The 144,179-nt window shown below is 40.7% G+C and overlaps 2 protein-coding genes across 3 annotated transcripts; both read right to left on the reverse strand.

The window, feature by feature from the left end:
• Window positions 1–243: 243 nt before the first annotated feature.
• On the reverse strand, window positions 244–73,812 carry LOC122658134 (stromal processing peptidase, chloroplastic-like). Its single transcript, XM_043853041.1, has 16 exons — window positions 73,460–73,812; window positions 71,993–72,236; window positions 66,429–66,670; window positions 60,646–60,844; window positions 41,601–41,648; window positions 41,108–41,215; window positions 40,779–40,967; window positions 40,326–40,625; window positions 28,717–28,818; window positions 27,150–27,284; window positions 26,624–26,848; window positions 20,280–20,483; window positions 19,719–19,889; window positions 12,102–12,107; window positions 6,073–6,085; window positions 244–638 (listed from the first exon to the last, which is right to left on the reverse strand). The coding sequence occupies exons 1-16, from the start codon at window positions 73,630–73,632 to the stop codon at window positions 244–246; spliced, it is 2,754 nt and encodes a 917-aa protein (XP_043708976.1). The 5' UTR covers window positions 73,633–73,812.
• A 12,437-nt stretch (window positions 73,813–86,249) lies between these two features.
• LOC122657393 (histone-lysine N-methyltransferase ATXR7) lies at window positions 86,250–139,671 on the reverse strand. Of its 2 annotated transcripts, XM_043852085.1 has the most exons (19): window positions 139,611–139,671; window positions 138,835–139,046; window positions 138,093–138,714; window positions 137,804–137,926; window positions 124,325–124,615; window positions 123,851–124,219; window positions 123,460–123,765; window positions 122,760–123,293; window positions 122,195–122,558; window positions 121,559–121,723; window positions 121,008–121,426; window positions 120,811–120,933; window positions 120,566–120,646; window positions 119,160–119,213; window positions 118,636–118,787; window positions 97,263–97,309; window positions 88,345–88,431; window positions 87,874–88,039; window positions 86,250–86,534 (listed from the first exon to the last, which is right to left on the reverse strand). In XM_043852085.1, exons 2-16 carry the CDS (start codon window positions 139,041–139,043, stop codon window positions 97,288–97,290), a joined length of 3,834 nt encoding a protein of 1,277 aa, XP_043708020.1. In that variant the 5' UTR covers window positions 139,044–139,046; window positions 139,611–139,671; the 3' UTR covers window positions 86,250–86,534; window positions 87,874–88,039; window positions 88,345–88,431; window positions 97,263–97,287. The 2 variants fall into 2 exon arrangements, with proteins under 2 accessions (XP_043708020.1, XP_043708021.1); XM_043852086.1 differs by lacking the exon at window positions 121,559–121,723 and having other exon boundaries at window positions 123,851–124,222.
• Window positions 139,672–144,179: the final 4,508 nt, after the last annotated feature.

Consider the following 144,179-nt stretch of genomic DNA (forward strand, 5'->3'; position numbering starts at 1 on the left):
CTTTTTCGATGTTTCCACTAAAATAGGTTTGCTTCCCCAAGCTTCCGTAAGGGATTCCCCAAGGAACAGGCTCATTGTTGTATCTGGGTGCAGCTTGACCCGCATTAGGCTGGCTTACCTTTTGTTTTTTCTTTGCCCTCGGGCTTGCATATCCCCCTCTTTTTTCTTCGTAATATATTTCATTATCCATCAAGAAAAAATGACAGAGTTCTATTGAATGTGTTAGGTCATCAAGCAAGTGTTTTATAAAGACCAGGCATCGCCAGAAAACGCAGCGGCAGAAGGAAATGCCGGAATCCATGTCTCCTTCTCGACGGACCGATGATCAAAGCCAAGCTTCTGTTTTGGCTTCTGGGCAAAACCGATTTGCGCTTCTGTCATCTGACACAGAAGATCTGCCAAATCCCCTGAACCCTGTCTCCTCGTTGCAGTCGAACGAGACTCCTCTCGCCTACGAGAACCTGATGCGTCGCTCTCGCTCTGCTTCCCCTTCAGTTGACCTGGGAAAGGTGCCTTTGGAAAGCACCTCTGCAGCTCTGAGGAATTCCTTTTCTTCAGCTCTGATGTCCCCCTCGCTCGATGCAAAGCACCAAGACAAGATCCCCTTTTGTCCATGTTTCCCAAGTAGACCCCACTGCCTCCCAATCCACATCCTTGCATTTGGTTCATTCCTAAACCGGTATGCAAACCAACCCTTGCCCAACCCCTAATCCTCTTAACACCTCTAATCGGGTCTATTCCTCCGGACCATCCACTAACCCAAACCTGATTGCCTCTACTCCTCTCTCACCCGAATATTGATTTGGCCTAAGATCCTCCAATCGCTATGGCCTTCATTCCTTCCAGTAGCGACACCGAAGCTCCTCTCAATCTCGGAAGTTCCTCCCCAGCCCTCTTGGGCTTGAGATGCACCCCTCTCCCCTTCCCAATGAATCAGGCTGTGCTTTAGAACATCAGGGGTCTCAACTCCCCTTCCAAACAATCTGCTGTCCGTGCCTTCATCAAGCATCATTGTCCCCGTTTTTGTTGTCTTTTTGAGACTCATATAGTCATATCAAGGAACAAAATTCCCCAAAAATCTCCAACTCCATTGCCCCTGGTTAGTCTGGACAGACCAACTATAGCCACATCCCAATGGCCAAATCTGGGCTATTTAGGATCCCTTAAAAATTAAAATTTCCATCCTTTCTTCCTCTTCCCAATTCCTCCATCTCAACATTTCTGATCCTTTGGACCTGTCCATTTCTTTATTCACGGTTATCTATGCTTCAAATTTCCCTGCTGGAAGACTATCTCTCTGGAATGATCTTCGTTCCCTCTCTGGCAGATTGACTGCCTCCCTTGGGGATTAGGGGGAGATTTTAATGTGGTCCGTTATGGCCACGAGAAGCAACGGGGTGATTCTTTGGATATGGAACCTGTGGATGCTTTTAACTCTTGTATTGAAGACATTGGCACTAGTGATTTAAGATGGTCTGGCCCAAAGTTCTCTTAGAACAACAAAAGAGTTGGCACTGCTCACATTGCCTGCAAGCTTGATAGAATCCCTGTAAATGAAGCTTGGCTATCCACTTACCCTTCCTCCCATGCCACTTTTGACAACCCAGGCTTATCTGATCGTAGCCCCATCTCCTTGTTCATCCAACCTTATTTATCTTTTGGCCCAAAACCCTTCAAATATTTTAATATGTGGTCCTCCCACCCTTCTTTCCTTTCCACTGTTAAAGAAGCCTGGGACAAACCAGTCCAAGCTTTCTCTTCTCCTCTCATAGCCATGGCTAGAAAGCTCAGAAATGTCAAATGTGCTCTTAAGGATTAGAACACCATCCACTTTGGAAATATTTCTTAGTGTGTGCTCGACTCCAAGGACAAGTTATCTACCATTCAGACTTGGTTACTGCTCGACTCTCTAAATGCTACTCTTGTGGAAGAAAAAAAAACAGCTGTCTCTGACCTCTCTGCTCTTCTCTCTCAAGAGGAAAGCTTCAAAAGGCAAAAATCTAGAATAAAATGGCTGGATCTTGGGGACTCTAACATGGCATATTTTCATCAATCAATGAAGTCTAGATCCAATGTCAACTCTATTCTTCAGCTTACCACCCCAGATGGCACTTCTGTTCATAAAGTCTAGGACATCAAAGATTTGGCTGCAAATTATTTTAAGGAGCTCTTCAATGATTCTTCTAGAGAGGGAGGGCCAATCCCTGACCAGTTCCTCAACAAGTTCATCCCAAGTGAATATATTTCTTCGTTGCAAGCCATCCCCTCAGAAGATGAAATTGTGGCAGCCATGCGATCTCTTAAAACCAATAGAGCTCTGGGGCCTAATGGTTTCAGCTTAGGATTCTTTTTTGATGCTTGGGACATCGTCAAGGTAGACATTATTAAAGCTATCAAAAGTTTCTTTCTCAATCCCAGTCAAATTAAAGGAGTGAACCACACTTTTCTTTGCCTCATCCCCAAGAAGGAAGCTGCCACGGCCATGACTGATTTTCGTCCTATTGCTCTTTGCAATTTGCTCTACAAGTTTATAGCTAAGACCCTACCTCTTAGACTTAAGTCAGTGGTGGACAGCCTGGTTAGCGCGAATCAATCTGCTTTTATCCCTGGGAGAAATATAGCAGACAACATTCTTTTGTGCAATGAAGTGGTTAGAGACTTTGACAGGAAATCCCACCCCCCAGCCGCTCTAATGAAGATTGACCTCCACAAGGCTTTTGACTCTTTGAGATGGGATTTCATCTCTAGGCTGAGAGTTCATCCATTGGATTCACCAGTGTATTTCAACAGCAAAATTTTCGGTCTTGGTCAACGGCAGCCCAGCAGGTTTCTTAGCTTCTTCTGTGGGTATTCGTCAGGGCTGCCCCTTATCCCCGTATATCTTCACTTTGGCTATGGAAGTTCTTTCTACATATATTCAAGATTGCACTGATCGTCAGCTCATTGTTCCTATCCCCCAATGCAAAGCTCTCAAGTTATCTCATTTGGCATATGCAGACGATCTCATGATATTCTCAAAGACATCCATAGAATCTTTTGTATCAATCATGTTCTGTTTGCAGCATTTTGAAGACCTCTCTGGCTTGAGAATCAACCCTTTGAAATCTCTCCTATTCCTTGCAGGAGTATCTGATTTTCAGAAGGCTGCTTTGCTGGATATTTCGGGCTTTTCTCTTGGTCAATTCCCTGTTAAATACTTGGGGTTGCCTTTGATTCCAGCCAGACTTACAGTTCATCACTGCTCTCCTATGCTGGACCTTATCCGGAAAAAACTCAAACTTTGGAAAGCAAAATTGCTCTCCTATGCAGGTCGGTTGGTTCTCATCAAATCAGTGCTTCAATCTTCCTACATTTACTGGGCTGGTATCTATGGGCTTCCATCCTCCACCATCAAAGCTCTTGAATCTCTTATGGCCTCCTTCCTTTGGAAAGGTGCTGAATCTTCCAGATATCTTCACCCCATTAGCTGGACTTTTGTGTGCCTTCCCAAGGAAGAGGGAGGTTTAGGTCTTCACCACATCAAAGATGTAAATTTGGCAAGCATCATTAAGTTGATATGGATGATTGCTTCCAAAGAAAACAGCATTTGGGTTGATTGGATCTACTCTGGTATTCTTCGAACTGACTCTATTTGGTCCGTTACTACCACTTCGGATGCTTCTTGGGTCTGGCGCAAGATTCTATTTCTTAGACAAACAGCTATTGAAGCCATTTACTCTAAGATTGGGGATGGATTCTCTACTGCTCTTTGGTTTGATAACTGGCACCCAAAGGGTATTCTCATCCACTTGGTCAACTCTAGAGCTATCTAAAATTGTGGTATAAATAGGCAATCACGAGTAGCAAACATCATCTCCAATGAAGATTGGGATCCTCCCCCTTCTCTCCACCCAGGTCTCAATGAAATCTGGGATGCGCTGCCATCTATCCCTAGAAGACACTCAAGGAGATTTGATTGTGTCATTTGGAATCCTCCTTCTGGCTTATTCAGATCAAGAGATGCTTGGAATTTGACTCGGATCAGAAGTGATTTGGTTCCTTGGAGAAAGCTTGTCCGGTTCAAAGGCCACATTCCTCGACACAGCTTCACTGTGTAGCGCATCTTCAAAAACTGCCTCCCAACGCAGTCTTTCCTCCAGCTTCGACAGATTCCAGTATCCCCTTTTTGCTGCCTTTGTTGGAATGCTATCGAAGATACAGATCACCTCTTCTTTGATTGCCCGCTCTCCTTGGCCATCGGGAAGGGAATTCTTGCAAAATGCTGGCCCCGAAGGCGGAGAGTTCTCAACTTCTCCAGGGAATGGTTATGGATAGATATGACATTTGATGGCTACTCACTTTGTGATACAAGTGGTAAAATGGCTTTTGGCGCTTCTATCAACCAGATTTGGATGAAGCGTAATATTAGGAAATGAACTTCCAAATCTAGACCTCTTAGCCAGATTTGGGACTCCATCTTTTTTGACATTAAATCAAAGCTTTCAGCTGTAACTTCTCCTTGTATTGACTCCCCAAGGAACAGGCATATTGTTTTTTCCTGGGATCTCCCCCCATCCACTATCCAGCTAACCTCCTCCCCAGTTTGAGGTTGTGTTAGCTTGTGTTTTTTTGTTCCTTCTCCTCCCCCCCCCCCCGATTTGGGGTCTCTGTTGTTCTTTTTTCTCTTGGTAATGAATTCTTTATTCACCTACAAAAAGTAGTGTTTTTTGAGAAAATTTAAAAAGTGTTTGATTTATTTGTCGTGAATGCTCGATTGTTGATATTGTGTTGTACTGTTGTTAGTTTTTGTCTTACTGGGCTGTTTAGCTCACCCCATTTTTTTACATCACAGAGGATTGAGATGGATGGAGGTATGCTTTTGGTGGAGAGTTTGAGGGTGACTCGAAGATTTATTTTAATTACCCATTATTTTATTTAGATGGATGTAGTAGGGAGCAGTTTGAGAGGTAAACTTTGTTGGGTTGGAATTTGAGATTTTAGTTTGGACAAACATTAGACTGCCACCAGTAGGAGTTTTTATGATTTTTAAGGCTATTGTTTGAATATTTTCTGTTTGAGACTCGAATTTGATAATTTGTTTTGAATGTTTCCGCATTGTCTTAGCGATTGTTTGATCAGCGCCCATGAGAGCAGAATCCCTACCTTTATTCAGTTTGGGTCATGACACTTTAACAAAGAGTTTACAAAGGAGATTCATAAAAAGTTAGGAAGAGAGACAGTGTTGTCAGCTTGTCGCCTTCTTATTTGCAATGTCAAAAATCAAGTCATGGTGGAGAAGGGAAAACTACCAACTGAAAAGCACCTACAACCGAGACACACTTTAACAAAGAGTTTACAAAGGAGATTCATAATAAGTTAAGAAGAGAGACGGTGGTGTTGCCTTCTTATTTTCAATGTCTAAATCAAGCCAGTACAGATGATCGTCGACAGTGGCAACATATTGACATTAAGAAGAGACCTTGTTGGTGTCGCCATGATTTTAGACCCTCTCCAACGCCATGTTATAAAGCTTTTGTGGAGAAGGCAAACCTACAACCTGAAAAGCATCCACAACCCTATAAGGTCTCTCTTCTTAATGGCAATATGTTGGAGGTAAATCAACGTTGTTCAGTACCCCTAAAGTTCCATTGATATGAGAAAGACGTGTGGTGCGATGTTGTTCCAATGAAGTTAACAGATGTCTTAGTCGGAAGCCCATGGTATATGATAACAATAAGTTGAGAAGAGAGGATTTGAGAGAATAGATTGGCTTGTCAAGGTGACAGAGGCCACAACTTTATTTATAATATGAAATTGTTACAAATATAGAATGAGTGATACAATCCCAATCAAGCGCAATTAACATGTGTAGAATGAACCTAGATACTATAATGTATCTAGTCATACTAGGAGAACCAAATCGGTAAGTGAACCGAACCAGGCTGTACTTCAACACTCCCCCTCAAGTTGGTGCATAGATATCTCGCATGCCCAACTTGGAAACAATAAGATGGAAGGATTTAATTGTTAAACCTGTAGTGAAAACATCGGTCAGTTGGTTCTTAGTAGTAACTAACGGAGTAAATATAAAACTTGCTTCAATCTTCTCCTTGATGAAGGGTCAATCTCAACATGCTTTGTCCTATCATGTTGGACCAGGTTATGAGCTATATTGATTATAGCTTTATTATCACAGTAGAGTCTCATAGGCCCTTTTGATACTATTCCCAGATCATGGAGGAGTTTTTTAAACCAAATGAGTTCACAAACCCCCTGTGTCATCGCCTTGTATTCTGCCTCAGCACTGGATCTTAAAAATCACAGATTGCTTCTTGCTCCTCCAAGTTACCAAATTCCCTCCAAGGAATGTACAGTAGCCTAAAGTGGATCTTCGGTCATTAATAGAACCAGCCCAATCAGCATCAGTAAAGGACACCAACTTTAGACTGCCATTGTTTGAGAACAAGATTCCTTTCCCCTAGAGCTGACTTTAAATACCGAAGAATTTTATATATTGCTTCAAGGTGAGCAGTCTTCGGATAATGAAGAAACCGGCTAAGAATTCTTACAGAATAGGCAATGTCTGGTCTAGGGTGGGAAAGATGGACAAGTTTTCCTACGAGACGCTGGTTGGTGATTGACTTCAATGGGAGAATCAATAGGTTTACACCCAAGCATCCCTATTTCTTCAAGAAGGTCTAAGACATACTTACTTTGAGATCTGAATATCCCTTTGTTGGATCGGGCTACTTCAATCCCCAAGAAGTAGTTGAGATGTCCCAGATCCTTAATTTCAAATTCAGTTGTCAACCGGGTCTTTAGGGATGAAATTTTGGTCTTGTCATCACCAGTGATCGCTATGTCATCCACATACACAATAAGAGTTGTGACCTTTCAATCTTTGTGTTTGACAAACAAGGTGTGATCAACAATACTCTACTTGTAGCCAAACTTGACCATTGCTTTCTGAAACCTACCAAACCATGCATGAGTAGACCATTTAAGGCCATAGGGTGACTTTCTAAGCAAACAGACCTTGCCAGTTGTAGTGGATTAGTCAAAGCCAAGAGGAATGTCCATGTAAACTTCCTCTTTAAGGTCGCCATTCAGGATGGCATTCTCTACATCCAATCATTGAAGATTCCATCCTAGGTTTGCGGCACAAGACAACAGAGCTCGAATAGAATTCATTTTTGCAACCGGGGCAAAGGTCTCCTGATATTCAATGCCATAGGTTTGAGTTAATCCTTTGGAAACTAATCTAGCCTAGTACTGGGCCACAGTTCCATCTACATTCTGTTTCACAGTTCACAGTGAATACCTACTTGTACCCAACTAGTTTCTTTCCCTTAGGACAGGGAACAAGCTCCCAAGTATAATTTTTCTTCAGGACCTGCATTTCCTCTATCATGGCAGTCTTCCATTTTGGGTCTAACATCGCTTCTTTCCAGCCCTGTGGGAAAGACAGGGAGGATAACAAAGAAACAAAAGCCCGATAGGTGAGAGATAAAGATTCATAGGAAACAAAATTAGAAATGGGGTGCTAGGTACATGATTTGACTCCTTTTCTAGGAGAAATAGAGTGATCATCAATAGATGGAGAAGAAGGGTTACCTGATTTGTGTTCAAGTATCGGCTCAAGAGGTGTAGGAGGACATGGTAAGGTAGGAGCAAGAGCAGCTTTCTCTTGGCGACAAGAACGAATATAGGTAATGAGCTCTTTTCCACCAGTTACCTAAGCACTCTCCCCGTGAAGAAGAATAGTATCAATGAAAAAAGGAGGACTGACACTTGGAGGCATCTCTTCCTCAAGATTACTCTCCCCTTGAAGAGCTGGCAGATAGAATGGTTCATCTTCATGAAAGCTGACATCCATGGTAACAAACAGCTTCCTGAAAGGGGGGTAACAGCATCGGTACCCTTTTTGTGAGGCAGAGTAGCCAATGAAAATACATCTAAAAGCTCAAGGGTCCAACTTGGAGTGAGTAGGAGAGGAGTTGTGAGCAAAGCAGACACCACCAAAGACTGTAGAAAGAAGGTGAGAAGCAAGAGCAGGGTCAGGAAGCTGACTTACTGGAGTTTTGAAGTCTAGACAGCGGAGGGGACCCTATTAATGAGGAAGGCAACGTCAAAACAGCATTTGGGAACATTGATAGTAAACATAAGGGACCAACTAATCTCAACAAGATGCCGGTTCTTCCTTTCAGAGATACCATTTGGTTATGGAGTTCTAACACAAGAAGTTTGAGAAAAAAAAATCCCATGATCATCAAGGTACTTAAGAAAGGGACCATCTATACATTTTGTCCCATTATCGCCGCACAAGGCGTGAAACTGGGTATTAAACTACATCCGAACCATATTATGGAAACACTGCAAACAAAAAAAGCCTTCGGATTTTGTCCTAAGGAGATATACCCAGGTTAAACGAGTGCAATTATCAATAAAAGTAATAAACCAACGATATCCACCCCAAGCAACAGTACAAGAAGGTCCCCACAAGTCAGAGTGTATAAGAGAAAAAGGAATACTACTTTTATTGTCACTAGGTGGATAAGAGACACGAGTGTGTTTAGCCAGTTCACACACATCACAACTAAAACTTTCCCATGGACAATGTTTTATTAAGGAAACAAATGATGCAAAATAGGAAAAGAAGGGTGCCACTGATGTAACTGCTGAAGATGACTGTCAGCCTGAAGAGTGTGTAAGAATGGAGGAGATGCTACAGGAAGTACTGGATCCAAGTAGTAAAGCCCATCTCGCACCTTTCCATATCCAATCGTTGCCCCTGTCACAAAATCCTGAAAGACACACTGAGTGGAAAAAAAGTGAACACTACAGTTTAAGTCAACAGTACGATGGTAAATGAAAAGTAAATTAGCACAGAGGTTACGGACATAAAGGACAAACCGAAGAAGTATGGCGGGAGAACAGGGTATAGTGCCTTTACCAAAAATGGCAAAGAGGGATTCATCAGCAACTCGGACATTATCCTTACCCGAACAAGGAGTATATGTATTAAACATGTCCAAAGAGCAGGTCATGTGGTCCGAGGCTCCGGAATCCAGGAGCCAAGAGGGACTAGGCTGGGACGAAGCAAGGAATATACCTGACTGGGCAATACGCTTGTGAGTCACTAACTGTTCGGACAAGAAGGGTGAAGAAATAGAGGCCACTGATGAAGAACTGGCACTAGTGTCAGCCACATGAGCCTGAGAGCGTGTGGTACCTTTTTTTCCCACCACGTCCCCCTCACCTAGGACATCCATGAAGCTTCCAACAAGTTTCCTTGGTGTGACGCGGGCGGCCACAATAGTCACACTTAACCGGCTCTTTACCAGAACCAGCCGGTTTAATCACATCAGGTTGAGGAGTAGAGGCGAGAGCTGAACGGGTAGGAGTGATAGCCGGCATCATAAAGGACCGACGACGTTCCTCGTGCTGAACCAGATTGTATGCCTCAAGTAAGGTAGGAAACTTGTGCCGGCTAAGAACTTGGACCCTGATCTAATCATATTCTGGGTTCAACCCAGTGAAGAGGTCATAGACGTGTTCCATCTCGTGCTCAGACTGAAATGTGCGGGCATATGTAGGGTCAACCATGGAAACAGGATGATAGAAGTCCAGCTGCTGCCACAAGTTATTGAGGGCAGAGTAATAGGTAGGGAGTGACAACTCCTGGCGTAGTTTCCCAAATCTGTCGGTGCAGCTCATAGATCTGTGCATAGTTGTTTGACTGTGCATAGGTGTTCCGGACAGCATCCAATAATCCTTGGTCAAGTTCAACAAAACAAAACTAGGACTAATTGTGGGGTCCATGGAATTCAATTAAAAAGATATTACAAGGGCATCACGAGCCATCCAAGTACTAGCAACCCCAGTGTCTGATGGTTTGGGAATGTCACTAGCCAAATATCCCAAGAGGTCATTGCTCCAAATAGTAAGCATACAAGCTTGGGACCAAGTGAGGTAGTTGGACCCATTCAACTTAGTTGGTCCAATTGGTAGAGTGAGGTTATGGCCATGGGTTCCAAGACGACCCACCGCACTACCTTCTACTCTCACTGTAGAATTTACGGAACTTTCCATAATAAAAAAGGAGATAGAACACTCATTGGAGATGAAGGTGACGATTCCAGCAGTAACATAGAGGACCACAAATCACCAAGGCAGCAAGTGAAGAAGTCAGTAAACCGCAGCTAGGCAGCGCTGATCATAGCATCCAAGAATCCAGCAGATAAGAGTACCAAAAAGGAACCTGGGAGAGCCGGCAGGAACCTAGCAGTGGCTGGGAGAGGCCGACAGAGCAAAAGGCAGGTGGAGCCTAACGAAGGCTGGAAAAAAATACCAGAAGGTATTTGGGCTTTGATACTAAGTTGAGAAGAGAGGATTTGAGAAAATAGATTGGCTTGTCAAGGTGACAGAGGCCACAACTTTATTTATAATATGAAATTGTTACAAATATGGAATGATTGAAATAATCCTAATCAAGCACAATTAACACAATTAACATGTGCAAAATGAACCTAGACAGTATAATGTATTGTTAAAAATTAATTATCCACCCATGTCTCCCTTTGGATAGTCCGCCGTGTTAAAGCTTCTTTATGATATACATATTGTTTCTTCCCTTTCCTACAAGGTCAGCCTTTTAGAGGAAGCGGTTCCAACATGTATCTACTAGTGACACTAGGAGAACCAAATCAGTAAGTGAACCAAACCAGGCTGCACTTCAACACAATATGATAGTGGGTAGCATAATAATCAGTATGTGTTCCAATTCAAAGGGAAGCGTATTGTTTTCCACCATATCAATGTCCCAGTTAAAGAAGTCAAGAGTAAACCATTGAGGACTAACAAAAGGATGTTGATGTTGGGAAGAAGCTGTTAACTATCACATGGAAGGAGTTCGTCAAGTCTAGTCAGGATTTGAGATTACTTATTCTGGCTCTTATTACTAAGGAAGTGACTCCTCAATCTGAGGTCAAGCTTTCCAAGCAAATTAAGGACCAGATTTCCAACTTTTCAGACTTGGTGCTTAAAGAGTTGCCTAATGAGTTGCCACCGATGGATAACATACAGCATGCTATTGATTTGGTACCTGGCTCAGTGTTACAAAACTTACCAGCTTACCAACTCAACCCAACGGAGCATGCAGAGTTAAAGCAACAAGTTGACAAGTTGCTACGAAAAGTGTTTATTCAGGAAAGCTTAACCCCATCTGCTATACCAGCCTTGCTCACTCCTAAGGAGGACGGCTCGTAGCGTATGTGTGTGGACAGCAGAGTTATCAACAAAATTACCGTCAAGTACAAGTTCTCTATTTCACGGCCTGATGATATATTAGCTATGCTGTCTGGAGCTAAGGTCTTCTCAAAATTAGACTTTAGGAGTGGTTATCACCAAATTTGTATCCGGCCAGGAGACCAATGGAAGACCGCCTTTAAGGCCAAGGACAGACTATTCTAATGGAAAGTCATGCTTTTGGGTCTGACGAATGCACCTAGCACTTTCAGGAGGATCATAACATAGGTACTTCATCCCTTTATTGATCCGTTTTATGGTTGTTTATTTTGACGAAATTTTGATTTACAGCAAGCATTCAGACAACCATCTTGATCATTTAATACAAGTCTGAAGAGTGCTCCGTACTGAGAAGCTCTACATCAATCTCAAGAAGTGTTCTTTTATGCTTCCTAAGGTCATATTGCTTTGATTTATAGTCTAGTCAAAGGGAGTGAGCTGATCCTGTGAAAGTTAAAAGCATTCTTGAATGGCTACCACATAAGAGCATTACTGAGGTCCACAGTTTCCATGGCTTAGCATCTTTCTACAGAAGATTCCTTCGCATTTCAGACTTTCAGTGTAATCATGGCACCAATCACTGAATGCATGAAACAAAATAAAGGTAAATTTGAATGGACAAAAGCGGCAAACAAGGCCTTTCTTCTTATCAAGAAAAAGATGACAGAGGTACTTGCATTACATCTACAAGACTTTGAGCCAATATCCGAAGTTGCTATAGATGCTTCAAACATTGGTCTGAGAGGAGTACTTATGCAAGGTGGACATCTATCGCTTTCTACAGCAAGAAACTAAATTATGCTAAAGCTCTATACTGTAATCTAAGTGTTACGCGATTGGGGACACTATCTCATTGGTAAAGAGTTCATCCTATACACTGATCACGAGGTGCTTAAGCACCTTCATTCTCAAAAGTCGATTAGGGGTGGCTTATCTGCAAGAATTCACTTTTGCATTAAAGTACAAGGCTGGAAAGGAGAATATTGTTGCTGATGCAATGCGTTGCTAAGTCTTGACACTTAACACCGTTTCAGTACATGCAATTATAATTGAGCAGATACGTGAGAAATATGCATTTGACAAAGATTTCGCCCAGATTCATCAAGAGTTACAACAGGGCGAACAACACCCAAAATATTCCTTCCATGATGGATACTTGTTCATGGGAACTCAGCTATGTATCCCTAACCCATCCCTACGTTATCACATTATTCGGGAGTTAGATGGGTGATGTTAAGGAGGTAACTTTGTAAAGGGCAAGCCTCTTATATAGGTCACTAATTGCTACTCCTGGCCACATATATCAAAGGACGTCAATCATGTGATTAAAATATGTCACATATCCAGCTTGCAAACTGAACTAAGCAAAATACAAGCTAAACTCACCATTATTTGTTCCTCACACACCCTGGTTGGACCATAGTACTAAAACCCGTGAAATTTCGGTTGAGATCTCGAGAATTTCGAGTATCTCGACCTGTCCGAAACGAAATGGCACTTCGATACAAAAAAATACAATGTTTCGATCGAAATTTCGATCATCTCGCGATATTTCGAGCCAATGTACCATCTCGCGAGATATCGAGCTTTACTTACAAAAATTTCCTTCTATTTATACACTGTCTCGTGACTCTAGGTTAAGATTTTGACCGAGATTTCACAAGAGTGGTATTTTTTGAGTTTTTTGTGCAATTTGCTCATTTTTCACTCATTCTAAGCCGAAAGCACTTAGAGAACACAGGATTGAATACGGGTCGGCCGGAGTTGGGGAAGAGAGACCAGTACTTCCCTTGCTAATAACTCCAACAATGGTTACCTTCAGCATGTTGATGATGCAATTTACATGGCAACTATGGATGACTACACTCGTTTCTTCTCCCAGACTATGACGTGGCATTCATATGTCCTACAGTCGGAGAACAATGCACGTCGGCTCCATCGGACTATGAGTGGGATCGATCATGGACGGCGGAGTAATTATTATTAGAATATTTGTAAACATTTGAGTCACTTGATGACTACTTGGCTTGTACTGGGAATTTGGGACATTGATATCATCATGTTAAGTTGTTGTTGACTTATTGAGTTATTGTACTTAATATTATAACTTAAGTTATGACTTATGAGTCAATGAGTCATTCAATTTATATTTCCAATTGAATTTACTTGTTTAAATTGCTTACTAATTATTAATTTATTATGTCCTCTAGTACTTGAAGTCTTAAATAATGTGTATGTGTAATTAACTAAGTTATACACTTATACATTAGGATTCGACCGTATACTGCCAATCAATGGTGCAAATCCAAAACACCACTTTGGATGACTATTTTTGCAATTTGAACATTTACATGTATTTATATAGCCTAAAAAAGGGTTTCCATGAAGTTTCAGACCTTAACTTGGCCTAAAACCCACCGAAATGACCTATCGAAACCATGCAGAAAAATGCAATATTTTGACCGAAATATCTGAAATTTCGTATATTTCGGATATTTAGTCAGTCCGAAATACCAAAACGAAACGAGTTTTCGAACTATGGGTTGGACATAAGCATGGATTTCAAGCTCGAACTACCTCCTACTCGTGAGAGAGATGATTCTATTATGGTGGTACTTTACTGTTTCTCGAAGATGATTTTCTGCCTTGGCGCAAGACTATTGATGCCTCTCACATTGTCAAGGTATCCTTCAAAGTAGTGTGAGAATATGGGTTACAGGAAACCATTCATTGACCGTGATGTCAATTTTATGAGCTACTTTTAAAACACAATGTGGGTGAAAACTAACACCAAACTGCAGTTTTCATCTGCACTTCATTCACAAATTGACAGATAGACAGATGCAGTAAATAAGCTTGGGAAACTAGTTTAAGTGTCTCTTTTGAGATTATGAGAAGACATGGCCAGCCACCCTCAACATTGCTGAATTTGCATACAATAGCTCAGTGAATTAGACAACAGGGCATACTCCATTTGTGTGGGCAAGAGGTTACGCAACTTTCCATAATAAAAAAGGAGATAGAACAATCACTGGAGATGAAGGTGACGATTCCAGCAGTAACATAGAGGAGCAAAAATCACCAAGGCAGCAAGTGAAGAAGTCAGTAAACCAAAAATTGCAGCTAGGCAGCGCTGATCATGGCATCCAAGCAGCCAGCAGATGAGAGTGCCAAAAAGGAACTATATTGCAGGCATGAGAGTGCCAAAAAGAAACCTGGGAGAGCCAGCAGGAGCCTAGCAGCGGCTAGGAGAGGCCGACAGAGCCTGAAAAAGCCTTTCGGAGGGTTGGTGAAGGCCGGCAGGAAGCCAGGAGAGGCAGGGGGAGCCTAACAAAGGCCTAGCAGAGGTCCGCAAGGGCTGGCGGGCCTGTTGGTGGCTTGGTGGTGGCTCGGTGAAGGAGGACAGGGGCCTGGAGCCCATTGTGCGAAGGCGGAGAGGGGCTGGGAGCCCTATGCAACGACGGAGAAGGGACCTGCGAGGTGGTAGCAAGGGGCCTGGCCATAAGCAACATTTTCAATGTGGCTGATCTATACCTATTAGTGGGACATCACTCTGATGAAGGTGACACAGAACATATGCTGAGGCAGCCCCAATTACAGCCTCCTGTTGATAATGAAATAGAAGAGGTCTTGGATGACACAAGACAATTTGACACAAAATCGATTATCACGCTTTCCTCATCAAATGGAAGGGCCGTCCAAGACACAACAACCCTTGGATCCACGCTGATGATTTGAAACGTCTCGATCTGGATTTATAAGAGTGCTACATGTCATTCACCCATTCATTAGAGACGAATGATTTAAAGCTAGGGAGGGCTGATGTAGAATTGAAGACCCCATCGCAGGAGGGCCAAGAAATTTGCTGCCTAGCATGGCCCGTCCTATTCCAAGGGTTGGGTCCACTTTTATTTCATGTTTTAAGTGTTACTTTTATTTTTAAAATTTTTGAGTCGGTTCCGGTTGAACTGGTAGTTTGTTTTGAGTCAGTTTAAGTTAGATATTTCTTTTATTGTTTTAAGTCTTTTAAGTTTGGGTCCACAATCCACATCCTTTTAAAGGTCAATTAGACTTTTAATAGGAATTTAGATGTGTAACTGGAGTCGGCTAGGGGTTTCCCAACCCAACTCCAGTCTTTTAAGTTTGGGTCCACAATCCACATCCTTTAAAGGTAAATTAGACTTTTAAAAGGAATTTTGATTTGTAACTGGAGTCGGCTAAGGGGTTTCCCAACCCAACGCCAACTCTCTTTTATAGGCTATCAATAAAAGAAAGCAAGTGGGTCTTCAGAAAACTGCTTGCTGTTCTTTTCTTCCTTGCGCAGAGAACTTCCTTGTGAGAAACAAGGTGTGACTGGCGTGTGATCCAGTCAACACCTTGTGTTGGGAGCCCGGGTGCACTTCTCTCTGTTTACCCCTTCTTTAAGGTACTGATCTGCTATTTATTTCTGCATTTCTGTTCATCATTTGATCTCTTCGATACTTCAGTCCTAGGTAGGAGTAGGGGTGTCAATAATACCCGGCTGGCCCGAACCCGCCCTGAGCCCGGACCCGACCCGACCCTGATCTATCAACCCGAAGGGCGGGTTAGGGTTGAGTTTTTGGCTGACCCTGGCAGGGTCGGGTCTGGGATAAGACCTCGGGTTTAGTCCGGCCCGGCCCAGCCCGGATCCGACCCTGTATTAGTTATAGATATATAATATTATATATTAATGTATATATTATAAAGGAAAAGACAAAAAGACAATAGTAAACCCTAAAATCTAAATCCCTTTTCATTTTTTCACTTATCCAAATCCGAAAAGCCGCCGCTCGACGATCGTGCCTCCATCTTCCTCCTTCCCTGCTATCAAGCTTCAGTGAAGATCAAGGAAGCTGCTTACCTGCGTCGAGTTCTTACGTTCGTCTTCTCTGCTGGCTTGCTTCCAACAATGTTTGTTCATGGATTTCAGCAGAGAGAGAGAGAGAGGAGATTCGCGAGTACTCTGGTAGTCTGGTAGAATACTAGGGAGTACAACATGAAGGTACAATGATGCAGATAGGCGTTGGATAAGAAGCAGAGTTTGAGCCGAAGTTTGTTTAGTTGAGTCCATAGTAGAGTCTAATTCTATTTATGTTTTAATTAGGGTTTCTTGTTTCAGTTTTAGAGTAAGAGTATTCAATTATTTTTTTTAAATACCATTGTAATCCACCGATACTCAGATTTGAGAGTTTTGGAATGAAATTTTTTTTGGGTTAACCGATGGTTGCCATGAGCCTTGCGTGCACTCCTCCCTCCACTGATTTCCTTCTTCTTTCTTCTTTTACCCAGCTGCTGTTTGCGTTTATTCCTATTGGTTGCTTATGCTATTGAGGATTGAGAGGCCTTGGGAGTGTGGTTGCTACTCTCAAAATTTCAGAACAAAAGACCTCCAGATGAGAGAGATCTATCTCTCAAGAAGATTGAAGCCTTGTTCCGCCTGGTTCTGTTAGCCGAAGGTTGAAGAAGACTTCAATCGTGAGTCTAATTCAAACCCCTATTTGTTTTATTTCCCTTAATACCCCTGCCCTTTATTCCTTATTCTCTACTTAGTCTATTATTTTGCTTTGTTCCAAGTGTGACCCTTCACATTAGTTACAATCCCTTCTTTATCTTTTCACTCTTGCCTACCCAAATACACTATTAGTTTCTGTTCATTTACGATCCTGCTACTGTTCTTATAAATCTTCAAGCCATTGAAAGTTGGAACTTTATTCTGTAAATGAATATCATAGACAGAACCAACAGTATATGTTCTTCTGTTTATGGTGGGTAGATAGTTCTCTCCCTTAAATTCAAGTCAAAATGTTGCATTTGTTGTATTGGCTATTGATAAAACATTAAAGCCTCTTGCAATATATAAATTAAGCTCTTAGGATTTATGAATTTTTAATGTTTATTCTTTTTCCAGCTTTGTTCTTTTTATCTCATGTGTTCAATAATTTGAGTTCTGAGGAAAATGTAATTGAGGTACTTGAGATAAGCTTGCAGTCAAGATTTATAGATGTTTGTGAATTATTTTTATTTAAATTTACAAGTCCCTCTCTCCCTCTCTCCTTCCCCTCTTATTCTTCTTCTTTAAAGAATTTTTCAGGTTTTTTTAGATATATTTTTTTATATATATCAATCAGGGCCAAGATAGGGTCAAAACAAGGTCAATCAGGGCCAACCCGACCCTGCCCAACCCTATCAGGGTCGGGTCGGGCCGGGCCGGGTTAGGAAAAACCCTGGCAGGGTCGGGTCAGGGTTGAGGGTTTCTTGGCCCTACCAGGGTTGGGCCAGGGTCAGGGTTTAGGTTAAGGCCTCTAGGGTCAGGGTCAGGGTTTAGGCAGGCCTGGCCCAACCCAACCCATTGACAGCCCTAGGTAGGAGTAGTCCCACTAGGAGCCAGGGGAATGGGTTCACCTAACAAGGCTGGCCGATTGGGACAGCTTAGGCTAAATAGGCCAGAAATTAGGGTTTAGGGTTAACTAATGGTAATGGGGTTTATAGGATTTTAATGTGCAGGTTTTAAGGGTCCGAATGAACTAGGTTTGGCTAGGTTCGAATAGTTTTTAAAATGTCAGAAATTTAGGTTTAGGGTTTCGGGTTTTGGGAATGAAGGGGGAGATGGGATTTAGGGTTTAAAGCTGGGATTAGGGCTGGAGCTTAAGGTCGAGGCTTCTAATTGTAGAGTAGAGGCTTCTAGGTTTAGGGCGAAGGTTTGATGAGTATTGGAGGGCTGGAAGTAATGGTTCAGGAATTTAGGGTTTTAAGGGATTAATGAGTGATAAGGAACTAGGGTTTTGACGGGAGAATGGACCTAGGGTTAAGATCGAGTGGAAGGGTTACTGAGCAGGAACTGTGGTTGAAATTTGAGTGTAAACTTATGAGGGAATAGGGCTGTAATGAATATAGAAGAAGCTAGGGTTTATGGGATCGACTGGGGAATGTAGGTCTAGGTTAGAGGATTTGCAGAATTCTGTAATAACTTACTTGTAATGGAAGAACTTCAATGGCAGCAACCTTGAAGAAACTTGATTGAAGAAGAAGAAGGACCTCCCGATCTACAAGATGCAAGGAGTCGCCGGAGTCCACCAGCCCTCACCCTTGATATGACTCACAAGGGAACCTTGATATTACTCACAAGGTTCTCAGAAAAGAGAAGCAGCAGTAGCAAAGGGACGATTTTTTTTAACATAACTTGGTGGGGGAGCCTCTCCCACGGTTTCTTATTAAATAAGAGGCCAAAGGCCTTATTCCTAAATCTATTACAAGTCAAATCTCTCACTTAAATCGTGGAGAGGTGGACCAATTTACAAATAACTTAAAAACTTAAAAGAAAAGACTTATCTACCCCTAATGACATAAGAACAACTTAAACTACTTAAAAAAAAAGAAGATTCCCTACTAGCCAATAGGATATAAGAACCTCTTAGCCAATAGGATCACTTCACTTAAATTAGACCAATTGAACCAATTGGATGCAACCAATTTAAGCCGGTTCAATTAAAAATACAAAATAAAAACTAAGTATAGAGCTGAAATAAACTAAACTAAGGCTCCTACTAAAATCCTAGGCTTAGGGTGGCTTCTTCAATTCGAGGAGGCTAGGATCTACATCACCTAGACCAATAGGATTGTTGATTTGGAGGTGTGTTTCATACCTGATTCAGATTCTGTTTTCAGAAATCATCAACCAATATTGCTATCTTTCATATTCTGTTTTCAGATCTAAATTCTGTTGACTGTTGCTTAGAGTTCTACTTTGAGTAGGATTGGGTCTTCGACCTTGAATTGCAGAAACCGATAACTGTTTTTTGTTGTTCTGGTTCTTTTGATTTTGATAACATCACTTCAGATTTTAATTGTGTTCAAGATTCTGTAGTTTGATTGTCAATCTGAACTTTATTTTGACAGATCTACCCATCCCCTAGTATCCCTAGGAATACCCCATAAATTCAGATCCTCCCATTGGGTCAATCTGAAATTTTCAGCAAAGATTCCCTCCCTTAGGAAGAGAACTCAACCTGGTTTCAGGTCCATCAGATTGACTAATTTTCTGATGTGAGTTTTCTCATAAATCTAAATTTTTCTCTTTGGGTTCAATTCTGTCAAGTACTGTTTTAACCCTTCAAATCAGTATTTCATTATAGGTAACTTGCATTCTTCATTCTTAAATTAAACGTTTTTCTGTTGCTTGCTTCATCATAGTACAAAGCATAACTTTTAGATCTATCAACACTCGCTTGAAAAAGCTAGATTAATTGAAAATGTCATAATAAATGACTCACCAGGGAAAAAAATTTGTACAAAATATAATAACCAAATGCCATGTAGTGTCATAACTCATAACTAAGTAGACAAAATGAACTTCAGAAACCATATGCACCATAAGCCACTGAGTCCAATCATTTTAGTTCCACCAAGTATACCTTGTAGTTTACAGGTATCCCATTTGAAAGGCGACGTTGTGTGATGCCTGTTTCATTGTCATGCACTAACAGGATATTTCCTTCTTGAGTTAAAGGAATAAAGGATGGTCTCTGTTGCAGCCTTAATTGCTGTAGCTGCGATGACGATATTAATTCTTTTGGAACCTCTAGCTGTACAAACAAACCAACCAGATAAAGAAATTTACTTCCATGATTAGTACTCGTAAGGTTGGAAATCACATGATAAAGTAATCTCATCATTGTTTGCCTGTGTATATCTATATAACATATATATATATATATAGGGAAAAAGAATGCTGCCTGGTCGCGTGGAGCCTGTGGCCATACACAGGAGTGCACAAAATTACCACCCCATCCCAAGTGAATAAAAATCTCATCCATGTTGATGCTCCTGTGTGCGCTCAAAGTGACCTCTGCACTGGTGCAGGGGCCACGAGACCTGGCAGCGATCTCTTACCCAAAAAGATAATATCTAAATTGAATTTTAGTTTTTTCCGTATAACAATTGAATCGGCCAGTGAGTTCGGATAGAAAGAAAACCTCTGGTTCAGCATCTATAGGCTCCTTCAAACCTGCTTGTATAGCAGCTGTAATTTCACATGGAGAAATTCTAAACTCAGTTTCACCGATTTCATCAACATGCACGTTTTTAGGAATACATGCAACGATTGCTGCTGGAGGGGGTGCATTAGGTTTTCCAAAGTTAGATATGAATTCTAGCACCTTTGCACCAGTAGAATTTACCTACAACCACCAAATATGTGAGATTAAAGCACATCGAGGTATGTTATAACTTTCACTGGGAAAATGGAAACCAAGATAATAGACTATAGAACATTTGCTTTGGACTACACATTGAATTCCAATATATTGGTTTAAGTTCAGATATGTCTCAGTGAGATCCACAATTAAATATTTAACAGTCAATTACTACTAGGAGCATTGGCAAAATTAAAACTGATCCCCAATGGGGAAAAACTTCTGGAACCAAATAAAGAAGAAATGTGAAGAAGATATATTTATTCATTAAACCCACCAAAAAAGAGAGAGAGAGAGACCATGATAATGGAGTTTGAATTCAAGAACTATAATTACGATAAAGAAAATAAAACTAGCATGACATTGTGCATCTTCAGAAATTACCAACACTCGTTGCTTAAGCTAAAATAGTTGGAGGCAAGCGGATGTTAGTATTTTTTCTTACGTGGTAAGACAAAACGTGTCAAATAATCCAAAGGAGGTAAGAGTCTTTTATTCTGCTGCAAACTTGCAAAAACATTACACAACAATCTCCATAGCCATACAGTGTCTTCTCCTCGTGGCCAGAACCAAAACATGCTGCACTACTGGTTGGGTAAGTCAAGACACAGTAGCCATCATATATTTGAAATATTAATGCCATACTATTAAAGGTCTAAAACTCAAGCCCTGTTAATTTAGTGGAATTTCAACATTTTGAAGAGAAAACAATGAAAGCTACCTCTGACAATGGGTTCTTCCTTTTCAAGTTCTCCTCTGCCTCTGACAAGACCCGAGTCTTAGAAGGAGGTCCGTGGCTTGTCGGGAAAAAGCCTATTTTCCTCTGGCAATGGCATCGACATCTGCAGCTCAGGCGTAATGATCTCTCTTCGATCCCTCTGTGGGTTACCCTGCCGGGGCTCCCGCTACACTACTGGTGCACGGATGGGCTTAGTTCTCTGGGCTCTGTCCTGGGAAAACCTCTCTTCTCCAACCTAAGGACCAGACGCAAAGACCGACTTGCCTTTGCAAGGATCTGTGTGGAAGTTTCTGCGCACGATGTCCTTCCTACCTTCATCAAGGTTGTGGAAGATAACGATTACTCCTTCGAACAGGAAATTCATTACAACTGGAAGCCTCCCCAATGTACTATCTGCAACATCTTTGGCCATGACTCCAGTCTTTGCGCCACTTCGAAGGATGTCTCTGATGACCACCCCCCTGCTTGCGGTGCTGAAGTGGCTGAGGACCTCCCTTCGAATGCAGGCAACAAGAGCTCTTCAGGTACTGTGCAGAGTGACTCTTCTGGCTGGCGTCAACGCTCCAGGGGTCGGAGAAGACAAAGATCTCGCTACCGCAATCTTCCTCCGGCTTCTAAGCCTCCGGTGGCAGGCAACCGGAACCCTCTGTGGGCTGCGAGACCTGTACCCTTGTGTCAGAACAATTTCTCGCCTCTGGAAGACCTTGATGGGGACGCTGCAGGTCCTTTCACGGCAGGTGATGCTGAAGAAAATCAGTTTTTGGACACTTGCCCCGAGAAATTACACTTCGATGTTATGCCTCGCAGCAGGTCTCGTATGTCGGAGGATACTGCGATGGAAGTTTCTATTCCTAGCTCTGTTGTCGCTGCAACATTGGAAAGCTACTCAATGCCCCCTTCGGGTGCTGCTACGCCTTTGCCTCGAGCCTCTTGCCTTCAAGGTCTGCTGGAAATCAACGCTGACTCAGGGTTCTTAAAGCAGAAAGGCCTGGGGCCCACTTCTGTAGATAACTCCAATACTGTTGAAAACTCCACTTCTTCGACTGGCTTGGGCCAAGATGAACCATTTACCAGTTCACTTATTGCTGGTTCTCCTTGCCCTTCGCTTAAGGCGGTTCACCCATCTCCATCCGGGTCGGGTTCCCATCTGGTGCTTACCCAAACCCATATTCAAGTTGGGCCATCTTCTCCGCCCGATCCCTCTGCCTCTAGTCTGAGACCCCCTTGCTATGCAAACCTCAGCTCTCCTCGCCACAGTTCCTACCACCGAAGGCATCGAAGTGAAACCAGGTCCCCAGCAGTCTTGACTCGCCTTTTGGAGTCTTCGTTGCCCCTCCTCCCCCTTCCTCAATGATTCGCGGCCTTCTGTGGAATTCTCGAGGCCTCAATTCTGCCTCGAAGCAAGCTACTGTCAGATCCAAAATTCGTGCCTCCCATGCTGCTTTTTGTTGTCTTCTTGAAACTCACATCAAGGAGCCAAATGCTGGAAAAATTCTCATGTCCTTAGCACCTGGCTGGTCTTTTTTATCCAACTACTCCTCCCACCCAAATGGCCGAATCTGGTTCATCTGGGACCCCCGAAAGCTTTCCATTGCTTTGCTTTCCTCTTCCGATCAGTTTATCCATCTCAGCTTTTCGGATTGCCTAGGCCAGTCTACCTATTTCTTTTCAGTCATCTATGCTCACAATTGCCCATTTCAAAGGTCTCTCCTTTGGACTGATCTGCGTTCCATCGCCAACAGCATAGGGACTCTCCCTTGGGGTTTGGGGGGAGATTTCAATGTTATCAGGTACTCCTCTGAGAAACAAGGAGGTTCGCACCTTCATGTGGAGGCTATGGAAAGTTTCAATGAGTGTCTCGACGATATAGGGGTCAATGACCTTCGGTGGACTGGTTTCCCTCTAACTTGGTGCAACAAGAGAGCAGGAAGTCACCGCATCTCTTGTAAGCTGGACAGAATTTTGGTTAATGAAGCTTGGCTCTCTTCTTTCCCTTCCTCTCTAGCTACCTTTGAGAACCCCGACATCTCTGATCACTCTCCTATAATTCTTACCATTCAGCCTTACACTTCTTTCGGCCCAAAACCCTTCAAGTATTTTGATATGTGGTCCTCTCATCCTTCCTTCTTGCCCACTGTTACTGAGGCCTGGGCAAAACCTGTTCTAGCCTTCTCTTCCCCTCTTGTGGCTTTTGCTAGAAAGCTTCGCAATGTAAAGGAGTCCCTTAAGAGCTGGAACAAGGCTACTTTTGGTGATATTTCCATTCAAGTTGCTGATTGCAAGGAGAGGCTCCTATCAGTTCAGGTGCAGCTGCAAACTGATATGCTGAATATTTCTCTGGCTAAATCTGAAAAAGATCTCACTGTGGAGCTCAATACTTTGCTCTCTAGGGAAGAGAGCTTCTTAAAGCAGAAATCAAAAATCAAATGGCTTGATTTAGGCGACTCAAACAATGCTTACTTCCATCGGTCTGTCAAGGCAAATGTCAATGTTAACTCCATCATCCAGCTCACTTCCCATGATGGCTCTATAGCTACCACTGTCAAGGATATAAAGGAGCTGGCTGTTAAACACTTCAGTGACATTTTCAATGCTCCTCTTCCGGATCATGTTCCTCTGCAAAGTCAACTGCTAAACAAGTTTATTCCTGCCAGCCACTTGGAAGCTTTGAGTTCTATCCCCAAAGAAGAGGAGATTTTAGATGCAATTCACTCTCTCAAGGTCTCGGGGGCTCCAGGGCCGGATGGTTTCAGCATGGGCTTCTTTCTTGCTGCTTGGGATATCATAAAGGAAGACCTAATAGCAGCCATTGTCAGCTTCTTCTTTAACCCCAGTCAGATTAAAGGGGTCAATCACACTTTCCTTTGTCTTATCCCGAAGAAGGAGGGTGCATCCTTGATGAATGACTATAGGCCCATTGCTCTCTGCAATATCATCTACAAGTTTATTGCAAAGATCTTAGCCAGAAGACTCAAGAGTGTTGTTGATCTGCTCGTCAGTGAAAACCAATCAGCTTTCATCCCAGGCAGGAACATCTCTGACAACATCCTCCTTTGCAATGACTTAGTGAGAGGGTTTGACAGGAAAAATCATTCGCCCTCTATTCTCTTGAAGATTGACATTCACAAGGCTTTTGACTCTCTCAGATGGGATTTCATTTCTCAAGTTATGCTCAAGATGGGGTTCCCTATGCCTTGTCAACTGGATTACTCACTGCATCTCCTCTCCCAAGTTCTCTGTTCTCCTCAATGGCAGCCCGGCAGGTTACTTTGGTGCTACTGTAGGCATTCGGCAGGGGTGCCCTTTATCTCCTTACTTGTTCACCTTGGCTCTGGAAGTCCTCTCTAGACATTTGCAGTCCTGTACTGATCAGCAACTCATTACTCCTATGCCCAAGTGCAAAGCTTTAAAGCTTACCCACCTTGCTTTTGCAGATGACTTGATGATTTTCTCCAAAGCCTCCATAGCCTCGCTCGAGTGTACATTGCTTTGTCTTCGTCAATTCCATGCCACTTCAGGGCTCCGCATCAATCCTAACAAATCCCTCATCTTCTTTGCTGGTATTCCAGAATTAGACAAAAGGGAGTTTCTTGCCAGCTCTGGATTCCTTGAAGGCCATCTACCAGTCAAGTATCTGGGTCTCCCTTTGATCCCAGCCAGGCTCTCTGCTCATCACTGCACTCCCATGTTGGATCTCATCAGGAAAAGGCTTCAGTTATGGAAAGCCAAGCTCCTCTCCTATGCTGGTAGACTGGTCCTCATCAGATCTGCCTTAGAAGCTTCCTACATCTACTGGTTCGGCATCTATGGGTTGCCGCAAGCATCCATCAAGTCCTTGGAATCCTTGTTAGCTGCTTACCTCTGGAAAGGCTCTGACACACCTAGGTTTCTCCACCCTCTCAAATGGGCTTCAGTCTGCCTCCCAAAAAAGGAGGGTGGTCTGGGTATCAGAAGGATCAAAGAAGCCAACCGGGCTGGTATTATCAAGCTCATTTGGAAGATAGCCTCTAAGAAAAAGAGCATTTGGGTTGACTGGGTTTACTCGAGACTCCTCCGGCAAGACTCTATTTGGACTGTTACTGTCTCCTCTGAGGCTTCTTGGGTTTGGCGCAAGATCCTAGAAGCTCGTCATCTTGTTCAAAGTCACATCCACAATCACATAGGAGATGGGCTCTCCACCTCTCTGTGGCTGGACAACTGGCACCCTAAAGGAATATTATTCCACCTTGTCACCCCAAGGGTTATCTATGCTTCGGGTCTTCATAGGAAGGCTCGGGTGGCAGATATTATCCATCTTGATGACTGGGCTCCCCCACCAACCTCCTCTCCGCAGTTATCTCTTATCTGGAGTGAGCTTCAGTCTATCAGCAGAAGGTTGCCTTCTAGGGGAGATAGTGTCTCTTGGAATGCTAACAGCTCTCCTGCATTCTCCTCTAAAGGAGCTTAGAACCTTATCCGGCAGAAAGGTCCGATGGCTATTTGGAGGAAGCTTCTGTGGTTCAGGCATCACATCCCTAGGCACTGCTTCACTGCTTGGAGGGTCTTCACTGAATGTCTTCCTATGCAAGCCTTCCTTCGCAGGCGGCACATCCAGGTGTCCAGTTCTTGCTGCCTTTGTTGGAGCAACTCGGAAGACTTGGCTCATCTGTTCTTTGATTGTCCAGTCTCCAAGGCCATATGGAAAGGCATCCTCTCCAAATGCTGGCCTGCCCAAAGAAGGATTCTCAGTTTCTCTAGAGAATGGATTTGGGTTGACATGACCTATGAAGGAACTTCTGTGTGTGATTTAGTGGGAAAGATGGCTTTCTGTGCTGCTATTAGTCACATTTGGATGGAGAGGAATATTAGGAAATGGACCTCCAAATCGCGTACCTTTCAGCAGATATGGGATTCCATTTCCTTTGAAATCTCCTCAAAGCTGCTGTCTGCCCCTCCCTCTTTTTGTAAGGACACCCCAAGGAACAGGCTTATTGTTGTCTCCTGGGGTCTCTCTAATGTTTCTCTTCTAGCTCCTGTTAGTTAATGCTCTCCTAGCCTTGGGCTCTTGTATTCCCCCTTTGGGGGCCTTTCCTTTTTCTTTAGTAATTATATTCTTTATTCACCCAAAAAAAAAACAATGAAAGCTACTCAAGTACAATCCATGCAAAAGCTCGAATATTGGCGAACATAATAAAAAAAAATTTAGAACTGGTAAGAAATCCACCAAGAAGATAACTTTAACAAGCAATCCTCTGCATAAAAAGGTATTTTAACTAAACCTCGTATTAAAAGTACTATAAAGAAACGGCAATATTCTTGTGAGTATCAATCCAAATACTGTCATCAATAATGCAACAATTAATTTGGAAAAGTAGATCCTGAACAAAACCCAGGGATAGGAAATTACTTCTTCAAGTGTAACTGTTTCAGTGACAGCAACCAAACTTCCATGTCCCTGTCTTTGGTCCATAACCGTATGGCCTAGTGCCTCACTCTCCATGATGAAATCCAAATTATCCACAGATGGGACATTATCTATCATTGCAGCTAACTGTTCACTATCTTTTAACAGGGCATCCATGTAGCGGGCTAATTCACCTTTTGTGACTCCAAACTCTTTAAGCCTTCGAACCTGCACCAAATGGAATGTCAGCAACAGGAAAGACTGAACAAATATTAGTGAAATGCTACCCTCCCTTCCCATTGGAAGAGGTTACCACCATCACCACATTTCTGATATTCAAACCATTGCTGCTCAACTCAACTAAGCATTGTCCCAATTAAATGGAGTCGGTTACACAGATCTTGTCTCACCATCAACTCAAACCACTGCTGCTGTTTACCCACCCCACCCTACCTCCCAAACAAAAAAAAATTGTTGGATAGATTTCAATTTAAGTAGTCAATTGCTGCAGAAAGAAAATAGTACAGACCTCCTGGACAGCAACTTTAATTGCACTCTGCCAATTCCTGGGTTCTGCAGTTACTGTCAGAGTAGTGACTGTGCACCCTTCTCTTCCAGAATCACTGTGATCCAATTCAACTGATGTGAAAGGAGGATTTGAGCTCTGCACAGTTTCTTAAAATCAATTAAACCTAACATGTCAATTTCTTCATACGTAGAAGCAAATATCTAGTCGAGAGTCCAAGTATCAACAAAAAAAAAAAAAAAACCCTCCAGTCCACAATCCAAGTACCACGGTAACCATATATATTTGTGTTAATCAAGAAGGCCCTTCACCCTTTTTCAGCCACATAAAAGGATGTAATGGCTCCACCAGACCATCCCACACATAGTTGTCAAGAAGACTAGGTGATCCAAGGCAGTAAACGGTACCTACGTGCCTAGGAGACAAGGTGCCTGCCTAGGCTAAATTACATCGTAACTAATTACTCGGCCTGTATTATTATGGCATATAAACTATAAAACTCATTTTGAGAACAATTAACTCAATTCATTAACAAAAAATCAATTAATTTGCAAGACAGAATGAGTGAAGCATTACATGCCATGCATGCCAGTTCAAGGCATGAAACAGAGAAGAAGAACAAACAGGGAAACAAAGAAGAAGAAAGGGAAAAAATAGAAAAGAAGCAAAACAAAGATGTGAAACAGAGAAAAGTAAAGAAGAAAAAAAAGGAGGAGAAGAAGAACAGAACAGAAGGAAAAAAAAAAATGCAACAAAACAGGGAAGAAAAGGAGAAGAAGAAGAAAGAGAAGAGAAGGGAAAAAATGCAGCAAAAACAGGGGAACAAAGAAGAAGAAGGGGAAAAAAACATAGTGAAATAGTGAAACAAAGAAGAGGAAGAAGGAAAAAAAGGAGAAGAAAAAGACTTACCGGTTGGGTTGCCGGTTCACAGTCACCGCCAGTGGTTAGCAGTTGCCGTAAGGGTTTCAGAGAAAGGGACAAAGTGTAGCAAAGACTCTCACAGAGGGGTGGGGTTTCGAATTTTGATCGACTCCACCCCTTTTCCCCCTTTTTTTATATATATTTCACGTGCATGTGATTCCATGCATCTTAATGCACCAAAAGTTTGTACATCATGGATTGGCATTATCTACACTACCCTGTATCTGTCAGCCTTCTTTTCCCCTTATAACAAAACCGCCAAAATTATTTTCTTTTTATTTTCCTCGAAACAAAGATGACGAGAAGAGAGCCTTGTGGCAGACTAACTATTGGGCCGCACAAGAAGAGGAATATTTTGCAATAGAATCTGTTTCCAAGAGTAGCCATCTCAGTTGGCCTAGAAGAGAATACATGCATATGGCTTTCCAATACTCTCGATATATAAAGAATCTATGCAGTAGAAGCAAGATGAGCCAATGATAATCTAAACCCATTGACTAAAGAAGGAATCCATCATCTTTCCTTGTAAATGTAAACAACCTCTTACCTTCCTTGAATTAAATTCAAATAATACATTCATATACATACCCACAAGGCCACAAATGGGGGGGAGGGGGAGTTGAATTTTGAAGATCATAACAAAATGTACCTTGTATCTTGTGTTGATCCGAAAATGCAAAGCAGAGAGGAATATCCGCTTCATAAGAACATTCCGCAAGTCACCATACGTTTGGACCTTGTTTACAGGAATCTGCAACAAAATTCACAACATAATGCTCACACACACACACACACACTCAGAGAAAGAGGGAGAGAGAGGGGGTGACGGTGGTGGAAAAAAATAACTGAAGTAACCCAATTCATTTTTCAAATGACAAGCCAAAGTTGGAATTGTATAACTAGTGCAATGCAATCGCATGAATTTAAGAGTTGTTATGTCTAACTATTTCATCAAAATGTCACGTGAACAAACATGAACCCACATCCTCTGCTGTTACAGCACTGTGCTGTAACGCATCGTGCAGCGCTGCAGAGGCCATGTGGCACAGCGAGCCCCACATGGTGCACATGGCCTCTGCAGCGCTGCACGATGCGTTACAGCACTGTGCTGTAACCGCAGAGGATAAAAATTCGAACAAACATATCAGCTTTAACGGTTTTGCCATCCAATCATTTAACAAAATATTATGTGAATGGTGATGAGTCTTATATTTCAATGTGACTACCTCGTAAGCTTCTTCAGCACTCCTTTTACCATCATGCTTCATGAGCAAGCTATTCTCAGAATAGGCATACTTAAGGCCTCACATCTATTTTTAGCAGGTTTTGAAGTAGCAATGTGGCTGTGGTGCTTTATAGCCTCTTTGTGATCAGTTAATTGCAGTAAAAAGTATTTAGTTTCCTTCTTCAAGGTTAAAAAGATTGGATAGTCCTTGGTGGTTTCTTCAGCCCAATAATCAAGTACTTCCCCCCCTCCCCCATGTAATTATTGTCTCTTGTCTCTTCTCCAAGATTATGCTGCTACAGCCTTGGGATGTACGCCATGGCATTTATTGGAAGATTTGAGAAGAAATAATGAAACTTTTGAAGCCAAGACAACCACCAGGTTGCGGGTTCGAAACATGGAAACAGTGGAGGTAAGGTTGTGTACATTTGCACCTCCCAGACCCTGCAGTAGCAGAAACCTCATGCACTGGGACACTCTTATATATGTATGTATAATCAATCCAGTGAAAGTGATGCATTTCACTTAGAAGATTGAAGGAAATTAGTTTCATGGCCTGATTTTAGAATTTAATAGCACATGTTAATACAGAGGCACTCCAAGATCAAGTATGGGTGGTTTGGATTCATTCTAATTAGTATAGCTCTGATTGCTCTTAGCCAGAGGACAAATTGGTCTTTCTTGCTGGGCAAAGTTGTAATTTCTAGATATTTGTTAATGTGTCAATGTGTTAAGATTTTTTTTTTTTTTTTTTTTTTAACCCGAATATTACCTGGGACCCGGGCTGGCCCCTAACCTTTTATTAAATCAAATAAAATAATAAAGAATACAGGGGGGGGGGGGGACATTCCGCCTTACCCCAGCCCACGACAATAAGAGTACTCACCACTCAAAAAGTCTAACCCTCCCTTACATGAGAACTAAAGTCAACCTTTAACTCCGAAGAACTGGAAGACCAGCCTTGTCTTCACGTAGAATGGCCTGCAGCGGCCCCAAAGGGATGCAACTAGGCTGAAACCTGGTCGAAGCCTCAATATCACAAGAATGATTGGCCAACCAATCCGCCGCTCTATTGCTTTCCCGAAAGGCGAAGGCAACACAGGCCCTTGTTTCCACCATTAAATCTTGAATCTCCTTGAAAAGGTACCATCCTCTCCACAAACTACACTTCTTCAAATTAACTACTTTGACAGTAGCCTCAGAATCACAATTGACCACTACGTCCAACAGACCCATCTCCTGGCACACCTTTAACCCATCCCTCAACGCCCTCAACTCCGCCATGGAATTAGTGCAAGGGCCATAAAAGTTAGAGAAAGCAGTCAGAACCTCCCCTTGCCGGTTCCTGATGATCCCTCCCCCACCGCCCAGGCCAGGGTTTCCCTGACAAGCGCCATCCACATTCAGCTTAACTGAGAAAAACGGAGGGCACCAGTACACCGGAATAGATCGCTTCCGCCTGGGGACCGTTAGCATCAAGCCAAGACACTGTAAAAGGAGGCCATCTCTGGCAGAACCCCGAGTGCCTACCTTGGGCGGGTAGTGAAGCTCCCTCACCCAGGTTTTAATACATTCTATAATGCTGCTAGCTGTCCTCTTCTTCTCCCCATGTCTCCTATTGTTCCTTTCCTTCCACAGCTCCCAGATGACCAAAGATGGCAGAATCCCTGTAACATAGGCACTAAGACAATGGCCGCCCACCAAGCCCTGCCAATGCAAAACCCTGCTCCTTGCATCCTAGGTAGGGGGCAGGGCTATGTAGAACAAACGAGAGAAGTAGCCCCACACCCTAGTCCCCGTGCCTCCTGCAATGAGGCAATGGTCAGTGGTGTCCCTTCTAGGCCTCCCACAACAAACACATTTGGATGCCAGCGGGATGCCTAACGACATCAACGAGTCATCAGTTGGTAACTTCCCATTCAACAGCTGCCATGAGAAGAAACCCACTTTCACTGGGAGTGTTTGATTCCAAATCCACTTTGCATATGGCACCGTTGCTGCCCCACCCCGCACCTCCTGCCAAACCACCTTGGTAGAGAACAGACCATTGCTTGAGAGCGTCCAGACTAACACATCCTCTCTGTCCGATAGGAAGAATGCACCTGACGCGATGCTATCTCTAATGGCATCAGTGTCTATACTATCCAGCACCTCCTGCCTCCAGAACCCCTCCTCCCCAACGGCCTCCTTCACCCGCAGCTCCAAATCAACCACAAGCCCATTATCCACGGTGTCAATGAGCGGGCCAAAACCCGTCCAGTTATCTAGCCAAAAGTAAATGTCACCGGCTCCTAATAACCATCTGGAATTGTGCAATAGCATATCTTTGCGCTCCAAAGTGTTCCGCCAAGACCTAGACCCAGTCCCAGCCACCTCTGACAGAGTTATATGCTGGTTTTGAAAGAACCTTGCCTTAAAGAAAGCACTCCAAAGTGACCGCTCCGTTAGGACTCTCCACAGTCCTTTAAGCCTGAGTGAAAGGCCTACATCCTCCAGTAGTCTAATCCCCAAACCACCTTCCTCTAGCAGCCTGCAAACCTTCTGCCAACCAACCCAGTGCTTTCTCTTCCCCCATTCCGAGCTTCCCCAAAGGAAATCAGCAAAAACACCGTAAATCCGCCGAGTAACCGCTTTAGGCGGCGACAGCGTAGCCGGGACATGTATAGGGATCGAAGGCAGCACATGCTTTAACAGAGTGATCCTACCTCCTGTGGACAGCAGTCTTCCTTGCCAGCCTGCTACTTTGCTTCTAATCTTATCAATCAACCCATCAAATAGGCAAATTTTCAGCCTTCCCGAGTGGAGCGGTGCACCCAAATAAGTGATTGGGAGCGCCTTCCTTGTGAAACCTGTGATTTCGCCTACCAAGCGGGCCCTGGCCGGGGATGCCAAACCACTCAAAACAAAACAGCTCTTCTGCCTATTTACAAGCTGACCTGAGAATCCTTCGTATCTCCTAAGAAACCCCATGATCTGCTTTAGGGATCCCTTCAGCACCCTGGAGAATATAATTGTGTCATCTGCAAACAAGCAATGAGAAACCCCTGGGCAGCCTCTCGAAAGCTTGTAGAAAGAAGCATGTCCTTCTGAGAACAGATTTTTAATGCCCCTGTTAGGAACCTCCTCAGCAATAATGAAAAGGGCCGGAGAAAGAGGGTCCCCTTGCCTCACTCCTCTAGTTGACTTGAAATATCTGGATTGCCTGCCCCCTAACACAGTTGAGAACCAACAATTTACCACCATCTTCTTAACTAAGCTGGTCCAAGCTTCACAGAAACCAAACTTGGACAGCACCTGCCAAAGGAAAACCCATTCCAACCGATCGTAGGCCTTAGCCATGTCAAGCTTCAGAATGACATTGCCCCCCCTAGTTCTTCTGTTGATATCCTGGGCTAACTCTTGGACGATAGAGATAGAATCATGAATGTTCCTGCCCTGCACAAACGCCCCCTGCTCTTCCGCAATGATAGAAGGAAGGACACCTGCTAGCCTGGTTGCAAAAATCTTGGCAATCATCTTATAAGCAAAATTGCAAAGACTAATGGGGCGAAGATCAACCATAACCTCTGGATTCTCCTTCTTGGGAATGAGCACCAGGTTGGCGGAGGTGAAGCTCCTGGGTAACTCTCCACCAGTAAAAAAATCCTGGACCGCCGCCCCGACATCCTTGCCCACCACCTCCCAGCAAGCTGTAAAAAAAAAAGTGGGCCTCCACCTAGCATACCTTATTTATTTTCCCTTTCTTATCTATAAATAAAGTGGCCCTCTATCTTCTGAAGACAAACCAAATCATTCTGATATACAACTTGGTATCAAAGCCTAAAACCCTAGAAAAAGGTTTGTGGTTTTTTCTACATAGCCAGTAAGGTTCCACCACTACTTCTCGAGGCTCCGATCTCCCTTGTCAAACATGGTTGACTGAACATGCGCCAACGCATGTCGCACCACGTGTGACTCTAACATCACCGTTGACTGGTGCATGTTGCACCACCATCATCACCGCAACCTATGATGGTATGAGAAGGATGGGGGGAGGGAGGGGCAATCATTATGCCTAATGATATCTGCAACCATGGACTACTTAGAGAATCCCGAACTTTAGATGGCTCTAGCACCAACTGTATGGAGGAGAACCCCCATCGGGTGCCAGTGGTCAAGCCAAAGAAATTTGGAGGCCCCATCGTCGATATGGGAGGAAATGACCCCAAGAACGATAGGCCTAAGCTTGAAAATCTTGTCCCAGACCTAGGAAGCATAAAAAATAGGAGGATCTGTTCAAATATAATCATTGCAAAGAGGCCCCGAGAAGATCCAATCGACCCAAATACTTTTCTTCTTAGCCACAATAGCTTGAGGATATCAGCTGTATTTACCTATTCAATTCTTCTCAAGCCCAGACTACCCTTATCCTTGGGGAGATAGACAGCAGCCCAACTAGCACGGTGAAGGAATCTAGAGGATTCAGATCCTTTCCAAAGGAATGAACACAAAAGGGACCCTAACTCATTGATATGGACGGGCAGCTCAAAGATACCGGACCAGTAGATGTAGCATGACTTGGAGGACTGATTGGATCAGCCAGCCCAACAGTTGAAAATTCAGCCTGCTGAATTTCAAATTGCAAAGTGTATGGCCAGATTAAATTCAGATTATAAGTCTATTAAGAGCATGGTTCAAAAACTCGTCGAGACCACGACGAGATCTCGATCTGGTCGAGACGAGATATCAAACATACATAGTTTAGATCGAGTTTTCTGAAATTTCAGCGAGATTTTGGTACTGTTTGTACCATCTCACCGAAATGTTACAAACCCCATTATAAAATGGCAGTCTCGACCTTTAGTTTGAAATTTCGAACTTATTTCGTCTATTTCGTGGGTTTCGACTTTCAACTTGGAGAAGGGAGAAAAGGCTTGGATCTTTTTTTTTCCCCACATCACCACTAAATACTACTGGGATACACTACCGGCAGTTGCCACGTTACTACGAAGAGATCGATTTGGCTACATTCAACTATTTCAAATAAACTTACTATTCTCAAAAACTATATTTGGAAAAATATATGACAAATACTTGTTGTATGGGGGTGGATTTTTTATATGTCAGACATTGGAGGTCGATCTACGACCTCACGGTGTCCAAATTGTTTTTCTAGTAACAAAAAATTGATTTTTCTACAACAAAAATGTGAAAAATTAGGGTTAATATAAACTGGATGGGGCTCTATTATTTATATATACATATATAGTCACCATTGGCTGATCTACAGCCTCACAGTGTTGGAAATTATTTTCAGCAAATAAATAATTATTTTTCATTTCCAAAATTATGAAAATTATATAAAAGATTCAAAAAATTAGGGAAAAATAAGCAAAACACTCTATTATGTTTAGAAAAATAAAGGAAATTTATGGTACAACAATTGAAGCGCATACGAGGCTTCAAATGTTGTACCATATTTGATTTTCTTGTATTAGGCCAATATTTTATTTGGAAGAAAATTCTGAAAATTATTTTTAATTGTGACAAAAATATGAGGGTTAGGGAAAATATAATTAAGTGCCGACATAGTTGTTTTAGTGGTCTCAATTTTATGTTTATCAGTTAATAATGGCTTCTTTTTTGTTTATGCAACAGTAAGGAAGTGAGATAATGGCTGACAGCGAAGGCAACAGGGGAGGCGATAGGGGAAAAGGCAAGAGAAGAGGTAGGGGAGGAGGCAAGGGAGGTGATAGGATAGAATGACAGATATAGCATGGCTGCATGGTACTCCCATTGATGGTGACAAATGAAAACACATGATGTAACTATTGTCACTATTGTCACAAGACAATGATGTCAAGTGGGGCCACAAGAGTGAAACAACATTTAGCTGGGAATGCCAAAGATGTGATGGCATGCACAATTGTACCTGTGGAGATTGCTAGGGCCATAGCTGAAAGCATGAGGAGAGGGCAGAGGAAGAAGACAGAAAAGGAAAAGGCGAGGATAGCATTTGAGGAGGAAGTTCATGGGACCCGCCCAAACCCAGTACAGGGGAATTATGATAGTGATGACCCTGTGTATGTGCCTGATGATGTGGAGACAGAGACAAAGACAAAGGTAGAGGCTAGAGATTTTAGGCGAGCACAAGCTACGAGCAAAGCCACCTTCTATGATGAGCAGGGCAGACACAGAGGAGTTGGTCCGTCTATGGCAGGTGGTAGTGGTAGTCGTAGTGGAGGAGCTGGTCCGTCAGGTAGGCAGCCTTTATTTCCCCTTTAGGAGATCTCAGAGTACTAGGGCAGCTCTACGTCCGCCTCCAGTTCCAGTGGTCCCACCACGAGTGGATCCCGTACTATAGCAAGCCCCCGGCATCTACAGGAGAAAAGGCAACAAGCAACATAGAATTAAGGGGGCGTGGGTAATATGAAGGAAATGGTTGGGAAGGCTGTGTCTAAGTGGTTGTTAGTCCACAGAATCCCAGCAAACGTCACTATGGTACCCTATAACCAAGCAATGCTAGATGAGGTTGCTGAGGCTGATCCAAGAGTCAAGGGGCCCACCGCATAAGAGGTGATGAATGTGTATTTGCCTAAGCAGAAAAAAGAGCTCCAGAACTATATAGATGAGCTAAGGATGATGTGGGAGTGCTAAGGGGTCACGATTATGTGCAATGGTTGCACTAGGCCCACAATAAAGTCCATCATCAATTTTGTGGTTTTATGTGACAAGAGGACAGTATTACTCAAATCTGTAGATGCATCCAAGGAGAAAAAGGATACAAAATATATTTATATGTTGTTAAAAGGAGGTGGTTGGGGATGTGGGAGTGGAGAATGTTGTCCAGATTGTGACGGACAACAGAAGCAACTTCAAGAACGTCGATCAGAGACTCAAGTTGATGAATAACAGTAAGTACATGCTCTTCTGAACTCCTTGTACAGCCCATTGCATTGACTTGATGCTGAAGGACATGGGGAAGGTAAAATTGGTACAGAGTGTTGTTGAGAGAGCCAAACAGGTGAGCACCTTCGTCTACAACCATGGGTTTGTATTGAACCTTCACAGTGAGAAGTGTGGTGGGGACTTGGTCAGGCTAGGAATCACCAGATTCACCACAAACTATATTGCATTAACGAGCTTTGAGATGAAAAAGGCTGGACTCAGACCTATGTTTGCATCTGAAGAATAGTTTGGATGGAGGGAGTCGAGTTCTCCTGGTTTATGTTTGCATCTAAAGAATGGTTTGGATGGAGGGAGTCGAGTTTTCCCGGTAGTAGGGCACCACAAGCAACCATTGCATCTGAAGAGTTTTTTATCCAGTTGGGTAAGGTGGCAAAAGTGTTAGCCTAGTTGTCTCGGTCCTGAGGATGGTGAAGTGGTGGACTGGGATTTCATGCCCACCATCCCACAATTGTATGCTATTGTGTACATGATGAAAGGTAAGACTCTACAATGCGCTACCACGTGGCAATAAGACCTTCGTAAAGATTATCAAGAACCGCTCAGAGCTTCAACTTATGCTTCCACTGCATAGGCTGGTAAGTATTTAATTTACATGTGTCTAATTCATATTTCCATTTTATTATTCATAAACTATTTAATACATTGACAATACCTATATTTAATTTTTCAGCATACTACCCAAATCCCAAGTGTCAATATAGCCATAGACTTAGGATTAATTCGGACCTTATAGAAGCAATGACGACAGTGGTTGCAAAGTTCAAGCAAAATAAAACCCAACACATTGTTTGTAACAATGAGGTGAGTTGTGTAGTTCTTTATGAATATAATAAGTAATTACTCAAAATGGGTTCCTAACATATACAATTTTCTAAATGAGTATAGATCAAAAGTTTCAGGGATGGAACGGGGAGTTGCAGAGGTTGGCCGAAATGGTGGTGATGTTGGTAAGCAATTCAGTAGTATATTCTCTTACTTATATATGTGTTTAAACATCTGAAATGCAAATAACATGTGTTCTTGTTGTAATGCAGTTTAATGTTAGGCATTGTATAGAGGTTCGACAAAAAATTTGAGGATGACAATCTAGGTCCTATCCCAGACATGTTCCGCCTCAGGCTATGAGCGGAAGTGGAGTACGTTTTCACCCATCCACTCAAAGAGACGCAACCACTTAGGTTCCCAATGTCTGGCTGACTTGGTTTATGTATACTATAATATGAGGCTGGAGATTAGGGGTGTCAACGGGTCGGGCTCGGTCGGGGTTCGATCGGGACTAGCCGGGCCTCACGGTGCTTAAAGCCTGCATCGTGACCGCCCATTTAAGTCTTCGGGCCGGCCCTGGTCGGGTTTTGGGCTACAATCGGACAAGTGTAATCGGCCCTTAATCGGGCTGTGTGCATGTTTAACTCTAACCAGGCTCTAAACGGTGCAGCCATAGAGTCAATGAATATTAAAAATAAAGACTTGCCACTGGATTCTGTGGTGAAACCTCTCAGTATTTTTTTTCCATCAGGATTCATTGTATTTTTCAAAGCATGCTTAATATGATTTGAGCAGAATCAATGATTTTTATAGATTATTCCTATAGATCTTCATGTATTCTCATCGATCATAGAGCCATTCCCTGATCTACCACAAGCATCACAATTGAAAATCCCATCTGGATATGCAGGAACAGGAAGAAGTGTGAGTGTGTGATTTGGGTCAACAGGATGATTTATATACTGAGCCATGTTAGAACATGCTATATGAAGGATATACTTACAGGGCTTGCAGACATAGAACATATCAGAAGCATTAAACTTGCAACCTGCACATGAAACCCAAACCTTCGTGGGTACTTGTTTGGGATTAGAGACTTGCAACTCCAAGGGATGTGGGTGACTGAAATGGTGGATTGAAGGAGAAGGAGAAGGAGAATTCGGATTTTCCATCTCTCACCCTCTCTGTGAAGACCCTGAACTGAAGAAACTCAAACACCCCAAATGGGTATTGCAGATTGTAACCATGAAAGCCTGAATTATAGAACAATGCTTATGGTTTATTGTTCACTTCGGATTTTTTTTTAAGTCAACTATAATGGTAATACCCCTGACGATCATCAAAACCGCTCATTCCTGTGTTTGAGAGAGAGAGAGTGAGAGAGTTGGGGCAGCAAATTGGGCTTTGGATTTGAGAAGAGACCGAGGGGTGAGAATGTTGATGAAGCACAAGATTATGCCACGTTTATAATCTAGCAATGCGTGTCAAGGAATTTTCCCAATAACCAATAGAAATATGCCATATAGAATAAAGTTAACGAGTAGAGAAAGGGCTAAGCAATGTCTGAAAGGAACATAAAAAGAAAAGGATATGTAAAAAATATCACGAAAGTAAGTTTATTGAAGAAGCCTTTGAAGTCTTTGACTATAATAGTCCCACATCGGAGACATTCAAGAGAGTGGGAGCAAAACTGGGCTTTAAATTGATATGAGGTGAGGTTCAAAAATCGGAATGCGTGTGTGCTCCTGTCCGCTTTTGTAAAAGTGGTGGGGCTACTTGCAGCGTTTTCAAGTCGAAAATTTTTAAAGGAAAAAGTCCAAATAACTATCTAGGGTAGGACTAGGTCGGGCTTTAAATGGGCGGGTTAGGTTGGGCTTCTAAATGGTCGGTCCGGTCGGGTGCCCGACGGGCTAGAACCCCACACCGGGACAGCCCGATTATAATCAGGAGGGCTCGGTCGGGTCTACCGGGCCGGGCCTGGAATTGACACCCCTACTGGAGATGCAGCACATGCACATGGGTATGGAGAATGGAGAACGACACTTCCCAGATCGAGCTCGCCAACGTTTTCCAAATTGAGTCAGATGATGAGGATCCCATAGTGGAGTAGGTAAGGGATAGAGATGAGTTGGTGACGGATTAGGCAGGGGGTAGGCCTGACCCCCATATATCTAGTGAGATGGGTGTTGATGTGGATGAGTACATGGCTACAGAGGGTGGGATACACTCACAGACACCTCGTTCAAAGCCACACCTGGCAGGGATGATGATGAGGACCCTGACCTGGTCCACTTCCTCAGGTGGTCAGACTCGTAACCGTCACCAACTCACCGTCTACTCATGGAAGTGATGGAGACAACCTTGTCAAGGACATACTAGATCGTCCTTTGTTGACAGCTTCTCCTACCCAGCCCACCAACCATACATGCATCCATACCCATGTAATGAAAGTGGCTCAATGGCTGATTCTTCACATTACGGTGACCTATACCCTAGGATAGGTTACATGTAGTATGTGGATGAGACCATTTACAGGGCAGTTGTGGAGGACTACTCTTGTTTCTTCTCGAACACTATGATGTGGCATTCATATGTCATGCAGACGAATGACAATGCATGTCGACTCCATCAGACCATGAGTAGATCAATCCAGCACGTCATAGTTCATATCAGTAGGAAGCCACAGACTCATACTATTGTATTGTTGGGACGTGGAAGACTAGCGTGTCTATAACATATGTATTGTTCACTGTACTTGGGTAGGGAGTCTATGTAATATGCATTGTTCACTGTACATTGTAGTTTCTACTTTAACCCTTTTAACTATTTCTTAAATAATTCTATAGTGGCACAGCACGTTCAATTAATAACAAGTCTAGGAAAGATCAATTACAGGTTAGAGACCTGCGGAAGAATAATACTCCATATTCTATACCAAAGTTTGTCTAACAATTCCAAAGAACAAAAGAATTATAGGTAAGAGGGCGAACCTTGGCACAATGGTAAGGTTGCTCGGGTTTGAGTCAGGAAACAGCCACTCCGCAAAGCGGGGTAAGGCTGCGTATATTATGACCCACCCAAACCCCGCAATGGCGGTAACCTCGTGCACTGGGTACACCATTTTTTTTCCATAAAAGAATCATAGGTATGAGATATGCATAAGTAAAACGCATCCAGGAAACATCTACTAAAGAGAGTTTCCCATTAAAATATCAAGAAACCCAAAATGCCAACTGGATAATTTTTTAGAGATTCAAACAAGATGATTATTTCTAACGAAGGGATGAGGGACTCATTGAATACAATAGTTCACTCCATACCTTGCAGAACAAATTGATAGAGAAATTTTGAAGCAACTCGTGCTGAAAAATCTGTGGGGGCTTAGCATCCTCACCACTTCCTGGTATAGACCACTTATGCTTTACAGATGGACGAATTGCATGCCGTTGCTTTTTAATAGTTTTCATTTGATCCATAGACAGAGAAGACTTTTCATTAGACAAACTTCCAGCCAGCCCAATGGGAAGCTTTGGAACTAGGAAACTTGCCATCACACCAAATGTATTAGGGCTAGGTGCTGGAAGTGTCACATTTTCAACACCTGTATGTCCAAACACAGCCTGCTAGAATGGTGAGAGTGAGCATAAATTTCAAATGGAAAAATGCATTAAAATATAAAGGCATAACACCGCTCTCAGAAGCATATCAAAGAGCCTAGTCATTAAATGACACAGAAATGTAGGATGTGTACATTCAGCAGATTTAAGCCATACTTCGATTTGATTCACTGTCTTGGGAATGTCATTGATGTCCCCAACTATGTATAAAGTGGCATTTTCCGGGTAGTACCAACGCTCATGAAATTTCCTAATTTTATCTGAATCCCACTTCTTAATCTGATCTTCTAACCCAATCGGAAATCTTTTGCTTAGCTTGTTTTCTGAGTGCAAATGTTGTAGCAACTGTAGTCGTCAAAAAAAATAAAATCCAAGTAAGAAAGTGATGAAGATATGAACAAAATACAATTTACCTCAATAGTTTTGTCATTTATGCATATATTCTTGTCCAAATAGCCAAAGACAGATAAGGTCATGCTACTTGCCTGACAATCAACACGGTACTCTATTGTATTCATCATCTGCAGCTCTGATAGGATTGCTCGTCTCTCTTTCTCAACCCGAGAAGCAAGGAATTTGGGGTGAAATGCTATCTGTATATGGATCAGAAAAGAGATGAAATATTATGTATAACATCTTCATTCAGTAGTTTCCATGAAAAAGGCTACTTTAGATGCATCTCAGGGAAGATAGTAATTCAGCAAATATAAATCATATTGGAAGATATAAAGAGAAAAGAGAAAAAGAAAAAGAGCATATAATTTTTTTTTCAACCAAAATATAAATCATATTGAAAGATATATATATAATGCTTCTTTCAACCAAAAAGAAAAAGAGCATACTATGAATTAGTCTTTTGAAATTATGCTGTCATCAGAAGCCAGTTTAAATTTATACATGGACAATATAGGACTATACAAACACAGACTGAGAACAATGTTATAAAATCCCCAGAAGAAAATTCCATTATTTGTGTACCTCGTTCAAGGCATCCAGTACTAATGGAAGTAGATCCGCATCAGAGTCCTGACAAAGCACCAACAACGTTATACAATTATTGCCAAACCATGCAAAGTATGTGGCAAGAAACTAGTAAGCTCAAGAAGAAAGTTTGAATTAGTAATGCCTTAACCAATATAATATGTAGCCAGTAAAATTATGGATAAATGTCACATATTTGCAAGTAAACTAGAACATATTCATGGACCAACCATTCATTATAAATCAAAACATAAACAAACAAACCACACATGCATGGAGAAATAAATGACGCCGTTTCAAATCTAGAAAATTGTCTAGGCAACTGCATATCTTCATCATATGTTGTTTTACACATTATTAGAAGTTCAAACCCTGTAATTTTGAAGACATACGAAGAATAAATGGTGAAACCTTGAAAAGAAAAACTTTAAAATAGCTCTCTAAGATTATATCAAATTTGCTAACTTTTTTTTTTTTTGGGTGAATAAGAAATTCATTACCAAAGAGGAAAAAATATACAGGGCCCCTAAGGGGAGCAGCAAAACAAAGAATCAGGAACCTAATCCTCACAAGGGAGGGCTGGAACCAACAAGAGAGACAGAAGAGAGGCCCCAGGAGACAACAATGAGTCTGTTCCTTGGGGTATCAAGACACGAAGAAGGAGGAACAGATGATAATTTCGCCTTAATTTCAAAGGAAATGGAATCCCAAATCTGCTGATAAGACCTAGAGTTGGTGGTCCATTTCCTGATATTACATTCCATCCAAATGTGATTTAGAGTAGCACAAAAAGCAAGCTTTCCAACCGTGTCGCAAATAGAGGACCCTGAAAAAGTCATGTCGATCCAGATCCATTCGCGGGAGAAGGGAAGAATTCTTCTAGGGGCCGGCCAGCATTTAGCCAAGATGCCTTTCCAAATTGTTGTCACAGTAGGGCACTCAAAGAAGAGATGATCAGAGTCTTCCACACAGTTCCAGCAGAGACAACAAGAGGTCGAAACTAGGATATGCCGGTGACGGAGGAAAGCTAGGGTTGGAAGACATTTGGAGAAGATCCTCCAAGCGGTGAAGCAATGCTGAGGGATATGATGCTTGACTAAAGAAGCTTTCTCCATGGAGCTAATTGACCTTTTTAACGAATAAGATCCCAAGCTGATTTGGAGGAGAAAAGAGTTTGAATTGCTTCCCAACCAAGAGACACAATCGCCTCTACCCAAAAGTCATCTGGAAATGGAGGGAAGCTCGTTCCAGAAGAGAGTAAGCTCCGGAGAGGAGGCAGGAGGATGGGACCAACCACCATTCTGGTCAAGGATGTCTACTACCAAGGAGAGCCTATGAAGACCAGAAGCATAAATGATTCTCGGAGTTATCAAGTGGATGAGGATCCCCCACGGGTGCCAGTGATCAAGCCAAAGATGGGACAACAAGCCATCACCAATCTGAGAGTAAATATTATGAAGAACTAGATGACGGGAGTCTAAGATTTTGCGCCAGACCCAAGAAGAATCTGAGGAAGATGAAGCCGTCCAGATGGAGTCCTACCGAAGAGGGCCCGAGTAAATCCACTCAACCCAGATGCTTTTCTACTTAAAGGCAATCTTCCAAATGTGCTTGATGATACCAACGTAATTCACTTCTTTAATTCTTCTAATACCCAAGCAACCCTCCGTTGGAAGACACACAACAACCTAGTTAATAGGGTGGAGTTATCAAGTGGATGAGGAATCCAGAAGAGTTTCCAAGGACTTGATAGTAGCTTGGGGGAGCCCAAAGCAGCCAGACCAGTAGATATAGGAAGATTCCAAAAATTATCTAATAAGGACCAATCTGCCTGCATAAAAGAGAAGTCTACCTTTCCACAGCTGAAATCTTTTGCGGATGATATCAAGCATCGGGGAACAGTGGTAAGCAGAAAGTCGAGCAGAAATTAAAGGGAGCCCCAAATACTTGACAGGAAGGTGCCCCTCTTGAAAACCAGATCTGTCAATGAAAGCCACCTTGTCCAAATCCGAAACCCCATCAAAGAACAGCAGAGACTTTGAAGGGTTGATGCGGAGGCCTGATAGCTCGTGAAAGTGCTGGAGACAGAGCAAAGCCGAATCCAGAGAAGCAATGGAAGCCTTTGAGAAAATCATCAGGTCGTCAGCAAAAGCCAAATGTGTTAGCTTGAGAGCTTTACACTTGGGCAAAGGAGAAATGAAGTGCTGATCAGTACTAATTTGAATTTTCCTAGAGAGGACTTCCACAGCCAAGGTAAACAAGGGAATAGAGGGCAGCCTTGACGAATCCCCACAGAAGCATCAAAGTACCCCGCCGGGCTGCCATTGACTAAAACTGAGAACCTTGGGGAGGAGATACAGGCCTGAATCCAATTGACAAAGTTAGCCAGAAATCCCATTAAGGTCATAACTTGCCTGATGAAATCCCACCTAAGAGAATCAAAAGCCTTATGGATGTCAATCTTCAGGACTCAGGAGAATAGCAGGATAATGATTTTTCCTATCAAACCCTCTGACAATGTCATGGCAAAGAAGAATGTTGTCCGAGATGTTTCTTCCAAGGATGAAGGCAGATTGGTTGTCGCTGTCAAGGAGATCCACTACACTTTTAAGCCTCCGAGCAAGAATCTTGGCAATGACTTTGTAGAGCAAATTGCAAAGAGCAATGGGCCTGAAGTCATTCATAGTGGCTGCTCCCTCCTTTTAGGGGATAAGGCATAGAAAAGTGTGATTGATGCCCTCGACCTGATTAGGATTAAAGAAGAAACTTTCAATCGCTGCAATAAGGTCTTGCTTGATGATGTCCCAAGTAGCTAAGAAAAAGCCCATACTAAACCCATCTAGACCCGGAGCACCCGACACCTTGAGGGAATGGATGGCTGCCACTATTTCATCTTCTTTGGGAATCGATCTCAAAGAATCTTAGGAAGCCAAGGAAATGAACTTGTTGAGCAAGTCATTCGGGATAGAGGCCATTAAAGTGCTGAACTGCCAAGTACTTTATATCTTTAACTGTTGTAGCAGTAGAACCATCTTGAGCTGTGAGTTTAACAATTGAGTTGTAATTGACTCTGGCTTTCAAAGAACGATGAAAGTAAGAGTATTGGAGTCTCCCAGGTCTAACCACTTGGTTCTGGACTTCTACTTGAGAAAACTTTCTTCACTAGCAAGCAAGGAGGAGAGTTCAGCTGAAATCTCTTTTTCCTCGGTAGCTAAGGCAGTGTTGAAGTGATCAGCCTGCAACCAAAGCTGAACAGAGGCAAGCTTTGCCTTGCAATCTATAACCTGCTGGGGAATGTTACCAAAAGTGTTGGTATTCCAATCTTTAAGGGCTACCTTGACATTTCTGAGCTTTTTGGATAGAGCAATAAGGGGAGTGGTGAAAGCAAAGACAGGTTTGGTCCAAGCATCTTGAACAGTGGGTAAGAAGGAAGGATGAGAGGTCCACATGTCAAAAAATTTGAAGGGTTTGGGACCAAAAGAGGTGAAAGGCTGAATAGCAAGGGAGATGGGGGAATGGTCAGATATGTCAGGGTTGTCAAAAGAAGCATGGGAAGAGGGGAAAGCTGAAAGCCAGTCCTCATTTACCAACACTCTATCCAGCTTGTAGGAGATTCGATGAATACCAGCCCTTTTGTTGCTCCAGGTAAGGGGAAAGCTAGACCACCTCAGGTCATTCACTCCAATATCTTCGATACAGTCATTGAAAGAATTTATTGCTTCTAAATCCAGATGGTCACCACCTTGCTTTTCATAACTGTACCTGATAACATTGAAGTCACCACCCAAACCCCAAGGTTGAGGACCAATATGGCTAGCAATGGAACGAAGATCAGACCAAAGAGGAAGCCTTTGAGGGGGAGAATTGTGGGCATAAACCACAGTGAAGAAGAATGACAAGTGGCCCAGGCAATCAGAAAAAGAAAAGTGGAGGTATTGGGAAGAAGAGGAACAGAGAGAGATGGATAATTTGCAGGGGCCCCAAATGAGCCAAATTCGGCCATTTGGATGGTGGAGGTAGTTGGAGAGAAGAGACCAACCAGGGGCCAGAGAATTAATGATTTTGCAAGAATTAGGCTCTTTTATATGGGTTTCTAAGGGGCAGCAAAAATTGGCTCAAGAAGACCGAAGCCGAGAGCGCACAACAGCATATTTGGAGGGGGAGTTCAAGCCCCTGGTGTTCCAAATGAAGCCTTAAATCATTGGAAGAGAGAGGGAAGGGGCAACAAAGGCTCAAAGAGTCTGGACAGAACAGACCTGGAGCGAGTTTCACTTCGATATCGCCTACAGTAAGAGCAGTCAAAAGGTGTAGCCAAGTAGGCTAGTTTGGATGAAGAGCTACGCGGAAAAGAAGAATGAACAGAAGCAATAACGGGTGAAGAAGGAGGGTCACCGGTCGGGTTAAGAGAACAGGATGGGTTTGAGACCCAAATTTTGAAAAGGGAGTTTAACTGAAGGGGGGTTCAGCACAGGGTCAATAGTGGCCAGGCCAGACAAGGCAAGGGGGCTTGAGGGGGCCACGTGAGAGGAGGAGTTGGTAGGTCCCACAGTAGAAGGGAAAAAGGGATTCCAGACCAAAGGCTCACTCAGAGCATGAGTCAAACCAGCAACAATCAAAGATGGAGCCTGGGGAGCAAACGAGGTACCAGTGCAAAGCGCCAAAGGGTTGGTAGCGGTGGAGTTCAGCGGCAGCGATGCAGCAACGCCAGTAGCAGCGTCAGGAGAGTCTAGCAAGGAAATCTCATCAGAGGGGATTTCCGACATCCTGGATCTGCTACAAGGTATTGCATCAAATTGGAGCTTTTCGGGGCACAAGCCAAGGTCTGAAGCATCGTCATCCTCGTCAGCCAACAGACTGAATCTGTTCGGATCGTAGGTGAGGGGCTGCTTTTGCAAACTTGATAATTTGGGGACTATCATTTATTAAGGTGATCTCTAACGGCTCTTGCGCTCTCTTGCTACCCCGCACTCTCGCCTCCCGGTGTACAATCATCGCTGGCACCTCGTCAACCCCTATCCCGCTGCAAATCGAAGATGGAAAGGTATTTCACCCATTGTTGGAGATAGTGGACCTCCCGTGCTCTGGAGGGGGCTGCTCCAGGAAGTGAACAAGTTACCCTAATGTCAAGGAGGTGTCTCAATCAATCTCTGCTTGGGGTACTGAGCCGATTCCAAGGAGGTGAATCGATCTTTGTAGGTGAGAAACTCTGGCGATGCAGGGTACTCTCTCTCCCACCCATCCCCATTTACCATCCACCGCCATAGCAAACAAAAAAAAAAAAAAAAAAAAAAAAAGAGAAGGTGTTTGCTGTTGGGAGTCCATTCAGATCTGCCTTGATCTGCTTCAGCCTTCTTCCGCTAGACTCTGCTCTCTTCCAAAAAAAAAAAATAGAGGGTGTTTGCTGTTGGACGTCCATTCAGATCTGCCCTGATCTGCTTCGGCCTTCTTCCGCTGGACTCTGCTCTCTGGGTGGAGGTGCTCTCCACCCCATCCCTGATTACCTGGCTGGATATGCTTTCCTTCCCAATCCCAATCCCTGACTCTCTGACTGGAAACCCATCCCTACCCCCAGTCTCTGAGATTTCTCGGAGATCTCTACACGGTTCTGACTCGCCATCGACAGGGGCTCAGAGTTCTCTGTCTAGAAAGGGACATTTCTTTTCTATCTCTTTTATTGTTGTAGCTACTAGTTTGTTTATTTCTGTATATGTTTACCTTTTAGTTGGTTATTTCTCCTTCTCTCGTTTAAACTCCAGTGTAACTTGTTAAGACTGTGCATCTGTTTGTGTAGGACAACTGGGTGGTATCTAGATTTACTGTACTGCATTACTTTTCCTTCCTTAATTGGCTGTATTTCCTAGTTTCAATCTGCATATCAGACCGTGGTGGGTTTCCTATTTTGATTAAATACTTTTCTTGTTACACTGAATATATTTAAGTCTAGTTTCTACTTCTTGCCTTCACTTTTGCTACTATGTTCAACTTGATATTCCCGTACTCCTGTTTTACTTAGAGATACTTGTGCATGCTTAGAGTACTTATACATGTTCTTTATTTATATTCTTCTATGCCTTAACCTAGTTATCGTTTAGATTGCTTTCTTGTTTCCTGGCATGTATATTTTGTGTTGTGCTTTCTATTCTTAAGTGTTGAGGTTGACTGTTAAATGTTTTAGGTGTCTGCACTCACTCTATCATATTTTATTCTATTCTCCCTATATTGTGGTGCGCTAGGTCTCATCTGAGCTACTTGTCTACTTTAGCATCATTTTTTTTTGGTTAGTTTTAAACAAAGCTCTATCACCTGTGTACCTTGCTTTGCATGAGTACGCACCTCTATCTACATTTTGAGAACGTCGTTTAATGTATTAGGTGTGTCCTTTCCGTCCTACCCTTTTGTGTATACTTTTTAGTTATATCAATTTTCTTATAGTAGAGTGTCAGGTCGGCAGCCGGGATTTTAATATATTCTGCTGATCTCCTTTTTACATGGATCCTTTTGTTGTTTGATTTGTTTTACCTTGATCTCATGTCTTTCCGTACTCATTTTTCTAGGGCGTCCCCCGTAAGCAACGCGCCGCGCCGCACCGATGCCCAAATGTGGTGATAAGTAGACAAGGGCAAGTGAGAGGAAATTTATCAGCCCAGAAGTGTAGGATTAGATTAGGTTCCTGGAACATTGGATCCTTAACGGGTAAGAGCCTGCAGTTGGTAGATGTTATGAGGAGACAAAGGATAAATATTGCTTGTATCCAAGAGACAAGATGGAAGGGTACCAAAGCTAAGGTGTTGGATGACTTCAAGCTTTGGTATTTGGGGGATCATAGTAATAGAAGTGGAGTGGACATAATTGTGGACAATGACTTAAAGAATGACGTAGTAGAGGTCAAAAAGACTGGGAGACAGGATTATATCCATCAAACAGATTCTGGAGAAAGAGGTTGTCAATATTGTTTGCGCCTATGCACCCAAGTAAGACTGGATGAAAGTAGTAAGCGACAATTTTGGGAACACATGGATGACTTAATCCAGGGTTTTGGCAAGGATGAATCGATTATTATTGGAGGTAACCTGAATGGACATGTTGGAAGTGATCGTAGAGGATATGAAGGTGCCCATGGCGGATACGGGGTTGGGGAAAGAAACGAGGAGAGGACCTCAATCCTGGACTTTGCGGTAGCTTATAATCTTTCCATTGCGAACACTTTCTTTGAAACAAGAGAGCACTTAGTTACCTACAAAAGTGGGAACCATACTAGCCAAATAGACTTCTTCCTAACGAGAAGAGCTGACAGAAAGGTGTGTAAGGACTGTACGATTATACAAGGGGAGAGCCTAACCACCCAACATAGACTGGTGGGCCTAGATATGTACCTCAGTGCACAGAAGCTTAAAAGGAGGGAACTTATGTACCCTAAGATAAGGTGGTGAAGATTAAAAGGGGAGTCCCTAAAGACATTTACGGATAATGTGGTCAAACAAGGAAGGTGGGACTTTGAGGGAGACACCAACGCGATGTGGAACGAGATGATGACTTGTAATAAGAGAGTTGCCAAAGATGTCCTAGGGGAAGCAAAGGGTAGTTGTTAGGCCCATAGAGAGACTTGGTGGTGGAACGTTGAGGTCCAAGCAGCCATTAAGAACAAGAAAGTTTGTTTGAAGACATGGCAAAGGACTAAAGAAACTGAGGATAAAAAGAGGTATTATGATACCAGAAATGAAGCTATGAAGAGTGTGGGGATGGCTAGGGCGAAGAAGTATGAGGATCTATATACCAACCTAAACACTAAAGAAGAGGAAAATCTATATATAAGATAGCTAAGATGAGAGAAAAGAAGAGTAGAGATTTCAATCAAGTGAGGTGCATCAAGAGTGATGATGGAAGAGTGTTGGTAAGGGATGAGGACATTGTGAAGAGATGGGATGAGTATATTTGTGACCTACTAAATGGAGATAGGTCGAGTAGAAATGAACCGAACAATTACTTCAGTCAACAAGGCACCACACGTCATAGCTATGTAAGAAATGTTAGTGTGGTGGAAGTTAAAGAAGCCTTGGGAAAGATTAAAGCAAGCAAGATTCTAGGCCCAGATGAGATTCCGATATTAGTGTGGAAAACCCTTGTAAGTTGTGGGGTTTATTGATTAACTATCTGTTTAACTGATTTATGAACTCAAGGAAGATGTCTGATGAATGGAGAAGTATTGTGGTCCCGATCTACAAAATAAAGGTGATATCCAAAGCTTAAATAACTATAGAAGCATAAAGCTTATGAGTCATACTCCTAGTTATTTAATTCTGTGAATAATTCATGAATAATTCGGCCGTACAAAATTTTACCGAATAATATGAATAATTCTGTCCGAATCCAACTTGAAAATAAAAGACGGAAAAAGTCGCGATATTTTCGAACTATTTTAAAAATCGCGAATAATTCGACCGAACCGAATAATATCCAAATAATTCTGCTATGTTTTTTTTTTTAGGGGTGGGAAATAGGGTCGAACTCGAGACCTCCTGGTGAGCATGGGCATGAAAAGCACCACGGCCCACCAACTGCACTAGGCAGCTGTTGGTGAATAATTCTGCTATGTGAAAAACCAAATTGTATCCAAAATCAAATTACGTTTTTGGTGTTTGGGCTTGTAGGGTTTCATACTTTTACTTTTTGCCTTTACTGGTCCCAGATCGATCCCTCCACCTTCTCCCTCTCTCCCTTAAAATATGGGTAATCATGGACCACCTGAAATGATTCTTGAATATTTTCTTCCAAGCTCCCATCACAACTTTATCCTATAAAGTATTAGCCATTGTTTGAAACTCAAGTACTTCACCAGACCAGGTTTTATGTATTAAGAGAAAAAAAATACATAAAGCCAAAACATGGTCTAATAGAAACATTAACAGATGATGGATACAAATCTTGGATAACATGGACTGATGGGCAGGGATTATTTTGACAAGTTGTGAGATAGACCAGACAAACTACAACTAAATGTTATGATTTTGATTTTTGTTATGCTTTAGACCATTGTAATTCTTGTTATGCTTTTATGGATTATGGAATTAGATGAACTAAAAATTGCATATATTCCAATTTTTATGTTACTTGTATCTTATACAGGTATGCTAATTGATAGATAATGTTAAACAGATACTATAAATATTAAAAATAACGTCCGAATTTTTTGCCCGGCTTTTTTTTTGTAAACAAATAATTCTTGAATCCGAATCCGAATTTTATTATGTCAGCTTTTTTGACTGAATTCTTAAATTAACTAAACGAATTATTCCGAATAATTCCCGAATCTGAATTTGCTAACTGTGGTCATACTATGAAACTTTGGGAGAAGGTTATTGAAGCCCGTTTGAGAAGAGAGACCCATATCTCTATGAACCAATTTGGCTTTATGTCAGGTAGATCCACGACGGAAGCTATCCACTTATTGAGGAGGCTCATGGAAAGATATATAGATAGCAAGCCGAGGTGCGCTCTCATATCAAGCTTCATCATACAGTCTCCTACTGTCTTATTGAAACCAGAGTCAAGGAGTTAAATGCTACCCTTATTGCCTCTTTTATTGACCCTACTTGGTCCCTTTTCTCCAACTACTCTCACCATCCCAATGGGCATTTTGGATTTATTTGGGACACATCCAAAATTAAAGTTCTGCTGCAATTCTCTTCTTAGGTCCTGCATCTCAAAATTTCAGACAGCTAATGGAACTCCAGTTTCTTTTTCATTGCTACTATGCCTCTAATTGTCACTCCGAGAGAGACTATCTTTGGAGAGACCTTTCTCGTGTAGCCTTGTAGGTTGGGACCCTCCCTTGTGGTTTGGGTGGTGACTTCAATGTCATCGCGTATGGCCATGAAAAATAAGGAGGTGATCAGCATGATGGTTCGTCTACTGATGCCTTCAATGAGTGCCTTGATGGTATAAGCATGAATGGTTTGAGATGGCCTGGTCTTAAATTCGCTTGGCACAATAGAAGATGTGGTGATTCAAGAATCGTTTGCAAGCTTGATGGGGTCCTGGTTAATGAAGCCTATCTTTCCTCCTTCCCCTCTTCCCCTCTTCCCATGCTACCTTTGACTCCCCTGCCATCTTCGATCATAATCCCATCAACATTCTTTTCCAGCCCTATATCTCCTTTGGCCTTAAATCTTTCAAATTCTTTGACATGTGGTCCTATCACCTATATTTCCTTACCATTGTTTAAGATGCCTGGGACAAGCCAGTCCATGCCCATTCAACCCCCATTATCGCCTTTGCTAGAAAGCTTCAGAATGTTAAAAGTGCCCTCAAAGCTTGGAACTCCATCTCTTTTGGGAACATCTCCTTGGTTTCTGACTATAGGGATAAGTTTACTGATATTCAGTTGAGGCTCCAATCTGACACCCACAATGCCCCTTGGCTGACGAAGAAAAAACGGTTTCGTTGGATCTTCTTTCGTTGGTTGTTCAACAAGAGAGTTTCCTAAGGCAAAATTCTAGAATCAAATGTTTGAACTTGACAACTCCAACATTGATTACTTTCACAAGTCAATGAAATCCAGAACAAATGTCATCTCCATCACCATGCTTTTGGCCAAAGATCTTCACAGAGTTGAAGATATTAAGACTAAGGTTGTTAAGTATTTTAAGATCTTCCAACCTTCTTCCATTGCATCCTTTGAGCCTATCCCTGAGAAACTCCTCAAAAAAATCATTCCTAGTCACCTCATTGGTACCCTCCAGGCTATCCCCTCTAAAGAAGAGATCTTAGCGATTGTCCACTCTCACAAGGCCAATAGAGCCCCCGGCCTTGATGGCTTTAATATGAGATTCTTCTCCTCCTCCTGGGACATTGTCAAAGAAGACTTCATCAAGGCCCTCAAGAATTTCTTCTTCAACCCCCGCCAGATCAAAAGGATTAACCTTTCCTTTTCCTCATCCCTAAGAAAGAAGGTGCTTCTACTATGACCGAATTTAAAGGCATCTCCCTATGCAATCTTTTGTACAAGTTCATTGCCGAAGTCCTTACCAACAGGCTTAAGTTGGTGGTTGACTCTCTTGTCAATGACAACCAATTGGTTTTCATCACTGGAAAAAGTATAATTGATATGTCCTCTGAAATGAGCGTGTTTGAGGCTTTGATAGAAAATCCCATTCCCCCTACCGCCCTCATTTCTAATGTCTTGCTTAAGATGGCCTTTCCTCCAATTTTTGTCGATTGGATCTATCACTACATTTCTTCTGCATTCTTCTTAGTGTTTTCAATGTTAGTCCAGCCGGCTTCTTCACCTCTTCTGTGGACATTCGTCAAGGTTGTCCCCTCTCGCCACTCATCTTCTCCTCGTTGAAGTTCTATCCAGATGTATCCAGTCTTGTGTAGATAAGCAGCTTAGCTCTTCCATCCCTAATTGTAAGGCTCTTAAGCTATCCCACCTCACCTTTGCCAACGATCTCATGATCTTCTCTAAAGTGATTATATTGTTTCGATCGAGACTCCTGCTTGCACCATTTTGAGAGGATGTTGGACCATCGGATCAATCACTTGAAATCTCTCTTGTTCTTAACAAGGTCTCTGATGTTGACAAGGGTAGACTGACTGAGAAAACTGGTTTCTCCTTAGGATGTCTTCCAATCAAGTACTTGGGTTTCCCTCTGATTCCGAGTAGGTTAACAGCTCATCATTGCACTCTTATGCTAGATCTTATGCGTAAGAGGCTCCAACTTTGGAACCTACCGGTCGCCTAGAATTGATCTGATCTGTCCTTCAGTCTTCATACATCTATTGGTCTGGTATTTTAGGGTTACCTCAGTCCACCAAGTCCCTCATGTGTGCTTTCCTTAAGAAAGGATCCAAATCCTCCAGATTCCTCTATCCATCAGCGGAGTTGTGGTCTGTCATCCCAAGGATGAAGGGAGGTCTTGGCTTCAGAAGAATCAAATAGGTTAATTCAGCTGGTATTCTCAAACTAATCTGCAAGCTTGTGGCTAAGAAGAAAAGTATTTGGGTTGACTGGAACTTCTCTGGTAATCTTCGCAATGATTCTATTTGGACTGCTCCTTCAATTACTGATGCTTCCTGGGTCTGGCACAAGATCTGAAGCTTAGGCCTATTGCTCTTGGGATCATTTCCTGCAAAATTTATGGTAGTGCCTCCACCAACATTTGGCTTGACCATTGGCACCCCATGGATGTTCTTCACTCAGTTGGTGCAATTATCCAAGAGCCATATACAGTTCAAGATTTAGTAAGCAGTCCATGGTTGCAAATATCATTAATGACAATTGGCCCCCCTCCTTCTCCCCCCTGTTATCTGCCGTTTAGAATTCCTTGCCTTCCATTCCCAGAAGGCCTCATGGTAGGGGAGATATTGTTGTTTGGTCTGCGTCTTCTTCGGGCCTATTCAGCTCCAAAGCGGCTTGGGACCTCATCAAAGCTTGTGGCCCTATGTCCCCTTAGCGCAAGTTAGTTTGGTTCAAGAACCCTATCCCCCGTCACAAACTCACTGTTTGGCGGACCCTCTCAAATTGCCTCCCAATGCAGTCCTTTCTCCTTCATCGTCAAATTCCAGTCTCCTCATCTGCTGTCTCTGTTGGAATGCCCTGGAAGATGTGGGCCACCTCTTCTTCATTTGTCCATTCTCCTCTTCAATTTGGAAAGGGATCCTTATGAAATGCTGGCCGAGGATTCGTAGGATTCCTCCTCTCGCTAGGGAATGGATCTAGGTGGATATGTCCTTTGCTTTCTTTCGTATTGTAAGGTCTATAATGTTTTTCTTCTTCCTTATTTTGGTAATGAATTTTTATTCACCACAAAAAAAAAATCTAGTACAAGGCAGATGAAGGAAGGTTTAATGATAAAAAAGCAGTGGGGAGGATTTAATGAAACTTAATTTTTTTTTCTTTAAAAAAAAAAAAGCCAAATAGTCCTGCTATTTACCTGATATTCCAACTTCTGAAATATTTTAACTCCAACACCAACAAATGCTCAAAATACCAAGGATTAGGATTAGTTGAATTTCAATTTGGGCCCACATGTATTGGCTTGGTACTCTCTCTCTCTCTAAGGCCAGCCCAGAACCGTGGTTTTAGAAAACAGATCAGTACTGAAACTAATCTGCAGAATCATAGGACTAACAGAACCACTAACCTGCAATGAAGCTGGGTTAGGACAGCAGTGATAACAGGTCATTAAACAAGATGAAACTTAAGAGATCAGTCCAGAAATACCTTGCAGGAAGTTGGTTAACAGAATAGGTGATGGAAGAAAACAGAAAATAGAAAAAGAAGAAAGAGGGATATGACCTGGGTTCACCACCACCCAACCTAAGATCACCACCTAGCGTTCCATCTTGATTCACCAAAAGAACTGTGCTGCTCCATTGAAGAAGACATTTTTATTTTAATTCTCAAAATATTTGGGGGTAGATGCCCCTTGTTGTATTTATAAATTATAGATAAAAGCCATTACAAACTAAAGGCCTCTAGGCAGAAATAGAAACTAAACCTCCACTATTGTTATTACAAGAAATAAAAAGAAAAAATTAGAAACTCCAACTTATTAATATGGAGAAATACAAAACTAGAAACTTTAGTAAATAGAAACTAAATTAAGCCAGCAATAAGGGGCCCGCTTGATAACCTTCCCAGAAACTGTTTTTGGTGTTTTCCCGTTCTGAGAAACGGAAAAACACCCTAAAAACCGCTTGATAAACCTGTTCCCTTTTTTGTGTTTTTTAAATCATAAATTGAAATTTATGGACCATGGAACACAATTGATGGAACATGTATTTGTTGCTTTTACATTTCTTGTGCCTGATATTTTCTATCAAAAGCCCATTTGACCTAACAGAACAAAGCTCTCTGCGAACTGCAAAGCTCCATCGCTCTCCCGAACAAAGCTCTCTGCCTCCAACATCTCTTCCTCCAACCTCCATCGCTCTCTGCGAACTCACTCGAACCTGGTGTCTGCAAGTCCCAAGCTCACACTCTCCTTTGTGATACTCGCCCAAGGAAAAGCTCCTCCATCACTGTAGACGCTCGAACCTGCTTCTCCAAGGAACACATTCATCCTGGGTATGGATCTAGGTGGATATGTCCTTTGCTTTCTTTCGTATTGTAAGCTCTATAATGTTTTTCTTCTTCCCCATTCCTAGGGGCTCCTTGTATCTCTTTCTTCTTTTAGTAATGAATTTTTATTGACCATAAAAAAAAATTCTAGTACAAGGCAGATGAAAGAAGGTTTAATGATAAAAAAGGAGTGAGAGGTAGTCCTGCTATTTACCTGATATTCCAACTTCTGAAATATTTTAACTTCAACCCCAACAAATGCTCAAAATACCAAGGATTAGGATTAGTTGAGTTGACCTGTACTGAGGGGCCATTTCATATGGATCCTGGATTGTATCCTAGCCTAAATTTCAATTTGGGCCCAATTGTATTGGGTTGGTACTCTCTCTCTCTCTCTCTCTCTAGTACAAGGCCAGCCCAGAACCATGGTTTGAGAAAACAGATCAGTACTGAAACTAATCTGCAGAATCATAGGCTCTGTTATTGGCTTTCCTCTCTACACTGATGTGCGCACAAAGAAAATGGATTGCCTTACCTATGCAAAGATCTGCATCAACATCTCCGCTGATTCCCCTCCCCCCTCAGTCATCTCTATCGTTGAAGATGATGGGTTCTCATTTGAACAACCCATCCGCCAGGACTGGCTTCCCCCTCACTGTATTTATTGCAAAAGTTTTGGGCACAACTCTAGTACCTGCTCCGGCAAGACTTCCACAATTTCCTCTCCTCCCATTTAGGCCCTTGAAGATTTAACTACCGTTCCCCCCGATGATCTCTTGGTTCCTTCTGAGAAGGCACCACCTCTTCCTCCTTCCTCCTCCTGAGATCCCAGCTGTGGCCAGAATCGAACTTGCCGGCGTCCGCTTTGTGTCCGAGAGCAACCTGCCACTTGATCCCCGCCAGGGAAATCTGCAGTTCTCGGGACAGGCTTGATTCGCGAGGCCTTTGCTGCTGCTCCTGATGCCTCTGGCGATGCCTCTCTTCCCGAGGCGTTGCCTAGTCGCCATCCCTTGCTGACTTTGCCTACCTCCTCCTCTTTTCCTCTCTCTGTGTCTGGTCTCGACTCCTCAAGCTCAGGACTCCAACCCCTTTTCATACCTCGATCCTCTCTCCCTCCCCTTTTGCCTCTTCCTTCAGCTTTGGTGGGCCCCCCGTCTATTCCTTCCCCTTTAACTGTCTTCCCCTCCCCTGATATAAACCTTAATGGGCCTAGCGCATCCTCTTCAGCTCACAACTCCTGGAGCCTTGTCCCTAACCCCCTTGAGTCGTCCCTAACCCCTGATCCAGGCGGCCTTATTGGACCAGATTCCTCTCGCCTTTCCTCCTTGGCCCATCAAAACATGGGCCTAAACCCTCCCCTTGGGTCGTCCCCTGACCCTGGCAGTATTATTGAGCCAGCTTCCTCCCCCCTTGGGCCGTCCCCCCGTGCGCCCCTATCCAGTGCCCCTCGCTCTCTCCTAGATCCATCCGAGCCTCCTCCCCGGCAAAATCTTTGTGTTTTCCGCAGGCGCGACTCCAGCATTCCTGCTCGCCCAAACATTCAGCCCTACATTGCCTATTCCTTACCTAGCAGTGAGAAGATCTTGCCTTTGAGTAGCGCTATCAGAGATCATGTCCTTTGTCGCGGGATTTTGGATCCTGGATAGTGTGCTTTGTTGTGCTTCGCTCCGGTTGACGCTCCCCCTTAGTCCGTTGTTTCGTTTGGTAGGGGCCTTCCCCTTCTCTTTTGTATGCCTTAGCTTTTCTTGGCAGGGCCTTGTTTTGGATTCTTGATTGTATGTTTGTCCCTCCCCCCCCCCTCTCTTTCCTCTCCTTTGGTAATGACATTATTTATTCATCCAAAAAAACAATCTGCAGATTCATAGGACTAATAGAACCACTAACCTGCAATGAAGTTGGGTTAGGACAGCAGTGATAACAGGTCATTAAACAAGATGAAACTTAAGAGATCCGTCCAGAAATACTTTGCTGGAAGTTGGTTAACAGAATAGATGATGGAAGAAAATAGAAAAAGAAGAAAGAGGGATATGACCTGGGTTCACCACCACCCAACCTAAGATCACCACCTAGCGTTCCATCTTGATTCACCAAAAAGAACTGTGCTGCTCTTGAAGAAGACATTTTTTCTTTAATTCTCAAAATCTTTGGGGGTAGATGCCCCTTGTTGTATTTATAAATTATAGCTAAAAGCCATTACAAACTAAGACCCTCCATGAGTGGAGGCCTCTAGGCAGAAATAGAAACTAAACCTCCACTATTGTTAATACAAGAAATAAAAAGAAAAAATTAGAAACTCCAACTTATTAATATGGAGAAATACAAAACTAGAAACTTTAGTAAATAGAAACTAAACTAAGTCAGCAATACGATCTTCCTCCTCTTTGCTATCTTCAATGGGGGCCACCAAAGATCCTCTAAGAGTTCTCTCCATACAAGGCAGCAACCACTCCAGAAAATATTATCCACGCAAAGGTCAGAAAGGGACCCACACAATCTAGTAAATCTTCCACAAGCTCTTCTCCACACAAGGGGCCTATGGCCCCCACAAATCTGTCAAAATATCTCTTTCAAGTGCTGCTGGGCGATGACAGAATTATGGCTTGACATTAGTCATTAGTCATTAGGGCTTGACATTAATCATTAGTCATTAATCATTGCAAATCAATTTGCTACTGGACAATATCTAAACAATTTCCTATTGGACAATAATTGCAATGGTTCCTCTAAAATTTTTGGACAAACATTATTATGTATTTATCCTAGAGTTTTGTTTTTCATTAGTTTGTTGAATTGTCTGAATCCAAGGTGGAAAGAAATTCCTTTAAATAATCAGCTTGTGTTGCCTGGGTAATGTAGTCCTAGATTGGTAGAGAACCAACTAGGAGCCAATCAACCAGGATTTGTTATGAACAGGTGAATCGGCTAGGTCAAAATTAGGGTTAGGGTTAGGGTTTGAGGTGTTGATTATGCTAGGCAGGTGTAGAGGAGTCTATCATTGAAGGTCCTGAGATGTTTTGATGAGTGGAAACGTATAAACTAGAATGGCAGAAAGTTAGGGTTAAGGGTTTCGGGTTTTTGGAAAGTGGAAATTGGAAGGATCTAGGGTTTAGAGTGAGGGAATTGGAACCAGGTTTGGATCGAGTGTTCCCTAGAGGGAATAGAGCAGTCGGCCAGCTTTGGGTGAAATTTTGATGGTTAGGATGGGCTGGGCAGAAATTAGGGTTTATGGGGTTTTAATGGAAGTAGGGTTTTCTAGGGTTTGAGTGGGAGTTTGGGGATCAAACTCAGAGCGAGCTTCCCAATTAAGGAGGGGAAGGTTCGATCAAAATTTAAGGCAGAGATGATGGTTGTGTTGGTCTGTGGGTGATTTAGGGTCGTGGGAAATTGTCAATAATAAAGGGGCAAAGCTAGGATTTGGATGTATGGAAGGTTAGAAGAACAACGGTAGAGGTTGGGGATGATTTAAACTTACTATAGTTGCAGAATTTCCTGGACAGCAGCTTGTCTGAACGAGATTCTTGAATAAAAATCCAATCTTGAACTAGAACTTGAATGTAGAGCTTCAAAAGAACCACCCGGGCTTCACCCCGCAAGGTGTCAATTGGATCAAACACCAATCCCACCAGCCTTAATCAAACATAAGACAAAAATCTTCACTAGAGAAGAAGAGCAGCAAAAGCTTTTCATTAATATCCAAATTCGTGTTCAATACTTGGCCCCTTACAACCTTTATATAAAAGACTCAAAAATAGACTCATACACTAAAAAGGAAAGGCCTAACTCAATCCTTAACCTATTAGGTAACTTAAACTGACTAGGAAACTGAAATAGACTCAAAACAGAGTCCTAATCCAGCCCCACTAAACACTTAAAAGAAAACTACTAAAACCACTTAAATTAAACCATTGATTGAACCGGTTTAATTTATGAACAAAAACACCAAAATAAAACTAAGTATAGGACTAAAAGAACTAATCCCGCATGCAACCTAATTACCCATATTTTAGGCCCATAAAAGTAGTCTATTACACATAGAAAACCCATGGGATCAAAGGCCCAACATGGACATAACCCAACCCTAGACTTATTCCTAATAAAACAAGCCCATTTTGGTGATGAAACTGCATCACTGGGATCTATCTCAGATTGTTTTGTGAATTGTCAAGCCCATTTTAGTTATAAATCTGCATCACTGGAATCTATTTCAGATTTCTTTATGAATTGATGTATTTCATTGGTAACTTGAGGGACCTATAGAAGGCTATGGTTGTTTCATAGATTGTGTATGGAATTAATATCTCTTTACTCTTTTGTTGTGGTCTATAGCAGTTGAGTATGAAAGGTATATTGTCCCTAAGTAACAAAACCACCATAAGAGAAACTAAGCTTGGATCATTAATGGTTATTAAAATTGAAACTTAGACTATACTGGTCATAGAGCCATATCTATAGCAAAGAGGTCCCACTTACTGTTAAATTTTGTTGGTCACTTGGTTGTGTTAATTTGATTGAAGTAATCCTGATTCTTGAGTCATTTAGTTGGTAAGCTGAGTACCATTAGTTATTCTTTATTTTTCTTGCTATATCAAAATAAGCCTCAATTTTATCAGTCTGAAACTCTAATGGAAAACTAAAATTGCACTACATTACCATAAATAGGAGCTGATGTCTAGGAATAAAGAATTTGAAACACTTCCAAGGGCCTTCCCAATAATTGGTGAAATTCTATTCTTGAACAAGATACTTAATATTCTATTTCTCCTTAAACCTCTAGTTTTCTTGAAGCCCTAACTCTTAGCTATTTCTGTTCTCATATTTCTACGACTAGTTTCTAGAATTCTTGATCATATTATCTGGCATTGGAATTTGAATATTTATTTATTTATTCATGTGGTGCAGACAGGTCCTTTCAGGCATGCTAGTCAAAACAGAAAACTATGCAATTAGTGCAGCGTAAATAAAACATAGAATGCAGCAAACCTTCGTAGTAGTGGGAGAATGGATGTGAAACACAGTATGATGGAAATCTGTATAAGCATTAGAGCGTGCTCCAGTTCCAAGAAGTTTTTCACGCTTCTTACTACCAAGAAATGCAACATGTTCAATCATGTGTGCAATTCCTTGCTCATCGTCTTCCTCATCAATAGAACCCACGTGAACTTCTATGTGGGCCTCAAACCTGAAATTCAAAATTATAAGATAAAAAGGCTGAGGACATTGACCTTTCAAGGCAAAGATATAGTTATATTGATATATGGTATATCCAACCAGAGGGGAACTATTGTCAAGCATATAGGATAGGTACCCTACTTCCCCTTCAACTTTTACCATGCAAGTCACTGTCATTATTTCATTCAGAGCCTCATAATTTTACATGAGCTCAGTTCAATCGTGTTTAAGTTTCATATAGAAAATAAATTTCTATTGAACTTTCATACTTTTAATATAGAAATCTGAACCATAACCCAAGACTGAATTTGGCATTCTGACCTTAACTAATGTTAGGACAGAAATAAGGGTTAAATCTGCTCAATTAGAATCAGAATAACATCCTCCAACTAGCTTAAATACTAGGATAATAAATAATTAGTACAGGAGGATGAAATTTACATCCTTCCAAGTGGACATGAGTACCTTGGACATTGGGTAAACTGCTTAATCAAAACAAGATTTCAACCATGAGTTCCAGGGGGGAAAATCTAGGAAGTCATCAGGATGGCAAAACAGGATCTTTGTTGACCAAAACATTTAGTTTGGAAAAGGCCCAATGGAGTTGAGTTCAGTCATACACTCATACTTCTAACCCTTCACATTTGCAATTTGCATCACGTTGACTAACTTCCCATACATCTAATTCCTTATCAACCTCTTGTTATGAAAATAAGCAGTGCATTGCCTTTTATTATCTACAGTAAATTAGAATTACTATGAACGTACGAGTTCGGCTCAGGGGTGTACGAGAATGTTCTCGTACGTGAACCTGAGCCAGCCTCTGAATGTACTCCCTGTTTATTGTCATTAGAACTAGCAGTGATTTGGGAAATTTTGGGTTTTCTTGTTCTTTATTCGGGCATTGATTTAATGGGAATGGAATTTCTTACTTCCTATTCCTAGAAGAAATTAATACCACATCAAACACTCTGTTTCAGCTTATTTTTTATAGGAGCCAATCCTAAATCATCTAAAAAAATTTCATTATCATTATATATTTTCTACTTTTTCTGCTCATCCATCTCGGCTACATTTATTTTGTTTTATTACTACAGAAGAATTTCAGCCATATATTCACCTCAAACAGTAGGGTGTTACCAAGTAATGGGAGACAATACAGCAAAGAAGGATGAAGCTCAGAATGTTTAATGGTAGTTATTTAATGTTTGTTTTCTTCTATTTTATTATTAGTTATAAATGGTTCTCTACATGGGTTAAGCTATGAGTTCTTCCTAAAATGTGCTTTTATAATGGGCCTAGAGTAGAGTGTATATTAAGTAAATTTATGTCTTTTAAGTAGTTGCCACACAGCCACAAGGTAGAAATCTATTCCTACAATATATTTATTTATACTTTTTAAAGTTCTCTAAGAACTAGTTTAGTAGCTTCATAAATATCGAATGTAGGATAACATAAAATAAATTGGGATTTTAAATTGAAAGAAAATTCTACGGGAATTCAATGGTACATGATGTAGGAAAGCCTAGGAATTTGGATTTCTATGGCTTAAGTACAAGGAAGATGGTGGAGAAAGGTTAGAACTGATTAGGGTTTATAGAAATAGTAGACACGGAGAGAAGAATAAGAAACCATACACTGTTATAGACTGTGAACACAACCAGCACCTCAAGGAAGAAGAAGAAGAGAGAGAGAGAAGAGAGTCGATTTCAAGAGAATGGGAGTTGATCAATGTGATCCTTCTCCCCTAAAACCTTTAACAAATAAATATATATATATATATATATATATATATATATAAGAAGAAAGACTTAACAGTCCTTCAAAGAGGACTGACACTAATTACATATAGGGGCAAAAAAGAGGGAAATAAGACTCGATACCACTAAACCCAAAACCCAAACCCGATAACACTCCCCCTCAAGCTAGAGCATAAATATCAAACATGCCTAGCTTGTTACAAATATAATCAATTTGTTCACCACCCCAAAGATTTAGTGAACACATCTGCAAGTTGCTCTCCTGTTCGGACATGACCTGTAGAGATTGTCCCTTTCAAGACCTTTTGGTGGTAACCTAGTCGAAGGGAGAGCTTACTTTGGATATATTCCGGTAGATACTTGTTCTTTAACTCGTACTTCATCTCTTTTAAGTTGTAGGCTCATGTCTTCTAACTCTAAGCCTCGCTTCGTGGATTCCCCTCCATTGTTTAGCATGACCAACCAAGCGCAAATAAACAAATCTGAGCTTCGTCTCGTCTGTCAAGTTGTACAAGTTAAAATATTCCTCTATAGAAGCTAACCAATCAAGGAATAGCCAGGGTTTCATCTGTCCAGCAGAGAAAGAAACTTCTGGCTTCACCTTCTTTGAAGTATTATCAGTCCTCCTGTAGTAGGTGTTGTACACTCCCTCCTTGTTGCCTTAGTATAACTAAAATTGTCAGACAGTTGTCCGACTCTTTCAGCCAACTATTTGACAGAATCTTGAAGGCTGGCCATATTGAAAGGCCTTGGCTCACTGGTAGCCATAGCTTTGATACCACTTGATAGGTTTCTAGAAGCCTAAGGTTACTAGATTTAGAAATCCAATGGAACCAGAATCACAGTGACAGGTTTAGAAACCATATTTTAAGAGAAACTCAGATGGGCTTAAAATTCTGGTCCAAGGTCAAAAGTATGGCCAAGGATAACTCCTCAAAAAATGAGTCTGATCCAATTGTCTGATCTGAAGTTAAGAGGGTATCCGACTATGAATAGGATTCTTAAAACAAAATATCAGAAGTGACTATCGATGGCAGATTTTATGGAGTTCAAGCCAGCAATTAAAAAATAGTATTAAAACACAAACAGATTTCAGCAATAATATAAACATACTAATCTGAAACATATAATCAAATATGATCTTAAAATAGAATAGAACTAGAAACCCAACTAGAAGTAGGACTCTAGGAAAACAACACAAGTATCAAATTGTGAAACTCATAAGTCGTAGGCTTAGAATATGATTGCCAAATATGAAATCAGATTTGAAATCTCATAAGTAAATTAAGAGAATTCCAGCAAGTAGGTATGCATAAAAAACAGAATAGAAACTTAAAAATACTAACCGGGTTTTATCGTAGGCAAGATGAAGAAGAATGGAAGAAAGATGGATGAATATGAACCAAGCATCTCACCTGGAAATAGACTGATATCTTATCAGCCCTACCGTAGCATCTCACTAAGGGTTGCTACTACATCTCACAGAAGCTATTCTGAATCACATAAAACATAGGAGCAAATCCAAGCTTTATTCAATATTAAAAACCATGGGGGGCTCTATGGCATTACATCCTTTAAATAGAAACTAAAGTATCAGTATTGGGTTTCGTATCAGAGAAACGGAAGATACGCTAGATACATATGGAAATGGTCAAGAAACATATGGAAATGCTTATGATATATGAAAAATACAGTTTTGAAGCATAAAACACTATAATCTAAAATATATCATGTCTAAAAAGGGGAACAAAGTGTGGGGTTGAAAACACAATTTTTCCAAGTTTCTCTTTGCGATGTGAACAACGCACGGAAACGGTACGTGCAAGATAAACAAAACACAAAAGAAAAACAAGCACATACATAAAAGAAGAGGCAAGAGATTTATGTGGTTCGGCAAAACCGCCTACATCCATGGAGTGAGACCCAACTTCAACTATGAATCAAGAGAAAATAAAATAGTACAACCCTTGTGATTTGATACCCAAACCCAAGCACCCATGTACACCCTTCTCTCATCTCTCGCTCACCCTTCTCTCAACTCTTTTGGACACTCACTTGGATACTCACATCTTGGCTCCTCTCTTGGATCAACACTCTCACTCTTTAGGAGACACTTCTATCCTTTTATAGGGACTCCTTCTCTACCTTGTTAATTTCTCTATAGTTGTCAAGGCATCCAGGCACTTTCTCTCGCTTTGTTTTCTGGTCGCCTTGTCACCTTGTTGGTACCGCCTTGATTTTTTTGCCCCCTCGATCGCCTTGGTTCGCCTAGTAACCTTGACAACTATGTTTTATCTGTCCATAGAGAAAACCCGCTGACTCACCTCCTCTACCTTGTTGAGCAAGATTTCACTTTCTCTACCCTTAGAAAAAACCAACTACACTTCTTCCAAGGTCTCTTGGAAGACTCCACCTTGCTTAATGTGTTCAACCACCAACCACTTCCACTCCCTTGGAAGACCCAATCTTGTTGAAGATTCTATCTTCTTGGAAAACTCCAATTGGAAGGCTCCACTTCTTCCACTCTCTATGAAGACTCAACCTTTCAAGCCTCCACTCACTCTCTTTCTTCTTCTCATGGTAGAGAAAAACCACTACACACACTTCCCCAAATGACCCTTTGGTTTCCACACCCACTAAGGAAAATGCATGTCAACTCATATGGAACTTGCACACATGAGTTTGGACCCAAAATGGCCCATCACCAACAAATATCTCCACCTTCTCCATTAGCCCATCTAGACCATTGAACCAAACATTCAACCAATCGAGATAAAAGCCACCAAACTTAACATAAAGTACGATGGGACAAGTGCATTCAATTGATTATATACAAAGGATGAAATTTCTTACATGTACTAATACCATTTTTTTAGGTATCATATCGGTACCGTATCATTTCGGTACCTTAAAGATACAATAAGTATCGGTTAGTATTGGCAGATACGGAAAGATACTTAAAACTTTGCTTACAATAGGAAAGGAAAGTGTTGCACAGCAAGAAATAGGGAACTTATCCATAATAGGAATAGATGTCCCTTATAACTAAACTCAATCTTAACTAGTTAGAATAGGCATTCACATGATTAAACTCTATCCAATGTAGGAATAGGAGTTCTATTCATACAAGATTCTATCTTATCCTTAAAAATCATGGAAATAACAATCACTTAATGAAATAAAACCTTCAAATAAAGTGAATCATGTATTCCTACCTCCTACCCATATTTAGACCTATTAAATTGGCCTATTACCAAAAAAAAATCCAATGTACTAAAGGAATGACATATATACATATATAACCCAACCCAAGGCTTATTTCCACTAAAATAAGACTAAGTATGTGTTTAATCTGCATCAAATACACTTATAAAGAACAAACAAGGTAATTTCCAAATTCAAATAATACCTCTGATCATGGAAAAAGAATGGCATAACTTGCAAGATGCAACAGCCAACAATGTGAATAACATAAGATCTTTCTTTCAAAATAACCCTGGCAAGACTATATTCTCTATAGAGCCATATATTAAAAGAAAAATTCAAAGACGGATCCCAATTTACTAACCAAAACGCAAACAAGCGAGCAAAATCATTTACGATGGTAATTGAACATTCACAAATTTGTAGACTGTTGACTCGTGGATTAGCAAGAAACCCCAAACTAAATCCAACAGTGTTGCCAATCCAAAATTCAGAAAACAAAACACTCTAAATGAACTCAATCTCCAAACATTATAGGGCTGTGCCTGAAGGATAATTGCAACATCGTCACAGTATCCAAAATAAAGACAATAAATAACAAAGTATCCCTAAATCAGAAAAAAACCAAACCTGTTTGCTGGAACTTTATTTGGCAGAATAAGATACCGCAGTCCATTCTTTAGTTGTCCTCGGTACAATTTTGGGTGACTTGGCAAATCAGAACTTAAAAAACCTTCCAACTCTGCTTTTTCTATTTCAGGGTCCAAGAAATTCTGACTTTGTTTCTCCAGTACAGCATCTGACCATGTTGTACTTGCTACATGTGGTTCATCAGGACCTATGGTTGCAAATGGAACATGAGAAGGTTTCACCTAGAAATAATACAAACTCAAGTCAGTAAAACAGATATTACCTCAATGAATGAAAATTTCCCATTCTCAATAGGGTAGAGGAAGAAGAAGGAAGAGACAGGGTCCATTCAATTGAAGAATCATCTAAAGTCAAAATCTCAATGCTAGTCTGTAAATGAAGTAACAAAATTATGAATAAGAAGGTATGCCCTTTGAATTTCAAAAGATGCAGATTTCCAGCAAAAGAAAGAAGAATTGGTCTGGTTGAACCAGTTTTCTGGTTTGGGTTTGGTCTGGTTCAATCTTCTAATATGATTTCAGAAAATCCCAGCTTTATGTCCTGTTTTCAAACTTCTGACCTCATATTACTGAACTACTGTTATTGCTGAGTTACCAGTGCTGTTTAAGTGTTTATTCATTAGTCTGATCACTGTTGACTGCTATTCTGCACTTTCTAAATTCTGCTATTGAATTCTGGATTCCAGCCAAAAATTCCTCAGTAAATTGATATCTGACAATCAGATTGTTGTGAAACTTTAAGCGAATATTTATCTTCACTGTTAGACTCGACCAGGAGATTGGCCACATCTAGTCTCGTTTTGCTCCTGCTTTAATTAAATAATTTAAATCTTTGTTTGCTGGTTTCTATTTCCTTCTCTGCGATTCTGGTTTAGTGGGAATTCTGATCCCACCTTGAAATTTGGGGCAATCATTTAATATGTGCACCATCTCAGAGCTTACCCAGCAGTTGGTGATCCTATATTCAACAGCCAGACTATCTTCCTGTTGCCAAGCAACAAAAGTAACGAACTATCCTTCTCATCTCCCATTGATCCATTTGTGCCTCCCCATACTTCTTCTCCTAAACCTCTACAGCCCCCTAGCATTCCCCCTTTGTTTATAGTTTTCTCATAACCTAAATTAATGTAATCCTAATTGGTAGGAGACCAACTAGGAGCCAGTAAACAGGATCTGCTATGAACAGGTAGCCCAATTGGGGCAGAATATGACTTTAGGTCAAAATTCGGTTAGGGTTTGAGATGTTGGTTAAGCTAGGCAGGTGTAGGGGAGTCTATCAGTGAAGGTTGCATTAAGTTTTGATGGAGAAATGTATGCTGGAATGAATTGGCAGCAAGTTAGGTTCAGGGTTTTGAAAGGTGGAAGATGATGGAATCTAGGGTTTATAATAACAGGAAATCAGGTGCTTTGATGGGCTTAATATTTAGCTTGAGTGTGGGTGGGGTGGAGGGGAATATATGCTGATAGTTAGAGCTAAATCAAATGGTTAAATCTTGAGTTATGGAAGTTTCCTAGTGGAGATGGGAGAGGGGTAAAAGTGTAATTTCAGACAATCGACTGGGTGGATGGTAATGAAATTTGGATAGAGTCTCTCTTAGGGTTTGAGGAAGATTCGATCAAAATTTTAGCAGGTTCTAACAGTTAGATTTGGCTGGGCAGAATACTCATGAAAATCATCCTGCATGTGACCTTCTAGAAGGGAAGAAGAACAGTCGCAGGTTTTCAGTTCTAGACTTACTTGTGGATGAAGAACAGATTGGATCAGATTTGGGGTGATGTTGTAGACTTGAACAGTGCTTGATGATGGAGAATCACTCTTGAAATCAAAACTTGAACGTAACAGCAATGGAGAAAACAAAGAACTAATTCGAACCACCCGGGCTTCACACCACAAGGTGTCAATCGGATCAAACAGCTATTCCTTCAAACGATCCACCCGGTTTTCACACCACAAGGTGTCCATTGGATCAAACACCAATCCCACCAGCCTTGATCAAACACAAGACAAAAATCTTCAATTTAGAAGAAGAGCAGCAAAAGCTTTTCATTAATATCAAAATTCATGTACCATGCTTACCCACATTACAACCTTATATAAGAGACTCAAAAACTTTTCATTAATATCAAAATTCGTGTACCATGCTTACCCACATTACAACTTTATATAAGAGACTCAAAAATAGACTCCTACTCTAAAAAGGAAAGGCCTAACCCAATCCTTAAACTATTAGGTAACTTAAACTGACTAGGAAACTGAAATACTAAAAGAAATAGACTCAAAAAATGGCTGGACTCAAAACCAGCCCAGCAAGGTTGTGGGATTCGACTGCTGTGAGAGGCAGCCTGGTCTGATGATGTGGCAAGTTTTTGTTGGTTCGATGGAGCATCAAAGGCAGCCTCAGCCCAGAGTGAAGCATGAAGTTAAAAGACCAAAACACTGTTCATGGCACTGTTCACGTGAACTGTCACAGCCCATATTTGCCTAGTGTGGGGATGCTTTTTAGAAGATCTTGTGGGCCCATCAAGTGGAGAAAGATTCTCTCCTAATGCTGCCATAGTTTAGTTTCTATTTTCAGTTTTAGAGAGTATATACATTAGGTAGCTTCTAATTTCAGTTTGTTTCTATTTTTGTTTCCTTGCTTGTTTAGAAGGCTGGATCTATAAAGCCTTAGTAGTTTCAATTTTCAACTAGTTTCTATTTTTCATTAGTTACTATTTTCCTGCCTTCTATTTTTGTTTTAGGAAGTTTCTATTTTCCACCTTCTATTTTGTAAGCTTGCCTAAGCTATTAATAGGCCCCCTATTGTAAGGAAGGATCAGATTTTGGAGAATAGAATTTGTGGCCAAGCTTGCCATTGGTTATGGGAGAAATTCCATGTTTCAACAGCTGGGATAGCTGTGGGTGAGCGACCCAGGCTGAGATAGTCATTCCCCTACCCCCTTTCTTCTCTTCTATCTTCTCTTCTTTATCTTCTTCTACTTTCTTCTTATCCTTTATATTCTCCATTCATATGTAATAGAAAAAAAGCAGTAATAAACAAAAAGAGTTTTAGTTATTTAATTTGTTCCTTATCATGTTGATCCTAGCTACAATCGAGCTCCCGCTGGTTTCCCTAGTTCGAGGTCGACGTTTGCATTAGTAGGCCTAAAATAACCATAGGAGAAGTGGTGAGGAAAGACATGCATAGCTTAGGCCTTGTATTATGTATGACTTCAAATAGAGATGATTGGAGAACACGGATCCATGTAGCTATGTTGTTGAGCACAAAGATCATTGTTACGTACTCTATTTTATCCTATTTAATAGTTATTTATTTATTAGAAAGTTAATTAGGGAGTTATTTATTTTAGGGAGTTATTGTATGTTACGTGCAAAATAATTCTAAAAATAAAATAAATAAAAGGGAGAAACAATAGATAAAGATAGAAAGAGAATAGGGAAGAAACCCACTTCGAGGGGGAAGACCTCCAAATGTTCTATCGAGGGAACGACCTCCAATGCTTTACGCAAATATTTTATTCATGAGAAAACCCATTACATTATCCTTCTAATTTATAGAAACCTACCCACATCCAACACCCTTTACCCAACTCCTAAAACTTCTCTTAAATCTCCCACGTACAATAACTCCCTAATTAACTTTCCAATAAATAAATAACTATTAAATAGGATAAAATAGAGTACGTAACAATCCTTCCCCCTAAAATTGGTCTTGTCCTCAAGACCAAATAACAAATAAAAAATTATTTCACCCGGATCCCAGATCTTGATAGGGAAAATCCCATTTGATGAAGTAGGCATCTCATGATGTGTCAACCGTATTGCTTTGGAGGATGTGGTATATGATCTACAGTTGGGATCCCTTGTCTGCTTCCTCTTCGTCGCCTCCTTATTCTTATTCTTATTCTTCTTCTTTTCCTTCTTCTTTGGCTGCTCTGGGTGCACCGTTATAGCTTCAGTCTTAATTGCATTGACCACCGTATCTTCCCGCAATTTCTTCATCTCCTTCCTCAACTCCGCCACACTTTGTTGAACACGTTGATAAACTTTAACTATCTCGTTGGAGATCGTCATCATGTCCCGAATGGATGAACGCATGTCCTCAATGATCTCAATCTTTGTACCCATAGCCGTAGGATCAAGAAGCTCTGATACCATTTGTTACATGCAAAATAATTCTAAAAATAAAATAAATGAAAGGGAGAAACAATAGATAAAGATAGAAAGAGAATAGGGAAGAAACCCACTTCGAGGGGGAAGACCTCCAAATGTTCTATCGAGGGAACGACCTCCAATGCTTTACGCAAATATTTCATTCATGAGAAAACCCGTTACATTATCCTTCTAATTTATAGAAACCTACCCACATCCAATAACTAACTCCTAAAGAATAGTTCCCACATCCAACTCCCTTTACCCAACTCCTAAATCTTCTCCTAAATCTCCCACGTAAAATAACTCCCTAATTAACTTTCCAATAAATAAATAACTATTAAATACGATAAAATAAAGTACGTAACAATCTTCCTAAAAGCCCAGGTCTTTTGGGTCAGGAGATAGTTTTACCTTATAAGGCTAACCTCTTTTAATAGTCCTCTTTTCCCATGCTTTTTTTACTCTAGAGACTAGAGTTCAATATCAAGCTTGTAAATGAAATTACCTCAAAAAGTGCACCAGTGTGGGCCAACTATGAGCAGAAACATCAGTGGTTTCACTATCAAGACCCACTCGAATCACTCACCATTTATCCATTGGAAACCATCAATATTGCAGGCTAACCAATCAAAACACTTCTTTATTAAATATAAATATTAGAAGTTCATAACAAGTTAATTTTCAAGCACAAATAATTACAAGCCTTGTTCAGTTTGGTTCATCATCTTTTCTATATCACAACTCAAAAGAACCTAACAGCCTCTCCTGCAAAACAGGGGGTAAGGCTGCGTACAATTGCCTCTCCCAGACCCTGCAGTAGCGGGAGCCTCATGCACTGGGTTGCTCTTTAGAAGAACCTAACAGCAAATTATATTAAACCAAGTCTGCTTCATAATCTACTTCAGAGTAACAAGCTTTTCAAATCGCCATTGCAACTAATACACGGAAAAAATAAAAGAAAAAGAAAAAAAAGGAGGAATATATAGCATCAACACATTAAAGAAAAACAGTTAAACCTGATGCACAAACAAGAGAGAGAAAGATCCATGTGTACATGCGTGTGTGTGCACAAAGGAGCATAGTTGTCAAGATGTCTATGAATCCTAGGCATTGGAAGAAAGGGAAAAATCAATGTGACACCAACGAGGTGTCAAGGAGTGGCCTAGGCGACCAAGGAGCCTGGACACCTTGACAACTATGCAAAGGAGGTAGAGAGAAATCTCACAAATTAATCCTAGAACCATATTTATGAATATAAAAGCCTAAAACAGTTACAGTAGAACCCCACCCCACTTGGCTTTCTCTTTTCCCCTCTGTTCAAAGGAGATGTGATGTACACAGAACTATCTGGTGTTCTAAATAATGAAGACTGGGATTTGCTTACTTACAAAGCTCTTGTCAAGTGAATGCTTCAACAACGGTAAGGCTGATTCATCGTGTAAGACCCTTGGTGAAAACTTTCTATTATTGGTTCGACACTTATGGAGACTTTGAAAACAAGAAATGCATCCACGCTGTTCAGATAAAGGTTCGATGGCGACTTGCTCATCAAGAACAGAAGAATATTCTTTCCACATCCTATTCCTTTTTTTGCAGAAGTGTGATCTTACATTTCTACCTTCATGTGGCCACCTTCATTAAGAAAGAAATCAACATAAACCCAGGTTATAACTGCCAATCACTAGAATGCTGACCATAAGAATCTCAACAACCCCGTCCCACCCCCAACGTGTGTGCTTGTTTGTGCAACCATGTGCTTCAGCAGTTTCAAACATAAACCATCCAATAACTTGTATACCCATGATGTACAAGACAAGTAGTCATAACTGGAGGGGCCATCACTAATACTTGATTTATTTCAACCAGTTACCTATGTCTAACAAGCATAAATAGACATCTACATAGAACTGCCTTTTTTTTTTTTTTAAATAAATATGCAATTTCAGGAATCAATTTTTTAAGCCATTTTAGCCAGAAAATAATATTTTAAAGCTTAAGCATCTTCCAGCAGCATGATTTTTTCATTCAGTAGTAATGTTCTCAGATTTACAATGAGACCTCCCACCCCCCCTTCTGAAAAAACAGTATTAAAAATACAAAATAATAAAACCCAGAAGATGCATCCTGTATATTTGCGGTTAGTAATTTGTTTTCCTATACCATAAACTTAAGGACATAATCAACCAAAGGTATGGTAGACTGATCCTGAAGTTAAAAAGATAATAAAATCCACCTATCGGAAGAAATCCAAGCAAAGAAACAGGCAACGAATTTTGTATTTTTAAGTTCTCCCTAAACCAAAAGGCGCTTGATTATAAAGATTAGCATATCATACTTGCCGATTTGATTTTACTTGAAACGCTATCCATACCTCTAAATTCAATATCGATGGTGAATAATCGGATCAATTAAAGGGAGGGGGGAAAAGAAAACATTACCACAGCTCCGGTTTATGTGGTTATAACATAATGAAATCGTACAAGTTGAAAACATCGTAAACTTTGCAAATAAGGTAAACACGCGTAGAAATAAGCACGAAATCAATATATCAGAAGGCCAAGCTTTTAAGCGCTAAGAATTCAACAGAGGTATGGGAAATATAACAATTCGAAGATTTCCTATATTTCTGTTTTCAAGAGCTAATATAAATTATCTACCAAAAAAAAAAAAGAGCTAATATAAATTAATATATAACACACAATTACATGGTTCTTGGTATTAAGAAATTACAGTCTGACCGTCTTATAAACAATGGTTAGCATTCATGCACGGATTATTTGCCAATGAGAATTCCACAGAAACACAATCAAATTAGAAAATTTTCAAGTTCTGCATGTTTGACGGACAGGACTTACCTCTTTGTACTACGTATGGGATGATGTTTACCATCGAAACTAGTCGCGGTTCTGCAAATGGCCGAAGGCAGGGGAAGGAGGAGACTTAAACGCGTCCTCGGAGAACATTCGTCCCTAAACCTCGAAGAGTACACATGTGGAAGTTTCGCCGTTATAGAGGATGATGAAGCCATTATAGAGACGCAGCGAGAGAAGGAACAGGTGAGTGTGGATTGGGGGTTGGGGGTTTGGGGGGGACTGGGGAGGCGATGGAATTGGAAAATTGGAATGGACGAAAGGCCAAAACTACCCAAGTCCCCTATGCTCTTTTGGATTTCAAGCCTTATGTGCCCTCTTCGGCTCTTCTCAACCTGCAATCCTCGATGCGTCTTTCTGGATGTTTTTCCGTTTACCGATTAGTGATTATGGATAGGTATTGGGCGATGCTTATTTGCATATTGACCCCTACTTTATACTTTATAAGTGCATGCAAAACCTTTTCCCGCTATTTTATTCTTTTTTTTTTTTTTGGACTTCTACTTCCACTCCGAAATCCAGTAATAAATAAATGGGAAACAGTTCTCTGTCCGGGAGTGTGGCCTACGCCAGCACTCCCATGAGGCTATCTCTCTCCTTTTTATATGGAAAGACACCTCTGCCCCCAATTCTCATGCACTGTAGTAAAACGAAAACAATGCCAATACACAAGGGAGGAGCAGACTGAAGATGGAAGACTTACGAGAGTACGGGGTGCAGAAGATAAATCATTCATCCACAAATATCAAGGTCATTTTCACATCAAGAGAATGGATGGAAGACGAAAGAGTGAGCTAGTGGCTTGCGATGGAAGCACGTTTGCTAGTGACAAAACAAAACTAAATCCCTATTTTTATTTTCATTTTTTATGATAAAAGTCCAAATATATTACTAGAAATTAAAAATATATATATATAGTTTTCTTAGATTGGGCATATTTAACAAGGTTCAAGGCTAAAGCTATACAAAAACGTATCTCTTTGAATATCAAAACATATATCTTAGACTATATCTAGACTAAGTCTTTTATAAGATAGGGAAAATTTCACGGACATCCCCTAAAAGTATCTAATATCTCAGAAACTTATCATACTTGGTCAAAATGTCACAAACATCCTCTATTTTTATGAATTTATTTTAATTCAGTCTACTCCGTTAGTCTCTGCAGTTAAGTGTTTGTTAACTCTTTTTAAATGACAAGATTACCCTTACCTGTGAAACCCATTTCCCCCTCTTCTCCATTTTCCACTTCAATGATGAAATTACCCTTACCTGTGAAACCCATTTCCCCTTCTTCTCCTTCTTCTCCTTCTCCTGTTTCTTCCGCCGCCGCCACCTCCACCACCGCCACCCCTTCCAGCCCTCCTTCTCTTGCTCCCCTACAACCCCGCCACCACCCTCTCCAGTCTCCTCCACCTTTTCCCTTTGTTTCGTTCTCAGAGGGAGGCGACCTGCAATCAAAATTTCTGCAACTTAGACGGGCGACCCCCAATCAAGATTCACATCGTTGGAGACCTGCAATTGAAGGAGACTCTGAAAATTGAGAAGCCATCTCCGGCGAAGAATTGAAAAACAAAGGTTCGATTGCCATGGAATTCACCCCAAATAAAGAGTTTGTTTTGTTGTTAACAAGAGCATAATAATTCGGCATAGTTCAACCCTTCCTTCCTCTTCGTTTTTTTCTCAAAAATTTTTTCTGTTCTCTGACGGCCAAGCCCTTCTCGGTGGGCAAATACAGAGGAAATATGAGACGAAAGGAATATTGGTTAAACAATCAGATATTTTTACAAAAATTACTCGTCTATAAAGTTAGAAACAGAGATCCATATAGAACCTTCACTTCGGAGGCTTGGAAGATAAAGATGCCGCGCCCAAAGAAATCAAGGGACTGGCCACAGAGGTTCTGAACACTACGAAATCGATCACTGCTCTCGCTTGTGTCGATGTCTCTGCAAGACCTAAAGAACGCTGTTGCTGAGAAGATTTCTTCTCTTCCTGAAACCCTACATCTGTCTCTCAACCGGAAAGATGAGATTCCCAAGTCTTCTCCCGAGGAATCTCTCTGTCTCGATCAGGCAGTCCAACCGATCGCCTATCCCGAAGGTCAAATCGAACGCGAAAAGGGATCGACTCGGACGTCGAAGGATCGGTTGACGATGGCGAGAGGCCGTTGCAGAACAGCGTTCATAAGCCTACTCAAAACTACATCTTCCTGAGCAAGTCGGAGAAGGAGAAGACATCGAGGGGAGAAGATGACGTGGCAGCAGTCTGTTTGGCTGTGAAGCATCAGATGGAGGTCATGCAGGCAGATACCATCTCGCTTAGAAGAGCCGTAGAGGAGGGGGAGGGGTGTCAGAGACGGAGAAGGAAAGGGATAGGGAGATGCCGCTGGTAATGGTCGCCGGAGCCGGAACAGGTGGCGGTCGCCCAAGCATCCAGTTCAGAGGTTAAAATGGACATTTCAACTTTGGGGTTAAAATGGATATTTCATTTTGTTTTTTTAAATAACTAAGAGGGTAAAATTGACATTTTATCTTTGGGGTCATCCTACTTAACGTCAGGGATAAGTTTGCTATTTTGACCAAGTATGGTAAGTTTTTGAGATTTGGATACTTTTAGGGGATGTCCGTGCAATTTTCCCTATAAGATACAAAGGCCAAGGGAATTTGATCGGAGATAGAAGAACATCAATGATATGTTGATTTGAACACCATACTTCTTTTATCTTCAATCCCATACTGTAGCATGGTCAAGACATGTCCGAATACCAAATAGTTCAGGTTCCATACACTTGGTAGAATATATATATACCCTATAACAAAAACAAGTAAATCTGTCATCTAGCAAAAAGATATAGGACCATCCTGCCATACTTAGTCCAATTATATGATGTATTAAAACTGGAAAATTGAGTACAAGTAAGGCAAAGGAACAAAAAACTAATAAAACCTCCTCATTACTATAACTTACATCATGGGACGAAATTGAGTGGGTGGATAATTTGAAGTCTACCAACCATTTTTTGATGTTATTCATTATCCAAATTGGATTAGGTTTCTCTGACCCATTGGTAACTGTGGTTTTAGCTGTCCAAATATGAAAACAAGTAATAATAAATACACTAAAAAACCATACTAAATCTCTATTTTAGCATCTATGGTTCTCTGCTCTCAAAATCTTGTCCAACCGACGGAGTAAAGAATAAGCCTAGAAGGGAAAAATAAAATGTGGCCAATCCTCGGTATCATAAGGGGGATACGTAACGGTTTTATTAGTCGTCGACATCAATACTGTGCTGATAACGTATCGATGATATGATATAGACAAGGGGTAAAACAGTCAAAACTCATGTTTATTTTGGCCAAATTTATTCGATATGGTCAATCCATGCCGATGCCATATCGGTTTTGCAATAATTAATACCTAATCCGATACCGTGCACTAAAACCATGGGCAGATTAGGACATCAGTTTTTTTTTGGGGTAAAATCACGACATCATTTATGGTAATATTCACATGTGGAATGTTATTCTTTTTCTTTTTTTTTTTTGGGTAAAATGTGGAATGTTATTCTTTATGGTATGTTAAATGATTCGTATAAAAAAATCAGAAGGTAGTGGTGTTTTGATTACGATTAGATTATATTAAGGGTCAATTCTATATACGTATTTGTTTGCTCAAATTAGTCATTAGTTTTAGAGTAAATATCATCCCAACATTCTATCGACCGCATAATCCTTAAAAAATGTCATTAAGCGATGACATGGGCATTTACAAATTTTCTAAAACCCCATAATACCCTAATGTAATTTTATTCAAATTTTGGCAACTTTAACCCCAAAACCCATTTTGTGTCTTCTTCCCCCAAAAACCCCTCTGCGTTTCTTCTTCTTCTTCTCTTCTGCTGGTTACTAATTCTCGGGGGTCAATTTTAAAGAGAGAAAGTGATGTCCACTAGAAGCTCCTTGTATTCTTTCGCAACCTATTCCCATGCTTCTGTTTCAATCCTTACGTGCCTCCTCCGAAGCCTACTTCCCTTGTCCCATACGTGCCACTGGTTTCTGAAGCCGTCTCTGCACCGTGGTCTCCGAATTCGCTTTCTCGTCTTTCCTCATCTTCAATTCCTGAATTTCACCAATTGCAAGAATATCTTCATCTGAATCAGTCGAACAGATGGCCTCAGCAACACTGGCGTAACACATACTCGGGTTTCTGAAACACCCAAAACTGGTTCTCCCCAAATCATATTCTTGCGATGGTAACTCCCAATTTCGAAGAAAATTTCTTCCAAGGAATCCGGTGTCCAAGCAGCTTTTGAGCTCAACTGCTTTGGTTCGGTCAAGCAAAATCGAATCTAGGAAGTAACCTAGGAAACAATAAGTAGGCAATATCAATGAGGGTTCTTGATAAAATCCCGACTTTCTTGAAGAGGCATGTTTAGCTATGTTTCTCCACATCACTATTGTGGGCTGTTTCTTTGATGGAATTGGGCCAAGGATTGTAGGTTAATCGATTGGAATGAAGCAATCAAGCTTGTTACAGAGAGTTGTCAAGGATGTGAGAATTCCAATACTGGATAACACGGCGCGCTTTGACCGCCTTGCCCAAGCAGGGGGTAAGGCGGTCAAAGCGCAGCGGAAGTGGAGGAAAAGACACGATGTTTCTAATTCCATTCAACGGTCTATAGAATACTAGCATGTAAAATTCCATTATATACCGCTAGTTTGTAGATCCCTCTCCCTAAGATAAATTTTGCCATACATTCACAAATGAGGTGTTTTTTGTTATTGAACCTGACAGCCATTGGCCATCCTCCTATGGGTTTTAACATGTTGGTTTTTTATATGCGACGGAGATGTACGTGTGTTTAGATGATTCAATTTATGATTATAGTAATCTTAAAAAAGGTGACTTGACGACAAGCTTGAAATTTAAATGATCCAATTAGTATATCCAATGTTGTACCTAAAAATTAAAAATAAAAATAAATAAGCAACAACCTTAAATGGGTCTTGTAATGCTCTAGTTCTTCTCTCTATTCGTTGGCTTCTTTTTCTTCGGATGTTGTCCCATTTTACATGACAATTTTCTGTTTTTGGATTCTTTTAAAAAGTGTTTCATTTTCAAGCATCCTGAGTTTTTTTCGTTTTTTAAAAATTGGTTGATGGACTGTGGTACCCAAAATTTGTATAGTAAATTAGCAAGTTTAATGCGGTTTTTTTTATTTTTTTATTTTTTTTGTATTTGGAATAAAAAACTTGTATACGAATATCTTTCAACTGAAAATGTCTTTTTTTAACAAATACCATTTTCTTGAATCATTGCCTCCAACTTTTGAAAATATTTCGCGTCCAAATGAGGTATCCAATCAAATTTTTTGGTTTTTAGAAGCTGAGGAAGTTTTTTAGATGCATAAATCTAGAGTATCCTCTTTATTGGGAGGGAATAGGACTACTATGTATTTTCATGCTAATGCAACGTGTAATTTTAGAACTCAAAGTATTAGGTATATCTTGAATGACTCAAGTGATAGTGTATGATTCTCCTATGATTGCTCAATTATTTGCTAGCCATGAGCCAGTATATTTACTACTTCTAATCTTAGATCTATCATTTATCAAGCCCCCTTTTTGATCCTATAGTTTCTAATGAAGTAAATTTAGTTTTGATGGCTCTTCCTATGGAGGATAAAATTTGCAATGTTATTTTTAGCATAGGGGTTTTTAAAGCTTCTGGTCATGATGGTGTACCCTCAATCTTTTTTCACAAATGTTAGCATTTTGTGAAGTCTGATGTCATAGAATATGTTCATAATTTTTTTTTAATAATGTGTTTCTTTCTTTTGGGTCAAATCATACTCTAGTTTCCCTTATCTCCAAAGAAAAAAATAGTACTAGGAAAGTGAAAGATTTTCGACCTATTAGTTTATGTACAGTTGTGTCAAAGATTATTACAAAATTTTGGCCGCTAGACTTAAGGTTGTTTTTTAAGAAATTATCTCTCCATTCCAAGAGGCCTTTCTCAGTGGTAACCAAATTTCGAATAATGCAGTTATTGGCCATAAAGCCATTGATTTTCTTAAACATCATAAAGGCAAAAGGAGTTGGATACTTGGATGGCTTGTCTAAAACATATGATAGACTTGAGTGGGGATATTTGGGGGCTTTGTTTGAACATTTAGGATTTGCTCAACACTGGTGTGATTTGGTTAATTATTTGATTTCTACTTGTTCTTGTTCAATTAAGCTAAAGGGTAGTAGGTTTTTTTTTTTTTTTAAACTCCATAGCTATCCGTCTAGGTTGTCCTTTCAATCCTTATCTTTTTATTTTGGTCATGGAGGGACTTTCTAGATTACTCCAAGCATATTGTGAGTAGAATTTGTTTAAATGGATTGAAACGAGAAGGGGATGCCCTGAAATTACCCACTTTCTTTTTCTGGACAATACATTGATTTTTGCAGAGCTACTGAGACAACTGCCTTAGTCATGCAGATTGTTTTGGACCTTTTCCAGGATTTGTCAAGGGCAACAGATGAATTTTTTCAAAAGTAGTTTTTTTAGTAAAGCTACTACACCCGTCAATAGGGATAAGGTATTTAATTAAGATCTTAGGGGTTGCTCCCATGGAAAAGGACTCTATCTATCTTGTGACTCCAGTCGTCACTAGAGTAAATAAAATAATAATCTTGAATAATGTTTTGAATCATGTTTGTGCAACACATGGTGCCTAGAAAACCTCCTTGTCGTCATAGGCAGGTTGATCAGTTTTAATCAAATGTGTTCTCAATTCAATCCCTACTTATTGGATGTTTGTGAGGAAGTAGTAAGATTTTATAGGCGCATGTTTTTGGCGAGGGGTGGATGTGGGTCATAAAGGATGGACTCCAGTGTCTTGGGATGTTGTGTGTCTTCCTAAGAATCTTGGAGGTTTAGGTTTTCGAAATTCTATCATTCACAATCAAGTGTTACTTGTCAAAATAGTCTAGTGAATTTGACTAATCCTCAAGCTCTATAGATTCAAATTATCCAAAACAAGAATTTCCCTTAGTCGTCTCTCTTGGTGAAGCTGCTCTTAAGAACAAGGGTTTTTATTTATTTATTTATTGAGTAAGAACAAAAAATAACATTAACTAGCCAAAGATTAATTGTTAGATAACAACCTGTTTCATGTGCTACCAAATAAAAAATGAAATAACTGAAATCAACAACCTGTTTCATGTGTTGCCAAATAAAAAATGAAATAACTGAAATCATACTAATAATCCAATTTCTAGAGCTGGCAGGTTGGGGAGTGAGGATATTGACAATGAGATAATGAAGAGATTGGGTTGGGACTTGGGAGGGCTTCAATTCACAAGCCCAAAGGACTAGCCGCTCAAATTCTTTTAGAGAAATCACACTAAAAAAATAACATAACATAAGGATTCTTGGTTAGTGTTGCAGAAAGGGAAGTAGGGTCAAGGTTGATTCATTACAAAGAGATGCTCGAGCGGGAAGTTCATTATGAAGCAACCATCAGAGATGCATCCTGAATTTAGTTGGATATGTATCCTTCAAGCTCGGTTTAACAATAAAATGTGTATCTCTTTACGCATGACATGCATTTCTATTGGGCTTATAAGTTGTTCTATGGGTTTTCACCCAAAAAGGTTCTCTGCTAGGGACAAGGCCGGACATCCCCTTCATATGGTCGTCATATTGTATGTTACCAGGAATGAGTTTTCGGTGAATAAATATGGATACACATACTGTGTGTGTATAGAAAAGAATCTGGTAAGAATCTCGCATGTATTACTGCCAGTTGTGTGAGAACGAGATTGAACCTGTCATTTGACCTTTGACCTGTGACCTGAGAGATCCTATTCATTGCAATGCTGTCACTTGTTTTTGTAAGCCAAAGGTTGACGTCCTACGGACTATATATTGGCTCACTGAACAATTGATCACGCGTTGTTAATGAAAGAGATGTTCAACATGGAATCCACTGCGGTTATTTATGTGTTTAAATTTATTTGAAATATTTTTTGGACGTCCGATCACGATCACAGAATCTCTGAAATGGACTTGTACAATGAGTTGGGGATTGGCAGTATTTAATTACATGCCTTATAGCTCATTATGGGATATTGGATTGGTGGAAGGTCTTATTTGCAAATTAAATAGTTTAATCGTGGAAGACAATTTTTGGGAATTTTAAATTAGTTAATTATCTTTTTGCTTATGATAATAAATAAAATATAATTAGATTATATGGTTGGCCATAATTAAAGAGATATCAATACCTTTAAAATTCTATCACTTCTCACTTTAGAAGCAAAGATGTTAAGCAATATGAAAAGTAGACAAAATTCCACCAAATTGGAAAGTCTATGTTTATGAAACTAGAGTTGCACAAGCCAACAACCCAAAAGAGGGTTTTATATAAAATAAAAAAATGGAGAGTGGAGAAGTCCTAACGTTTTTGGAGCCTTCCCCCCCCCCCCTCTCTCTCTTGTGTGTGTGTGAGGTTTGAGAAAGCTAGTGTTTTTGAAACCCTTGTGTTTTGGTGATCTTCTACTATATTGCGCGAGATTGATAGCTTCAAAGAGTTGAACAACTCAATCACATCTCTTACTCGGGTCGTAGAAGAACTATTATTTGGAAGAGGAGCTTCAATTGCGACTCTAAGGTAACCAAAGTTTTCCCGTATTTTTTTTGTTCACCATGGTTTTTCGAATATGAATGCAAAAGCGATGTTCTTTAATTCGTTTAATTTCCGTTGCGCCATTGGTTTCAAACCAATAATTGGTATCAGAGCGACGCTTTTCTGTTCATATATGGATTTGTGTGATGTGCATAATGTCATAAATATAGAAGCTATTGATGGTCTGTTGAGTTTATACTTCCATTTTCGACATCTCTTGGGTGCTCTTTGCTACATACTAGGGTTATGTCCTTACTTGAGTACTTTGCTTTGCCTTCTGAAGAACAGCCCACTTATTATTTTTTTATGGTGACTTTGATTTGAGTTCTTTTCAAAGTGCTCGGGTGTCAATGGCTTTCTGTAATTCAATTTATTGTTCTGTTTCAATGAGTTGTGTTATTTCAGGGAATTTGTTGGGATCAAAGACTAGAGGTGTCCTGCTTCAAGGTTTTTGTCACAAAAGAGCAAAGGGTATAGAGAGTTAGAGGTGTGGATTCAAATCCAGATCTATACAGATGGACAATGCAAGAGCATCATGGTAGTTCGTCGTTGGACCCTTTTTTTTTATTTTTTTATTTTATCTTTCTTAAAGTATCTTGGTTTGTGAAATGTATGGTTATTAGAATAGTCTGTAAATTCATACAAAACACAATGGTATTTTTGTAAATCTAAACTAGTAATGTCTGTAGCTTTGGCAAGTGGCTCAAACTGTCAAGAAAGTTAGATTACAATGGGTTGTGGAGTACAATGTAATTGATTTGTTATTTTAATATATTTATATTTTTCTCTTTCATCAAAGCAAAAAATAGTGCCTCCAATTGCATTAGGCAAATATCTTCTTTTATATATATATAAAATGGAAAAAGTTCTCTGTCCGGTAGTCTATCTCTCTCCTCCCGATGAGAAAAGATATCTCTGCCCCCTTGTTTTAAGGAGGAGAGAGATAGACACATGGGAGTACTGGCGTAGGCCACACTCCCGGACAGAGAACTACTTCCCGAAGTAGTTCTCTGTCCGGGAGTGTGGCCTACGCCAGCACTCCTGCTACGCCAGCACTCCCATGTGTCTATCTCTCTCCTCCTCAAAACAAGGGGCAGAGAAGTCTTTTCACATGGGGAGGAGAGAGAAAGACTCATGGGAATGCTGGCATTGGCCACACTCCTGGACAGAGAACTTTTTCCCATAAAATATATATGTATGAAGGGATAGGCACACAACCCGCTCCAGGAAAGCTAACAAGCAGCAGACATATGATGGCTATGGGAGGGCCAAGAGATTCCTCTTAAGGAAGTGCCAACGAATCTCTCCTCTTACCTTGAGTCTTGTAAGTTTGTTTCTATTTTTAGGGAAGCCAATTCTGTGGCGGATTCTCTAGCCAGGAAGGCTTTGTCAATACAATGTAAGACAATGTGGCCAAATTCCACTCTGTGGCTTAATGAGCCTTGTAATCCTGTTGCCGTGAGCTCTGCTCCTGTTTTTCAATGAATTTTCTCTTACCAAAAAAAAAGATGACTATGGAGGGACAAGAGAGGGCAGATGGTCTTTTCATTAAGGGGAGGGAGAGAGGCAGACACAGGCTGGGTACCCTGACGGCGTGCTAGCCTTCCCCTTTACCTTGTTACGAAGCAAAACACAACCCCGGCCTGCCGGATTCGAACCGGCAATGTAAGGACCTTCAATCCTTTTACTCTTCCAGTTGAGCTAAGGCCGGTCAAAAGAAATGAGATGGACAGTAATGATCACTTGGGCAGAAAGAAGCCTCCTGGGCATGTGTAGGGTAACCTTTTTCGCCTCATCCTCTACCAAAGAGATTAAATGTCCATTACTCTCAGTCAGGCCTTTGAAGTGCAGTACACATCCGGAGAGCCAATTGACCATAGAAAAGAATGAGAATTTCCCTCCAACCATGGAAAAGCAAATCAAACAAATCATGCCTTTACCGTGCTTTAGTAGTTTCCCTATCCATAATGAAATCAAATGCATTCAACACATTAGAGGGTGTTGAATCTCATCTTGAAAAAAGATCAATGTTTGACCGACCATGTACTAAAACAGATCGTAATAAACTCATTCATGAATCAAAAGTAGAATTTCTTAAAGTATAAAAAACAAACAACTTGAAAATATAGGGAAATGCCAAAAATAACCCAACCAAGACGACTCATAGAAGACTCTTATTCTTTTTTGGGTTACTTTCCTTTTCACAGTTGACATACATGCAATTAAGCCTTCTATTTTCGATACTGAACTATTATATATGCACTTGAAGAAATCCTGTTCTCAAACACAGAACAAACGTATTGACCATCCATCTGCTGTAAGATTAGCCGCTAGTGAATAGAATTTCTGAAAATGTTTAAAATCAAATCATCGACAAGGTTTTGGAAAAAGCAGACCGGGATAGCTAGACTCGGTCAAATCGATTGAGAATTAACCGAAACCAATTTCGATTAACCCCACTTCATTGTTTAACCAAGTCCAACCGAGTTCGGCTGATTCTAGCAGTGAGTGACTGATTCCCGACGAAATATTCAAACTAGAATTGGTTGAGACTGATTTCATACTTAATTCTGAGTGTTTTTTTTTAAATCTTGACCATCGATTAACCAGTATAAATGCAAGAGCATAAACACGGCCCCCCACATAAACGAATGCACGCCCAAGAATTGAGCCTCAAGAGATACACAGCTCTTTGATAAATTTACTTGGTACTTTCTGGTTTGCCCATTGCTACTGGTTGCTCCCGCCTCTTACCCGGGAAAAGAAAAAAAAAAAAAAACCACCCGCACCCAAAGAAATCTAATCCATCATCTCGTCATATTTAACTGGCTAAATGAACCATTTCAGAAGTAAGGTGGTAACTTTAATTGATCCGAGATCATTATTTGCCTGCAAAGAAACCTGACAATTGGAGAGAGATCCAAAAAGATAAAGAGCATAACTTACCGAAAGGAAGGAATACACTTGTCACCCACTGCCTTCCAAATATACTGAGTGATTGAAATTCCGAGTCTGTCAGACCTGCAGGCAGAAAATGATTTCATCCACGTAAATTGAAAATAAAAGTGCAAAAATTTCATTCTACCGCATAATGTAAAAATCACACAAATCTAATGTCCCCTCCAACAACGTTTATGCCCAACCTCTGTTCCTTCCACATCCACATCTCCCCCCTTCCCCCCCAAAAAAATAAGAGACCCCTGTACTTAAGTTTCTATCCAGAAAATCAATAAATGTAGGTTTTCCCTCTGATAACCAAAATTTGACATCGTAACAACCCTTTCAACATTACTTAAATTACTAAACAGAATTTATTCAATCAAAAGCTGACAACTTCACTACAATTAATTGCATGTAGTTAGGATTGGCCGCAGGCAATGCAATTGCCAAATGAGCACTCAAAATTCAAAAATATTTATTTTATTTTCCTCATATGCATCTATCATATGGATTTCTGGCCATCTAATCATCATATATGTGGCACAGCATTTAGTTGGGAAATGATCAAATGACTCATTTGAATTGAGGTACATGTGGAACAACATTTAGCAGAGCCAACACATTTACACGTAAATAATAGAGAATCCTTGGGTGTGTTTCATAGAGTTTCAAGTGTCACTAAAGTTCAGTACCGGTTTCCAAATCACTGCACTCACACATAACTGTGATGCTCAAGGATCACTTTACACAAGACACTAACGAGATCATAAAAAGGCTAGCTGATCTGCAATCAAATGATTTGTAATGGAAACAAATGAAAGGGGAAGGGGGTGGGGGGAGAGATTATTTAGGAAGATTAAATGGCCAGCAACTTGGACAGGCCAGGATCCTGCAATTCGCATTTAAATTTTTTTGGACAATTGGAGTAAGGACTTACTAATTTTAGCTTGCTCGTTTGCTTCTTGGTTTGAGACAAAGAAAAACATATTGCAGGTCAAAGTGTGGCTTTTAGGAATATATGTTAAAAGGAGAGGTTTTGCATTGCATCGATAGATTAGATAGATAATAGATGGATAGACAGGAGATGGGGGGCGGGGGAGGGGGAGGGGGAGGGGGGAAGAAAGCCAAAAGAACAATAAATAAATGGTATCAGGAATCTCAAATATTCCTTCATTATTTCACAGTAACTCAAAGATGTAAGGAATGTACTCATACAGAGACTTGCAATTCCAACAGCTCCAAGCGTGGAATGAGAAATTGGTAAACCGATTTACAGTTAAGTGGAGAAACTCATCTGCAAATGAGACCATCTACATGAAGGTACATGAACTGTAATTCGTCACTCTCGAATGGCAGACGTAATTCTCAGCCTGAAAACGACCAGGCCCAAATCCAACTGCTTTTCGGGACAGAAGGCAGCATGGCACAATGTCTAACCTGAAACACCACAAAGATCACACCAATATCACCTTTGGGCCCCAACGTAGAGTAAAAAGCAGTCCTTTAAAAGAAATTTCATCTCCTTGACTACAGCCACACACACACACACACACACACAAAAAAACACAAACCATAATTGCAGGTCCCAGAGCACGATTGTAATAATAATTATCTGTACTTCATAAGAGGCCTCTGAAAGTTTCATTTCCAATGACAACTCTTTACCAGTGGAATCAAAATTCCAAGATAAGTTTTCACAGTGCCAAGTTGGAAGGCAACTTCAGGAGCCCCAACAGTAGCGTAGACAAGAAAAAACAGCAATCAAGATCTAGTTTTCCAGAGCATGACAAGTCCCAAGGCCTCAGATAAGTTAGTTCTAGATTAGCCTTCTCTGTTTCAGAATGTGACAACTCCAAAAGCCCAGATAAGTTGGCTCTAATTTAGACAAGTCCTTGAGAAACCCATCTTTGATGCAGTCAGGCATGGAGCACTTGATGTTTCGGGGCACTTTCAGAGGGAAATGTACATGGTCAGATACAGGAGTAACAAGTAAATTCAGTTTGATGTTAAACAGCAAAACCTCAGCTGAGATGCTTGCATTGAATCAGGATCCTAATTACAATAAAGTACCTTTGGAGCACCTATGAGATACATAAAATGTCACACGCCACAGAGGTAGAATGAAAGCCCTACACCATTAGGAAGGCTCCTTCCCAAAGAATACCTACCACCCCCCCCCCCCCAAAAAAAAACAATATTAACTAATCAGTTACGTAGTTCTCTTTCGCCAGATCATTTCCCAACCATATACCATGTTTACCTCAACAATATCTAGGAGAATCCAATAGATTCATCTCCTCACAATCTTGGTGTATGAGATATAGTTGCCACAGGCTCACAGCGTCTAGGTGACCCAAGGCATTGGAGGGCGCCTGGACGTCAAGGCGCCTAGGCAACAAAGGCATCCTTCCAGCAAAGGGCGAATAGACGATGCCTTGACAACTATGGTATGAGAGCCATGAGGTGGGAACATTGAAAGGCAGGTCCCCCCTCCCCTGAGATGTGTGAACCCATTGCAATTCCATCACCATGGGAGATTTTTTCTGTAAATTCTCTAGGCTGGATCCCCCTTTGTGAACACCAACTCAAGTAAAGCTTTCAACTTGTCATTCAAGTTTAGTTTGGCCGTCAACAGATCTGCTGTGCCTAAAAGGGTTTCTTAAGTTTCTTGGATATATGAATTGTGGCGCAAGATATATGCTAATGGTAACAGAAACGACGAAGCTAACACAACAGTAAATTTATCTGGAATGATTTGATGGGGGAGTCGAGATACATACGAGGGATAAAAGCCAGAAGAACTTTGGTGCATATCATCTTGTCTCTTTGATTAACAGTTACAATTTCTGCAAGACAGGAAGCAAGGACAAAGCTTTCCAATAGCAAGCACGGATGCTAGGCAACTTAACCAGAGCAGCCTGCTCCAGTAAGACGGTAGTGAGCTACAGAAAAGACAAAGTTTGCACGAGTATGAGAAACTTTGGTAATCCACATTAACAGAAAGAATTCCATTTCCACAAAACCAAGAATGCTTGGCAAAATCTTTTCCATGACCAGTAAAAGCCATCAAAAGTATGTAGCCTACAGAACCAATATCCATGTTGCAATGGAAGATTTTAAATTACATTTGATGCCAATTGAATTATGACGATTTCTTGTGATTTATTCCATGAATGAATTCGGTAGATTACACCAATATTTCACTTCAAACCTAGGGCTTAACAATAAAAGGTAATGACTTTTCTACCTCATTGGTGTTTGTCCAGGCAATTCGCTGTACGCCTTAATCCAGTAGAGGCATCTGTGCAATATGTGTAAACCCTATTGCACGAGTCTGCAACACAAGCAAAATTCGGCTAAAAATCAGGCATAGATTTAATAACCACCACACAGACCTAGAGTATTCATCAATTCAAATGAAAATCAAGGGAAGTGGGGCAAACCAATTGATGCACTCAATGACCAGACTGGTTCAGAATAACAGACAACGAAATTGTCTAGAAAGCAAGAAACATATGAAAATTGACAGATCAGGTAATTATATAATGGGAAAAAGAACTCTGTTCGGGAGTGTGGTCTACGCCAACACTCACATGAGCCTATCTCTCTCCTCATGAAAAGACACATCTGCCCCCTTGTTTTGAGGAGGAGAGAGATAGACACATGGGAGTGCTGGCGTAGGCCACACTCCCGGACAGAAAATTGCTTCCCTTATATAATAGATGTCATGCATTACTCCAAGTGCCTCAAATCTTCTCATGACTTGTCAATAAATGACTGTGTACCTCATCCCCCCTCCCCCCGGTCCTTTTTAGGACATTACACATGCATTAAACTCACTCCTGTACAGCTATGAAGTGGCTTAAGCCATGGTTTTAAACATTAGTACTGGATGAATCTGATAATCCGACTGCATTGGTGACAGAGGTCACAAATCTGATATTTCAAATATAGCCAGTCGTATCAGAACTTTTTCTCCGAACGTGAACAATCTGTACAGGCATCAGGCAGGAACAAACCATAATTCAGCACCCATCTCTAACTCCTTGCCTTTAGATATATCTAGGGAATGGAATTCCACTGAAGTAGACTTGGAGTGTGTTCCAAACCAAAGCGGCATTTTGGACATGTGTCAAAGTGTGAAGGGGCCCACATTTAGTGGACATATTTGCCTACCTTATTGTAATCTAACAAAAGAGGTCTGTTTTAAGAACAACCTGATTTCACTGCAACACATTTTAATATTTTAGAATGACACCTTTTGTTTCATACTAGGTGCAGTACAGGAAGACAAAAAAAAAAGAAAATTACACACCCCAAAATATACAAAGGTTTCTTTTACAATGAAATTGCACAATCTGGGGAGTGTACTGACCAAACAATAAAATACATACGAACCTTATTTTTTCGTGACAGTACAAATATTCTTAGCTATTTTTCCCATTTGAACAGACAAGCAATTACCCCCACAAAATCAAATTACTAAAAAAAAAAATGTGTGCCAAAAACTAAATTTTCATTAAGTACCCTACAAGTTTCAATTTCCTTTGAAACCAGTCTCTCACAGAGTTACAGCAGGTCACACCACTATATGTTGGGTTCGTGGGAGTTTCAACAAATTGGGGCTTGGTGACTCACAATGAATAACACTGGTAATGTAAGACTAGAACCTGAATAGGTCCAATCCCAGGCAGGATCAAATAGAAAACCAAAAAAGATAACCAAAGAGAACAATGGGATCTCAAAAGAAATCTTAACTTCTCCCTCGAAAACCGAAGATATTATATGAGGAAACCAAGAGAACACTGGGAACTCAAATGATAAAAAATTTCCAAAGAACAAGAAAGAGAGCAAAGGGATCCCAAAGAGAACAATGGGATCTCAAAATTGGTTGGGGAAGCATGATGAGATCTCAAAAGAAAACAAAAAGAAAGAATCCCACAAGTCAATCAATATAGATTGATCGGGAATCTGATTCTAATCCAATATAGCACTTATGGATACAAAATAAATGTATCGCAAAATTAATAACCTGTTGAAGCCATAGCAGCTGCAGTTGAATGATATTGTAGATGTAAAGAAACACCCAGAAGCATGTAGCACTCTTGGACTCGATTTGAACAAAATTAGAGAATGGATTCAGTAACCGATGGAAGGGGATGGGGGAAGGGAATGGCTATCTAAGCCTGGGCATCTCACCCAACCTATCTTAGGATTCTCACAAAAGCTAAAGCCGATATTTCATTAATCAAATTCGTGTACAATGCTGGCTTCCCGTAAAAACTTATATAGAATACTCAAAAATAGAATTAAACACAAAAAGGAAAGGCCTAACCCTATCCTTAACTAAAAAGGTAACCTAAATTGACTAAGAAAGTGAAATAATAAAGAAAACAGACTCAAAATAGGATTCTAAGTAAACTAATCAAGTACATCCCGTTTTCCTACTTTCTAGTTTCTACCCATAGTTTAGGCTCATTAAATTGGCCAATTACAAAGTAAACCCATAGGATCATAGTCCCAATACATATATATATGACCCAACCCAAAGCTTATTGCCACTAAAATAAGCCCTAAGTGACTTATCTACATCACACCTGGTTTTACTGGTTTAATCATTTCATGTTGAGAATTTCATTTTTCAACAATTTCCAAGCCATTAGAATCTAACATCAGCTTCAATAATGCTGGGAAAATTCCCAAAATAAGCACCTTCTGGTCAGTTTACCACCAAATCAGCTTGGAACTTTGTCCGTAACCCTTCCACCCTCGTCCCATGGCACAACCTAGTCTGGTTCAAAGGATCCATCCCTCATCATAGCCTAACAGCCTGGAGATCGCTTCACCTATGCCTTCCTACCCAAGCCTTTCTCCTACACCGCCACATCCCTGCCCATCCCTCTTGCACCTTTTGCTGGAACGGTTTTGAGGACATTGCCCATCTCTTCTTTGCTTGCCCCTTTTCTTCAAATTTATGGAAAAGAGCCCTCTCCTCTATCTGGCACCGAAGCAGGAGACACCTTCCATATGACCGAGAATGCATCTGGTTGACCAAAGCTTTTAATGGCAGCACCATCTATGACAGTATTGGCAAACTTGTTTTTGGCTCTGTTGTCCATCATATTTGGATGGAGAGGAATCTTAGGAGATGGACTTCCAAATCTAGATCTTTCGACTTGATTTGGAAAGACATCTCCTTCAAAGTTTCCTCTAAGATCAGCACTATCCCTCACCGCTCCTTCAAGGATACCCCAAGGAACAGGCACATTGTTGTTACCTAGGGTCTGGATCGTAGTTTGTCACGGTCCCCATCTAGCTTAAGGAGGACTTGACTCTAGTTCTCCTTTTTCTCTCCCCCCCCTTTTTCCCTTGTACATTCCCCCTCCTTTTCTCCTTCCAGCCCCCTCCTGGGGTTTGGTAATATATACTTATTCACCCAAAAAAAAAAAAAAATTTCCATTGGGGAAAACAATGCACTTAGTTAGAGCACTCATTGGGAACCTATTGACCTATCTAACACTAAGCTAATAGGAAAGCGTTGACAGGTGGTGCCAGGATGCTACCACTATTGCCTACCTAGACCGAACCAAAACCACAAAACCAAGCCAGATTTTTTGTCCCACAGTAACAGATTCCAGTTTTCAAGTTTCCTTGTTTTACTCTACTTCTGATAAAGTCATCTGAGGTGGTATGGCTATGTTCAGCGGAGGCCTAGGGACGCCCATAAGCAGTGATCTGAACATGATTGAAGGAGCTAAAAGAGCTAGGCCATAGAAGTAGTGAGGAAGAACATGCATAGTCTAGGCCATGCCCCAAGTATGACCTCAGATAGAGCCTATTGGAGGACAAGGATCCATGTAGCCGACAACATTTAGCTGAGATTCTCCTGACGTGATGGGATGTGCCTCCTTCCTTTTACTCTCACTTATCATTTCTCCATTCGTTTACTTTCATGTTATTTATGTAGACCTTAGTTTTCCCTACTCTGTTTCCACGGATCAATGAAGCTGACCCCATTCAATTGGGAAAAGGCTGAGTTTGTTGTTGTTATACAAATGCTTGTAATCCAACAAGTTGGAAAATGGAAAATTGAATTGGAGTTGAAATTTCCTCATGGGTTGTGAGTTAGCGTATTGCTGTTCTCCGTTCTCTCTCTTCCTCTTCTCTCCCACACTACAGTTCACTGCCCTACCCCCCACTTCTCTTTTTGCTCCATTGCGTTCGATTGTACCTTTCTTCTTTTTTCCATTATTCTGTTTCTTTTCTTCTTACTCCTTGTTACTAGGGTTTCCCATACTTTCAGGCTCACCACTGTTCAAGCCAATACTTGAGCCCCCAGAGATTGGTGATCTCCCTCAATACAACAAAGAAAGCCCTCCTCTCCTAGACGATCAAACCCCTAGAATCTCATCCCCTAAAGCCTTCCCTGTTGTGAAAACCAAATTGAAACAGGGACCTAATTCTCCTTCTACCACCAGGTTTGATTTCGGAAATTAAATACTCCTTATTTAATTGGTGATTTGGCCTACTATTGGCTGCTAATAAGATGACTCTGAAGTGAGATCTCTGGTCGATTGGTGGTCATATAAGAGAGATCTCCCATTCGCAAGCAGGTTCTCCTCCAATGTGGGTGTCAAGGTCAAGAGGTTGAAGAAAGAGTCTTCTTCGAAATAACAATTAAAGACCTACTTTATAATATTTAGAAATAACCTTCCTAATTTCATTCTTCTCTTGTTCTTTGTATGAAATTCCTTTTTTACTAAAACTTTTATTAAAAAGTCTTGAACTTCAGCATATGTACAAAATTGCCACTAAATTCTGAAATTGAGATATTTATCATTATGGAGGGCCCATAGTGACCCAAAAACTAGGGTTTGGAACCTGGGTTGCATTACAGAGTCCATGTTTTCAGTGAGAGAGTAGAGGAAGAAGAATAAAACCTAGGAGCTAATGAAATAATGAATTATGGCACATTCTTGAAATCTTGTATATGACATCAACAATGATGGACAAAGAATACACAGGCCAAGCATTTCACGAAAATGAAGTGTAGCCCAGCACAAGGAAAAACACTTTAGGGTTTTAAAAAGAGAAACTTAGAGAAATGAAGAAAGCAGCTTTGGGGTTGTCTGATGTATTAATTAGGAACAATCTTCAACTATGAGAAAAGGGTAATTTAGGAATGAAAATTCGCCTGGCTGGTGTATAAATTAGGAATTTTTTTTTGGGTGAATAAATAATACATTACCAAAACCTGAGGGGGGGGGGGGGAATAAAACACAGAACGAAAAAAAATAAATGGGGAAAAAAGGTGGGAAGGGAACTATACAAAGCCTGAAACCCTGAAGAGAGGGGGAAGGGGGGGGAGCAAGCAGAAGAAGAGAAAGTGGTAAACCCCAGGAGACAACAATATGCCTGTCCTTTGGGTAATCATAACAGAACCATGTGGGAGCATCTGGAGCCTAGAACTATTATCGAAGAAGATGGCTTTCCAAATCATATCGAGAGACCGAGAGTTGGATGTTCATCTTCGAAGATAATGCTGCCAGGAAAAATCATGTCCAGCCAAAGCCACTCTTGAGTAAAGGCTAAAGGTCTCCTACAGCGAGGCCAAATGGAATGTAAGGCTTTTTTCCTAATAGAAGAGGCAAAGGTGCAACAAAAGAAAAGATGACCAATGTCCTCTAATACATAGTTGTCACAGCGTCTAGGCGACCCAAGGTGTTGGAGAGGGTCCAAAATCAAGGCGATCAAGGCGCCCAGACGCCTTGACAACTATGCCTCTATACCATTCCAACTAAGGATACAGGAGGAGCAGCTAAGACAAGCCTTTGTCGGAGAAAAGATTGGGTGGGGAGGCAGTGGTTAAGTGCTCTCCTGACTCTCAAACAATGGTAGGGGATGTGATCTTTAAACCAAACCAAATTATGCCAAAGAGCTATGGGAGTATGATACCTAACTAAGTCCCAATCAGAACTTGAGCTAAACAGGTCATTAGGGGAGGGGAGCCAAGAGACCTTGTTTGAGCGAGAGAGGTGGGGGGGGGGGGGGAGGAGGGAGGGAGGGAGGGAGGGAGGGATGCCCAAACCTGGGTAAGAAAGAGGGGGAAGGCAGGGGGGGGGGGAGACCAAAAACCATTAGAGATGATAGAAGAGAGAAGGGCACAATTGGGCATACCAGAACTGTAAACAGAATGGGCACCTATAATTGTGTAAAGGACTGCTAAAGGATGCCAAGGGTCGAGCCAAAGGAAGGTAGAGGTCCCATTAGCGATCACAGAGGCCGTGGCTCGAAGAGCCAAGGGACGGAAAAGGATTATGCGCCGGACCCAGGAAGGGTCAGCAAGATGGGGGGCAGTCCAAATTGAGTCTTTCTTGAGAAGGCAGGAATATACCCAATTGACCCAGATGGAGTCATGCTTAGTAGAGATTCTCCAGATCAGCTTGAGGATTCCGGCAATACTAGAGTCTCGGATCCAGCGAAGACCAAGACCACCATCAGATTTAGGGAGACAAATATTTTTCCAACTGATTGGGTGGAGGAATTTGGATGATTCTTTACCTTCTAGAAAAAAAACACAAAATAGAGATTTCATGGCTTTAATGGTGGATTCGGGGAGACCATAGACACTGCATTGATAGATGTAAGAAGATTGAAGAACTAATCTGTACAACTCAATCCTACCAGCATAGGAAAGAAGTTTGCCCTTCCAAAGCTGGAGCCTCTTGCGAATGAGGTCCAACACAGGGGTACAGTGATGACCAATCAATCTAGCAGGAACAAGAGGAAGGCCGAGGTACTTGACTGGTAGAGTCCCTAGGGAGAATCCCGTTAGACAAATAGGGACTGCTTATTAGAATCAGAGATGCTTGAGAGGAAGATATGTGATTTCAAAAGGTAAATGTGGAGGCCCAAAATGCTCTCAAAGAGATGGAGGGAAGACATGATGGAGGCAATGGAAGAGTGGGAGGCCTTAGAGAAGATCATGAGATTATTTGCATAGGCAAGATGAGAGAAGTCGAAGCCCTTGCATTTAGGGATAAGGAGATTAGCTGTTGGTCAGTTTTGGACTGGATGCTTCCAGAGAGGACCTCAAGAGCAAGAGAGAAGAGGAAAGGACAACTTTGGAAGGGAAGTACCCAGCAGGGGAGCTGTTGACGAGGACCGAGAAGTGAGTAGAGGAGATACATGAGTGAATCCAACGGACAAAGATGGGGGGAAAGGCCATCTGGGTCATCACATCACAAATGAAATCCCAACGGAGGGAGTCAAATGCTTTATGGATTTCATTTTTCATGAGAGCAGCAAGGGTGTGAGATTTACAGTCAAAACAACTAACAATTTTTTAACAAAGGAGGATGTTATCAGAAATACATCTGCCTGAGATAAAGGCCGATTAGTTAGGGCTAACCAGGGAAGGGACCACCAATTTAAGCCTGTTGGCCAAGATTTTGGCAATGAATTTGTAAATTAGGTTGCATAGAGAGATTGGTCTGAAGTTAAACAAGCAAGAAGCTCCATCCTTTTTAGGGATCAGACAAAGGTATGGTTGACACTAGGGATTTGGTTGGGATTGAAGAACCTTATTAGCAACAATCTTCAACTATGAAAATTCGCCTGCCTAGGATTACGGTATCACTGAATATGTATTGTATACTTTCGTAATTATTTCATTGAAGTAGTGCAATTTGGTTAGTATTCAACTTAATTGTATATATTTTTTAGTGCATTACTCATCTTGTATAATCAGCTGGTTTTCCCACAAAACGAATATGCTGTCAAATTTAACATGTGACACAATGAGGTTGCTCGCATTTATCCAATGGTCAGAATGACCAAGGAAATAGTCCATGTGGCAAAATGAGCCATGCCAATTGGAGATGCCTTCCAATTGTGCTTCAGTTGGCTATAATTTCCTGTATGTAGATTATGCAAATCAAAATTTCCTACAACAAAAACTTAATCAATCGAGAAAACTTATCATACAAGCTGGAGGGAGTTTTAAGATTTAAACAATATCCATGCATCTTATGCTCAATCTTTTGAATAAGGACACCTGCAAGCTTCTGTACAGTATAACTAAAAAAGGAACAAAATCCATCAGATATTTAACCTTTTCTTTGGTCGACAACAAGTGTCAAGGATATGAGTTTCTGATACCACCCTCTTTAAGCTTTGACCAGTGAGGTGATTTTCAGCAGCAAAATGAACTTTCTCTAGTTTGTCTGACACTTTTTTCAGTCCTCTATGTGTTGCAACAATGTGAATCTAAATGAAAGTGTCAATATTTGAAATCAACAAGGCAGAAGTTTTATCATTATGTAGATGAAGAAATTGAAGATCATTATGGAAATAATGATTCTAAAAATGCAGAGTCAGCAACAGCATTGCAACAATTACATGAGCTGCTTACAAGTTCATAGCATAAATGGATCAACGGGTATATAACAGACGAGCCTTCCACAAAGTGGGTAAAATTTCCAACAATCTTTTGACACGACATGCGAACTCAAAATTTACACCACACAAAGTTTAGACACAAATACACACCACGACACATTAAGAAACTCATTATGTGGGATTGGGGTAAGCTGTACCTAATATAATCCCTGCCTCATTTCACAATCAGCTTGTCAATGTCAATGTACTTAAGAATATTATCAAGAGGTTAATAAATAAGAATTTTCTGGGGTACTGTGCCTAATAAGATTCTTGTTTCACACCCAATTCCCTTCTCTCTCCCCGTCATCTCTTCCATATCAATTCTGCTGCTTCAGTTCACAGAAAACTGAGTAAAAATTGTACACTTATAACGATTAGTTAGCATGAGGTTAGAAGTTCAATACCTAGCCATTTTCTAGGTTTCTATTTTTTCGCCTCTACTGAAAATAAACTAGGTAATATGAGACCAATCTAAAGTAAGGCTCTGACACAAGACTTAACAACAGAGACATAATGCTATAATAAGCTGTGGCATGTTCAGCCAAACATAACCTATTAATCGTATAGGTCTGCTAATTAGATCCTTTGATGAATGCAATTAGAATAGAAAAGTTCGATGAGAACTATCTGCAAGAGAACACTTCTAACAATAAATATAAAACATCAAAGTGAATGAATGTGGAAGGCACCGAGTCCAATCAACAACAACAAAAATGTACAAACCAGGTGTAACAGCATTTCTGACATCTTAATTCATTGACCCACGACACCTGAAACAAAAAAAAAAACACAGAAACAAGATTTTCATTAGACAACATTCAGAGAACAACTAATTACACCGCAGCATGTAGACTGCAGCAAGGGGATTACACTTTCTATTTGACGGAATCGCCATATATTAGCTATTTAGTATGTATATTTTGAGAAGCTGGTAAAAATAACCCCAAAAATTGAACAACTACTCTATTATGCCACCTCATAAGTGAAAACCAGATATCCAGGTATGGTACATTAACTACCTGACCCTCAGGAACCACAAGAAAAGGAGAGCATTACAATTTCCAGGGCACTACGATGCAAAGGTACTAAAAGAAGAAAACTTCTCAGAACAACTTTGTAAAACTAACTTGATAAAGTAGCACTGGAAACCTCGGTTGAGAAGAACCAGATCCAAGGCTTGATTTTGGTTCGGTGCGGGTATTTAGGGAATTTTCCTTTTTTTTATTTAGGGTTATTTGAATTTGTTGTATTTTATTTTCATAAGAATAAGTTGTCAATAGTAGGATTTCCAGTCAATTCAAACTCTATTCAGAGTATGATTAGGAATAGTTGAGTCTTTTTACGTACTTTTAAACCATCAATCAGAATTCAGCGTTGAATGAATTGAAATAATATAATTCTGAGTTCCTTATGGTACTGTGCTGAGGCTGGGTGACTGGGTGTTCTTCCTCTTCTCTATTCGACCCCAGTTTCTCTGGTCCGGTTTCTTCTTGTTAGATGTATGAACTGGAGGGCAAAAGTGGTATAAAACCACTCTCGGAATTAGGGTCAGCTTGCGGGCGCTAATACCAAGAGTGGCTTCCCCTCCCTTCTTTCTGTTCCTGTTTTACCCCTGCAAAGCTGCTCTTATATAATGATATATTTCTGGTCTCTCTCTCAGATTAGAGAGCCAGACTTTCTCCCTCATTCTCCTCTCTTTTCTTCTTCTTCTTCTTTCTTTCTTTCGTTCCTTCCTTCCTTTCTTCTACTTTTCTGTTATTTACATGGTATCAGAGCTCCTCTGATCACAGAAGGACCTGCTTCCTCTTCTTCTTTCAGTCCCTTTCTTATTTCGATACTCAAAAGTAGAAGGTGGGATAGACTCTACAAGGTTTTGAAGACCCTCTAAGGATCTACTCTGCTGTAGGGGTAGTTTACCCCATTTCTGATGTCTTGAAGCTGTTCAAAGGATTGCTGCAATGGATTAGAAGCCTCAACTCTTTCTCTGTAAGGTTCAATGCACTTTGCACTGGTTTAGAGTTGAATGGGAAGCATTTTCTGGACTGTTTTTGGTACTTCTGGACTGTGTTTGGTGCTTTTCCATTGTTGTAATCCATTTGTTTTTAGGACTAATGTATTGCTGGATTAGTCTAAGTATGGATATCGATTCTTGAATCGATTTTTTGGACTGTTTATTGGCTATTTGATTGCTGTTGCGCTGCTGTTATGCTATCGAGTTGAGCTACTGAGTTACTCTATTACTGTGGGAGTCTTGATGAATGGATTCCGGAGTCATTTTTTAGTGTTGAACTACCGTTTGATGCCTATTGGGCTGCTCATTTACTATTTGATGGCTGCTGTTTGAAGAATTATTGAGCTTTTCCTACTGTTTGAAGACTATTGAGCTGCTGGTTTGCTATTCTGGGTTGTTGTTATTGTTGGTTGGTGTTCCTCATTGGTGATAATTATGGGAGAGACATCGAAGGACACAAAGGTTGTGACTGAGGTTGTATCCACATCACCTAATTTTCTGACCTCTAAGAAGCTAGAAGGTAGTAAGAATTTTCATCAATGGCACAAGATTGTGACCTCGGTTCTCACAGGGAGGGGTGATACTTGAGAGGTTACTGATGCTCGCATCTTGGGTCAGATGCTTAATTCTATGGACAGCAATATTGTAGACCTTGTGACCCATATTGTCACTGTTAAGGATCTATGGGATTATCTGGCTGTGTTATATTCTAGACACAACAATCTCTCCAAGATTTATAAACTCTCTCAAGAATTTTATCAAGTTCATAGGAAGGGTGGACCTTCGACCCAACACTTTGCCGTTTTCATGTATGAGGAGTTGAATGCTTTGCAGACCATTACTTCTGATGTTACCCAGATGCAGCAACAACAGGAGCAACTAGCAGTTATGGGTTTCTTGGGCAGTTTGGGCCCTGAATTTGACTCAGTATGGTCTCAAATTCTTGGAGGTGTTATAGTTCCACCTCTTGCAGATAATTTCTCTCGAGTTCTTCGGGTGTCTCGGGACACTACTCGAGTCACTTTTGGTGATAGTTCTACACTTGTGAGTAGTGGCCGTAGTGGGGGTCGTCAGCCTACCAAGCTTCCCCCAGCTACACCTTCGGTTGGTACCCATGACTTATCTGAGAACAAGGTTCGAAAACTCGGGCCTCGGTGCCAACTCGGACCCTTGAAAAACCGAGTCGAGTCGAGATCTCGCCGAGTTGGTGCACTAATTTTTTTCTTGACTCGAAGCCTCATCTCGGTGGGTTTTAGACCTAGTTTAAGTCAACTTGGTATTCCGCCTATTTTAGGCCATTTAAACACAATGGCACTATCAGATTTTGCAAAAACAAAGTCCAAATAGGAGTTTCACTTAGTGGGAAAGCAGGACAAACACTTACTTATGCTAGAAACCAGGACAGACACATTTATTTATGCCTAATATCATTTAAGTAAATGTTTTTGTATTTGTATTTCATTTACTTAAGATATTAAATAAGCATATACCCCCCCTATTTGAATCCAATAAAAAAAGTTAAAAAATAAAATTCCAAAAGATAAAAAAGTCAACCCCCAAGTTCAAGAACAAAAACTGGATTTTCGACGATAGGTGCAATTTTCAACTTTCTAATGCTAGGGTTTTTCACAAATCCAAAAATTCCATAAATCTTATTATGGTAAAACATTGCTAAAAACCAAAAGTGCGGTAAAATATTCATTTGTTTTGATGTCCAAAAACTATTTTCATTCAGAGCGATTTTGACAACATTCGCGCACACCGAATTAAGTTTGACCGGTACATAACTCCTTCAATATAAATCAGATTTTAGCAATCTAGCTTTCCAACAAGTCCAAGATTGCTAAAATTTGTGTTATATTAAAGGAGTTATGTACCGGTCAAACTTAATTCGGTGTGCGCGAATGCTGTCAAATTCGCTCTAAATGAAAATAATTTTTTGGACATCAAAACAAATGAATATTTTACCGCACTTTTGGTTTTTAGCAATGTTTTACCATAATAAGATTTATGAAATTTTTAGATTTGAGAAAAACCCCAGCATTAGAAAGTTAAAAATTACACCTACCGTCGAAAATCTAGTTTTTGTTCTTGAACTAGGTGGCTGACTTTTTTTCCTTTTGGAATTTGATTTTTTAACTAATTATATTGGATTCAAATAAGGGGGTATTTGCTTATTCATGAATAATATCTTAAGTAAATGATATACAAATACAAAAACATTTACTTAAATGATATTTGGCATAAATAAGTGTCTGTCTTGGTTCCTGGCATAGATAGGTGTCTGTATACCAAGATTTTCCAGCAAGATCTCGAGATCTGGCACTCATATAAAGGACCTAGATGGGCATTTTCCTATGTCAAACCGAGATCTCGAAGAGATATTGTACTTTTGTGACTCGACCCCCATCTCGTCTCGGGATTTCGAAAAACCGAGAAACTTAGCGAGATCTCGGTAAGATCTCGTGAGTTCTCGAACTATGTCTGAGAAGTTTGAGAAATCTGGTCCTTCACAGACTTGTCATCATTGTGGGAAACCTAGCCACATTCAGCATTTCTGTTGGAAGCTACATGGCAAACCTCAACAGTCCAAGATAGCTAACACTACCTGTGTTGGCTTGCAGCCCCTCTTGTACCTGTTAAGGAACGCCGTGTGACTGTGACTTTGACTATGACAGAGGAGGAATATGCTTGCTACAGCCAGGGCAAGGTTGCTCCGGACATTTCTTCCACTACTACGTTTGTTCAGACAGGTAATGTCACTGCGTGCCTCTCCACTTCTAGGCCCTGAATTATCGATTCAGGGGCCTCAGATCATATGTCCGGCATCTCAGGTATCTTTTCCTCTTTACAATCTTCTCATTCAAGTGTCACCTTAGCTGATAGTTCCTGTGCTACTGTCCGAGGCACTGGTATTGTTCAGCCCACTTCTTCCTTGTCCCTATCTTCTGTGTTGTATTTACCTAAATTTCCTTTCAATCTCTTGTCTATTAGCCAACTTACTAATTCCTACAACGGTTCTGTAACATTTTTTCCTGATTCTTATGTCTTTTAGGATTTGCAGAGGAAAAGGACAATTGGTAGAGGAAGGGTATAATGGAGAATGCATCTTCTTCAGGACTCATCTTCAGTTGCTTGTTCCAGCACAACTTCCCCTCATCAGCTTCACTGTCGGCTTGGTCATCCGTCCATATAAAGTTTGCAAAAACTGTTTCCCAGTTTGCGTTCTCTTTCAATTTTAGATTGTGAGTCGTGTCAATTTGGGAAACTTCACCGTGTGAGTTTTCCCCTCGTGTCAACAAACAGGCCTTACATCCCTTCTCTTTGGTTCACTCAGATGTATGGGGTCGTTGTCGTATGTCTTCCAAGTTGGGTCTTACATATTTTATTACTTTTGTTGATGACTACTCTCGTGTGACTTGGTTGTACTTAATGAAAATCCGTTCTGAATTGTTCTGGATTTTTTTTTCATTTATTGCTGAAATTAAGAATCAATTTGGAACTTATATTAAGGTGTTGCGTAGTGATAATGCACGGGAGTATTTCTCTGCCCCTTTTTCTGATTTTTTGACCGCTCGTGGGATTATTCATCAGTTTTCCTGTTCTAACACACCCCAACAAAATGGTATGGCTAAACAGAAGAACCGTCACTTGATGGAAGTGACTCGGTCCCTTCTCTTTGAAATGAAAGTGGACAAGCCTTTTTGGGCTGATGCAGTGTTAACTGCTTGTTATCTTATCAATCGAATGCCCTCTTCTATCCTAGGTGGGGACATTCCTCATGCTTTGCTTTCCCTTCTAACTGTTTTTTTCCTTTGCCCTCTCAGGTCTTTGGGTGTGTTTGCTTTATTCGAGACCATACTCCTGGTTTGTCGAAGTTAGATCCCAAGGCTTTTAAATGCATTTTTGTGGGATATTCTCATGTTTAGAAGGGGGTATCGCTGTTATTCTCCTGTTCTTCGCAAGTGTTTTACTACTACTGGTGTTTCTTTCTTTGAGTCTCACACTTACGAGCATGAGCCCGCTGCGGATCCTCCCTTGGATGAGGATCTTCCTCTTTGTGTTATTCAGCCTTCTGTGCAGCCTCCTATGCAACCTCTTGTTCGGCCTCCAATCATTCATGTCTATCATCATGAGCCTCGTCCAAGGGAAGAAGTTGCTGCCCTTATTGATGCTCCGCCTACTGCCACGTCTTTGCCGTCTGTTAATCCGACCCCTGATCCTATAGTTTCTGATTTGGATCAGCCCATTGCACATTGGAAAGGTACCCGTTAGTGTGTTACACACCCAATTTCTTTTCATGTTTCTTATTCTGGTTTATCTTCTACCTTTCAAACCTGTCTTTCTACTGTTGCTTCTCATCGTATTCCTAAGAGCATTGCAGAGGCATTATCTATTTCTGGCTGGAGGACAGCTATGGAAGAAGAATTATAGGCTTTGGACCATAACCACACTTGGGAACTTGTTCCACTACCCCATGGGAAGCCTGCCATTTGTTGTCGTTGGGTCTATGTGGTCAAAGTAAATGCTGATGAATCTCTAGCTCGCCTAAAAGCTTGCTTGGGGGCTAAAGGCTATGCACAGGTGTATGGAGTAGATTACTTGGATATTTTTCTCCATAATATAATAGTAAAATAAATTATATGAAATAAGTTACTCTTTTCTTTTTCTTAAAGTCATTTTATTTTTGTATACAGTTACAGGATTAGGATTTTATGTTTAAGATTTTAATTTTAGGGAAGCAATTTTCTATACGGGAGTGTGGCCTACGCCAGCACACCCATGTGTCGATCTCTCATCTCCTTCAAACAAGGGGGCAAAGGTGTCTTTTCACATGTGGAGGAGAGAGATAGACTCATGGGAGTGCTGGCGTAGGCCATACTCCCGGACAGAGAACTTTTTCCCTTAATTTTATTCTTAATTTAAAATAAAGGTAAGAAAAACTAAATTAAATAATGATGAATGCTAAAAATAGAATCTATTAAATAATTTAGAAAGAGTAGGGGGCAAATGTAGCCAAGTGGATTAAGGCAGTAGATTGTGAATCCACCATGCGTGGGTTCAATTCCCGTCGTTGCCAAGCTCTCTTCTGTCCGTGTCTTGATCTCTCTTGGCGCTTCTCATCGGTGGCCTTTGCATCAACTCGATGTTAAGAATGCCTTCCTCCATGGAGATCTCCAAGAGGAGGTGTATATGGAGCAACCTCCAGGGTTTGTTGCTCAGGGGGAGTATGGGTTAGTTTGCACATAGAAGAAATCCTTGTATGGATTGAAACAATCTCCAAGGGCCTGGTTTGGCCAGTTTACAGAAGTGGTTCTTGAATTTGGTTTGTCACGCTGCAATAGGGACTACTCTCTCTTCTACTGTCAGACAAGTGGTGGAAGAATTTTTCTGATTAAATATGTTGATGACATTGTGATTACTGGTGATGACTCTACAGGCATTGATAGTTTGAAAACTCATCTACAACAAAGATTTCAAACTAAAGATTTGGGAAAGCTGAATTATTTCCTAGAAGTTGAAGTGGCTCAATCTCGAAAGGAAATATCTCTCTCACAGCAAAAGTAAACTCTTGACTTGCCTACAGAGACTGGGATGCTAGGGTGTAAACAGCTTGATAACCCAATGGATCCAAATATTAAGCTTGTTGCGGATGAAGGAGATGCCCTTGATGATTCGGGAAAATACAGAAGGTTGTTTGAAAAGCTGAATTACCTGACATTCACTCGACCTGATATTTCATTTCCGGTGAGTGTTGTGAGTCAATTCATGTCATCTCCCGGGACATCTCATTGGGATGCGTCATTCGGATTTTGAGGTATCTCAAGAAGGCTCCTGGACGAGGGTTAGTACACACTGATCATGGTCATACCCAAATTGAGGGATTTTCTAATGCAGATTGGGCTGGATCAACAATTGATCGGAGGTCAACTACCAGCTACTGTATATTTGTTGGAGGGAATCTTGTCTCATGAAAGAGCAAACAACAGAGTGTAGTGGCCAGATCAAATGCAGAATCAGAATACCGAGTCATGGCACATGCTACTTGTGAGTTGGTTTGGTTAAAGATGTTGGTGACTGAACTAGGGTTTGAGAGCTCTACACCAATGCAACTGTGGTGTGACAACCAGACAGCAATGCATATTGCATCGAACCTAGTATTTCATGAGAGAACCAAACACATTGAGGTGGATTGTCACTTTGTAAGAGAAAAACTCCAACAGGGCGTAATCTCTACAAAGTATGTCAAGACTGGAGAACAACTTGCTGACATTTTTATTAAGTCTCTAGTGAGTGGGAGAGGGTTGATTATAATTGTAACAAGCTCGGCATGATTGATATATATGCTCCAGCTTGAGGGGGAGCGTTAGATGTATGAACTGGAGGGCAAAAGTGGTATAAAACCACTCTTCGGAATTAGCGTCAGCTTGCTGGCGCTAATACCAAGAGTGGCATCCCCTCCCTTCTTTTTGTTCCTGTTTTACCCCTGTAAAGCAGCGCTTATATAAGGATATTTTCTGGTCTCTCTCTCAGATTAGAGAGCCAGACATTCTCCCTCATTCTCCTCTCTTTTCTTCTTTCGTTCCTTCCTTTCATCTACTTTTCTGTTATTTACACTTCTATACTTCCGTTATTCCTAATTGTTCCTTATTCTCTTCCTTTCATTTCAGTTCTTTATTTATGTTACTATTTCCCTCTTCCCTGTTAGGTGGTAATACTGGTCTGAGAAGAGATCACTGAAACTCCTATGATACAACTCAGTTTAGCCTAAAATTTTAAGCAAGGGAGGTCCTTCCATAGGCAGCCCCTTCCTGCTAAGAGTTATCAACCTGCAACTTAGACTATTTCTCTCTCTCACACCACCCCTGTTTCAGAATTTCTTTTATTGGTTCTAGACTGCTGAATCATGAGATTGTTGGTTAAGATGCAGAGGGCTGTGGAATAGTGGTGCAAACCCAGGTTGAAATAACCCTTATTGGGTTGCTTGTGGACCCACCCGAGCGAAGGGGCACTCAAATTCAAAGTCGGTGGCAAAATAGTAAATATTTAAAGTCTCGCAAGAGTAATGGCAGAATGGTAATTAATGGAAGATTTTAATGGCTGAGGGGTAGAACCGTAATTTAATGGAATCAAATATAAAAACGAAACAAGTGAATGGCTATAACGTGTTAATGGTAGGGGTATCCTTAGAATTGAAACACTTAAATGGGGGTAAACAAAATAACATCAGAACATAAGGGGGTTTTGTGTGAATAAGGTAATAGACCTTTACTTGCAAAATAAAAGAACTTGCTTTCTTCTCCAACCAACGACAAAATAGAAAACCCAGAATATGAAACGTTAAAACCAACAAGCTTCAATGGAGAGAACTCCTGCAACTGTCGGATGAACCTGAAATTTCAGACGTAGACTCACCACTACAGGTTCTACCGATTCCACACAAGCAGCACTCCAGATAGAGGGTCAAGGATTAAAGAAAATTCCTCAACTCAGATCCGGCAGTAAGGCAGAAATCAGATCTGGTTATGGTCTCGATTCTGACATTGAAGGAAGCACTTGGAGCCAAGGTTCTAAGGGTTTGAATTGCCTGGAGACAGGTTTCCTTCGTCCCAAATCTCAGAGCCAATCAACAAGGATTAAGGGTTCAGCAAAGCTTCTTCCTGGTTCTGATAGCACCGCCCAGCAGAGAGAAACCCAGTAAACAGTGTTTAGCCTTGAACAGGGTAAGTAGATGAGAATAGGGATACGAAGAAGAAAGTGAAGGAAAAGAACAATTCAGAAGTGGGAGGAGAGGTACGCACAGCTCACAGCAACCATCGCTTTCAACCAAAATAAAATTTCATTAAAAAAACTCCAATCCCAATCGTTGGGTTACATGCCCATTTATAAAATAAAATTTCTAATCCTATTATGAAACTGAAATCATAAATAGACTCTTAACTCTATCTAATCCAAAACAAAAGACAAAATAAAATTGGACTCTTACCTTCCTACGATTACGTGCGAGTGAAGGGGAATCCCTACACCTACACTACTGCTGGTGTAGGGAAGAATCCCAACACCTGTGGCAGGTTTTAGACAGCCGATTTACAACAATTAGCTACTTAATCATAAGATTTCAAATCGATTGGTGTTCATATGAAAGTGGTTTGTCAATCGATATAGGTTCTGCACACTGCTGGTTCCTGTTTAATCGCTAGGAAGAAAAAGAGATCAATTCTCCTTAATTACAAGGACAGAACATGTAATTCACTTTCCAACCCCATTTTTCTTACCTTTGTTTTCAAACTCATTCATTTAGCATTTTAACTTATCACAAATATAATGACACAGTCCGATAAATGATTGGGTCAACAAAAGCATCCAAATCACAAGATTAAAATATTGATTACAAGATGCAAGATCAAATGCTTTTAATAATCCAATTATAGATCAGCTTTTGTTGTAGTGTTTATCATCATTATTAAAAATGCTAAAATGAACATTCATGATGCAAATCAAAGGTACATAAATGTAATAACATAATGGTTGAATTGTATCCATCCAATTAGACCATTTTAGAATTTAATGATGGTCTGATCTTAGATCAAGTTATACTATTGCATTTGTCATAATTTGGAAAGCTAATTGAACGGCCATGATACGATAAAATACGATGGTTGAATTCTATTGACAGTGTGATATTAAAATCAGACTGTACCATGATATTTGTCGTGATTTAAAATGCTATATGAATGGCCATAATCCAAATCATGAAAAAAATTGTAAAAACATGATGTTGAACCATATCCTTTCAATTAGAATCCTTTTAAAACTTGGGACATTTTGGTAATTTTATCAAATGCTAACACCTCCTTCACAACGTTTGTGCTTGGGTACTACCCCAAACTTTATGTTAAAAATGTTAGGTACCTTAAACAAAGTTTCCTACAATGGTACGGTACCTTCAAGTGTAATTTACCCTTGGAAAAAATGTCACTATACCTTTAAATTAAATTTGTTATCACTCTAGTGCGCCTGTAATGACCAACATTAGGGTTTTGTAATCCCAGGTTTGCATCATAACCCCTTACGGACAGAAGAAAGGCCAACCTGAAGAAGGCCATATATTCTAGGTTCAAGCCATATCACTTGTACACAATGTAAGACTCAAGTCTAGGTGCCTGACTCTTCCTAATACATAATAGTAAAAGCACCACCCATCGCTCATCTAGTCTTCTCTACCCGCCTCTACATCTGTTCTACTCCCCCCAGCTCTGTGATCTCCCCCAGTGTGCATCCCGTCACTGCCCAACCCCCCCCCCCCGCTCTGTGATCTCCCCAAGTCTGGTCTGCCGCACACATTTTCCACTAGTCCCTGCCCTGAGGGACCGCTGTTGCACCACCACCGTCAGTTTCACAGAAGACACAATGTGTTTGGAATACCAGCGGGCTCAACTATTTGTCTAAGCAAACCGAAGTTCGCTCCAGCATCACATCCCTGCACCCTGCATTCTGCCGTCTCATTGAAACTAGAATCAAACAGTATACAGCCTCTTTTATTGCCAAGTCCATTGCCCCTCTTGAAACTTCGTCTCCAATTATTCTTATCATACCAATGGCCGTATTTGGTGCCTTTGGGACCCTTCAGTCATTCAAATCTTGCCCCTTTTCTCCTCTTCTCAAATGCTGCACCTGCTAGTTTTTATCCAACAAGGAACTTAACCTTCATCTTCTCAGTCATCTATGCCGCCGCCGACTCCTCAAAGTGTTCCTCCCTTTGGACGGATATCCAGCACATTCCTTCTCAGACCAACTCCCTCACCAAAAAGGGCTTATTTTAATGGAAATAAGCCTTGGGATGGGTTGTATACATAGTGTGCCTTTAATCCCATGGATTTTCAATGTAATAGGCCACTTTTATGGGCCTAAAGTATGGGTAATCAGGTTGCATACGAAAATAGCCATTGTTATGTAACTAGTTCTATACGGTTCAATTTACGTTGCAAGTATTTGTTACTTGTTAGTAAGTGTCTTAGTGGGGCTGGATTAGGATTCTATAAATCCATCCATGTTTTGAGTATATTTCCTTCAGTAATTCAGTTTCCTAGTCAGTTTAGGTAACCTCATTGGTTAAGGATTGGGTTAGGCTTCTCCTTTTCAGCGTTTGAGTCAAGCATCGGACACAAATTTTGTTTGACCAAGGAACCCCTTGTGTGCGATCAAGGTAGGTTGGTGTTTGATCCAATCACACCACCTTACGGTGTAAAGCCCTGCACAAGAGCCATCAGACTATAGGGAAGTTTCCATAACCCACCACCATCAATCTCGAACTTTCACAGCACGGATGCAATCAAGAAGCTGTTAACTATAATATTCTGTCGGTTTTAAGTGTTATTTTCTGTTGGTCTTATTTTTCCATCATCTTCTTCATCCATCAACAAGTATTTTATTTTCCTGCAACTAGAACCTACCTTTCTAGAAGATTATATGCTACATGTTTTTTGAGATTAGGCAAACCAGCAACATGATTTGACAGAAACTTTAACCGGATCTCAAGAACTCAAAGTTGAGAACTCAATTCAAGTTTCACTCCGATCTGATTATATTTCAGATTTGCTGAACTGTGAACAGCCGCTTGGTCGGTTGGTTAGAGGCTTGCTAGTTGAAGTGCATGCACTCCAAGAGGTCATGGGATCGATTCTCCCGGTCTCATTGTGCCATTAATCAACCGGACCGAATATACAGCAATAATGTATATTCGGTTTCTATTCTTGTGGCTTCCATTGTGGACTCTACCTTGGTGGATTTCCATAAGAGCTCTACTTGCTCCCTGTCTGTGCAAGGAGTAAGGTTTTTTTGATTTGGTGGTAAACTCAGACTCCGCTTCCACTGTTAGAATGATTCACCTCAGGAGATCCAACTTGTGGAAGGTTGGAACTGGTTTCCAGAGGCCTTAGCTTTAGTTTCTGCAACCCGGTCTAATTTGACCTTTGCTTATAGAGAAAGTAACAGGGCGGCTGATTGGTTGGCAAAACTTGCTTTTGACATTGGGTATTCTATCAATTTCCACCAGGGCAATCTACCACCAGGAATTTTACAGGTTATTCCAAGGCTGGACTGCCTGTTCTGAGAAAGTAGTGCTTATTTTTTCTTCCAAGCTGTATGGGGATGGGAATGGATTTGTTTTGAGTTTTTTTGAAAGCTTGTTCAGCTTCTTGGATCGGGGTAAGTTGGTATGTCCCCCCCCCCTTGTATTTTTTTACCATTTTGGTTTATTAATAAAACTCTAGGGGCAGGCCCGGGTCCCAGGTAATATACAGGTTAATTAATAATAATAAAAAAAATAAAAAATAAAACTCTACTTGCTCCCCAAGTCTTTCCATTATAGAATTCATCCAATAGAGGAAGTTGTGGTCGACTGTGATTCTATAACAGGCTGGACCCTTTGTATATATTTATCATCACATGTAATACGAGATTTGAGGTTGGAGAATTATACTGAATTAGTTAAACTGATATGGTATCAGAGCAGGAAAGTAAACAACAAAAAAGAGATAGAGAGCTCCACCGAGCTTTAGATCCTAAAGGACCTCCTTCTCATTGAGTGCATTCCTGGACGTCTTCTTTAGCAGCCACAGTATTCTACATTCTTTTTCCAAATCTTCCCTACCAATATCTAACCGATACAAGGCTAATGATCTTAAAACGTCGACCACCGCCGCTTCCACCACCATCACCCCCCTCTCATCTTCACTTACCTCCATACCCCATGCCCATAACTTTCTCACGGTTAATTTTACATCCAAAAACATTTTATTCTTGAAAACACAATTGGAACCATTCCTTGAAGGCCAAATATTATTCGGTTATCTTGATGGTTCTATATCTTGTGCTACCGACGCCTTCAGTTGTTACATCTATGATTCTATACACAACCAGACGAACCTGTGTCTGACTTTCTTCAGAGCGCCGAAAGCGTCTCACATGAACTTGCCGCAGCTGGTTCTCCTCTATCTGCTGCTGACTTTAATGTTCACATATTTCATGCGCTTCGCTCCGAGTTTCGAGAGGTGATCCCAATGCTTATGGGACGCCCTAACCCGATTCCGTATGATGAACTCCACTCTTTACTTCTCAGTCACGAGTTTGTGCATAGCTCAGCGCTCAAGAAACTAACCGTTGTTGATGCCTCCGCCACTGCTACTGCCCCTTCTACTAACCCCGTCACACGCACTCCAGCAACAAGTTCACTTTCAGATTTGAACCGCCCTCCCAACACTGATCATAGTTCCTCTCGTGATGGACGTTGGCGTGGCCGATCTGGTCGAGGTAGGGGAGGAAGATTAACCAATCAAGGCCGCCTCTGGTGTAGTATTTGCAACCGCAATAATCACCATAAATCAAACTGCTACTACCGCCAAAACAACCCCTCCTCTGACCACACCTATCCCTCTCCACCACCACTGCCAACCAACCCAACATGGCCTAACCATCCACCTTATCCTCCACCAACAGCATACCACACTCATTATAACCATCCCCCCACCAATGCTCCCTCGATTACTCATTCTTATGTATGTTTGGTTGTCTATGCTTTCCCATTCTTCGTCCTTACAATAAGCATAAAATGGATTTCCGTTCTTCTCCATCTTTCTTTCTTGATTATAGTGCTTCTCACATGGGGTATCGCTGTTTGGACCTAGTTATTCATCGTTTTTATATCGCCACTCACCTTCTTGTTGACGAGTCTGTTTTCCCCTTTCACAAGCCTGATCCTTCATTTTTGGGTCCTATCACTTCATCTTCACCACCCACCCCTTGGGCCTTAGCTCTATTCATGCCCCACCATCTACCGTCCTTGCTGGTCCCACTCACTGTGGTCCAATTGTAGATTCATCGGAGCAACAACCCCCCAACCTTCTCATTTACCTTCACCTACCCAAGCCCAACCCTGGCTTAAGGCCTTAGCTGATATTTACACTCAAACCGCACTGCTTCATGGTGCCACACCTCCAAACCCTGCTCCCGCTGCCCCTTCCAAAACCCACAGCATGGGCCTTCATCCTCGTCCCACGCCTAACATTCACCTCACCACTACAAGCTCTCCCACACTTGAGCCTACCTTCTTCACGCATGCAAATAAAATCCCTGAATGGCGGGTTGCAACAGCCGATGAATTTAACGCCCAAGTGCGACACTTTTTCCTCCCCAACCCCATTATAATGTTGTTGGTTGTAAGTGGGCGTAAAGGATCAAGCGTAAAGCCGATGGATCTTTGGAGCGGTATAAAGCCCATCTTGTTGCAAACGGCTTTCACCAGCAGGAGGGCCTGGATTATGGAGAGACCTTTAGTCTTGTGAATAAACCAACCACCATACACATAGTTCTCACCTTGGTTGTGTCTCGTGGCTGGTCAATTCGTCAACTTGATGTTCACAACGCCTTCCACCATGGTGTTCTTAATGAGAAAGTCTATATGGTTCAACCGTCAGGTTTAGTGGACACCACTTATCCATCTAATGTGTGCAAACTTCGTCGGTCTCTTTATGGTTTGAATCAAGCACCCAAGGCGTGGTTCCATCGCCTCTCTCAATTTCTCATTCAACTTGGATTTCATGCCTCTCAAACCAACCCATCTTTGTTTATATATGCTCATGGGACAATCATCACTTATGTATTGATATATGTTGACGACATACTAGGGACTAGCAGCCAATCATCACACATTCGATTTCTCCTTGAGTCCTCGATCGCTTATCTAGTGAATTCTCCATTAAGGACTTGGGCCCTCTGAATTTTTTCTTCGGGGTGGAGACCCTTCCTCACTCTCAAAATTTACTTCTCTATCAACAATGTTATATTGATCATTTATTGAAGCGGGCAGGAATGACCGATTGTAAGCTTGTCCTCACCCCCACTGCGACCACTTCCAAGCCAATTATCAAAGGGGGTGCTGCTTTCTTAGATGCCACTCATTACAGGTCTATAGTATTGCATACGCAATAAATAAAGCCTGCCAGTTTATGCATGCCCCAATCGATGACAACTGGGCCCTTGTGAAGTGTATTTTACGTTATCTCAAACAAACACGGTCTCATGGCTTACTCATCAGTCGCAGTTCCAATTTTCTTCTCCAGACCTTCTCTGATGCTGATTGGGCCAATGAAACTGTGGATTGCAACTCTACTTGGGGCTATGAAGTTTTCCTTGGCCCCAACTTAATTTCTTGGTCCTCTCGCAAACAAAGGACGGTTCCTCAGTCTTCTACCGAGGTTGAATACAAAGTCGTGGCTGATGATGCAGCAGAACGTTTTTGCTTGTGTTCCCTGTTTAAAGAGCTTCTTCGTATTCCAATGATTTCCTGCCCGATCCTATGGTGCGACACTATCGGTGCAACCTTTTTATCTGCAAACCCATCCATTCATGCCCGCACCAAACATGTGGAAATCAATCTCCACTTTGTTCATGGATAAAATGGTTGCACGTGAACTTTCAGTTCAGTTCATATCCTCCGCCGATCAACTCGCTGATATCTTTACTAAGGGGCTCTCCTCAAATCGTTTCCAATTTCTCAGGGACAAGCTGATGATCCAGCCGGTCGAATCCTCATCTTAAGGGGGTGTATCAACCAAACCAAACATACAGCAGTCGTGTATATATGATTTCTATTCTTGAGGTTTCCATTGTGGACTCTACCTTGGTGGATTACCACAAGAGCTCTACTTGCTCCCCAAGTCTTTCCATTATTGTATTCATCCAATATAATAAGTTGTGATCGACTGTGATTCTATAAAAGGCTGGACCCTTTGTATATATTTATCATCACATGTAATACGAGATTGAGGTTAGAGAATTATATTAGATTAGATATTCTGATACCATTAAAGGTACCCTTTCTTCCACCCACCCACCCTAGGTAGTTGTAGGTTTCTGTTGGCTTGTCTTAGCCTTCCCTCCAGTAGTTGTAGTTGGCCTATAGGCCCTTGAGCAGGATAGACCCCCCCACCCCAAAAAAGAAAAAAAATTACTGTTTATAGCTTAATTTCATGTCTGAAAACCTGCAATCTTTCTTCAACCCCTGAACCCTAATTACAGCGGTTAATTTAATGTTTTATCCCTATTCCTAATCCCACAAGGAATCACCCATACATGCTGATCCGACCATCCAATTGATCTCAGATTTTCAGCATACATTCCCCTCTCTAATTGGTAAACTCAATTTCTGTTTCAGCCCTATTTTATCATCTGATTTTGTGTTACCACAAATCTGGAATTATTCCTCTATGTAAAGACCGGTTTCACAACTGGTTTGAGCAATCGAATCCAGTACTACAATACCTTGGGCTATGGGTGAGAATTCAGTGTCGTCCAGTTTAGCCATAAGAAACAAGGTGGTGGCCGGCTTGATGATCCTTCTATGGAAGCTTTCAATAAGTGCTTAGATGATATTGGCATGCATAAGTTGAGATGGTCTGGCCTCAAATTCACCTGGCACAATAAGCACAGTGGTGATTCAAGAATTGCTTGTAAACTCGACAGGACCCTCGTCAATGATGCTTGGCTGGCGTCTTTTCCCTCCTCCCATGCCTCCCTTGTAGCTCCAGGTATCTTTGATCATAGCCCCATCTCTGTTTCTATTCCGCCTTACATAATCTTTGGTTCTAAGCCTTTCAGATATTTTGATATGTGGCCTCCCTTCCTGACCTTCTTTCTATTGTTAGAGCCACTTGAGACCCGCCCATCCAAGGTCATTCATTTCCCCTTCAACCTTCCCCAGAAATCTTCGTAATGTCAAATGTGCCCTCAAATCTTGGAACACCTCCTTTGGGAACATCCCTTCCTCTGTTTCTCATTGTCGCGATAAGCTACCTGATATCCAACCGCACCTCCAATCTGACAACCATAACTCCCCTAATGTAGTCCTAGATAGGTAGGAGACCTACTAGGAGCCAGATAACAGGATCAATAGCAAAAGGGGTTGCTGGTTTAAATGGACAGCACTAGGTTTTAGGTTAATTCTAGGGTTTAGGATGGAAATTTGGGAATGGGGGGGAATTTGGAAATGGGTCTTATATGGCTTTAATATGCAGGTCTAGGGTGCTTTTCTGGCATAAAAATAATAGGATTTGGGAAGGCTTTAAAATTCTACAATTCTGGACAGAATTGAGTTGCAGGTTTTGGGCTTTAATGGAGTAGAGGAATGGAGGGGATAGAGTGGGAGTTATGAGCTGGGTTTAGGACCGAGTGTAGGGAGAAGTGTGGGGGTTGTATGCTGGAAGTTTGGTTTGAAACTGATGAACAGATCTAAAGTTATGAGGGACTCCTAGTTAAAGTAGGAGTTGCAGGTTTAATGGAGGTTAGGGTTTGATGGATGGAGGGGAAGGATATATGCAGGAAACCAAAATTACTTACTAGTTTGATCTCCTTCAAAGGCAGCAGCAGCAGCAGCTTGAAGAAGCTCGATTGAAGACGAAGAAGATCCTCCCGGTACTGGACAGACGCAAGGAGTCGTAGGAGTCCACCCACCCTATCCACCTTGAGATCCACAAAGATATACACTCACAAAGAGCAGCAGCAATGGCAGCAAGCATAAAGCTAATTTTTATTAATCAAATTCGTATTCAATGCTGGCCTCCCTTACAAACTTATATAGAATACTCAAAAATAGACATAGACACTAAAAAAGAATGGTCTAACCCTATCCCTAACCTATTAGGTAACTTAAACTGACTAGCAAACTAGAATACTAAAAGAAATAGACTCAAAATATGGCTGGACTTATGGAGTCCTAATCCAGCCCAACTTACATCACATGACCACTTAAGTTATCACATGACCACTTAACCAAGTCACATGATCACTTAAATTGAACCAATTCGATGCAACCAATTTGAACCGGTTCAATTAAAAAAACATAACAATAAACTAAGTATTGGGCTAATCCCGTATGCAACCTATGCACCCCTAGTTTAGGCTCATTAAAGTGGCCTAATACATAGAAAACCCTTAAGAACAAAGGCCCAACATATATATATCCCAACCCTAGACTTATTTCTAATAAAAGAAACCCAGTTTGGTGATAATTCTGCATCATCCCCCAATGCTGATGATGAAAAATCTCTCTCCCTTGAGCTTCAACTTAGTTTTCTTTCATAGATCCTTCAAGGCCAAAACCAACTTCAACTCTATCTCCACGTTCTTGTCCAGTGATGATTCCTCCCTCTCTTCTGTTGAGGATATCAAATCTGAGTCTGTTGTTCTTCAAGCATAAAATAAATCCCCCTCCTCCACCCCCTCGGCCAATATCATTGATTGCCTCCTCTACAACTCTGTTGCCTCCTCCCTCTCTCCCTCCCTCCAGGTCATCCCCTCGGATTAGGAAATCTTATATGCTATCCTCTCCCTTAAGTCTATTGAGCCCCCGGACCGGATTGTTTCAATATGGAGTACGGACAACTTCTCCACCGCCTTGGATATCATAAAGCTAGACCTCATCAAGGCAGTGCATAGTTTCTTTTTCAGCCCCAGTCAAGTCCATGGGATCAACCAAACCTTTCTTTGTCTCATCCTTAAGAAAGTTCTTGCTCTTTGACTGATTTCCGCCCCATTGCTCTTTGCAATTTGCTCTACAAGTTCATTGCCAAAATACTTGCCAACCGGCTGAAGTAAGTGGTCAACTAGCTAGTCAAATCTACTTTCATTTCTTGGTAGGAGCATCTCTACCAATATTCTTCTCTATAATGATCTTGTCAGAGGGTTCGATTGAAAACACCAACCTCCTCCTGCCCTTCTAAAAATTGATATCCACAACTTTTGACTCTTTGTCTTGGGCCTTCATTCTCAATTTCTTGCTAAGGATGTCATTCCTTACTACCTTTGTTAACTGGGTTTCCCATTGTATCTCCTCCCCCTACTTCTCAGTGCTTATTAATCGCAGCCCTGCTGATTTTTTTGCCTCTTCTGTTGGTATCTACCAAGGTTCCCCCCCCCCCCCTTAAATCCTCACCTTAGCTCTTGAAGTGCCCTCCCGTACCATTCAATCTTTCTATTATGGACCAGCAGCCCATCTCCTCTATTTCAAAATGTAAGGCCCTTAATCTATCCCACCTAGCAGTTGCTAGTAATGTCATGATCTTTTCCAGAGCCGATATCCATTCCTTTGAGGCTATTTTGTCCTGCATGTGCCTTTTTGAGACCATTTCTAAACTCTGTATCAAACTCTCCAAATCCCACATATTCCTAACTGGGTCTTTGATGATCTTAAGTCCTCTCTCATCAACTTGTCTGGGTTTTCCATGGGCCATCTTCCAGTCATGTACCATGGCTTACCGTTTATCCCCTCCGAGTTGACTTCTCACCACTGTTCTCCAATGCTGAACCTCTTGCACAAGAGACTCCAGCTCTGGAAGGGCAAGTCGATCTTATATGCCGGTCGCCTAGAGATTATCCGATTTCTACTCCAATCTTCCAATATATATTGGTCAGGTATCTTCGGTCTACCCCAATCCATCATAGCAAAAGAATCTCTCATGTGTGTTTTCCTTTGGAAGGGTAGTGATGTTACTACATTCCTTCATCAACTTAGTTGGGCCTTTGTCTACCACCCAAAGATGAGGGGGTCTGGCTTTGAAAAGAATTAAAGATGTCAACCATGTGGGTATTCTCAAATAGATTTGGAAGCTTGTAACCAAAGCTATGAGCATTTCGGAAGATTGAGTGTTCTCCTGTCACCTCTGTTCGGATTCCATCTAGAGCACTTCTATTATTTCTGATGCCTCTTGGCTATGGAGGAAGATCTTGCAGCTCAGACCTCTTGCTCTTAGGGTAATCAGACCTCCTTCAAATTCTGGATTGACAATTGGCACACTCAGGGAGTTTTCATCCATTCGGTTGGTTCTAGAGCCCTTTATAGTTCCAGTTTTGAAAGGATGCATTTCATTGCCGATGTTCGACAGTTTGATGATTGGCCTCTCCCCCCCTCCCTCTCCTTGGCCACAACATGGAATCCCCTGTCTAGTATCCCTAGGAGGGGATCTCATCAGGGCTCATGGGTAATTGAAAGCTCAATTTGCTCTGGTTCAAGAGAGACATCCCATCATAGCTTCACTATTTGGAGGATGTTCTCTTGTTGTCTCTCTACTCAGGCTTTCCTCCTTCAACGAAAGATTTTTGGTAAGTCAAAAATTGGCGCAACTTGGTCTGGTTCAAGAGACACATCCCCCGTCATAGCTTCACTGTTTGGAGGATGTTCTCTCCTTGTCTCCATACTAAGGCTTTCCTCCTTCAGAGACAGATTTCTGTCACCCCACCCCCCATGTTGCCTTCGTTGGAATGCCTCTAAAGATGTGGATCACCTCTTCTTCGACTGCCCATTCTCTTCCTTTGTCTGGTTTGGTCTTCTGGCCAAATGCTAGCCTCATAGAAGACGGATTATGCCCTTCCAGACAGAATGGACTAGCGTAGATATGACACTCGCTAGAAAATCCTGCCATGACAAGGAGGGTAAGCTCGCTTTTGGTGCTGCCATTCATCACATTTGGTTCAAGCGTAATCTTTTGAAGATGGACCTCCAAGTCCAGATCCATTCAGCAGATTTGGGATTCCATTATCTTGGATGTTCGAGCAAAGTTAACAATTGCCCCTGTTCGCTGTGCGGACATCCCTAGAAATTAGTTGATTATTGATGCTTGAGGCCTCCCCCTCTCCCCTTGTAAGCCAGGGTCTTGTAAATTGTATTGCTAGTTCCCCTCCCCGAGGATCCCTACTTTTTTAATTCAAATTCCATGGTGAAAGCACAAAAGTGGTTGGTAAGCCACAGCTCACCATGATTTGAGTAAAAAAAGTCTTATGGTGAGATAAGAGGACTTTTCCTCCGTTATTCGTAGTAGAATGACTTGACCTATTTTTCTTCTTCGGTAATGAATTCATTTATTCACCCAAAAGAAAGCGCTAGAAAGTTCACCTACCAAAAATCAACTGGAAAGCATGCACAGGATGACAGTTAACATACATACACATGCTGTAACTTGAACCCAAAGATCAACCAAATTCATTAAATCAAATACATTCATGAACACTGAATAGCATCTTAATTCATCATACCTCTTAGAACCGCAGTTGCAAGGAATCTTTTTCTCCTCTAATGGGAACTTGTAATTATATGTGATTTCTTCACCAGCAGATATCTGCCTCTTTGCATAAATAAAGATCTTCTTCTGACCATCAACACTGATAACCTTGGTGTAGCAGTTAGGCTGTAAATATATAATGTATAAATCAGACAAGAATCTTGTAAGACATCCTCCTAGTGCCAAAATGTGATATGTTTCTTCTAATTTATATAAATTAAAAAGAAGAGCATCCCAGTGCACGAGGCTCCCGCTACTGCAGGGTCTGGGAGGGGCAAATGTACGCAGGCTTTAACCCCCAGCTTCGCAGGAGAGGCTGTTTCCAAGTTTTGAACCCATAACCAACAGGTTGCAACAGCGCAACTTTAACCGTTGCACCAAGGCTCGCCTACTCTAATTTATATAAATTATTACATAATATTCAAATCATTTTCCATTCTCAAAAATCACTGAAATAATTCACTTTAATACATAAAACAATCAAATTCAAGCACATACCTCACATGAGTGATTTATAAATCTTGCAATTCCACCCCGCTTTGTAGCATCAACCTACAAATATTTAACAGAATCAAGGCTTAAGCTGAAACAAGGGTGTCAAGTATGAAATAAGATGCTACTTCATTCACATATCAAAGATTATTAAATACAAAACATGCAACACAAGTGCATGCCACGTGCATAAAGGAAAATGGAAATATGCCATCTCCCTAAGGCTATGTTTGGAAGCCAAGAAAAATTTTGAAATTGAGGAGACGCACAAAAATCAATTGTTACCTCATCAAGATTTTATTCTTTTTCATTTCATTCTTTGGCTTCCAAACATAGACTAAAGTAAATCAATATCCAAGAATTTGCCCAAATCTGGAACACTTGTACAGAGTGAGTTCAAATCACCCAAGATCTATTTGTTGCACATGAATACAAAAGAAAATTGTAAGCTATAAATAAAAGTTTGCAAGCTTACTGTCTGCTGTATTAGATAGATATTCTGTAGAACACTGGGGGCCAATTCAATGTGGAGACCTTGTAAGATAATTTATACCAAGTCATATTACTGTAGAAGTGGAAATTCATTTGTGCTCCTGCGTCCTGACTAAGCTAACTACATATTTCGCAATTTTCAATTATATTTTATAATACAGAATAGCACATCACTGCAAATGGTTGAAAGAGAATAATGCCAGGCAGAGAATTAATAAAAGCCACCTTGTGCAAGATAGTGCATATTGTAGGAACAGGCATATTGTTGATTCCTGGGGATTAGATAGTGCTCTTTTGAAGCCCCTTTCCCCCCCTTAGTCGGGTTTGGGGCTTGTTTCTTCCCCCCCCCCCTCTCTCCCCTTTGTATATCCCCCCGCTCTTTTCCTCTCACCCCTCCTAGGCTTTGGTAATATATTTTTTATTCACCAAAAAAAACCACCACAAGGTGCATAAAATCATAGTTAGCATACCAAGAAGCAAAAAGCAATAAATGGGAAGAGATCAGCAAGAACCTGACAATCCTAGTGATTCAATAAGCAACTAGGAAAAAGAAATGCTATGGAAACAAATAATAAGAAGAAGAGAAAATGAACTAACGGAGACGCTCGAGTCCTCAGACATTCAACTCTTGTTCGTTGAGGGATGGGGTCAATTTGTCAATCAAACAATCACCGTTTTTTTATTCTTTTTTTTTTTTTTGAAAACTGAAATTATTTCGAGTATACGGCATGATTTTGTGGAATTGCTAATGATGATATACCCTGAAATGCATAGAAAACTGCCATTTGCATTATTTTAATTTTCCTGCACAGCTCCAAATTGTTTGACACAAGCACACATCGTTTCCAAAATCCTCCACTTTCCATCTCTAATGAAAATTAGAAATTTCAAGGGGTGGAAAGAGAGACTTCCTTGCTTACCACATAGCCGTCATCCAATCTAAACAGGTAACTGCTGCCAATTCCCATCTTTTCATATTGGCGTTCACGTATGTCTGATATCTGTGAATTCCAGAAAACAATACCCATGTAATTAAGTGTTTCTTACTGCCATAATTGATACATGCCCCTTCAGTACCACTTACCACTATGTAAATACAAAAGGATTTTTTTAATTACAATAACACAACTTACATAAGGAGTGAAGGTAAATCAGTTAAACATACCCGCGGACGAATCAATTCACCAACATATTCAATTACGAAGTCCTCCGCTTCAATAGGCTCGAGGGCAACAAGACCCCAATCATGTATCTTGCTCCTTTGGAATCGTATATGCTTTTTTCTTGCCTGCAAATCACAAGAAATAACTGTATCTAAAATATTAAGAAAAACACTTGCAGACCAAAAAATGATTGTTTTACCTTTGACTGAGTAGCTTTCAAAAGATCAGCACCATCTGCAGCAGCAAGAAGATTACGGAGCTTAACCCTATTAGTTCTTGCAGAAAGGCCTTTTGCATTTGAACACTGAGATACACTAACGTCCGACCCTAAATATTGAGTGTGCACAAATTGGGTTCCTCTAACACGAGCTCTGTCGGCAGGACTTGCATTCAGGGACCATTTATGCCATTCCCAACCATCAATTGAAGACCGAGCACAGCCATCAGATTCAGGGCATGGATTTGATTTTTTGAACATAGTAGACTTGACCTTCCTTACTGCTTGTCTATTTTGTGCTTTCTTAGCCATGACCGATAAAGGTGGTTTCAAAACCTTAGCAGGATCCAGTGGAACGCCATGCACTAGAAGTTCTCTATTCCTATATGATTCCTTAGTTGCTGTGCATATGGAATTACACAAAAAAAATTCCCAATTTAGTGAAAAAAACAAGGTATCTTCCGAGTATAGAAAGAGGGAGAAGAATGCATTTCCTTTGGGGGGGGAGGAAGGGGGATAAATAAAGTAAATACATTTTGGTGTCTTTTTGGACTTGAGCCAGCTAACACTCTCTCTCTGAAATGTAAGACCACGTCCAATGCAATCTACGACCTTATCAATGTGTCCAGGCTCCACACTTGAAGCTGTGCCCCTTTCCCACTGGCATTCCTTACGATTTGTGATGACCACTTCATGCTCTGCATTATATCATATTCTGACTCAATAAATTCTCGACAAGATAGCCATCACATTACATCCCATAAGGACAGTCCCATTTCGAAGAGGGGAGAAGGGAGAGATCTACATTTGAAGGAGGCTGCTATTAATGCATTAACCTCCCACTAATCAAAACTCATTTTTCCAATATAGTCCCCCCCACACACATGTAATTATTAAATCCATGAACACTAAGTAAAAGAAGTGCAAAAAATAGTATCAAGTAATGCTATTGAGCGAAAAAGGGTAGGGAACTTTTTCCTGTTCTTTTTTTTTTGGGTGGGGGTGGGGAGGGGCTTTGCATCGTTTACTCAGCGAGGAAACATTACAGCCTTACGGGGCAGGACACTTTTAAAAAAAAAAGACAGCCCTTGTGGGATGATGCAGTAAATATAAAGTATGGACACTTCTAAATCACCCCAAAAAAGAATAAGAGGAAAACCAAAACATACTTTGATTAACACGTGTTTTCTTCCTCAACATACGAGCAGAATTTGCTGGTGAATAGTCCTCAGGCAATCTTATACCATTTACTGGAGATTCAGCTTTACGTTTACCGACTTTATTTTGAAAATTCACATTTACTCTTTCCACTGTTACTGCTTCGGATGGAATTTTGGGAATCTTGTCATTCCCCAAATTGTCCATGCCTAGATTTGGCAATCTATTGTCCCCAGAAGATATTAATTCCGATAACGGGCCTAGCTTGTTGCGTCCATTTTTTTTCTTACGGAAATATGTATATTTACCAAGCACCAAAGATTCATCAGATGAGCCTACTCGGTGCCACTGCCTCGGTCGGTCGTCAAGTGTTTCCTGTACAGCAGGAGAATCCGCAACCTTACATTCACCAGAAACAATAGTTCCATCATGAATACAAGCACAAGAAAAACCATTAGAATTCAAAATATTATAGAAAGAATAAGAAAGAGAGATAAACAGGCCTACAGATGTAAAAATTGTGGTAGCTCACATGGAGAAGAGAATTCCAGAACAAAGCAAGTGCAGAGAAAGTACCTCAGAGGCATTGGATTCATATTTTTTTCTCAATGCACACCACGAAAGGAAACATTGACGAAGAACAGCTTCAAAAAGTGACGATCTCCATTCTTTAAGCACATCAATGTGCAACCTTTGTCGGCATATTGCCATGGTCACATATTTGCTAACCTGAGGAATGCATTCATTCAATATTGATGGTCGGAATTTGATATTCTCTGAAGGAACAACAGGTCTGGAAACATCTTCAACACCAGGGGGTGGGGGTACATTCATCTCTTTGTCATCAACCGTATCAGCTACGGGCAAGCACATCCTTTCAAATGCACTTCTAAAACGAAATGAAGGAGAACTTTCAGATGGAGAAGTGAATGAATGAAGAGGATATCTTGCTGCAAACCCTGCTGTTTGGGAAACATCCAAGGAAACATTTTCTGCAAAAATACCAGTGAGCTTCTTCCTCCAGTCAGTAGGCATATTGAGAGAATCAAATCCACGAGACTCAGAATACTGACAGGTTCCTGAAGAATGCTTGTCATTACAAACATCAGCCTGCATTACAAGACCTGTTCTATTAGTGACAGACTCAAAAAAACCAAAAAGATAAATACAGCATAACCACAAGTGCAAATAAATCATCAAATAAGTTAATTTGCTGTCCCATTATCTAGGAAAGAACACAAGGGTATATTTCATACTTCATAATTTCAAAGATTACCTCATTATGTTTGTTTTCTGGAACAGAATAGGATAATTTTATCACTTCCACCTCTATCAATGTTTTGAAATGCTCAACCAATGCCGCCATCATTGATAAATGCAGCGCATTTTCTATTTTTTCCTGGATATACCCCATATCAACATGGTTTTGGCTCAAGCAAGGAAGACAGTCCAGTTTCTGAGGCACTTCTTCCACGCAAGAGGAAAATGAAGATGATTTATCATGAATATCAGTGCTTACCACCGCCGGTTGAAAACCAGGACGACAATCAACCTCACAAGTAACAGACTCCTCTGGTTGCACCTGTAGAACCTTTGACACATGAGATGACTTCAAGTACAACAGGAATTACAACATTAGTAGATTTTTTGATAAGCTAAGAGCATACAGGCACAGCAGTAGGCTTCCCATGTATGCCCATGAAATCCTTAAGCACATCCTGTTCAAGAGCCGCTACAGCAGATGGTAATAGAGGATACCCAGACCAACGCCTTCTTTTCCGCCAGGCACAAGAATAGTGAGCTACAGGATCATAGAACACAGCATTCCACATAACTTGCATACAAGAATCAAAAAGCATTCTCTGGCTTAGTGATAATGCCCCAAAGAAAGTTTGAATACTCCCAACAGCACTTGTACTCGCTGGAGATTCTATAGATGCTTTACAAACAGGAACAATCAGATCTGACACAGAAAGGGACCCAGAAAATTCATTTCCAGAGCCAGTGGACTTCTTCCTTTCCTTGGTAAACCCAGACTGCTAAAGCAAGTAACAAGAAGTCAGCTCATAATGTACATTTGTAACCAAAAAAAAAATTCTTCGGGCTGCTTATGACATTTCCAGGGAAGAATTCCATCCCACCTGATTAGCAGGCTCCTGTTTGAGCAGTTTCTGAGATTTCTTCACAGCCAAAAACTCGGGTATGATGCTACTAACTATCTCGTCTACCACCACACGCCAAGCTGCTTTCATGATCCCTCTATGTAATTGGATACAAACTTCTTCCGATATTTCAGATATGAAACCTATGAAAGAGCTGCTATAATTATGTTGAATCTCATCCACGGAAACATTCTGAGGACTCTCCACTTGCCATGCATTTACCATAGATATTAGAGGAAAGGGGTGAAACTTGTTATCTGCATGAAATATCTACAAAATTCTCACCCCAGAAAAAAAAAGAGTAAGAGAAATGCATGGTTGAAACCATTGAATGACAAAAGAGTTGACAACCAAATGCACATGCATCTCTAATAGAAAGCACAAATTGAATTTTTGGTTAACTACTAATAAACGAAAAAAATTAAGCAAGAGCCCACCTAAAATACTTTTTTTTTTTTTTGGGGGGGGGGGTGGGGTTGGGTTGGTTACGACATACACAATATGTACCAAAAACACCAATTGGCACTACCTCTAGACGCCCAATCCAACACTACTAAACCCCTATAATTAGACAAGTTTGCATGTTTCGGGTGTAGGGTATATGTTTAGGCATATCTGCCTGACCCATAAAGTTTAGGGAAAGATGTAAGTGGCTAAAAATACATATAGATACAGGGACTAGACTAAAATACAAGTGCCATACCCCTCTGCTAAAAAATGTCACATGCCTCTAAAGGAGCCACGAGCCCCCAATGTCATAATGTAAATAATAACCCAAAGGACTTAAAATAAACTGTAATTTTAAGAGTTCAATTTTATGATTTTAATAAAGGATTAAATATACAATTAACATCCACAGGCTTAAGTGTTAGATAGCTCCATGATTACGAGCTCAGGGCTCTCTCCCCGCAGCTTGGTATTCAAGACAAAGAGACAGCGACAGCTTGTACCCCTATTCTGCCTCTCCTACTGTTTCCAATGTCATCTTCTTCCAGCTTTCCTTTATCTCATTTTTTTTGGGTAGAGAGGCTGCCTCTTTTTCTTCCTCATTTTTTCTGATACCCAATATTCTTTAGTGTGAGATAGCCCCATGATTACGAGCTTAGAGCTCTCTCCCCGTAGCTTTGTACTTAAGACAAAGAGACAGCAACAGCTTGTACCCTTATTCTGCCTCTCCTACTTTTTCCAATGTCATCTTCTTCCAGCTTTCCTTTATCACGTTTTTTATTTTCGGCAGAGTGGCTGCCTCTTCTTCTTCCTCATCTTTTTCTGCTACCCAAGATTCTTTTTTTTTTAAAACAAATATAGCAGTGTCAGAGCAAAAACAGGAAGGTCTGACACGTATACCACACCCATATCCATGACATGGAACGAGATCTCAGTATTATCTCGGCTTTTTGAAGGTCCTAGATGAGATAGCATTCGAAACAAAGAACCAGCATTGACTCTACCGAGATTTCATGTCTCGACTAAGATCTTGGTTCGACCGAAACCAGACCAAACCCAGGAATAAAAGGGGAATTATCTCGATCTTGACCAGTCGAAATTTCGATAGGTCTAAATCATCTCGGTGGTTTTGTTGTGGTCTTCCAAAAATTAACATTTCTTCCCATTTTTTGACGGAATTATCGTCGGATTACTCCAAGAAACTTGTGGAAACATCGATCTACAACAAGATTGCAATCATTAGAGAAAGATTGGAGGATTCCAAGGTAAGCCATTTTTTCCTAAATCTATTTTTTGCAAAAAAAAAAAAAATAGATTCAAATCTTAGTGGTTGGGTAAGAATTTTTTATATGCAACACAACTTTGGGAGATCTACAAGTTGATACAGTCTGATTAGTTTTTCTGATATTATTTTTTTCCTGGGAAAAAAGCTTCTAGGAAAAAAATTGACAAAAAATAGTGTCAATAGTGATTGTTTAGAAGTAAATTTTATATATCCATGACATGGAACGAGATCTCGGTATCATCTCGGGTTTTTGAAGGTCCTAGACGAGATAGGATTCGAAACAAAGAACCAGCATTGACTCTACCGAGATTTCATGTCTCGACTAAGATCTTGGCTCGACCGAAACAAGACCAAACCCAGGAATAAAAGGGGCATTATCTCGTCGACCGACACCAATCGTAATTTCGATAGGTCTAAATCATCTCGGTGGTTTCGTTGTGGTCTTCCAAAAATTGACATTTCTTCCCATTTTTTGACGGAATTATCATCGGATTACTCCAAGAAACATCGATCTACAACAAGATTGCAATCATTTGAAAAAGATTGGAGGATTCCAAGGTAAGCCATTTTTTCCTAAATCTATTTTTCGCAAAAAAAAATATGTTCAAATCTTGATGGTTGGGTAAGAATTTTTTATATGCAACACAACTTTGGGCGATCTACAAGTTGATAGAGTCTGATTAATTTTTCTGTTATTATTTTTTTTTCTGGGAAAAAAAGTTTCTAGAAAAAAATTTGACAAAAAAGTGTCAATAGTGGTTGTTTAGTAGTAATTTTATATATGTCGGACACCGTTGGACGCTCTAAAGCCTCACAGAGTCATTTTTTTTCCCTCATAAATTATATTATTTATTTTTCAGAAATTATAAAAAATTACAACAAAAAAAAAAAAACCTGTTTTGTTGGAAAATTATTTAAAACTTATGTACTATATGGCCCAAAATAGGTTCTCCCAAACTAGGGTCCGAAGTTAAACTCCTATTTGGACTTTGATTTTTCAAAGTCTGGTAGTGCCATTGTGTTTAAATGGCCCAAAATAGGCTGTATACCAAGTTTCGTGACCTAACTAGGTCAAAAACCCTCCGAAACCAAGCACCAAGTTCAACACACAAAAAATGCATCAGCTCGCCGAGATCTCGGCCCAACTCAGTTTTCTGCCTTGCCGGAAACAGGTCCGAAACCGAGACCTTGAACCATGTCCATGACGTGTCATGTCAACACAGTACTACGAGGTGAAGAAACAGCCATTCGGTTCCACAGTATTTGGAACACAAATCATCGACCGTCCGCATGTACTGTTCACTAAGCCAATCAAGAAAGATACATCCTTCTCATTTCTAACGCAGTCTGGAATTAGAAAGCTTGAACAACTTGAATATTACATTATTGGGCTTGGTAAATTTGTGGGTTGACTTGCAAAAGGGCAAAATAAAAGGTCCAAATATGGGATGTTTGGGGGTGGAGGCAAATGGAATACGAATTTTCCCTTTATTTTAATAGTTTAGTTGCAACGGGGCCCAGCAAAACCAGCGGTGAGTTGGTCTTCATTTAAGTAGTTCAATTCTTTTGAAGCCTAGGCCCAGATGAGATTTCAATAGAAGCGTGGAAAACCCTAAGAGGTTATGGGGTTTATTGGCTAACCAAGTTGTTTAACAGGATTATGAACACAAGCAAGATGCCAGATGAATGGAGGAGAAGCATTGTTGTCCCGGTTTACAAAAATAAAAGGAATATCCAAAGCTGCAATAACTATACAAGCATAAAGCTAATGCGTCACACTATGAAACTCTGGGAGAAGGTTATTGAAGCACGTTTGAGAGGAGAGACTCATATCTCGATGAACCAGTTTGGCTTTATGCTAGGTAGATCCATGACAAAAGTTATCCACTTATTGAGGTGGCTCATGGAACGACACAAATATAGCAAGAAGTATATCCATATGGTCTTTATTGACCTGGAAAAAGCCTATGACTGAGTCCATAGAAATTTAATCCGACATATTCTACTGAAGAGAGGAGTATCTAGTAAGCATGTGGATGTAATTAAAGATATGTATGAAGGCGTGGTGACCAGTGTAAGATCTATTGGAGGAGGTTAGTGCAAGGAATTCCTAATTACGATTGGGTTACACCAGGGATCAGCCTTAAGCCCTTATCTATTTGCGCTTATCATGAACGACCTAACCAAGAGCATTCAAGACAAGGTCTCGTAGTGTATGCTCTTTGTCAATGATATCTTTTTGGTGGATGAGACAAAAGAAGGATTAGCGCTAAGTTAGAGCTATGGAGATCAACCTTGGAAACAAGTGGCTTTAAGATTAGTAGATCAAAGACGGAGTATATGACGTGTAATTTTAATCACACTACGATGGATACGCATGGTGCAAATTGAGGAAAGAGAGATACTGCAAAGTGACTATTTTAGATATCTGGGGTCAATCATAAATAAATAAAGTGACATAGAGAAAGATGTTTCGCATTGAATTAAAGTGGGACGGTCGAAGTGGAGAGGTGCGTCCGCAGTACTGTGTAACCGACGTATTCCCTTAAACCTTAAAGGAACTTCTATAGGACTATTGTATGACCGGCAATGGTGCATGGGGCTGAAAGTTGGGCAGTTAAGAAGTGTCATATTGACAAGCTATGTGTAGCAGAAATGAGGATTTTAAGATGGATGTGTGGAAAAACTAGGAAAGATGAAGTACGGAATGATCGCATTAGAGCTTACTTGGGAGTTGCCCCAATCAATGACAAGCTCCGAGAGAGTCATTTGAGATGGTACGGTCATGTCCAACGAGGCCTAGGAACGACCCAGTAAGGAGGAGCGATATGATTCCGATTGAAGAAGCTAAAAGAACTAGGGGCAGGCCTAAGAATGGAAACGCTTTGTTTGGGTCTTGTACCAAGTACGAACTCGGATACAGCCTGTTGGAGGGCTAGGATCCATGTTGCGGACCCTATCTAGACGAGATTCTCCTATGTTGCTGGGTTGTGCCTGATTCCTCTTACTTTCATCTACTTTCTTCTTTCATTTTGCTGCTATTTTCCACCTTTCATCTATCATTTCCCATTTTTCATTCCCCAACTGTTTTTTTCCCCTCTCTCCATCCTCCTATTTCTGTTGAAACCTTAGTTTTCCCTACTGTGTTTTGTTGGATCCATGTATCTAATCCCATTAAGTTGGGATAAGGCTGAGTTTGTTGCTTGTTGTTGTAATTCTTTTTGAAGCCTATCAAGATCATTAGATATTTTAAAGTTAGTCATCTAGTTTTAGTAAAAATCCAGACAAGTGACTTCGGTCCATCTGCCACTAAAGTCCTAGTTCTAGAGTACACAGATGAACAACCTCTTGCAATAATTGAGTTTTTTCAATAAATTCCTTTTGAAAATGCTTGCTGGTAGCAAATAACTTGTGTGGCTCATTCTCTCTCCTATATCAATTTCAGATTTCAGATCTTAGACCTGAGATCTTACTTTTTCTATCAGATTCTTACCCTTCTCTCTCACCTAGGACCCTGGTTCGAGGTTTCACAAGATTTTGGCAGGTTTGGGCCAAATATTTCGGTTTCGACAGGTATAGAAACAGAACGCAGTGCGATATACAATGTATCGACCAAAATTTCGATAGCATATTCCGTTTTGCCAAGTTTTGGACAGTACAAAACCTATGTTAGAAATACATACTTTCAAATGAGACGGGTTGAAAATTTCGACCATCTCATCTGTTTCACCTGGTACAGGATACCTCCAAAACGTCATTTGTCTTTGCTCTTTTGGCCAAATCACTGTCGTACAAACTTGGAAGCAGTGCTTGGGCAATAGAGGAACACAGTAGAAGAGACGATTTGTTGCCCAAAAACAAGATCTGTGCAAGATCCAAAGTTGAAGGTAACTCACTTTTCCCCAAAACTATTTTTAGCAAAAAAATAGGCTAAATACTTGGCTGCTAGTATTCAATTTTTTATATGTTAATTGTAGCCAGGTCTATGACTTCATGGAGCCAGATTTCATTTTCTGTTTTCAAATAGTTTTTAAATTTTCTAGGATAAAATGATTTAATTGCAACAAATTTGTTTAAAAAATAGGATTAAGACTTAGTGATGCAGATTTATCACCAAAATGGGCTCCTTTTATTAGGAAGAAATCTAGGGTTGGGTAATATACATGTTAGGCTTTTGATCCCATGGGTTTTCTATGTAATAGGCCACTTATATGAGCCTAAAATATGGGTACTAAGGTTACATACGGGATGAGTTAGTAGATTTCTTTTTATTTGGCTAGTGGTCATGTAATCACTTAAGTGATCATGTGACTTGGTTAAGAGGTGATGTGACAACTTAAGTGATCATGTTACTACCTAATTGTTATTTGAGTTGAGCTGGATTAGGACTCTATAAGTCTAACCATGTTTTGAGTCTATTTCCTTTGTTATTTTACTTTCCTAATCAGTTTAGGTTACCTAATAGGTTAAGGATTGGGTTAGGCCTTTCCTTTTTAGTGTAAGAGTCCATTTATGAGTCTTTTATATAAGGTTGTAAGGGGAGCAAACATTGAACACTAATTTTAATGTTAATGAAAGTTTTTTGCTGCTCTTCTTCTCCATTGAAGATTTCGTCTTGTGTTTGATCAAGGCTGGTTAGGATTGGTGTGTGATCCAATCGACCACCTTTGTGGTGTGAAGCCCGGGAAGTTCGTTGGTGGGATTGGTGTTCGATCCAATCGACACTCTGCAATGTGAAGCCCGAATGGTTCCTCTCAAATTCTACTTTTAAGTTCAAGTTCAAGATCTGTTTTTTTACCCAAGTTCAAGATCTGTATTTTTTATTCAAGTTTTCTGTACAAGCTTCTATTTTTATTCAAGTTTCTGCTGCTGCCAATTATCCTCTGCAACTGCAAGTAAGTTAGAGATCTCCCCAACCCCATACTTCTTCTAATCCTCTACAGCCCCAATCCTAATTTTCTCCCTTCTGTTTTAAATTTTTCCATGACCTAAACCTGCAACTATTCTTCCCTTCTAGAAGATCCCATGCTAGGTGATTTTCGCGAGAATTCTGCCCAGTCAAATCTAACCGTTAGAACCTGCTAAATTTTTTATCGAATCTTCCTCAAACCCTGAGAGAGACTCGATCCAAATTTCATTACCATCCACCCAGCCAATTGTCCAAAGTTTCACTTTTACCCCTCTCTCCTATCTCTACTAGGAACCTCCATAACTCCAGATTTAACAATTTGATATAGCTGTAACTTTCAGCATATATTCCCCTCCACCCTACCCACACTCAACCTAAATATTAAGCCCATTCAACCACCTTATTTCCTGTTATTATAAACCCTAGATTCCAACATCTTCCACCTTCAAAACTCTAAACCTAACTTGCTGCCCATTCATTCCAGCACATATTCCTCCATCAAAACTTAACGTAACCTTCACTAGTAGACTTCCCTACACCTGCCTAACATAACCAACCCTTCAAACCCTAGCCTAACCTTAATTTTGACCTAATTTCATTTTTTACCCCAATCGGACTGCCTGATCATAGCAGATCCTGGTTTGCTGGCTCCTAGTTGGTCTCCTACCAATCTAGGACTACATTACTTAGTGATGTGTGCTCGAATATTGTTGAGTAAAAATAAATGTTAGAGAGAGAAGATAGGAGAGAAAATACGTGTTTTGACGAAGCCTTGCGTCCTAGCTTAGGTGAGGAAGCCTTACATCATCTCTTGGGGGAGGTAAATTAACTACTACTCAACCCACTACTAGAGTAACTTCCCGCTAAGACTCAATAACTACTCGCTCATCTCACGCACAATATTGAATAAAATAATAATAAATTAATTATATAATACCCTCATATCCTAATTATAAAATAATAATAAATTAACCATATAATACTCCCATATCTGAATAACTCTATACAGATCCTATGCACGTAACACTTAGTGTTTGGAGGTCAATTTTATATATGTTGGATACCCAGATATAGACCAAGGGGGATCGAACAATTCATACTCTTACTATAAAAATCATCTGCGGACAAGAAATCTGACTTAGGCATTGGAGAGGAGTCCCCGTCGGTCGAAGCCGGCTCTCTCTTGCTTGTTTCTTCTTCTGTTCAGGTCATCTTCAGAAGAGTGACTCGACGGTTTCTTGCAGCAACAGGTTAACGCGTCTATGGGAACAGTAGGAAAAAGTTATGCACGAGCCGGCCCTTTTAATCGATCATAGAGCTAGTCACCCCAGAATCCACTAAGGCCGAGTCCTCAGGTCGGTCAGCGGAATCACTCAGAAAGACGAGCATAAGCTTGACCAATGCATCAGACTGACCTCACAGGTAGTCCTCAGAAGTCAGAACTACTACGTTCTAGGAAACATCAGGCCAACCTGATCACTGGCATAACCTCCAACGATCCCAAACCGAGATCCTTGGACTGCCAGCTCAGCAGATCTAACTACTTGCCCAACAAGTAAGCAATCCATAGTAACATAGCCGAAAAAAGGACTCTTCCCAAAAGAGGAAGAACTTTCCTAAAAGGGGACTTGCCAAAGTGGGACTCTTCAAGACAACTCTCAATCCTAGGCCTAAAACTACCAAGGTATGGACTAGGTACGGGTGAATGAACAATTCATACTCTTACTTTAAAAATCATCTGCTGCGAAGAAATCTGACTTAGGCATTCGAGAGTCCCCACCGGTTGAAGCCATCTCTCCCTTCCTTTTTGTTCTTCTGTGCAAGTCACCTTCGGAAGAGTGACTCGATGGTTTCTACTTTCTACACCATTGGCCAATCTACTGCTTCACAAAGTCAGGTTTTCTTCTGTTTGAAAATTAACTATTTTAATTTCTGCATTTTTTTAAATTTTTTTGAGAAATTACATAAAATTCAAGAAATTTGCTAGATTTGGTTTGAAAATTCTTTCATATTCATGGAGGCATGGAGATCGTATAGGAAATAAAAACAGCGTTCCAATGCACGAGGCTCCCACTATTGCAAAGTCTGGGAAGGGCAAATGTACGCAGCCTTACCCCCACTTCACAGAGAGGTTGTTTCCATGTTTCAAACCCACACACTAATGATTGCAATAGGACAAACTTAATCGTCGCGCCAAGGCTCACAACCTGATAATTTTCATATAGGGAATGATAAATAAAAAAAAATCACAGTGTAGATATTGTCAGAAGGGACTACTAAATTGAAGTGGCATATGGTTGACGGCTACAAGATTGTGGCTACATGCACCCAGGTTTTTTATGAGATACACTAGGCCATGGCTAAGCTGTTAAAGGGAAAAACACAGAAGGAGGCCAAAATGCAAAAGGCAAGAGATAAGTTTGACAAGGCAATGTTAGAGAAACACCCACAGGCTGCCTCTGATGACAACGACAATGATTACAGGCTAGAGGATTTCGAGACAGAGGTAGAGAGGAGACAGTTCCAACAGGCTAGGGCAGAGAAGCGAGTCTAACATCAGATGGAGAGGGTTAGGACTACAAAAATGGGGAAAGGAGTTGGTGCCTCTTGCTCTAGAACAATTGGAACAAAGGGAGAGCCCACAAGGGATTTGCCTTTTAGGAGACCACAGAGTTTGAGGACACGCCCACCATAGAACAAGAACTCGCGAGATCTAGACGAATATCTCACTACTTTGAGAGCTGGAGACGAGATCTCAGGTGATACCCAAAATCACCCCCATCAAGTCAAGATCTCGGGTCGAGTCAAGATTTGGGGTCGAGATCTCAACTCAACCAAGATCTCGACCCCAAATCAAGCATATTAATTCCAGAATCTAGCGAGATATCGTGGTTTTGGACATCTCGGTGGGAAATCTTGGTACACAAACACCTATTTATGCACACCATGGTATACAAACACCTATTTATGCCAGAAACCAAGACAGATACTTATTTATGCTATGCAAACCTTGGTATACAAATATTTATTTATGCCAGAAACCAGGACAGATACTTACTTCTGCCTAATATCATTTAAGTAAAAGTTTTTGGATAATATTTACAGCATAGTTCGAGAACTCGCAAGATCTCGCCGAGTTTCTCGGTATTTCGAAAATCCGGAACGAGATGGGGTCGTGGGGGTCGAGTCACAAAAGTACGATATCTCGCCGAGATCTCGGTTTGACATACGAAAATGCCCATCTAGGTCCTTTATATGAGTGCCGAATCTCGAGATCTTGCTGAAAATTCTTGGTATACAGACACCTATCTATGCCAGGAACCAAGGCAGACACTTATTTATGCCTAATATCATTTAAGTAAATGTTTTTGTATTTGTATTTCATTTACTTAAGATATAATTCATAAAGAAGCAAATACCCCCAATTTGAATCCAATAAAAATAGTTAAAAAATAAAATTCCAAAAGGAAAAAAGTCAACCCCCCAGTTCAAGAACAAAAACTGGATTTTCGGCGGTAGGTGCAATTTTCAACTTTCTAATGCTGGGGTTTTTCTCAAATCTAATAATTCTATAAATCTTATTATGGTAAAACATTGCTAAAAACCAAAAGTGCAGTAAAATATTCATTTGTTTTGATGTCCAAATTACTATTTTCATTCAGAGCGATTTTGACAGCATTTGTGCACACTAAATTATGTTTGACCGGTACATAACTCTTTCAATATAAATCAAATTTTAGCAATCTTGGACTTGTTGGAAAAGCTTTTTTTAGCAATGTTTTACCATATTAAGATTTATGGAATTATTAGATTTGAGAAAAACCACAGCATTAGAAAGTTGAAAATTGCACTTACCGCCGAAAATCCAGTTTTTGTTCTTGAACTGGGGGGTTGACTTTTTTTCCTTTTGAAATTTGAATTTTTAACTATTTTTAGTGAATTCAAATGGGGAGTATTTGCTTATTTATGAATAATATGATATTAGGTATAAATAAGTGTGTTTGTCTTGTGTCTGTCCTAGTTTCTAGCATAAGTAAGTGTCTGTCCTGCTTTCTCACTAACTGAAACTCCTATTTGGACATTGTTTTTGCAAAATCTGATAGTGCCATTATGTTTAAATAGCCTAAAATAGGCTTAATACCAAGTTTCAAACCCAAACTAGGTCTAAAACCCACCTAGATAAGGCTTCGAGTTGAGAAAAAAAAAAGTGCACCAACTCGGCGAGATCTCGACTCGACTCGACTCGGTTTTCTAAGGGTCCGAGTTGGCACCAAACCCGAGTTTTTTAACCTTGTATTCAATTAAAAATATTATTCATAAATAAGCAAATACCCCTCTATTTCAAACCAATAAAAATAGTTAAAAAATAAATTCCAGAAGGATAAAAAATAACCCCCTCCCAAGAACAAAAACTGGATTTTCGGTAATAGGTGCGAATTTTATAAATCTTAGGGTAAATGACAAATCACCCCTTGGGTTTTTAAAAACTCAAATGTCCCCCTCTACAATAACGGTGTTATTCTGCTGTTAGTTTTTCGTGTGAAAGGACTATTTTACCCTTGTCCTAAAACATTAAAATTAAATTTACAATATTACCCTTCCTTCATCTTCAACATTGGTGAAGGGTAGTTTAGGGATTTAAATTTATTTAACTGGCTGACATCATCACTTAACAACATAAAACTAACGTTAGGAACTAATTTGTCATTTTGGGGTCTAAACTAGAGGTGATTTGAGTTTTTTCAAAAACCAGGGGGTGATCTGAGTTTCAATTGAAAACCATGGGTGATCTGTAATTTACCCTAAATCTTAATATGGTTAAACATTGCTAAAAACCAAAAGTGCAATAAAATATTCATTTGTTTTGATGTCCAAAAAAACATTTTCATTCAGAGCGATTTTGACAGCATTCGCGCACACCAAATTAAGTTTGACCAATACATAACTTTTTCAATATAAATCAGATTTAAGTCACTTAGGGCTTATTTTAGTAAAAATAAGCTTTGGGTTGGGACATACATATATTGGGACTTTGATCCCATGGGTTTACTTTGTAATTGGTTAATTTAATGAGCCTAAAATATGGGTAGAAAGTAGGAAAACGGGATTTACTTCATTAGTTTAGTAAGAGTCCTATTTTGAGTCTGTTTTCTTTTTTATTTCACTTTCAAAGTCAATTTAGGTTACCTTATTAGTTAAGAATAGGGTTAAGCTTTTCCTTTTTAATGTCTAAGTCCATTTTTTAGTGTTCTATATATGTTTGTAAGGGAGGCTAGCATTGGACACAAATTTGATTAATGAAATATTGGTTTTAGCCATTGTGAAAATCCTGTTATAGGATGGGTGAGATGCCCAGGCTAAGATAGTAATTCCCTTCACCCATGACCCATCCCCTTCCATCGGTTTTTGAATCCAAACCCTAATTTTGTTAATCTAGTTCAAAAATGCTACAAGCTGCCGGGATTTCTTTCAATGGATTGTCACGTCGATTTCTTGAAAATTACCACATCAAGATCATTGTTGCTTCAATAGGTTACAAATTTGTGGGTTTTTATTTGTTACTTCAACCAAGCAATTTGTTCCCTCATTTGAGTTCCCATTGTTCTCTTGGTTCCCTCATATAATTTCTTCGGTTTTCCAGAAAGAAGTTAAGATTTCTTTTGAGATCCCATTATTTTGTTTGGTTATCTTTTTTGTTTTTCTATTTGATTCTGCCTGGGATTAGACCTATTCTGGTTCTGGTCTTATATTAGTTTGAATGGAACATAATTCCTTCAATATAAATCAGATGTAAGCAATCTTGGATTTGTTGGAAAACTGGTTTTGTGCTCTACATGTACAATAAGTCTCATGTAAAAATAAAATCATTTGACCAGTCAATCTTCTTAGAGATCAATAACACTTCTCTAAATCAAGAGCAATTTAATTACTTATAGATAAGATCATAGTTTCTAAGAACAGTATAAACCAAATGTGAGACTAGGTATACTATGACAATGACCAATTTCAAGAACAATATAAACCAACAGTATGTTTTGATTGTTTCAACTTCCAATTGCTTGTTTGTTCAGTTCTGCTGTCTTTTAGTTATTTGTTGATTTTTTACGACTTGATGTGGCTTAATATTGATTTTTTATGACTTGATGTGACTTAATGTTGATTTTTGACGACTTGAAGTGGCTTATGTTGATTTTTTACGATATAATGTATACATTGTAACATACAAAATAATGTTTAAAAAGAAAGGAAGTAAAAAAAAAACTTGGGCGCTTTGGTCGCCTAGGCAGGCGCCTTTTCGCCTAAGTGCTTAGGAACCAAATTACGATTCTATTATAATTGGGACTTCAAAGTTTTAACCCCATGCTTATTGAATCCTACCTAGTCACATAAAATTCAACCCTAAGAGAACCTTGTGTGGATCCCAAATGCCGAAAACTCCAAGTTACCACAGTAATGTTCAGTACTACATCTCTTCCACCAACAACTAGACCAAAAAGATTAAAATCCCTCAACATCCACCGAACACAAGCAACCAGTCATTATAACAGCCCTCAAAACCTTAGTTCTATGAATTCACTAAATGCTATCAAGTTTTTTTCTCAAAAAAACACACCACCTAACAGCCACTCTTGGCTGCAGAACTTAATTTAACATTCTAATTCATTGTAACAGAATTCAAGTATAAAATTTTTTTTTAATAATTATCATCAAAAGTTAACCCTAAAATCCTTTTTTTTTCTATTCTCTGCAGAATCCTGTCTCAAAGGCATACCTTAATTCAAATAAAAAATCTTAAATCGTAAGTTAGGAAGCATACCATCAATGAATCATGAAGATATCCATAGCGATGCCAAGAATAAAGTTCTGCAAATGAATGTGGACCACGTTTTCTTCCCTCATTATCCTCAAATACCCAACACAATTCCTCGGTTGATTGCGACTGATACGCAAGGGAAAAGGAAACAACCAATCAAATATAAACTTTGGGGAACTAGAAATCTCAGAAAAGAAAGCATTGGAAGTATTAGAATCATTTCTCAAAAGGAGAACAAAGCTTTACTAACTCAATCATTATAAATTTTAAGTGGGGAGGAGAGGGAAGGTACCAATGGTATGTTCAATGACACCCAATTCATTACTTCAGAGTTTGGATTTTGTGTCTCCGAGCTACAACTACTGTAATTAACACAAGATTTGGGTGCACATAGTGATTCAGGACACACAGTGGAGGAAAAAGCATATCCAACAGATTCAACTCGTCCAATGGCTGGTGCACCGTTACTACAAGAAGTATGACCATTTGAAGGCTCACTTGCTAAGGTGGAGGTAATCCTTGGAGTCCAATATGCAAAACCTGTATTAGCATGCTCAGGGAACTGCTTGAGGTACTTCAAAGGTACAGGATTTAGTAGAGTCTCATTAACAACAGGATAGACTAGAAGTTCTTCGGGTAAGAACCCAGTTGATAAACCTTCATGTAACTGTTCCTCAATGTAGGGACCACACATTTGCCCACATTCATTAACGTACATCCAACCACTCACAGAAGTGACTTGAGCATATCCAGCATAACTATTATCCTGGCAATGGATCCCTCCAACACTGCATGACTGATGATTGTCACCACTAGTGTTCATTGATTCACAGCTTTCTTCCATTGCAACAAGTGGACCGGCCCTATTGGTTGAGTTACATCTGGATGAAGAACAATGACCATCATCCGAGCACCTACAGATGGAACTCACGAAAAAATGAACAAGAATCAAAATAGTTCCAAGTCAGATATTTGGAAAATAACAAAACTGAGAAGAAGACCATGAAGAGGTGACAATCTGGAATTATTGGTACCCATGGGATGAGCAGCCTTCCTTGTGTGGTTGTATCCGTGATACAATATCATCACCGTTGCATATACACGTACTGGAAACAGCATCGAAGTATTCCGAATCAGAAGTTTTCAGCCTCATTTTGGAACATAACGAATGACCGCATTCATACCATTCAATATCCGAATCACATGAGTCAGCGTTGTCACAGAAAGTAACTGAAGCCACCATGACCTAAAGAAGTTCCTGCAAGAAACCTCGATCAGAAAATAAAAACCAAAGAATCGCCGTCTCTACAAACTCAAAACACAAAATTAGCAGAAACAAAGAAAAAAAATAAACGACGTATATGCAAGTTAAAGCAGTAAAGAATAAAAAATATCCTACGATAACCTTATACTGGTTGCATCGGGTGGTGAATAAAAATGGGATAAGAAACGACACAATTTATATTAATAACTAACTACAATAATCAACAACTTTAGATACTCGAGCACCATGATTATCAGATAAACTTGAAAATAAGCAGAAAGAACAGATGCGTTATCTCTACGAAAAAAAGAATGGGTGGATTAACAAATTTTGTAAAGCAAAACCCTAAAGAGAGGGGCAGCTTGATAGATCTTATAGTCCTTTCTACCCCCACGAGATTGAGCGACGAGAAAAAAAAACCAGCAAACAACTTAAGATGCTCAAAGGCGAACTTTTCTTCGGTCACAATAGAACAAAAGGATGATAAACCATTAAATTGGCGCAGAGAGTTTGAAATAAGAAGTCCACCAGGAAAATAACGTTTACCAGATCCTGAAAGTCTAGGGAGATCGACAGTGTAGGCCCAATGAAGAATCTATAGCGGATTCGGGCATCAAGAGTTCGGGCCTATCACGAACGAAGCTCAGACCAACATATGAGGAAGATTAGATTAGGCCGGCAAGGACAACGACTATGAATATATGAAGGAGAATTCGCTCATAACGGTAACAGCAGAGGTTGATCGATTGCGGACGCGAAGCTGGATGGCCACGAACAGATAATTAGGGTTTCGTTCTGGGCGGATTTTGAAGGCGCTATGAACAAGCGAATGGGAAGGACGCATGACAAAACTAAGATTTGGGGGTCTAACGAAAATTGCGTTAAAACATATGGGAAGGTTTCCAACGCCACTTGTGTAGGGAATCCTCCACGCCACATCAATCATCGGTTTTTTGTTTTTTCTTTTTTTGATAAAACACACCAATCATCGTTATAGAAGATGATTTCTTTAGATTCGATCGGGAAAAAAAAAAGATGATTTATTTCGGCAAAATGTCAACTTCACCCACTAAATGCCAGCTTTATTCAGTTCCGTGGTTTGAAGTATTGGATCGGATCGGCCGATGTTGGCTGGATTAGATCGGTTTCGATCAAGGCCGATCCCGAGATTTGACCGATACAACAAAGTTTGACTGAATCGTTGATTGGATCGCCCAACTCGGTGTAATAACCCAAGCAAACAAACCAAACAAAGTTGCACCAACCCTTCCACGGGAGGGGCAACAGGTTGCAAAATGGAGAAAGGTAAACCCCATGAGACAACAATGAGCTTGTTTCTTGGAAAATCCCTTACATTAAGATGGGGGACCACGGAAAGGTTAGAACTAACATCTAAGTAGATGGAATTCCAAATTTGATCAAAGGATCGGGAGTTGGAGGTCATCTGCGAAGATTACGCTCCATCCATATGTTGTTGATATCACAATTCACAACTAGATTCCCTTGCTGTAGACGGTGAATATTGTCCCCCTAAAATGACGACGATAGGATACAAACTGACAATTATATCTCTCAAGGAGGACTCACTTGTGCACAAAGACCAAATCACCCTCACATCCGCTATAATGATAGTGATAATAATTCAAGAGTCAGTTTTAACATGGAAGTTACGTAAAGACCTTTTCACCAATGCTGGCCGAGATATTGTTCACCTTCCCGGCCACGAGGGGCAGGAAGCCCCCTTACCCGGGGGTGTAGGAGGAGGGAGCCCTCCAATCGATTTTTTTTTTATGAAGTAGAAAGGACGGAGCATCGAACAATGAGAAACTATAATGTCACCCTTGGTCTCGTATATCCATGTGTCATTGCGACTCTCTCCGTGGATCCACAGAAAGTCGTGACACCGCTTGAAGTGCCACGTCACACAAGCCACAGTACGAAAAAGCAAGTACCGCAAGTCCGCGGAGATCAAGGTGCATCCCAACCCCCCCCCCTCATTTTTTATCCCCTATAAGTAGAGGAACCCACACACTTCCCAAAGCACCTCATAGTCGCCTAAGGTACCCATGAAACCCCTTTCCCAAAGTGTTATATCACTTAACCTTATAACTATTGAATTTTCAAGCTCTGATCCCTCGCATGGGCAGTCCCTCGATAGTCCCTCAATGTCTAACCCTTTGAGAAAGTCTGAATTCTAGGAAAATCTCGAATAAAGCTAGTGAGAGAGGAAAATCCCTATGGCATTAGAATCATTGAAGAGAGAAGATAGAATGAAATAGTCAGTCCCCTCCCTCTGATCCAGAAGATAATCAAACTTTGCGTTTGGAGCGAAGGGGGCCTCCCCTTTCAACCTAATCTAAGGTTGATCTCAAGTATATTTTCTCCCTCAATAGTTAGTCTGAAAAATTGTGGACCATTAAAGCAATATGGGAGTATTGTAAATTATTATAATTAATATGCATGTGACTCCATTCAGTGTGTAGCATTGTCTAGTAGCCAATCAAAAATTTTTTATACATGGTTGGTATAAGTCATGCAACTTAGGGGAATGGTTGAACTTTAGCATCCAGTAGAAAGACTTATTCTGCCAAGCGGACTGAGTGCTTAACACCTTCCCACGTCTATAACCTGACCCTCCAACTCTCTAATCAAATCATGTGGAATCAAATTTGGGTCTTTCCCCTAACCAGATACTAAGCCACCTCTTATGGGTCCTAGGCCCTCGTACTAGGAGACGACTCCTCGTTATGTAATCCCATGTTTTCAATCCATAAGAGAATTTTAGATCGTGATTGTTAGATTTATTGCATTTGATATGTTTGTCCATCAAACCCATTTTAATTTGATTAAATTAATTAATTACACTTCTTACTTTATGTGCTAGTTGTAATTGTTGTATCTTGTGCAACCGCCCAAATGTACTACTTATTATTCACATATATGGACAAACGTAGGCACTTTATTAGTGAGTCTATTATAGGATTGCCAAATTTTATGTTTTTCCAATAGCAAATGAATGGAAATATAAATATGGGGTACTTTGATGCGTTGAACATTAATTCATTTTAAACTCCTTTGGTTTCACCACTCGTTTTTTACAACAAAAATTTCTAGTAGTTACTTATGGTTCCACCACTCATCGTTTTTTACAACATAAATTTCTAGTAGTTACTTTTTATAATATATGAGAGGCATTTACGGTTACGTTTACATTTTGTGTGTTTGTAATGAGCCAATGGTTGATGTCTATAGGATTGACTACACATCAGCCACGCAAAGTACACGGTATGAATGGTGATTGGTTTGACGATTAACAAAGTTACTACTGCCCGTTAAGGAGGACCATCTAAGTTAGTGAGTTGTCGAACTTTGACTGGTTGAAACCTTGGGCCTAAGGACTTGTTTTGTAGAGAGTTTACAAAAGTGGTTTTATTAAATTAAAATATATTTGAAAAGTGTTTTCAATTTTTTTTTGGTCCAGTCACATGTCATGACACTCCTTTAGTTGATTATGGTGGACCTATTTGTATGGCAATGATTTTTGTACCATGGTTGCTGATGAGTCATAAAAGCAACCCCCAATCAAAGATTGACATGTGTTCGGTTCAACGCCGAGTGGAAGAGCCCGGTCGTGAGAAGAAACCACGCCTCGATCCATCTACGGCCGGTCCGAGTAGAACTCTCAAGTTGACCTCTTCGGGATAGGCAATAAGGCCGACCTCTCTAGGGTCATCAACTTGGCCGACCCCGCCAGGGTCATCAACTTGGCCGACCTACTATGTTACTTCATATACATGAACTTCTCATTCGACGGTGCGATGGTGGTTGGTCACCCTAGAGAGTGAGAATTCTCAGAGTCGGAGTTGATAGCACAGTTGGGCTCATGGCCTCTAGAGTCTCTCGTGGCGGTGCAGTGGTTTTTCCGTTCTTGGGAAGAGAAGGCCATGATTGACTCCTCCAAGCATGAGGAGATTAATCTAACAGACTTGGTGCTTCATCTTATATTTGCTAGGGAACACATTGTTTAGCAGTGGTGGTATGAAGCTCCACATCTTCTTGGTGTGGTATATAACAGACTTTTCGAAGGTAAAGGACCTGAAAACTGGGCTGGACGGGATATGCCCATAAGATGAGGACCTTGAAATGCTTGGCTCTATAATGCACCTAGTGCGTCAGCGGCACCTGATTCATCCTAGAGGTAATCCCATTCTCATTCCTTTTATTTTTCTTGTATTTTGTTTGACTATGATGGTATTGAAATTCTTCTTCCTTTGTTGCAGTACTGGTGCTATGACTACCTTGGAGGTGCCTATTCCCAGGTTGACAACACAGGACGAGATATTATTCCCAAGGGCAGGGATGTGGCTGACGGACAACACCCCCTAAGGAGAGGAAGGTCCCTGTGTCAAGGTCAAGGAGATGTTGAACCGGCTTTCTTCCCAAGAAGTAAATCTCTATTTCCACTGTATGTTGCTTGTATCATTTAGACTTTGATACTGAGTGAATTCTTGCTTGATCTTAACAAGTGAAGTGGCAACCCTTCTCCTCTCTTGAGTTGGGTGTTTAGGCTAGGCTGGAGACCGCTAGGAGGCTTGTGGCCCCAATGTATCCTGCTGCTAGGAGGCTTGTTCCCCAACATATGGCCTTTGCCAGTCCCTCGAGGTATACCTGGTACCTCAGAGACATAGCATACCGACAATGGCCTGGTGGTGATAGGCTTGTGTGCCTAGGTGGCCTACCCACTTCATGCTAGAGCCGGAGACACTCTCCAAGAAAGAGATGCAGAGGTTCATGAAGGACGTAGATGCATGACCCTTCATTAAGATGAAATCATGGGGGCGCTACCATAAATACTAGATGAAGGAGCAGGTGTGTGTTCTTCTGACTCCTACTGGTCCACGGATAAGTCTTTATTCATCTTTGAATTTTCTCGTAGATTGTTTCTTCTTTGATCACTGACTTAATCGTGTTTATTGTGTAGGCCACTGTTGTCACAAAGCCTTTTGAGACGACAACTACAACTACCACTACCTCTATTAGGGGAGATGAGGCTTCATACGTGTCTCCTTCTGCTGCTACTCCTCACTGTGCGGGTGGCATTGCTCTGGCGAGGTC

This window comes from Telopea speciosissima, chromosome 4 (assembly GCF_018873765.1).
Source record: "Telopea speciosissima isolate NSW1024214 ecotype Mountain lineage chromosome 4, Tspe_v1, whole genome shotgun sequence".
NCBI lineage: Eukaryota > Viridiplantae > Streptophyta > Magnoliopsida > Proteales > Proteaceae > Telopea > Telopea speciosissima.

What these genes read in the sequence shown, in the direction of transcription:
- LOC122658134 (XM_043853041.1), bottom strand. Translation starts at nt 73,632, where the DNA reads ATGGCTTCATCATCCTCTATAACGGCGAAACTTCCACATGTGTACTCT. An exon ending in CCCATACGTAGTACAAAGAG is followed by an intron (nt 72,237 to 73,459) that starts GTAAGTCCTGTC and finishes TTCTTAATGAAG; the next exon opens with GTGGCCACATGAAGGTAGAA. An exon ending in CTATAGATGCTGAACCAGAG is followed by an intron (nt 19,890 to 20,279) that starts GTTTTCTTTCTA and finishes TTGTTTGTACAG; the next exon opens with CTAGAGGTTCCAAAAGAATT.
- LOC122657393 (XM_043852085.1), bottom strand. Translation starts at nt 139,043, where the DNA reads ATGGTGGCTTCAGTTACTTTCTGTGACAACGCTGACTCATGTGATTCG. An exon ending in TGTCATTGAACATACCATTG is followed by an intron (nt 137,927 to 138,092) that starts GTACCTTCCCTC and finishes CTTGCGTATCAG; the next exon opens with TCGCAATCAACCGAGGAATT. An exon ending in TTATAAATCACTCATGTGAG is followed by an intron (nt 118,788 to 119,159) that starts GTATGTGCTTGA and finishes ATATATTTACAG; the next exon opens with CCTAACTGCTACACCAAGGT.